The sequence below is a fragment of the Fusarium oxysporum genome, chromosome VII, assembly GCF_013085055.1.
Source record: "Fusarium oxysporum Fo47 chromosome VII, complete sequence".
NCBI classification, from domain to species: domain Eukaryota; kingdom Fungi; phylum Ascomycota; class Sordariomycetes; order Hypocreales; family Nectriaceae; genus Fusarium; species Fusarium oxysporum.
In genome coordinates, this window is record NC_072846.1 from 779916 (window position 1) to 914174 (window position 134259).

The 134259-nt window shown below is 49.9% G+C and overlaps 37 protein-coding genes across 37 annotated transcripts; 11 read left to right on the plus strand and 26 right to left on the minus strand.

Annotated features, from left to right (window-relative positions):
* Nucleotides 1–8136: 8136 nt before the first annotated feature.
* Nucleotides 8137–9123, minus strand: FOBCDRAFT_227420 (uncharacterized protein; the record flags this gene model as incomplete). Its single annotated transcript, XM_059609750.1, has 2 exons — nt 8137–8624; nt 8723–9123. Coding segments are annotated over 2 exons (525 nt in total), but the record flags the coding sequence as incomplete, so codon positions are not given.
* A 1553-nt stretch (nt 9124–10676) lies between these two features.
* On the minus strand, nt 10677–14057 carry FOBCDRAFT_321277 (uncharacterized protein). Its single transcript, XM_059612064.1, has 4 exons — nt 13990–14057; nt 13148–13926; nt 12411–13095; nt 10677–12359 (listed from the first exon to the last, which is right to left on the minus strand). The coding sequence occupies exons 2-4, from the start codon at nt 13670–13672 to the stop codon at nt 10885–10887; spliced, it is 2685 nt and encodes an 894-aa protein (XP_059465307.1). The 5' UTR covers nt 13673–13926; nt 13990–14057; the 3' UTR covers nt 10677–10884.
* A 504-nt stretch (nt 14058–14561) lies between these two features.
* On the plus strand, nt 14562–16592 carry FOBCDRAFT_251711 (uncharacterized protein; the record flags this gene model as incomplete). Its single annotated transcript, XM_059610960.1, has 2 exons — nt 14562–15031; nt 15329–16592. 2 exons carry the CDS (start codon nt 14562–14564, stop codon nt 16590–16592), a joined length of 1734 nt encoding a protein of 577 aa, XP_059467479.1.
* A 529-nt stretch (nt 16593–17121) lies between these two features.
* Nucleotides 17122–18874, minus strand: FOBCDRAFT_203964 (uncharacterized protein; the record flags this gene model as incomplete). Its single annotated transcript, XM_054705461.2, has 3 exons — nt 17122–18384; nt 18436–18781; nt 18837–18874. 3 exons carry the CDS (start codon nt 18872–18874, stop codon nt 17122–17124), a joined length of 1647 nt encoding a protein of 548 aa, XP_054561436.2.
* Nucleotides 18875–21297: 2423 nt separating this feature from the next.
* On the plus strand, nt 21298–26112 carry FOBCDRAFT_241613 (uncharacterized protein; the record flags this gene model as incomplete). Its single annotated transcript, XM_059610378.1, has 7 exons — nt 21298–21930; nt 21986–23254; nt 23778–24120; nt 24176–24739; nt 24808–24943; nt 25043–25811; nt 26056–26112. The coding sequence occupies 7 exons, from the start codon at nt 21298–21300 to the stop codon at nt 26110–26112; spliced, it is 3771 nt and encodes a 1256-aa protein (XP_059467480.1).
* A 1542-nt stretch (nt 26113–27654) lies between these two features.
* FOBCDRAFT_227425 (uncharacterized protein) lies at nt 27655–29318 on the minus strand. Its single transcript, XM_054705462.2, has 2 exons — nt 28552–29318; nt 27655–28478 (listed from the first exon to the last, which is right to left on the minus strand). The coding sequence occupies exons 1-2, from the start codon at nt 29164–29166 to the stop codon at nt 27690–27692; spliced, it is 1404 nt and encodes a 467-aa protein (XP_054561437.1). The 5' UTR covers nt 29167–29318; the 3' UTR covers nt 27655–27689.
* A 509-nt stretch (nt 29319–29827) lies between these two features.
* Nucleotides 29828–31748, minus strand: FOBCDRAFT_227427 (uncharacterized protein). The gene has a single exon (XM_054705463.2). It carries the CDS (start codon nt 31570–31572, stop codon nt 29965–29967), a length of 1608 nt encoding a protein of 535 aa, XP_054561438.1. The 5' UTR covers nt 31573–31748; the 3' UTR covers nt 29828–29964.
* On the minus strand, nt 31745–34688 carry FOBCDRAFT_227428 (uncharacterized protein). Its single transcript, XM_054705464.2, has one exon. The coding sequence runs from the start codon at nt 34570–34572 to the stop codon at nt 31984–31986; it is 2589 nt and encodes an 862-aa protein (XP_054561439.1). The 5' UTR covers nt 34573–34688; the 3' UTR covers nt 31745–31983.
* A 118-nt stretch (nt 34689–34806) lies between these two features.
* Nucleotides 34807–35394, plus strand: FOBCDRAFT_94645 (uncharacterized protein; the record flags this gene model as incomplete). The annotated part of the gene is made up of 2 exons (XM_054705465.2): nt 34807–35214; nt 35269–35394. Coding segments are annotated over 2 exons (534 nt in total), but the record flags the coding sequence as incomplete, so codon positions are not given.
* An 81-nt stretch (nt 35395–35475) lies between these two features.
* FOBCDRAFT_96259 (uncharacterized protein) lies at nt 35476–35850 on the plus strand (the record flags this gene model as incomplete). The annotated part of the gene is made up of 1 exon (XM_059612279.1): nt 35476–35850. A coding segment is annotated over one exon (375 nt), but the record flags the coding sequence as incomplete, so codon positions are not given.
* Nucleotides 35851–36578: 728 nt separating this feature from the next.
* FOBCDRAFT_140860 (uncharacterized protein) lies at nt 36579–38720 on the minus strand (the record flags this gene model as incomplete). The annotated part of the gene is made up of 2 exons (XM_059608112.1): nt 36579–37306; nt 37358–38720. The coding sequence occupies 2 exons, from the start codon at nt 38718–38720 to the stop codon at nt 36579–36581; spliced, it is 2091 nt and encodes a 696-aa protein (XP_059465308.1).
* A 3093-nt stretch (nt 38721–41813) lies between these two features.
* Nucleotides 41814–42847, minus strand: FOBCDRAFT_164587 (RTA1 like protein-domain-containing protein; the record flags this gene model as incomplete). Its single annotated transcript, XM_054705467.2, has 2 exons — nt 41814–42658; nt 42709–42847. 2 exons carry the CDS (start codon nt 42842–42844, stop codon nt 41985–41987), a joined length of 810 nt encoding a protein of 269 aa, XP_054561442.2. The 3' UTR covers nt 41814–41984.
* Nucleotides 42848–44496: 1649 nt separating this feature from the next.
* On the plus strand, nt 44497–47643 carry FOBCDRAFT_186169 (uncharacterized protein; the record flags this gene model as incomplete). The annotated part of the gene is made up of 11 exons (XM_059608614.1): nt 44497–44635; nt 44712–44867; nt 44922–45079; nt 45170–45528; nt 45600–45778; nt 45813–46073; nt 46137–46245; nt 46348–46710; nt 46771–47137; nt 47209–47347; nt 47428–47643. 11 exons carry the CDS (start codon nt 44497–44499, stop codon nt 47610–47612), a joined length of 2415 nt encoding a protein of 804 aa, XP_059465309.1. The 3' UTR covers nt 47613–47643.
* A 454-nt stretch (nt 47644–48097) lies between these two features.
* FOBCDRAFT_227438 (RTA1 protein) lies at nt 48098–49572 on the minus strand. The gene is made up of 2 exons (XM_054705469.2): nt 49177–49572; nt 48098–49114 (listed from the first exon to the last, which is right to left on the minus strand). Exons 1-2 carry the CDS (start codon nt 49364–49366, stop codon nt 48408–48410), a joined length of 897 nt encoding a protein of 298 aa, XP_054561444.1. The 5' UTR covers nt 49367–49572; the 3' UTR covers nt 48098–48407.
* A 684-nt stretch (nt 49573–50256) lies between these two features.
* FOBCDRAFT_251718 (Six-hairpin glycosidase-like protein) lies at nt 50257–53217 on the minus strand. Its single transcript, XM_054705470.2, has 2 exons — nt 52828–53217; nt 50257–52774 (listed from the first exon to the last, which is right to left on the minus strand). The coding sequence occupies exons 1-2, from the start codon at nt 53125–53127 to the stop codon at nt 50633–50635; spliced, it is 2442 nt and encodes an 813-aa protein (XP_054561445.1). The 5' UTR covers nt 53128–53217; the 3' UTR covers nt 50257–50632.
* A 179-nt stretch (nt 53218–53396) lies between these two features.
* Nucleotides 53397–55444, minus strand: FOBCDRAFT_262580 (uncharacterized protein; the record flags this gene model as incomplete). Its single annotated transcript, XM_059611301.1, has 4 exons — nt 55327–55444; nt 54486–55231; nt 54107–54421; nt 53397–53793 (listed from the first exon to the last, which is right to left on the minus strand). Exons 1-4 carry the CDS (start codon nt 55393–55395, stop codon nt 53397–53399), a joined length of 1527 nt encoding a protein of 508 aa, XP_059465310.1. The 5' UTR covers nt 55396–55444.
* Nucleotides 55445–55712: 268 nt separating this feature from the next.
* FOBCDRAFT_262581 (uncharacterized protein) lies at nt 55713–59021 on the plus strand. The gene is made up of 8 exons (XM_054705472.2): nt 55713–56009; nt 56098–56271; nt 56323–56644; nt 56700–57074; nt 57125–57282; nt 57338–57707; nt 57761–58111; nt 58161–59021. The coding sequence occupies exons 2-8, from the start codon at nt 56127–56129 to the stop codon at nt 58978–58980; spliced, it is 2541 nt and encodes an 846-aa protein (XP_054561447.2). The 5' UTR covers nt 55713–56009; nt 56098–56126; the 3' UTR covers nt 58981–59021.
* A 1181-nt stretch (nt 59022–60202) lies between these two features.
* On the minus strand, nt 60203–61311 carry FOBCDRAFT_203978 (uncharacterized protein; the record flags this gene model as incomplete). The annotated part of the gene is made up of 3 exons (XM_059609094.1): nt 60203–60318; nt 60446–61249; nt 61296–61311. 3 exons carry the CDS (start codon nt 61309–61311, stop codon nt 60203–60205), a joined length of 936 nt encoding a protein of 311 aa, XP_059465311.1.
* A 1932-nt stretch (nt 61312–63243) lies between these two features.
* On the plus strand, nt 63244–64090 carry FOBCDRAFT_203979 (uncharacterized protein; the record flags this gene model as incomplete). Its single annotated transcript, XM_059609095.1, has 3 exons — nt 63244–63331; nt 63387–63656; nt 63708–64090. 3 exons carry the CDS (start codon nt 63244–63246, stop codon nt 64088–64090), a joined length of 741 nt encoding a protein of 246 aa, XP_059465312.1.
* Nucleotides 64091–65073: 983 nt separating this feature from the next.
* Nucleotides 65074–65502, minus strand: FOBCDRAFT_321289 (uncharacterized protein; the record flags this gene model as incomplete). Its single annotated transcript, XM_054705475.1, has 1 exon — nt 65074–65502. The coding sequence occupies one exon, from the start codon at nt 65500–65502 to the stop codon at nt 65074–65076; it is 429 nt and encodes a 142-aa protein (XP_054561450.1).
* A 2730-nt stretch (nt 65503–68232) lies between these two features.
* Nucleotides 68233–68508, minus strand: FOBCDRAFT_120195 (WD40-repeat-containing domain protein; the record flags this gene model as incomplete). Its single annotated transcript, XM_059607743.1, has 1 exon — nt 68233–68508. A coding segment is annotated over one exon (276 nt), but the record flags the coding sequence as incomplete, so codon positions are not given.
* An 82-nt stretch (nt 68509–68590) lies between these two features.
* On the minus strand, nt 68591–71342 carry FOBCDRAFT_251721 (NACHT domain-containing protein; the record flags this gene model as incomplete). Its single annotated transcript, XM_059610961.1, has 4 exons — nt 68591–68712; nt 68748–70587; nt 70657–70743; nt 70806–71342. 4 exons carry the CDS (start codon nt 71340–71342, stop codon nt 68591–68593), a joined length of 2586 nt encoding a protein of 861 aa, XP_059467483.1.
* Nucleotides 71343–73692: 2350 nt separating this feature from the next.
* Nucleotides 73693–75373, minus strand: FOBCDRAFT_227453 (uncharacterized protein). Its single transcript, XM_031192458.3, has 2 exons — nt 74976–75373; nt 73693–74923 (listed from the first exon to the last, which is right to left on the minus strand). Exons 1-2 carry the CDS (start codon nt 75084–75086, stop codon nt 73727–73729), a joined length of 1308 nt encoding a protein of 435 aa, XP_031031304.2. The 5' UTR covers nt 75087–75373; the 3' UTR covers nt 73693–73726.
* A 6561-nt stretch (nt 75374–81934) lies between these two features.
* On the minus strand, nt 81935–84015 carry FOBCDRAFT_321293 (heterokaryon incompatibility protein-domain-containing protein; the record flags this gene model as incomplete). The annotated part of the gene is made up of 1 exon (XM_054705479.2): nt 81935–84015. One exon carries the CDS (start codon nt 84013–84015, stop codon nt 81991–81993), a length of 2025 nt encoding a protein of 674 aa, XP_054561454.1. The 3' UTR covers nt 81935–81990.
* Nucleotides 84016–85682: 1667 nt separating this feature from the next.
* FOBCDRAFT_227457 (uncharacterized protein) lies at nt 85683–86184 on the minus strand. Its single transcript, XM_059609751.1, has 2 exons — nt 86082–86184; nt 85683–86029 (listed from the first exon to the last, which is right to left on the minus strand). Exons 1-2 carry the CDS (start codon nt 86131–86133, stop codon nt 85710–85712), a joined length of 372 nt encoding a protein of 123 aa, XP_059467484.1. The 5' UTR covers nt 86134–86184; the 3' UTR covers nt 85683–85709.
* An 8752-nt stretch (nt 86185–94936) lies between these two features.
* Nucleotides 94937–96581, minus strand: FOBCDRAFT_227460 (uncharacterized protein). Its single transcript, XM_059609752.1, has 5 exons — nt 96119–96581; nt 95790–96022; nt 95500–95704; nt 95137–95430; nt 94937–95097 (listed from the first exon to the last, which is right to left on the minus strand). Exons 1-5 carry the CDS (start codon nt 96269–96271, stop codon nt 94960–94962), a joined length of 1023 nt encoding a protein of 340 aa, XP_059465313.1. The 5' UTR covers nt 96272–96581; the 3' UTR covers nt 94937–94959.
* A 90-nt stretch (nt 96582–96671) lies between these two features.
* On the minus strand, nt 96672–97283 carry FOBCDRAFT_321294 (uncharacterized protein; the record flags this gene model as incomplete). Its single annotated transcript, XM_031195099.3, has 2 exons — nt 96672–96754; nt 97026–97283. The coding sequence occupies 2 exons, from the start codon at nt 97281–97283 to the stop codon at nt 96737–96739; spliced, it is 276 nt and encodes a 91-aa protein (XP_031028953.2). The 3' UTR covers nt 96672–96736.
* Nucleotides 97284–98085: 802 nt separating this feature from the next.
* On the minus strand, nt 98086–98721 carry FOBCDRAFT_241627 (uncharacterized protein; the record flags this gene model as incomplete). The annotated part of the gene is made up of 2 exons (XM_059610379.1): nt 98086–98175; nt 98215–98721. The coding sequence occupies 2 exons, from the start codon at nt 98719–98721 to the stop codon at nt 98086–98088; spliced, it is 597 nt and encodes a 198-aa protein (XP_059465314.1).
* FOBCDRAFT_186196 (uncharacterized protein) lies at nt 98506–100703 on the minus strand (the record flags this gene model as incomplete). The annotated part of the gene is given in 5 exon segments (XM_059608615.1): nt 98506–99310; nt 99328–99458; nt 99527–99797; nt 99918–100249; nt 100622–100703. The coding sequence occupies 5 exon segments, from the start codon at nt 100701–100703 to the stop codon at nt 98825–98827; spliced, it is 1302 nt and encodes a 433-aa protein (XP_059465315.1). The 3' UTR covers nt 98506–98824.
* Nucleotides 100704–100987: 284 nt separating this feature from the next.
* Nucleotides 100988–101872, minus strand: FOBCDRAFT_139665 (uncharacterized protein; the record flags this gene model as incomplete). The annotated part of the gene is made up of 2 exons (XM_059608059.1): nt 100988–101041; nt 101450–101872. 2 exons carry the CDS (start codon nt 101870–101872, stop codon nt 100988–100990), a joined length of 477 nt encoding a protein of 158 aa, XP_059467485.1.
* A 12498-nt stretch (nt 101873–114370) lies between these two features.
* FOBCDRAFT_241629 (glycosyl hydrolase) lies at nt 114371–115939 on the plus strand (the record flags this gene model as incomplete). The annotated part of the gene is made up of 1 exon (XM_054705488.1): nt 114371–115939. The coding sequence occupies one exon, from the start codon at nt 114371–114373 to the stop codon at nt 115937–115939; it is 1569 nt and encodes a 522-aa protein (XP_054561463.1).
* A 561-nt stretch (nt 115940–116500) lies between these two features.
* FOBCDRAFT_203986 (uncharacterized protein) lies at nt 116501–117556 on the minus strand (the record flags this gene model as incomplete). Its single annotated transcript, XM_054705489.1, has 3 exons — nt 116501–117005; nt 117059–117348; nt 117401–117556. The coding sequence occupies 3 exons, from the start codon at nt 117554–117556 to the stop codon at nt 116501–116503; spliced, it is 951 nt and encodes a 316-aa protein (XP_054561464.1).
* A 504-nt stretch (nt 117557–118060) lies between these two features.
* FOBCDRAFT_321297 (glycosyl hydrolase) lies at nt 118061–120177 on the minus strand (the record flags this gene model as incomplete). Its single annotated transcript, XM_054705490.2, has 1 exon — nt 118061–120177. The coding sequence occupies one exon, from the start codon at nt 120175–120177 to the stop codon at nt 118153–118155; it is 2025 nt and encodes a 674-aa protein (XP_054561465.1). The 3' UTR covers nt 118061–118152.
* A 1982-nt stretch (nt 120178–122159) lies between these two features.
* Nucleotides 122160–123957, plus strand: FOBCDRAFT_186201 (high affinity glucose transporter; the record flags this gene model as incomplete). The annotated part of the gene is made up of 4 exons (XM_059608616.1): nt 122160–122260; nt 122319–122644; nt 122691–123151; nt 123259–123957. The coding sequence occupies 4 exons, from the start codon at nt 122160–122162 to the stop codon at nt 123955–123957; spliced, it is 1587 nt and encodes a 528-aa protein (XP_059465316.1).
* Nucleotides 123958–126643: 2686 nt separating this feature from the next.
* FOBCDRAFT_104912 (uncharacterized protein) lies at nt 126644–127363 on the plus strand (the record flags this gene model as incomplete). Its single annotated transcript, XM_059607705.1, has 1 exon — nt 126644–127363. A coding segment is annotated over one exon (720 nt), but the record flags the coding sequence as incomplete, so codon positions are not given.
* Nucleotides 127364–127437: 74 nt separating this feature from the next.
* FOBCDRAFT_140407 (Alpha/Beta hydrolase protein) lies at nt 127438–129367 on the minus strand (the record flags this gene model as incomplete). Its single annotated transcript, XM_054705492.1, has 4 exons — nt 127438–127709; nt 127773–128697; nt 128780–129181; nt 129254–129367. 4 exons carry the CDS (start codon nt 129365–129367, stop codon nt 127438–127440), a joined length of 1713 nt encoding a protein of 570 aa, XP_054561467.1.
* Nucleotides 129368–130521: 1154 nt separating this feature from the next.
* On the plus strand, nt 130522–132701 carry FOBCDRAFT_321299 (uncharacterized protein). The gene has a single exon (XM_054705493.2). It carries the CDS (start codon nt 130735–130737, stop codon nt 132520–132522), a length of 1788 nt encoding a protein of 595 aa, XP_054561468.1. The 5' UTR covers nt 130522–130734; the 3' UTR covers nt 132523–132701.
* Nucleotides 132702–134259: the final 1558 nt, after the last annotated feature.

The window sequence follows — 134259 nt, forward strand, 5'->3', positions numbered from 1 at the left end:
CCAGCAGGGCCTGTCGGCGATGGCTGGTACAGGCGGTTTCTTCGCGATAATCCGCAGCTGCAGAAGAAGAAGTTAGTTCGAGCTTTCGACCGAGAAAGGGCAGGATTTGAAGCTGGAGATATTGAAGATCTTCAGCAATTCTATACTGACCTTGGTGTAGCTGTTAGAAATCGAGATATCGAGGCCTCACAGATGTTCAACGCCGATGAATGCGGCATACGGATTGGTGCCCTTCGCGAGAGGCTTGAGGTAATTATCGTGAAGAAGATGCTTAACGCCAAACACGATGTTGTTTCTTTCACCAACAGAGAATCAACTACGATGCTTGGATGCGCGAATGCAGCTGGATGTGAGTATTCTCTGGACTTCTGCCCTTATTCTGACATATCTTTAGTCATGATACCTCCATTAATGGTGTTTAAGACTTGGCCAACGGAATCTTGGGATGTTAACGCTCTGGATGAAGGTATTCGATTCGCTCGCTCTGAGAGCGGCTTTTCCAACGCAGAGATCTCGATGGATTGGATCCGTCATTTTAATCGCAATTCCTTCGAATGCACAGCAAAGGCACAGTCTAGAGGCATTACTTTTACTGACTGGTTTGGCTGTGATGAGTATATGAGAGATATCGATATGCCTGACTTCATTTGGCATCAGCCGTATTTTGAGCGGCCTGAAAAGGAGCGGATTTGGCGATTCCTCGTTATCGACGGCTTTACCGGCAAGACCTCCTTGGAGCTCATGGATTATTGTGTTCGCTTCGATATCGAGATCTTCATTCTTCCTCCCCATTCAACACATCATACACAACCTCTAGATGTTGGAGTATTTCAGCTGCTGAAAAATTCTCACCAAAAACGTCTGCGGCATCACATCCGCCAAGGTTATCTCAATTTTAAGCGCTCCGACTTCGTCAGCAAGCTAAGCGAGATAATTAAAGAAGGCTTCTCAGTTCACAACATCATGAACGGCTTCGAGAAGAGCGGAATTTTCCCTGTAAATGGGTCGGCAGTCATTCACAAAGTCAGGGAGAAGAAGAAGTCTCTTCTCGCTGTTATAAATCCTGCTCTACCGTCACTTCTTCCAAAAGAAGCGCGCTTTAAAGATGCTCGCAAAGTTACTCGTCATCTCAAACGCAACTATCGCGATGGCTTCAGTTCACCTACTCGTCATTCCTTCGGCGTTTTGGAAGATGTCGTATGTGAGGCTGTAGTTCTGAACAGCTTCGCAGAAGAGCACATAAAGACCCGACTTGATCGTATTGCCTCTGTAAACAACAAGAGGAATAAGAGGAAGAAGGTAATGCCATCAGGATTATATATTAACAGCGTTACAGTTAAGCAGGTGCGAGAAAGTCTCAACGCTTCAACGAAGAACGAGCAACAAGAGGAGCTTCGCCGCCAATGCCGCAGCTTAAAGCAATTACAAAAAGAAGAAGATAACCGCCTACGAGAGGAATATGAGAAGAGTTACAAGTATGATATAAACAACAACGGGAAACCTGTTCATATCAGCTTTTCACGTTGGAAGAAGTGGAAGCAATTAGATATAGTTGACGAGATTCTCGTTATTCCTCCTCCATCGCGAGAAGCTTCACCAACTCCCCAAGAAGGCTTCTTTTATGATACAAGCGGTTCAGCACAGCAGAAACGCTTCCACGAGCGACTTCGTGATGCCAGCGCTGCTGGCTTTTATCGAAGTCCTCTTCAGGATATGCCTGCCCTTCCTTCGAGCGATGGTGTTGAGATTATGGTCGGCAACTCACAGAGAGATCCTGTTCGTGATAGCCTCACTTTTGGGGATTCTGATGACTCAGAAATCGATGAAGAAGGCCCTGATTTTGTTGATCTGTCACAGGATATCGAGGAGCCCGAGTTGGCGCCTCTTCCTGCTCCTTTACCCAGCTTCGAGACCAATTTTTCTTCCACTTATCACAGAATCATGAATACATTACACCCCCAAAGGCACACACAATAATAGATCGACATCCCTTGTGCTGTTGGCGGCCAGATCAGAGGCAGAGCTGAAGGCATCGTGGGGCGAGGAAACGGGGCTGGACTGGCCCGCAGTCAAGGTTCACAATTTCGGCCGCAACACCACCGCAAATATGCCTCGCATGATAAAATAATTTTGGCGACAGCTTTAATACTTTTCAATTGAGTCACAGCAGAAATTTCGAATAGATTGCGATAAAATTAGAAGTGTAAGCCAGAGATAACCTGATTTCCCCACCTATTTCTAACCCATCAGCTGTCCCAGAATTTTGCCCTTGTCCCAGAATTTTGCCCTTGTCCCAGAATTTTGCCCTTGTCCCAGAATTTTGCCGCCCACTCTATGAGTGGGGTTCCTTTATAGTCAAACCCACGAGTATCTGCAGTCACGGCTTGGATGAAGCTAGTCCAAGCGCGGGACTGAGAGCCCTTGAGAAAGGCCTTCCGCTTCGGATAACTACTACCGATGACCAAGGAGTCCAAGCCTGTAAGCATGATTTCCTGGTAAGCTCATAGGCAATAAAAGACAATGCTCACCATATCCTGCCATAATACCGCCGTGTTCTCGGGCTTGATCTAACCATACTCTCGTTCGCGAATATCCAAGTACCAATTGACGGCCATCGGAGTGAAGGAATTAAATCTCGATGCCTTCTGGCGTCTTCCTATCTTTGTTTTGATAGCTGGATGGGGTTTCACGAATCTGGAAGTCCAATGTACACCGATGGGCCTTTCCCGGCCTTGCTGTCGTAGGAGGGTAGCAACTGTAGCGCGAACTTGGCTGCGGGAAGGAGCATAGCCCAAGGCTTCTTGCCTCGGTATCCATGTGACTAACCTGGTCTCCTGCGACTTGGATAACAGCTGGGCCGGCTGAGTGACCTCGGATTTTGACGGCAGGCCTCTTAACCGGTCTGAAAGAGTCGTTTGGGGCCTGTCGTGCTTCTGGGCGGATCGGTTCTGCGAAAGGCCGTTCTCCGTGACATCTAGCATTTGCCTCGACAATTCCATCTTGTGTATAAGATCGTCGAGGCATTTTCAAGACGGCTACATGTGTCTGTTGGAGGTAAAACCATTCATTAAGGTCCGGGAAGGCCAAGTCATGGAGAGTCATTTTACGTTGGTGGTGTGCGACCAAGCGACTTACGTCACGTAAAAAGCAATGTGATATTGTTGAACATTAATGTGAATGATAAGCAGAACTTATCGTGGGGTCGTTTTGCGGAGTAATTTCGGGAAATCGTATGTGATTACACAACTACCATCTGATAAGTGCCCGGCGCTGCGCACGCGAATATCTCGACGGTTAGGAGCCAAATCGATGCAATTACAGGGCTGGAGGACTGCTACGCTCTGGCGGTCCGTTTGGTTCAAGAGCGACGCTGTATAGACGAGCGGGCGCTGAGATATTTGCGTGTGCAGCGGCTGGGGGTCCAGGCTTCGCTGCAAGGACTACGACATAGCAATGCGCTGATCCTGCTGCTTAATGTTTAAAAAAAATATTAAAAAAAAGAATTAATAAAGAAATACGCCTTCTAGATAGATAGATAGATACGGACTAGTTACTGCTATAAATATATAAAGATCCTACCTGACGGCCAGCTTACCGTCGACGAGGGGCGGTCCGCCTCCTCCCTAGCCGAGCCCAGCGCCCCCGATGGCCCTGGCCCCGAGTCGGCCTTGGTCCCGGGCCTGGGTCATCGGGCACGGGGGTCCCTACCTGCACCCGTATCCGGCCCTGGCCCTGGCCCCGCCGGCGGCGCTGTTTGAGCTCGTCGACGAGCCGGTTCAAGCTCCGGCCAGCGCGTAAGAGCTCTAGCTCTGCAACTGCCTCCTCCTCGCTCTTGCCGGACGCCGTGCGGGCCAAGAGCTCGTCCCAGATCACCTTCCGGCGACAGAACTGCACCCTGATCCCGTTCCCCGGGCGCCAGCGGCTTCCCCACGTCTCTTCTAGCACCCGTACGGCCGGCTGACCTGCAATCCCTTCCTCCCATTCCTTCCAGACATCCCGCACTGTAAAGACCTTGGCCAAGGCTGCAACGACGGGCATACCTGGTACTGGAGGCTCTGGAGTCGGAGCCGGAGCCGTATTGAAGTTCAAGGTAGGGGCTGTCGACGGCGCCGGCGCCGGCGCCAGCGACACTGCTGGCCCGGCTCCAAAGTGGCCGGTAAAGGTGACAGGGACCTTGCCTTGGAGGAGGGCATCGAGGCCGCCCTGAATTCCTTCTAGCCGAGCCTCTAGCCGGATGGCCAGCCGCTGGCTATTCTGTAAGACGGCCTCGCGTGTGCTCTCTAACACACCGCTAAGCTCTGGCAGCGCGCGTTGTACGAGCAGGCTTAACGGCTCCGTAGCCCCTACCGCGTCAGAGCGAACGGCGACGGCGAACTCATCCCATTCGGGCCCGTTAAAAGGGGCGTAGGCGAAGAAGGGTAGCGACGGATAGCGAGGCTGCAATACAGCCAGGTCCTGTAACAGTACTATGCGCAGGCGCCGCATAAGCTTAAGGAAGCCGTCGGCGGCTAGGTCGTCGTCGTCGAGGCCACCTTCTGCCCAGCATTGCCGGCGCGCGCGAGCCTCAAAGCGAGGCTCCCACTCCTCGATCCACGGCCAGAGCTGCTTTTGTAAGACGTGCGGGGGCTCGTGGGCCGCACGCGCGAGGAAGTAGTCCCCGGGTGACGCCGAGAAGCCGGCGACAATACGCATGAACTGGCGCGGTAGATGCGTAAGATAGGCCTGGCAGAGTACGCTCTGGTTCCAGCGGCCGGCCTGCGAGATCTGGGCGAGCGACGTGCCGTGGGTCTCCGCGTCCTGGGCGCCTACCCTGCGCGGGAGGTGCGTCTTCTTTGACGCCATAAGGCCAGCAGCACCGAAGATACGCCAGGTCTCTTGTAGCTGCGTCGGGTACGAGAGCTCCTGCTCGCGGTCCCGTCCGACAAGAACCTTGATCCGATACCAGTCCTGGCGGCGCCGGAAGGACGGGGACGGCTCGCCGGCGACGTGCCAGCGCCAGAAGAAGAGTTGTGCTAAGGCCCCTTGCGTACAGAACAAGGGGTCCTTGTGCCGGAGGGCACCCATGAACTCTTTCTTTGCCGTCTTGTTTAGCTTACCGTCTCGCAAAAGGGTAACGAGGCAGCCACAGGGGGTCGGGCCTTCTGAAGACGGATAGTCGAGTAGAGACAGGTCTGCAAGCTCCATCTTACGGCGGTTTTCCCCCCGTAAGAGGTAGTAGTGGCCGAATAGGAGGTCAATTCGCGTACGGAGGTTTTGCGGCATGTATGCGGCCCCGCTGAGAAGGAGATCCTGGACCCGGAGCCATTCGTCGGGTGAATAGCCGGCCTGGATCCCGTCAGTCCCGCGGTCTTTAAAGGAGGCGCGGTCGTGCTTCCCCCGCTGCCGGCCGCGTTGCTCAAGGAAGCCTCGTACGGCGGCGCCCCGGGGGTTTTCCGTGTTTGCGTTGCCGTGGGCTACCTGGAGCCGCCAGAGCTCGATAACGGCCGCGATATAGGCGTCGATAGTGCCCCTCGTAAGCAGAGATCCTTCGGCAAGGTCTGCTGCAGCCGGCGCAAGGGCCGTGGGTGGCACGTAGCCCTCGCGGTCGTCCGCAAGCAGCTCGGCGGCCTCGGCCAGGGGGACCTCTAGAGCTTCGGCTAGGCTTTCGGCCTCTGCCAGGGCCGCGACCTCGAGCTGCTCCTGTTCGAGCTGCCGCCGTAACTGTACAGCCTTTCCTTTGCCCTTGCCCTTACCCCGTGCCCGTGGTTTCTTTTGCGGCGGGGCAACGCGTCGTAAGAGGATATCCTCTTTGAGCCACGCTGCTAGCTTGTATGGAGTTACGAGCTCGCCGTCGGGCCAGCTATAAAGTGAGCCGTCTGCCGCAGCCCGAGGCGTACGGCACCAGGCCTATAAGTTCTCGTCTGTTAGCCGCCCATGGGACTCTACGTAAAAAAAAAAGAGATAAGGGCAAAGGGGAAAAGAGAGGGCGGCGGCCGGGGGAACGCGCCTTCCACTCCCGCTGCTTCGCAGCATAACTCCGTGCCGTGTTCGCCGGCTGTTCGTCCTTCTTCGCCTGAAGGCCCGCCCTCCGGGCGGCACGGGCATGCTTATCTGCGGCCGTGTATGAGTCGTCTGCGGCCATCTCGGTCGATCAAGGCCTTTCTACGTGGTGTTTGTTTCCTGTCTGGGGCCTGATAAGTTGCGGGGAACTTATCAAATGCACTTATCAGGCGCCGCGCACACGATTTCACAGGCCACTTTTTGCGGGGGATAAGTCGTCACGTGGTCTGAGCGAATTACGACGTAATTGCGGGCACCATCGATAAGCATCTGCACCAAACAAGTATGAGCCCCAATAATTCTAACCCTCCTCAATTGAAATCACCAGAAAAGCACAACAGACCGTGAAATCAATTGAAATTAATCGCTAAACTCTTCTTCGGATATTGTAACAACTATCTGACATGTTCTTGCATTATGTCCTATCTTTCCACATCCTCCACAGCGCCTTTCCCTCGGTCGTGCCGACCCTCCTTGACCTCCACTTGTTGACGATGCGCCCTCTACCCGCCCATCTACATTCATATGATCAATTACCTCCCTTGCTTCCCTTACTGCCAGCACTCCTCCTTTTTGAAGTCTGGTTCTTTTTGCTCTCTGCCGCTGGCTTAGTGTCTCATTCGCCTGTTGAAGGTCACGGACCTGAGCTCTCAATAAGGCATTCTCATGCATTATTGCCTTTGTTCCCTTAGACACTTTAATGCTTCCAGAATTGACACTGGAGAGTTACTTTGGTGTCTTATATTTCGTCTATCGAGGTATTCAGACTGAGATTGGGCTTCAAGCACCGTCTTGGGCGTCTTTGAACCCAATGGGGTAGAAGGGCCGGCTTCCTCCTCAACCGGCGTTGGCGTCCGTAGCTGCACATCAGGCTTCGAAACCACACTTTCTGGGTCAAATGGAACAAGCCCAGCCCCTTTGAAGCTGCCTTGATGTTTCTTTCCGCCATAGTGGCCTTAAATGCCCCGTAAAAGGTGGGAAAGAATTCGGTCTTGGAAACGTGGGGTTATGGAGCATCGGATCAGATGCTCGATTTCTCGACCATAAGCCTTCTTGAGCACCCCAAAGCACCCAATATCAAGAGGCTGAGGCAGATGAGACGAATGGGGCGGCATACACATTGTGGTGATCTTGTTTTCCTGGCAATATCTCTCAAACTCGACAGAGTGGTGATTTTCGTGCCCATCGAGGATTAAAAGACGATAGGGCCCAGTAGATCGATTGGCTGTACACCGATTAAAGTGCTTCAGCCACTCAAGGCCTAGCTCATTATCTGTCCAGCCATTGGGAGATGTTGCAATAGCCCAATCGTCCGGGAGGTTGTTCTCTCGGTACCAGTTGGCGAGGTGATACTGGCCCGCACCAATGATGAACGGCGGGATCGCCCAGCCTTCCGCATTGATCGCCTGGATGACAGTAACCCATTCCCGGTTTCCTGGCTGCACTGATTTTGGTCTTGCACGTCTTTCTGAGCCTGCGACGACCATTCCATTTGCAATGACGCCCATCATAAAGCCAGTCTCGTCAAAGTTGTAGATATCAGCCAAGGTGATACCATATTTTGCGATTGTGTTCTCGACAAGCCTAAACCAATTTGGAATGACAGTGGGGTGTTCGCATTTGGTTCTCTGGTAGTCATATGTACGAAAATAGCGCGTCTTAAGCTCCTTGTGCCGCTTGACGAAGTTGGAAGCCCAGCGCTTGCCCATTTCTTCCACACCACGCAATCGCGGGGGAAATCCTCGCGAATCTAGGTCGAGAATGAACCGAACTATGATATGTTCCTCTAGATTAAATAGCTTACGTGATTTAGGGATCCAATCGCGTTGAGATTGAATGCCATTGTGCCGGCGACGTAAGGCATAATAGTTGACCTTGTAGAGTCTTGCAGTAGGTCGGAGCTTTAAATTTGGGTCAGTTTGAAGGGTACGAAGTGCCAGAAGCATATTACCCTCGGAATACTGGCGAGATATCTTTTTTCGTTGTGAATCAATTGATCAAATAAAGAATTGTAAGGTCGAGGGATTTTTGGTGCACATACTTGTTTGGTGCACATACTTGTTTGGTGCACATGCTTATCATGCACGTTATATGATCCTCAGTAAAATGATGTTTTTTTTCAAGTAGATAACTTCAAGCCGGGCCATGAACCGTGTATTCGAAAACCGGCAGTTTGTATGGGTAATTTTCTTTTTTGCTTACCGGTAGGTGGATGTTACCGGTGGGTGGGTACTGCATGGTATGTAACTGACCTTTCAACAACACATTATCTTCCACTCCCGCAATACTGCTTCATCATGACCATTCCAGAGCTCACAATCACTCCTAACACCAAGCCACCAGCGAACTTTCCTCCCAAAACGGACAAGCCTCGCCCGGACGTTTGCGGCACGACAAAAACTTCCCCAAGAAAGGCTCAGTACTTCTCGTGCCTGTCCAAAGCCGTGGTCTGGTGCATGCTAGTCAAGTCCTCGATATATTTCTGCAGCACCTTTTTGTTGCTGTCTAGCTTCTCGTTTCCCTTTTCAGCTGCCTCGATGCGGTTAAAGATGAGGAGTAGCGAGTCCTGCAAAGCTTTCGCATGCCTATGTCCACAGGAACAAATATTAGTTAGCAGTTCAAGCGAGGGCAGCCCTCGGGCACCTTTTAACGTGCATAGGAAGATTCAATAGTCTTCACTAACCGGTGCAATCCAGTATGCATTTCACACTTCAACGCTTCGACCTCTTCGCTCGTCATCCGCGGGCTCATGGCCTGGGTGTCATCCGGTTCAATTGCTGTCTCGAGAGGCTCGCTGGTATCTTGGCCAGGAGCAAGGATGGGCGAAGGCGGCTGGTGCCCTGACAAGGCAACCAGCCCAGTCATAGCTAGAGGTGTAACATCAAGAGCTGATAAATACATAGGATAGCTGGAAACAATTGTGGGGAGGAAACTCATGAGAATTGTGACTGAAATGGAGCTGTCGAATATGGGTTCGTGAACCCAAGGGCTGCGGGGGCTGGGCTCAAGCATAGATGTAATCCGAGGTAAATGACGCACGCTACATGTCGCCGACTTGGAAGTGTTGTCATAGTTGATGAATTTTGGAGTCAGAATGACGTAAACTCTCTGTGGAGTAGATGGTCAAATGGATTGGTTGCAGAAAACTTTTATTGCCTGCATGTACCTTAGGACCGTGATTCCATTAGTTTGAGACGCAAGAGTATGTTCGGCAACAGCAGCGGGGTCGCAGCGGACCAGCGAAGAGCAGGAGGGGCCCCATAGTAGTAGTAGTAGTAGTATTTATTACGCCCGGGAGAACGGACCTCATAGGGCCTGTGGCTACGCTAAGCTATTCACGTATTCCCCGCTTTTCGTCCATTCTACACAAAAGAAAGCCCTACTGCTCTTCCTGTTCTTACTTTTCTAGCCCCGTTTGCCTAGGCGTGTCCCTATGGGGCCCCGGCGTACTCGCGTTTATTAGGTAATATGTTTGAGAGATTTTGATTGGCGGTAATGGAAAAGAACTCTACCCTTGTTAATTAAAGGAACTCTACCCCCTGTAAAGTGGGGCTTATAAAAGAACTCTACTAGAGTTCCTATTGTTATTGACTACTAGACGTCCTTACTCGCATGGAACACGGGGATCCATGATGATTCAGACGTCCAAGCCTTTGTCTACCAGTAAGCTGCGCAGCTACCTAAGCGCCGAATCGATGGTGATGCTGCTTAGTGTGCCAGCAATGCGGTCTTATTGTCAAAGGAGATGGAAGCTCGTCTATATCGAACAGGCTAGTATATGGTCGAGTGTATGGTGGTGCATACTGCCATCTGTGTGAGTAAGAGGGAACCAACAAAGCTTGCTAATCTACTCCAAGTAACGAGTGGGCGCGAATTTGACCTTCGTAGACGAAATTGCCGGGATTGATATCTGTGGGATAAAGTCAGAGACATCTACTGAAGCGATACAAGACCGGAGACGCTGTTGATGCTCCTGGCGGTCCATGAAGGCAGGCGAGAAGGTGACTTGGTCCAGACCGAAACGATGGTTCAGAAATAACGGGAAACGTGTGGTGAGCAGAACGATCATTATAGTAGAAGAACGCTCGTATCTTCTAGGCAATTTTGACCTCCAGGCTCGTTTCAGCATTGTACTAGACGTCTACAGACTACCTTCTAGAAGACGAGATATTCCAATCATCATCAAAGTGAGAACGTCTCTGTAGAGCGATTGGCAAACTTTCTTCTTATTTTGTATCCGTCAAAGGGCTGCTGCAAAAGTCTAGCTGCTGCGTTGAAAATGGCCCTCTTCAAGTCATGCACTTGCGAGTCAAACCCAAGGTTCATCGAGCTGTCCATCTCCCGGTTTGTTGGGGGGCTACGGGCTTCGCGATACCCTAACAAGGAAGATGGAACGATTGTGTTCGATTGCAAGGGTTCTCAAGCGGGTGAAAGGCAATCAGAGATTAAAAACAGAAGGACATGATTTGCACGTTTTAGCATGGCGAATTACAACCTTTTTGCGTGTCCTAGGATTGCGACTCTTATCATCAAACTCGCAATGAACTCGATTAGGAGGATGATAATTAAGGAAGCATCCCTGATGCTTTGTCAGTTTTAAACCTGTAGGATCTCGTCGCTCTCAGCGACGCGTCCATCTCTTTTTTCACATCTACATAAACGATAAGTGAGGCATAACTCGATCAACCTTCATAAAAATCTATTATGTGACAACTGTAACACGCTTGAATCAAGAAAAAGAACCCCTATAGTCACCATTCCGCATCCGTCACCGATCTTTTGTCAATGAGAAACACAATGCTATAACCCCGCAACTGAAATCAATACGAAACATCGACAATATCCTCACTGCTTCTCCATGAGAGAAGCCCAGTGGCGTGCTAAGTGGCTCGAGAAAGAGGCAGGGCGTACGTAATGCTTCCTCTTTGGCTGGCTACAGAAAGGACATGTGTAATGACCCGATTGTATTCGCAGACCATTGATCCCAAGGCTAAGGTTGTGATCCTGCTGATACTTTTCTAGATACTCGGTCAGATCCCGAGGAAGTTTTTTGTACCAATTACCCTTTGGGAGAGTCACGTCGAGCCCGCAGGAAGCCTGTGTATTACATCCGTCATGCGAGTCAGATGTCGGTCCTGCAGAACTGGTCAAGCGATGCTGATCAGGTGTTGTGCTCGAAGACGCTGCTCGAATATGGAACGAGTCGTAGCTCTGGCCCTGAGGGGGAAGAGCAGGCGCATGTTGTGTAGTTGGTCCTTGGCTGGACGATGCTTGAATAGCTGACGATTGAGTGGTAAGTTTGGTCGACAATGGTTGAGTTCGTAGTAATGGTGGTGGTAATGACGACGATGGTGCACTGGTGGTTACCCGGACCGGTGGAGCTGGAAAAGATGATGGCTGATCGGTTAGAGGTGGCGCCTGATTGAAGGGCTCCTGTGATAGATGGCTGTTTACTCCCTGCTCAAGCATAGAGCTGATCGGTGGCAACACAAGCACAGATTTGGAGGCTTCGAAGTTATACAGAGCTCCTGTGTGACTTATATATGGATGACCCGCATCACACGGCACAGGGCGCAGGTGTGGCATGCCGACAACGACGTCTGATGTCTCATTGCTGCTCTTAACCACATTTGGAGCTTGGTGTGCTTGTTGCCCCTCCTCTGTTGTCGGACATGTAGCAGTGATGGTGGGTCGGTTACTGTGAGGACCACCCATCTCAAGTTGGGCATGTTGCTGCGGAACGCAGAGTGGGGCTGGTTGCGTTGGGGCTGCTGATGAAGTGTTTAGGAGGGATGGACTTGATAGGGAAGTGTCTGTTGCGTGGAATTCCGGCGTTTTGATTGGTTCTGTCATCGGTTCGACAGGAAATGACTCTCTTGGTGGCGGATGCGGTGGGCATACAGCGTCGCCAAGAGCTTGCTCTGAACCAGATGATCCAAATAACCCAGCTCTCATGTTTTCCCCCGGGGTAGCGGTCCCATTTGCTCTTTCGTTGCAATGTATTACTACTAAGTCGGCATCGTGGCGAATTTCTTGTGTCGCATTCGAAAGTGCGGTAGTGCTTGCGGGCTCAGAGAGATTACAAGGCTCATCAAGCTGTCGTCTCAGCTCATGACAAACTATCGCGACGGCTCCTAGATCCAGTCGATGCTGTTGTTCCTCTTCGCTTCGAAGATCGGATAATGGTTGTCGCTGAGTGGGGGAGCCATGCGGGGTGATGTGGTCTGAAGGTGAAAGTGGTTGAGTTGCGGGCAAAGGGCTGGATTCCTCTTGATCCTGGTCAGGAACCGGCATCTGAGTTTTGTGAAGCTGACGAGGAACTGAATATGGTAAGCGCTCCAGTCTATCGAGGGAATATATATTCGGTTCACCTTTCAGAGGCGTAAGTGGGTTGTTGTTGGCCACTGTTGATGACCGTTCTGTCGCGTCAGGTGCTTCAGACTTTGACCCGTCCACTCCCTGTTCTGGCGAACGTTTTTCTGCCCGAGTTTTGAGAAATTTGCGAACCGATTGTATGTGAGGAACAAGCGAGTTCTTATTGTTCGCGTCGAAATGTCTCAAATCTCTTGCAGAAACCCAGCCGACGGCGCTTTTGGCGGGAAAGTTTTGACCATCAAAGTACATCACGGGGAACTCACGCTCCGTGACTAGAGATTCGCCATCGTTATATCCCTCCGCCCAGGAAAAGTTACCTTGCTCGTTGCAGTAGCACTTAGGGAGGACCTCTGCTAGGCCGAGACTTTCTATCGAGCCCGAAATGCCGACACTTGGAAGATTCTGCATCGGAAGCAGGAGCACAGCTAACCAGTCTTTGGACTTTCCCCAAAATGCAAGATAGACGCTGCCGGCATCCGGGTTCGTGATACCCTCAAAGTCTTCGCCATTAGTTGACCTGTTATCGCCATATCTCCTGTGTCTATGCCGTGTTCGTCTTTGCGAAGACCTTGTAACTGTAGAAGAGATAATAGAACTGTCAAAGTCGGTACGATGGTCACCTTTGTCGGCTTGACGACGCTTCCTTCCTATGGATTCTGGCGATGTTCTCTTTCGTTTGTTCTATGACAGTCAGTAAGCAATCATGAATGTGGGCGATGCGTTGAGCACTTACGCCTGCGGGAGTTGTCGTCGAACTCAAGTACCTGTCCTCGGGCATTCCTTTAGAAACGTACACTTCTCTGGCGACGATCCCTTGGAGTGTGGTATCGTGTGGCTGACAAGTAAAAGCCACATTGTTGGAGTCTTGCCGCGCAGAATCCTCGCCCGAGGTGCTGTGTAAATATGACTCTATCTTGGTAGGTCCAATAATCTCTAGTAGTTCGTAGCAGAGCGTGTCTACGGTCTCTTGTAACGCCTGGTTATATGCCTTCTCCTCATCCTGTGCGCCGGCCTCATAGTTGATGTCCAGCTCTTTTAACTGACCACCTAACTCCACGATATCGTCTCGGAGTCTTGATTTCTCTGAAGCCGGAGCTAAATCCAAGCTTGTCCATGACTGGGTGATGCGCCCTCGGATATCTGCCGTCCTCTCTTCGTATATTTCAGCCGGAGATTTGGCAATTGACAACCTAGAACTACATCGGACAACTATCTCTTCGACCTTTTTAAACCGATGCAGAATTTCTTCAGGTGCCATTCCGGAATGCGTTCGGGGATGTAAGTGAGTAATCGCGGCGACTGAATCCGAAGGAATATAGCAATAGTTGGAGGCGATGACTGGCTGACTAGCTACAGTTCTCCGGTCGCGCGCTGTAGCGGTTCCTTGGCGCAAGGGAATATCGTCTGATGCCTACGCGAAACGAACGTCGCGCGTGGTCAGAAGTGAAAGGGAGGTTTAATTGTCATTAGATGTTTGACTAGAAAGCTCCCGGGTAATCGTTAGATTGGAGGCTGGGAATTGTTAGATACGCGAGTAGGGTTAATATCCAATTAAAATAGGGTTAATTTTCACACTTGAGGATCAATCTAGTCCCCAGGAGCTCGTCCTTCTTCTTCTGTCTCTGTTCTGTCCTTTTAGGTGTTTTCCCCGCTACCCGGTATTGATATATCCAGGGACCCACAAAATACGTGTTTCTTTTATCGAGGCGCTATCACTAATCCAACAGGAATGGGCTCCACTTTCGTTTATCACAATATTATTCTTGTATCCAGAAAAGGAGGGGGAATTGAACCAACCCCTCCCTGGATAACCCAGCAACGTGCACGGGCCAGATCTGTTGTAATTCGTCGAATTACCACCACGACTGCGTACAGTAGTAGTAGTAGTAGGGTCGTCCAGGTTGGCACGGACGAAAATTATACAATGCGGCGGGATTTAGTTCAACCTTCGTACAGTAGGTATCTTTTTACGGTGGTGATGATGTTTCGTGCACAGCCTTACTCACCTCGCCAATCAGCGGCCTTTTCGCGTCTGACAAGCATCACGTGCTTGGAAGCCCCCGAGTGGTGTATAAAATCAGATCGCAAGTTGCATGTGAATTTCAGCCTGATTCTCTCAAATAATATCACTATAATCTCCAATCAGTATGGCACAGCGTCTGTGTGCTGCGTGTTCGCGCTTCGCAAAAGACTTTGCTGAGGCAGAAGAAAAAGTCTCGTTTCCCCGCGCTCAAACCCTTGCCCCCAACATCCATGCTCTTCGAAAATCAGCGCAGAATGACTGCCAGCTTTGCCAAATTATCTACCAGTCATATTTCTTTAACACCTTTGTATCCTGGTCAGAGGAGAAGTTTCCCATTCACCTCCAGACATGGTCTTATAGCCCTCTCCGCGACGACCGGCTGCCTTCACCTGGTCAAGACCCAATAAAGCCAGAGTTGTTGTCAATTGGTGTCGGAAAGACAATAGAAAGTAGTGTATGGCATGGTGAACCACTGATCGTGAATAAGGAAACAGAAGGATTAGTCAAAGCTCGCTCTTCGCGCACCTCGAGTTCTGTCGCCGATCTGTCTTCAGATGAAGGCGTTGAAAAGGCTGTTGCATTAGCCAAAGAATGGTTAGCAACTTGTTGCACCAATCACACCAAGTGTTGTATGTCTCCTGACAATCAACATCTAGCACAGACATTACCAACAAGAGTAATTGACCTTGGCTCTAAGGACGAAGAACTTGCCCCAAAGCTCTTTATACCGACTCATCCCCTTCAGGATATTAAATATGTTGCTTTGAGCTACGCATGGGGATCTGGTCACGACTTCGCAAAGACTACAGCGTCCAATCTCGATGAGATGACCAGATGTTTGCCCTGGGATAAGCTTGCAAAGACAATACAGGATGCCATTATATTCACGAGGAAATTATCGATCAGATACCTATGGGTCGATGCCCTCTGCATCTTGCAAAGCGAAGGACCAGATGATGCACAACATAGAGCTGACTGGTCCTATGAAGCCGCTAGATTTGGCCAGTACTATCAAAACGCCACCTTGACAATCGCGGCAACCGGGGCTATATCATCCAGCGAAGGGTTATTCCTACGAAGACCGGCACTTGAGTTTGACCCAGAGCCGGTTATTCTCAAACAAAACACGAATAGGGGCGAGACTAACGTCTTTATCATTCAACCACCGACTCCATTATGGGGTCCAGCCATACGAAATGCTGCTCTTCAAACCAGGGGATGGGCTATCCAAGAAAGAGTCTTATCAAAGAGGATACTACACTTTGGCGCAAGTTATTTGCTATGGGAATGCCATGAAAGCCGGGTTACAGAGACGAACCCGGGCGACACCGACTCTCTTGCCTATAGCGATACAGGCGAAGACTTTATTTCTGCCTTCAAAGACATGGATAACCGCCAGGAAGATGACATCATGAGATCTTGGTACCAATTTATAGATGTTTACTCTTCGACGAACTTTTCTTTCCATACAGACAAGCTCCCAGCTTTGTCAGGAATTGCGACTAGGATCAAAGACCGCTTTCCACAGGACTACATCGCGGGAATATGGGAGTTGGCTATTCCAGAAGGACTGGCCTGGATGGCCCGGGAAACGGAAGAGCCGGACCCGGGCTCTGATCTACCATCATGGTGTTGGGCCACCAGACGGTCCGTTTCGTTCTTCTTCGTATGGGACAACAACGATTGGAATCCAATGATACAAGTCAAGTCCTGGTCAGTCACGACAAATGGTCCGCAGACATCGGGTCAAATACTCCAAGCAAGATTGATTATTAGTGGCATTTTCAAGGGAATAGATTTATCCGACCCAAGCCTGATTTTCAAATTCGGTTACAAGACCGATGCTGAATGGACAGACAACGTCACAAGCCTTACTGCTTTAGACCCTGGGTTCTCAGTGGATCGGCTTGTATTCATTGATGACGCGAGGTCTATTAAGACTATTGCCAACCATCACCCTTGCCTCTTAATCGGAAAATCACATGTTCCTTTATCGGATGTTACAGGGAAAACATTGGTAGGAGTTGCGCTTATATTGGAGCCCACAGGCCGTGTGGGAAGGTTCCAAGAGTATAGAAGAATTGGACTTGCATCTCTCTCCTTCATGGAATACTGGGCTGATGTTAAAGATATGAGAACAGTTGAGCTTGTATAGATCCCGCGAGGAGTTTTAATTCTTATGTGCTGAATGATGATGCTAAAACAGCTGATTGGAAACGTTCTGAAGACTAATTATCTAAGTTTGAACTTGGAAAGTGCCAAGTCGGCGGTGTACAATGCTATTTGCTTTAATTCTATCCCATTACAGTCTTGGAGCAGTACACACAGTGTGTGTACTGCTTAGAGCTGCAATTGCCTACTGGAGTAATATACATAACATAACATAACTTGTTGCCATTGAGTGCACGGGTGAACGGGATGTAATTTCATGAAAGTAATGACGACAAGGGTTTGGTGCACGGACGAAAAGTGTGTAATTTAGTAAATTACAAGCAGCCCTTGGTACAGTAGGCTTAAAAGAACCAGACTTTGTCGTATGATCAAGCGCCATGACAAAAAGAATGTATTACGACGCAATTCCGAGGAAATTGGAAGGACGTCTAGCGTGCACGGACCAGAACATGTGCATTGCGTCGCAATGTTCGCGACAATCATTGTAGTAGGGTTTTTAAAGGCTTCAATTGTTAGCTAATCTTTGAGTCACTGTATAACTTCTCTAATGGTGCTACAACGCATTGATAGAACTCTATCCTGAAGTCCTTTTTTGTAAAATCTGGGGGTGAGTGGAAGCCACAACGCAAACATCGATCAACCACTGCATTCCACTCGGGTGCATTGTTAAGTATGACAGCTTTCGACAGTCTTTCCGCTGTATTGAACTCAGTTAGGTCCTCGGAAACTCTATGGTCGTCAGCATCCTCTTGTGTCTCAAGTGTTGCTACAGTGGATAGTTCCACCAATGTAGCTCCGAGTCGGAATATTGCTTCGTTTCGAATGACCATCTGGCGAGTAGTTGTTGCCTTAGGCTGTGATCTTCTAGTTATTGCGGATGAGGGAAAGGCCTGCATGACAAATGTGCATTCTTTAAAGGCCATTTTTGAGTTCTTTGGTAGGATATGTATATCCTCAGTGGACCACCAATCTCCGAGCCATGAAGTTGCATGTAGTTGAAGAAGAGAAGAAGCTAGTAGGAGGGCCAGCTCGTATCTGTCAGCAACCTCGTTGCCAAAGGTATAATTCGTGCTGAGTGTACCCTTGTTTGAGAGTAAATTGTGAAGACTGATTGTATTCCTGGGTTGTTCCAAAGCGACAGGATGCTTCGGCAGGTGGATATAATGTTTGTACTCTTCCTGAAGTATAAACCCAATGCAGCGGGCTACGGGTCGACATGAAAGTTGCTTGAGCTCTTTGCAAAGACCCTTGATTTGTGTTTCCACTTTAATACTGTTCACAGCGTTTGTACCTCCTGTGGCGAATGCAACACCACCTGGAGATCGAGTTAGACTTGCTGACAGATCACCATCTGCAAGTGCTTCAAACTCCGCATTCTGCCAATAAGTGTTACTAACCGACTGAATGCTATCATCCGTTTGAGGCATCTTGAAAGACAAGTTGAATCTATGAGGTCCTTTTCTTGTAACTACTCGATCTTCGAGCTGGAAATAAGTGGTGTGAGAGTTGACACAGCAGCAAAGCCATCCGGAGCAAAGAGCGCTATGTAAACTCATGGCCGCCCGCCTAATAGAGACCCAGTAGCTTGGGTCTGCCTTCTTCGACTGAAAAGGTGTTGTGTGTGCCAGTAACGATATTCCTGGGGTCATCTGCTCCAACTTCGTGTTGTATTTTTCGATATCTTCGAGTAGTTGCTTGTGTTTGCTGTGTTTTATACACTTCTTAATCTTATGCCATGTCTTCTGGTTCTCGTATTCCGTCTTCTCGTACCATTGCTAGGATGACTGTGAGTGAGTCTCTTATAGGATGAATTTGTCAATTCTTACCTGCTGTTTACCCATGCCAACTACCTTCCCCAGCTTTTCCAGCTTCTCCTGGATCTGTTTCATCGTCTCCGTATATGCATGATAACTATGACCGAGTCTGTTTCTCAGTCTCCTCTCGAGACCTTGATTCAATGCCCTTTCCCATTCTTCCTTAGTAGTCTTGTCTAAGAAATCTTCCAGGTCCTTGTCTTCAACTAGACCTCTTAATAACACACTACAGGAGTGTCTGAACCTTGAATGTTCGGCATGTAGCGACACGATAAGATCGTTCATGGCAATTTTATGATGTAACAACACCTGTGCATCGTTCTCGTAAAACTTTAAGCCCTTAACGACAAAAGGTATTCTGGGCCCATTCCATGTAGTTAGTATTGTTCGCGTTGTCTTTCTGGCATACTTACACGCCAATTACAAGTCCTACTATTTCGAAACCAGACATTTTCTCAGTGCCTTACAGGCAGAAATGTGTTTGTCAGATGGATCGAAACCTGTGCTGCCGCTGATAAAAAGAGGACGGAGCGCCGTACAGTTAAGTGATGGTTTTGTCAGAGCCTGATTATGATAGCGAGGGGGGGGGGGGGGGTTGAAAGTGCATTGGGAACCCTCCATTGTAAGCATCGAAGCGCTGTGGCGTTCCTGCAATTCCTCGTGGCACTGATTGATTGGCGTTGGTCAGCATCTGTTGGTTCCAGAATGGATCAGCCGCATATTTTACTGGAAATGGTGGTTCCAGAGATAAATCCCCTTTCTTCCAACGCAAGCCCCATAGCATGAGGCATTTCTTACAGTCAGCCCAGCTTCATACTCTTCCCAAAAAAATGGCCTCTATTAACTATTGCTATCTCCAGTGTGCAGCCTCCTTTACTCACTTGATCAACACCCTAAAAATACCAGCTCGTGATATCGCAGACCTAATCCCTCTAAGAGGTATTGAGAACGAACATGCGCGCTTCAATGTATGGGCTGGAAGTGTCGGGGCAAAACATCCCCCTCACAAGCGGATTTCGCTTGACTACCGCCTCAGAGATTCCAACTTTTATACTGTTCGGGTTATGGATATACTGCAGCGACTAGACAGTACTCTCAACACTGGTACGTCAGTCGTATCATTTTTATAATATTTCTCAACTGATAAGCCATAGCGACCCAGGTAATAAGTGGCGAACGGCCATTGTTCGAAAATATTCGCTCCAAGTTTGACCAACAGCGAGACGCTGACTCAGACCGATCATCTATAACTTCAACATCCGAAAGCTCTTGTTCTGATGAAGCTGATATGCTAACCCCTGAGCGGCAAATGTCTGCCTTATACGAATCGATCAAGAACTCAGTCAGACGTCTGTACTCGCTCGCGATGGTCATTAGACAGCCAGTAGCAACAGACAGATTATCACGAGCATCCAGGATATCCGTCGGCCATTTTGTTTCGTTCGATCAACACCACATCACTGAATGTTTTCCTCACGCTTCCCCGGTTCTAAAAAAACGGCTAGCAAATGCCATTACTCGTCGCCGTCAGTTGCTAGTATACAACGAGCAACATTACCACAAATCTTCAGAGCCTCAAGCATCAGAAGAGTTGACAGACACAGGTTATCTAGCTCAACCGGGCTTGCAAAACAAAGAGCCCGAACAGAATCTCCAGCCTCCTCGGGCGGTCGCAGAATGCATGGACCATCCGGCCAAAGACACACTAAGCTATGCCCCAACTACCTCTAAAGGAAGCATTTTGGCGAGTACGGAAGCGACCAAGTTTGTTACTCCAATTGATGTTCAGTCAGAGATTGGAACTATTTCTACTTTCTGATTCACTGGCGCAGACAGAGAAACTCTTCAATTACCTCTGCGCCCGCAAGACGACAATGGCGAAACACTCGAGCAATTCCTCTGTCCACTGTGCTATCACCTGATTGAAGTTAAAGGCGTAAGAGCCTGGACGTTCGTAAATATCTTCAAGGGCTATCATAAGCTTGCTAATGTAACGTAGGAGACACGTTTTCCGCGATCTTCAAGCATATGTATGCACTTTCGATAACTGTGAGGCACCTGATGCATTGTTTGAGACTCGGCAGGACTGGATCCAACACGAGTTTGAGAATCACCGTCGAGAATGGCACTGTAACTATCCGACGCATAAGTCCTGTGGCAGTGAGACAGAGTTCATTGATCATATGAGAGGCCTGCATGAGTTACACCTTCCAGAGTCCCAGCTTCTCTCGCTAGCCAAGTTATGTGAGCGACCTAGCTCAGCTCATACTGTTATCTGTCCTTTATGCACAGATGGTTACCACGACGTTGAAAATGGATTTGAGCGCTTCAAGCCTTCGTCAACTGTGAGACAGGCCAGTGATCATAATTTTCCTAAATCTTTGAAAAACGGTGAATATCCAAGAATCTACACCTAAGCACGACACTAAACTAAAATGTCTCAGAGACGTCAGATATAGCCAATCTACCCGAAGGAACTTTCACCAAAGACAAAGATACCCTTATAAAGGTGACACCTTGGGTGGCCTCGTTACCGAACGCGTACGAAACAGAGGGCAATTTGACCCACATGCTTTCGAAGAACCGCAACAGGCTCATCCTACCATCACCCAAAGAGGACCTTCCTTTATCCCTTCAAGCGACTTGAAGCGTCATATCGGTCAGCATCTAGAGCGGCTCGCTCTATTTGCGATCAATAAATCCAAGTTAATGCCAGATGATGGAAAGTCAGCTCATACCGAGGATGCAGTTGCGAGGTCAAAGTCAAGCTTCGAGTCGTTGCAATCTCTCCATAGTCTGAATAGTGATGAGAACCAGGATAATGATCAAGCGGAAGACACCTTCACTGCAGAGTTCGATTCCACGCTTGGTGGGATGGCTTCTGTTTGGAACTTTCTCACCACGTTCTCCTCAACCGAGGTTGACAAGACGAAACTCAATCAATTCCGCAACACCGTTCGACATTTGCTCGAGAATAGCGTAATCAGCGAAGCAAAGTTTCTCCCCGAGAGTGAGATCAAAAAGCTTGTGACGCCAGCCAAGATAAAACTATTGTTGCCAAATGCCAAGTCAGAGTTGGTAGACTTTATCTGCAGGGATGCAAAAAAGCTCTTCATGACTGCATCATTGCACCATGGTAATCTTCATGATATCATGAGTACTTTCAAGTATCATGGCATGACAGATGAGAACCTCCCAATCCGCGATCTCACCTCGGAAGATAAGTATTGCGACATTCACACTGAGGGGCTCCAAAGAGTCTGCAGCCATGACAAAGCTTTGGAAGCTTTTCATCGCTGGGATTCTCACGATGTCTGGACCTTTTACAATGATCAATGGACCTTTTGCGCGCCAATACTCGATATGGAATGCTCTTCCCAAGAATTCCACGCGAAACATGTACTCCCTTTTATAGAAAAGGGTACTACCCAGAAGGATGGCCATTTCAGCACGGTCTGTGAGGCTGTAATTCATCCTAGCCATCAAATTGGTCGCGGGTCATCCAAGGTGAGTTCCCGCTATAGCCATATAACTACGAAGACCATAGCTAACACCTCAACAGTCGAACACAGATCAGACACCTGTTGCTCTGAAAGAATTGAAAAACCTGAGCGAGCCCAACTATAACGTACATGTGTCTTGGCTGAATGAAGCAAATGCCCTCTTCCAGATTGCCGAGCTTCGTCACAAGCATCTCATCAGTCAGGCCACTGTCTTCAAACAGGGGGAAAGAAGATTCATCATGCTCGAGTGGGCTGATGGGGGTACTTTACGGGATATTTGGCAGAGAGAGTCTCACGACAGATCTATCCTAGATGGTAACAAGGTCATGAGAGTACTGGAAGAACTGACTGGCCTTGCTAGTGCGCTCTCGACGTTACACGGCACTAACACTAGAACAGAGACTGGAAAGGCGACATCTACTGATCGCATAAAGGATCAGGCTGGTTCGAGATCCAAAACAGTCCCCTCCCAGGGTCAGAGTAATCGTAATGCCAATCGCTTGACTGTTCCAAAAATACGTTTCGAAGGAATAAGCTCGGATGACGAGAACGACTCCAGCGATAACGCCGAAGAGCAGCATTGGCGCCATGGAGATCTCAAGCCCGACAATATCCTCCATTTCAAGGATGAAAATTCTCCCTGGCTAGGAACGCTCAAAATTGCTGACCTTGGCCTCGCCAAACAACATGCATTTGCCACTACCCAGAGACAAGATCCGACACAACAGAAATACACAACCTCGCACTACGAAGCACCTGAGGTTATCACCACCCTGAATGCTCGAGTGCCTAGGTCTCGCCGATATGATATATGGTCTATGGGTTGCATCATATTTGAGTATGCGATTTGGCTTCTGTACGGCTATGATGAGGGACTGAGAAGATTCTACAACGAGGGGAAAGATATCGACCCGTATCGAGAAACACTGTACTTTACAGCCGATCTGACTACCAGGGTAGCTCAAGTGAGTGACGCGGCGCGAAGTTGGATCAGCCATATTTTGGAAGTCGACCCGGAATGCAACCGAGCGACGCCAAGCGTGATCAAAGACCTCATTGTGTTGGTCAGGGATAAGCTTCTTGTTGTTGATCTACCCAAGGAAAACATGAGTCAGGACGGCATTAAGCGATGTCGTGCTAGTGCAGACGACTTGGAAAGGATCCTGAAGAACATCAAGAGAACAGCCATTGACGATGAACACAAGGGAGGCAAATACCTGTCTTCGGGTAAAAGTCGCAACGGAGTTTCTCCCCCTCGTCCACAGCAGGTTCGAAGGCAAAGCTTATTATCAACGAGTTCAGGCTCGACCTCGAAACAATCGAATCTGGTACGACTTTTTGTCTGACTACTTATGGGATATGCTGATATCAAATAGGATGTAGGTAGATTGACGGCGAAACGAAAGTCGCAACAGTGATTGCGAACTGGTCTCGATCGCATCTCGCATTATAGACTGTAAGTAAAAACTGAAAGGGCAGATTTGGTCAGCGATCGAAGCTAATCTTGGGTTTAGTACGTAGGTCTTATTCCCATGAGAATGTCTTCTTGACAACGGCACTTATCATTTATCCTGATATTTTATAGAGCGTTAGTGAGAATACTTCCTGAGCGTCTAGTGAAAATAGAAGGGCTAGCGTAGATTCATTTTGCAGCATGTAAGCAAGATTCAACAAGCGTCTAATGTAATTGTGTTGCGAGACTAACTAAGAAATTCGATTTAAATCAAGATTGTGAGTTTTAATCATGACTCTTGGGAAAGAACCTTTGTCTAATTGATATCAACTTTCTCTACGCAGGCAGTAAGCAAGGGAAAACTCTATCAAATACTATAATAAATCTAATCTGAACAGTTCAATGACACTTGGAACCGAATGGAGGACAAGTCTCTTGCTCTTGGGGTCCTTAAACGTCACAAAGCCGCAATCATACATAGTTTTTCTATGTCTCAGAAAACAACAAATTTGTGTGAGGGATGTAAAAAGTTTGATTTCTGGAGCGGCGAACCTATAATGAGGGAGAATCTCGCGACTATGAGGTCTAAGATCCATCATTGTGAACTTCATAGAATTGTTTTCCGTTATTTTCTATCAAAGTCTTATAACGACCTGGACACAAAGGATATTTGGAGACCTGACACCTCTCTTTTCATGGACAGAATGAAAATGCCCTTACTGTCACTTTTCAAAATTTCAGGTAGATATACACATTCCCAGACCCAACACTGATTATACTTGTCTTTTGAAAGCAGATAACTCAAAATGGAACGGATCATACTCTGATGATATCCACCTTGGACTGCCCAAGCTTTTCAAACCCGGCACTCCCCCGTTCTACGACTTGCTTATGACTTGGATTCAAGATTGCGACTTAAATCATCCCCAATGTCGTCCCGCAGACAGATCAGGCGTTCAAGTACCGACTCGCCTCATTGACGTTGGTCAAGGTGATGACAGAGACTCAAAGGTTTACCTTCGTGAAGGAGCGAGAGAGTTGTGTCATCCAGAGACTGAGCTGCGATATGTTGCACTGTCACATCCTTGGGGTAATGGGGAAGAGCACGACCATTTTTGCACCACAAAGGAAAACCTTGACAGTCGACTACGTCTCGGCATTGATATCAAGCACTTTCCGAGCACATTCAAGCATGCAATCGAGGTAACTCGGGCGCTTAGTGTCCCGTACCTCTGGATTGATTCACTGTGTATCGTGCAAGGACCTGACGGGGACTTTGACACGAAAGCAAAAAGGATGGAAGCCTTCTTCAGCTCTGCATACTGTGTCATTGCCGCAAGCCGCGCCAACGGAACTTCAAGTGGCTTTTTGTGGGAAAGACCCGAGCGCGAAGTGGCGAGACTGGACAGATATCTCCCGATGATTCAGTATATGTTTGTGAGGCCATCAATGATTTTCAACACGATGTGATAGAAGGAGCCTTGAATAAACGCGGGTGGGTCCTACAAGAGCGTGCACTTGCTCCAAGGACAATATACTTTACTGAGAATCAGACATACTGGGAGTGTGGTCAAGGGGTGCGCTGCGAGACATTAACAAAGTTGACCAAGTACGTTACAAGCCTAACTCCATATGGCCTTCGTTGCTGACCTGAACCCTGTAGTAGCCAAGCATCGTTTCTTACAGATTCAAACTTCCCCAAGTTGGCTATGAGGTCAACCAGAGGAGCAAAAGTTCGATTCTATGAGTCATTGTACAAACAATACTCGAATCTTGATTTTACAAAGATACATGATCGGCCCATAGCGATTGCTGGGCTAGAACAACGGCTGGTCAGTGCCTTCAAGACCGAAGGAGGATATGGCGTATTCAATGGAGCATTCTTCGGACGCAGTCTATTGTGGATGAGAGATACAAAGCGAAGTGATGGCCTGAAGTTAATTGAATTTCTCCGAGACCAGAAGTTCGCAGTCCCAACCTGGTCATGGACAGCATACGAAGGACCAATCACATACTTGGAAATCCCTTTTGACCATGTCCGACGGACATATGAGACCGCAGAAGGAAGGATCCAATCGCCTTGGGCTACCAGGGACTCAGATTCTACTTCAGGTTCCCTGCATACAGGAGAATTGAATGGAAAGATTGACCTCACTGCTCAGGCGTGGGAGATATCAAACCTACCATTGGCCGAGGCGCAGAGTAAAATCATCTACGATGAAGGAACACCGCCACCGAGCGAACATATGCTATGTGTCATTGTTGGGAGCGAAAAGTCAAAGGTCGAAGTTCGTGGTACCGAAGACCTTGAGCATTATGTCTTGCTAGTTGCACCATTTGATCATTCCAGCGACGGCCTTTACCGAAGGGTGGGTGTTGGCCGATTATTGGAAAGTTGGATCGACATGCGCAAGCCTGGCTTAAGAGTACCGGTACCTCTTATATGGCGGGCTAGATTAGCTACAGTCATTATACCTGCAATATAGATATCTACTCTCTTTATAACGCAGGGAGTAGAGTATTAGCCTGGGCGGATTCGTATTCTGATGTTCTAACTCATGCAATAACATGGCCGACAAGAAACTCATACAGACATTGAAGGACAGCTAACAAGTCTCCCTCCCTCCCTTACGGTTTAGTTTTTTAGAATGCTGCGCTAGGCTCTATATGAATTAGCGGCGATACGCTTCTGAAAATGGATGGATCTTGACCACGAAATTCATGATTGGCTGAATGAGTGCCCCATATATCCAAAAACGGCCACATCTTGACCGCTAAATTCTGATTGGCTACAATGCTTGGGGCCGACGACGAGGTCAGCAGCTTCCAAGACGAATATACTGACAACCAGCTAAGAGAACTTATGGAAACATGAGCAGGGCAAGTTTCAAGGTCCTACTATGTGGTTTTATATTATGCTAATCAGTTTTACTTTACATTCTGTGTCTAGGTTGAGTCGGTTTGTATATGATGTTCAGTCTCTATCATCGAATCAGCCAATGATCTCGCGCGAACGCGTAGAGGAGTACAATGCCAAACTTATGGTATTCCAGGCAGCAGGATCCTTCTTGCTATTGGCTCGAAAACACCGCATCCTGCCTGTTTTATCCGCCTTGGCTGCTGCGGGGAGACAAGCAACTCATGGTCTTCGTATCGTGTCAGGTAAGACAAGAAGCTCAGTTACAACCAAGACCTGCAATGTAGCAGCAAGCTTCTTTCTTCTTTTACGGCACCTAAATAACGAAGGTCATCTTTTGAATCGTTCAAGCCCCACGGGTAGTAGGCTCTAAGCAATCACCACGATCACCACGGGGCGGGCCGGTTTGCCAAGAACGATTTGATCTGACAAAGCGTGCGGGATAAGCGATGGGTTTCACCTGCTTACTACTGCAACCCTTTAGTACAACTACAGCCAATAATTTCAAATCCGGTCGCACTTGCGGCTGAGTCAACAGTTTCTCCTTTTACTGCCCCCGCCATGATTTCTTACTCCGTAGCATACGTCTTCAAGAGAGTTGCGCCTTACCCCTCCCATGCTAGCTATCGCACCGCCAAGCTGAACAAACGGTTCCCCGCCGACCAAGCGCAACCGAGGGTCAGACATCCATGTGTGCCCGCCACGGCTTGATTAGCTGTCTACGATTAGGCACCTGTCTGGTGTGTGCTCCTGTCTGCCTGCTTGTAAGACTCGACCCCTGCGACGGGCTGTTGTGGTTGCAGCCGGTCAAACCAGCCGTCAATGGGGTGTTCGACAAGGGTTTCCATTGAAACCAATAACCAGCAATGCTGGGGAAGGCGCACGCGCTAAGTATAAGATTGTAGAAACGTGCAAGGACTGAAAAATGCTATCAGGTGCCAATACCAGTGGGTATTGGTATAGCAAGGTGATGCTCTGACAATCAAGGAGTGACCTTGAATGACTCCGCCGGGACGGATGAACCTGACCGACGGGCCTCTAGAGGCAGAAGGGGGACCTGGTGGAGCATCGCAAAGCCGCCGGAGCGAGCTCGACCCTAAAGGTGACGACGTAGGAGAATGTTGATCCCCATGTGAGTGAACATGAAATTGGTCACAAGACGTCTAGCCAGCAGACGACAGCTTCGACAATGAACGTGCCATGCGGAAAACCTTGCACAAGACATTGGTACCAGTCTTAAACCTGAGTCTCGGTGGTTGGATGACAGCCTCTCTTCCTGGAAGTGTAGTAACAACGATGTATTGCTGTGTTAGCAGCGCGGTGAATCATGGCCGCACTCTGATTGCGGCGGTTGATGGTGAAGCTCAAATAAGTATCATTTATGTTATCTATATCATGAAACGACCAAGACATCCGAAACAAACGTCGGCCAGTAATCCTCTAAAATCCACCGCCTCAGCCGCCGCAGCCCCAAGATCAATGAATAAATCGCCAGCTCTGACTCTGTCCCGCCGAGCCGAACCCCCTTCAACAGCACCGACTTGCCATTCTCGTCCAAGATGCTCGCAACGAACTGCCAGTCGTGTCCCTGAACGATGATGCCCGGGAGGAACTTGATAAATCGTAACGATCGGCTGCGATTGTGTTGAAGACTGCGCCACTGGGCAGATTGCCAGGTTCCTATCTGCAATGTTGCATTGTCGCGTTCTATATTGGGACGCTTAGTCTCGATAGAGAGCGCGATCGGTCGTTTGCAGAGGTCCCCTAGGTCGGTGTGATTGATCGATTGAGCCGGTCGTGTTTGGCAGATGTCTTCGATGGCTTGTTCCTCTGCGCTTCCCATTCCAGGTCTGTAAAAGACACAGAAGTCTACCATCTTGGATGGCGCTTCTCGAGGTTTATAGGCATGGATGATCTGCGCGGCTTGAGAATACCGAAAGTCAACTGGTCCATTGCTCACAAATCGGTTAATTCGGAAGGCCTGCTCGAGGATCGGGGCGTGGATTTCTCCATTCCAGGAAGCCTCGCATTCCCGGTTGAGCTCGCATTCGTCGGCGCGCTTCATCAATGCTTGTACCCAGTCGATTGGCGGCAAGTCAGTTGCGATGGCTTCTGTCTGCGCTCGTGTGGCTTCGTCTCGGTCGAATGCGAATCGTGGTATTTCAGAATCGGCGTGTCGCAGCTGCATTATTGGTATTAGAGAAGGTGAATGCAAATGCTAAAGTGAAGATTGGCAATGTAGCACTGGGACATACCTCATTCTCGAGCGAAGCTGGCAAAATGCCATCCCCTAGACCGATGTCGCGGAGCTCGCACCGTAAAGCATTAAGGGATTCAGGGTAAGTGTCTAGCCGGAAACTGCCCATTCTGAATCCTGTCTGGTTTATTTCGGCATTGCGGATTTGTCGCGAAGGAGATGATCGGCTTGATACCGATTTTGGACGTTTCAAGACAGGTGCTGAATGGCTGGAAGCGCTCGATGTCCACGACTGGCTGTCGTGGCTGGAATCAGCCGAGAATGGAATCCATTCTGCAGTTTGAGTTTGTTGGAAGCGGCCGGGGCGTGGAGTGATTTGATCGTGTGCTTCGTCCGGTTGTGCAGTGGATAAAGTACCGTGAGCACGGTTGATAGGGTCCTCGGGATCTCGTGGTCGCTTCAATAAGGATGGAGGCATGTCGGCCACGGTCCTTGAGAGCTCCGAAGGCGGTGGCGATGGAAGCTTGTGTCGATTAGTGCTGAGCTTCCGTCGCTTGCGCTGCCGACCTTCGTAGTCGACTCGGCCGGACTCGGTCGGGAGGGGAAGAGGATCGTGCTTCAAGTCGGTGATGGATGAAAGCCAGCGTGCGACGTCGGCCTCTGTCGAGTACATTCTGTGCGCTCAACAAAACAGAGCCATCAGGTGATTGTTGGCGACAAGGTTACCAGTTTCTTCGTGTCGGGACCGTAAGTTGAAGATTGACCAGTTCGGCACGAGATGGGGCGGGCCTGATTATTGTGGTTTGTCGCCCTGCCAACAAGCTTGTCTCCGCATTGTTCTAAAGTCCGTGCTTTCCGCAATGCTCGTTGCTTCTTCTCTGATGTCCCACTTTTATCTCAATTGCGTCGTAATGTGCCTTACGTAAGATCTAAGGAGGGGTAATTTTGCACTAGCTAAAAATGGACGAATTTTGCCCGTGAAATTCAGTGATTGGCTAAATGGGGGCCCCATATATCCGAAAATGGATGGATCTTGCCCGCAAAATTCACTAATTGGCTGAATAGGTACCCCGTGTATCCACTAGATTCTAATTGGCTGTAATACTCGGGGGTCTACGACGAGGTCAGCAACTTCGAAGACAAATATACCAACAACCAGCTAAAAGAACTTATGGAAATATAAGTAAGGCAAGTCTTAAGGTCCTATTATGTAGTTTTATATTATGCTAAGAAGTTTTATATTATATTCAGTATCTAGTTTGAGTCGGTTAGTATATGATAGTTTATTCGTGTATGCTGGCAGAGTCCTGTGGGCCCCTCTTGCCTCTGTCCCTGTCAGGTGCATGGTAGTACAGTAAACATTGTAAAATTGGTATCAAAAACTCTCAAAATATTAATTCTTAGAAAGTATCGTCGCTTGCGCCCGAAAACTCCATCCAAAAGCCCTCGATCATCGACGTAGTCCCTCGCCTCACGATACACAATGCTCAACCCAATCCCGAAACTCCCCCCTCATCCAACCGCCCAGCAGCCTTAATACAGCAAGTAGCTGATAAAAGTGCTCAATTGACTTCGTGTTCCCAATACCAACTGGCCCGCATACCTCAAACCGATCCTCCTTGTTAAAGGCAAAATACAACTCCCAATTCTCACATACGACAAGAATAACCGGCAGAAACGGGAGTTTCTTCGATCCCTCAAACTTGGCCACACGTCCAAACCACGAAGCCAGCCATATCCCCAGCTGCGTTTTTCCCTCGCCCTGCCTCTTAGATTCGACCTTTGTTTCGATGAGAACCCCCGTAGGCTCCTTGCACAAGGGCCCATGCGTCGACTGGTTGAAGGATTGCACATCTGGAAGCTCCGCAACGAAATTCGTGATACGAGTTTCAAGGGCCTTGTCGGGGCGAAGAAGAAAAGCATAGTCGATCATTTTTCCGCCGAGAGCTTCGAGATCGCCACGTGCTGGGGGTATGCATGTCCTTTCGATAGCCGAAGTTGTGATGTTCTCGGCTTCGACTTCGGGGATGTTGGATACAGCGAGACGAAGAGTTGGGCCGTGGATGTGGTCATTCCAAGTCGCTTCAGAACGATTGTTTGAGACAAACTCTTTGGTGGTATTGACAATTTGGCGGATAGTAGTGAGTTCGTTGCACAGAACCATGAGATGATTCGTGGCATCATCACTTGATGGAAGGATCTTGCTGGCATCCTCGACTTGTTTGTCAGGTATAACCATTGCCCGATCCTCGGTCGCGAATTTGCTTTCCTTGACCATGAGCTCGCCTTTGAGCAATTCCTTCAACTCTCGTGGTAGAAATCCCTCGTCCTGAGCAATGTCCCAGATAGCGTTGAAGAGCCTCAGCGCTTCAGCACTACCCGTCTCTTCTACCATTTCCTTCAGCTCACAGGGCTCAGGCGATTCCCATTTCACCGGCTTTTCGAGCTTGCTCAAGTCATCCAGTTTCTTAATCGGACTTGTCGAGCGCGTTCGGCTGGTAACACTACTACCAGTTCTTGAGCCGGATGTAAAAGTTGGTCTGCGGCTGTTGCTGATCTTTTCAGTGTATGAAGGGGTCTTCGTAGATCTTGGTGCGAAGTCGGAGTCCTCTGGATCTCGGTGCGGATAACTCAGATTAGGAGCTGTACGAAGAGCGAGACCATGTCTTGGCGGCCTTGGTGTTTGCTGTGTATCTGTCTCGTCAAAGACATTGCCGGCAGATTCAGGCTCTGTTTGAGGCTCAGGATCTGATCGAGAGCTGGTGCTTCCGTGCTTTCTCGGGCTTCTTCTTAGGCGTTCGCCGTCCATTTGGGTGTTACTGGCTGCTGGCTCTTGGTCGTAGTCAAGTGGCAATTCGCATATGGCTGGGTCTCTGCAGTCGTGCAAAATAGTATGCTGGTTGGCAATCCAAGCCCAAATGATCTCAAAATCCATGTAGAGCGGTTGGGAATTTTCTGGTTGACTATTGCGAGTGTTTTGTGAGGCGGCACCGGATGCATTTGACGTGTTGTTTGACAAGTCGAATTTGGGCCTTGAAATTGGTTTGTTTACCTGTTCTTGTTTTGGTTGCTGTGCCATTACTAGTGATGAGGTAAAAGTGGGTAGGCTGTCAACATACCCTAGACTTGTGTAGAGAAAGTACGTGACGCGCACGGGCCATGGTTTCACCCAATACCAAAGGGCACGGACCAACAAATCGTGTATCAGGACCTGATACGCGGGGTAATTGGTACAGTAGGTAAGATGAATTCAAATACCTATTGTATACTTGGATTCTATGCTTAGTAGTTTTATTACAGATTCAGCGTCTAGTTTGAGTCAGATAAATATGATAACTTAAGAGATAAAAGAGGGATAGAAATAAAAAGAGATATACAGGTAAAAGAGAGATAAGTCATTGCATGGCCTCAGTAACATAAAAAGGGCTCATTTGCAACTACTGAATGCAGGCATAGTACTAATAAACACTTTTCCCTGTTACCTCCGTATTTAGGTAGCACACTTTTCAAGATCTAACTCCGCTATTACATACTCCCGTATCACCATCGCCACCTTGTCCAGCACTTCCTGACTCTGCCCTGACTTGGGCGCCACCTCCCTAGCCGCTATGGCAAATACGAGGCCGGCGATGTCGGCGACATCGGTCGTGACATACAGCATAAGTGGTAGGCCAATGTCGTCTGCCTGCGCTCGCACCTTCTCGAGTAGCCCTCGAGCCATTTTATGCATAACGAAGTAATCAAACACAAGGTCGGGAATTTCTGTCTGAATGACGTGGGCGAAGTAGTGCACGAGCTGCGGCGCGGTGAGAGTTGTACGTGCTGGCGCTGCCTTGGCTTTGGCCTTGATCTTCCTATCTGCTGCAGCTCCAGCCTGGGACTCAGTTTCAGCGGCCCCGTCCTTCTTCGCTTGTTCCTCCTGCTGCATTTTGAACCAACCACTCGTCTCCAAGATCTGCTGCATCACCTCGGCATTCCAGGCCCTCCTTGTCGGTGCTGCTATCGCGCGCTTTTCCATCCGCGCTGCGCAGCACAGCGACACAGGTGCCCTGAACTTAAGTTCGCGGATGCCAGCGTGTGACCTCTGCAGGAGCACCTTGCCCTGCTTGCCCTTGCGCCGGTTTGTAGCCGCGAGCCAATTGGCCGGCGACACGCCGCGGCTCATGCAGTAGTTCTTGAAGTGGGCCTGCAGCGAAGCCGGCGGCTCCGTGCCGACGAAGAATGCCTGGAGTCCTTGCATCGCGACGAGGTGGTCGAGGTCTGGCCATTCCGGCACTGGCACCAAGTGCTCTTGTTGTTGTTGCTGCTGACGCACCGCCGTGTACAGTTGCACGGCATGCAGCAAGGCGCCAGGCTTGGCAGCGTACCTGACGCCGGTCTGGTGGAGCAGCACACGTGCGTAGTGAATCCACAGGCCACAGAAGAGCGGGTTGTGTAGGAGAAAGGACGAAGACCGGCTTGCACTGTCATTACGACTGCTGCGGTTGAGAGCCATCCGGGAGGCCGTAAATATATCCACGCCGTTTAGATTGACCGTGACCATGTTGCGCAGGTCCTCTAAATCTTTCTTCACATCGTTTTGATGATAGTCTGCCAGGTTTGCGCGATCGAGCAGATCGGCAGTGATCTCGTTGAAACGATGAAACTCAGCCAGGACCTTCGTGATGTTGGGCCCGAAGAAGCGTAGCGTGTCAAGGTAGTTCTGCACCGCGAAGCACAGCCAGACCGGGATCTCCTGCGTCTCGAACATGTATTTGACGCCGCGCGCGAACTCGTCGAGCACAGGGATACCTTCGAGTTCGAACAACAGGGTGATATCGGGTACTACTTCCAGAAGCGCCGCCTTGTCCTGCGCCCACCGCTGACGGTTATCCATAGTCTCTAGATGCGCTCTCTGCGCGTCGTACCACCCGAACTTGCCGGTGTAGCAAGGCATGTGTCGTGTGCTGTACGGCGCGGCCGTCCGAATCGCTTCGAGCAAGCTAGCAGCATTGTACAGAAACGTGGCGCCTATATCATAGCATGCGAAGTTCATATCGTCAGAAAACCGCTCCTTCTGGAAGGGATCGAGATCTAGGGATTGAGAGACTGCACCGAAATACTTCGGCAGCAGCGCCAACGCGCCACCGTGCTTCTTCAGCAGCGGCGCCATCTCCTCTTCCATGCTGCGCGCGAGCTCGATAGCCAAATTCGCACCAATCGCAGCGGCAGCCAAGTCGATTTTCCCGCTGTGATATTCATTCCACAAGTTGCTAACCTCGTTGCGAAGTTTGATGAGGTCCTTGAGCAGGGCTGTGAAGGCGAATATGCACTCAGCCTCCGACTCGTCATTTTCAATTGTGTACTCGAGGTCAATAGGTGAAGATCGAGCAGGAAGCACCACATCGGACGAGTCCGAAAAGTTCTCGGATGGCTCATAAACTTGCAACATCTGAAATAGACTGAAGTCCCGGATCTTAGCTTCCACCACTGAATTATCGCGGATGGCATTCGTAGCGCCTTTCTTAGACGTCATATTAAATGCAACGCCGCTGCCGCCCTCGACTTTGAACAAGACATAGCGAACCTTCTCCAGCACGCTGACGAAATATGCATGCGCTGTATTTGCCCGCACGCTGAGATGTTTGTTGGTCTCGCTAAGGTGCATTGAGAACATCTTCCGGACACGGATCGCCCGCTCCAGGGCTGTGCTAAAGAACAACGGGATCCCGGCCCCATTATTGGCTTCCATTGGGGTCGTTGTTGTCAACTTGCGGGCGATGAACTCGGCCAGTGGCACGAAATCTCGAATGGCAAGCACATACCTTGGCTTCGGCGGCGGATCGGGTGCATCCTTTGCGTCTATGCCTGAAGGTGCGACATGCTGCTGTTGCTGCTGCTTAGCCTCCTTGCGCGCCTTGCCCTTTAGGCGGCCGAATGAGGGGGCGGCACTCTTGTTGGCTGCCGCACCTGCGGTAGGGGGTGCTGCGAGCGAGGTCGTGTATCCATGTTTCTTAGCAGTTGTGGCTAGCCATGAAGCGACGATGTCCGTGTCATGCTTGTATTGCTGGTATATCGAGAGAAAGCTGGTGGATGGCATTTTGAAATGTTATCCAATTCCGAAATGCAATGGATTTTAGTCTGCCCCTCGCAACTTGCACGGACGAAAATGATGTATTACGACGCATTTTATGGGAAATTGGAAGGACATCAAGCGCGCACGGGCCAGATTCTTCGTAATTCGACAAATTACATCGAGCCCTCGCTACAGTAGTAGTAGCCTCGTCCACCATTGTGGTCAACTCTAATTTGAGCACATTTCTAACCGTTTATTATGCCTTCTAAGCTTTCATCAGCGCGCAAACGCAGTAGGCCGTCTCTCAACCGCCGCAAAGAGGTTGATATTCGAGACGACGAGCCATCCGATGATTCAATCCACGTAAATCAAAATTCAGAGCCGGCTCAAGTGAATGGACAATATGAAGCCCGTCTTTCAACATCAAAATCCAACTCCAAGGCAGCAGAACCAAACACTCGCCTTCGGCGGAGCCATCAGCTGCCTTCCCTATTAGTTCACGATACACCTCAGAGCACCGTTCGCCGCTCTGGGGAACCAGAGGAGCATACGACTGCGTCTTTTGCCGAATCCCGCATGGCTCCTTCAGTGAAGCGGCAAAAGACTGATGACGTCCAGTCCCGACTATCTCAAACGTCTGGATTATTAGATTGGAACGCACTTCTAGTAATAATGATCCCCCAACCAAGTTTATTCTGCCATAACCTAACTACTCTACAGCCCTCTGGAAATGAGTTTAAAGAAAGCTTGAAGACTGCCTCAACTGCCTTGGCGCCATCCGTCAAGGGCTTCGAGCAGCTTTTAACATCTATCAACGATGAACACAGCAAACTTACCGCCGTTAAGGGCAGTCTCTCTTCCCAAAGGGTCGAGCTAGCCAAGGACCAGAGAAAGGCCTCGGACGCTCTCAAGGATGTTGAGACATCAATAGCCACTGAGAATCAAATGCTCAGAGACCTAGAAGATGTCTACAACAAATGTCCAGGAGACAAGGAGCTTCTCATATTCATTGAAAAACGAAAGAAAGCGAGCAATGAACATCAAGAGGTATATACCATCGTCAAAAGCCAACTGAATAAGAGCTCAGCCGGGGTTTCTAAAACCGAAAGCGAGATTGCGCTGGTCACTAAGAGGCTTACTCAGCTCGAGGCTGAAAGGGCTGAGGTCATGAAGGAGAAGGAGGGAGTTGATAAGGCGGCAAAACAACTGATGGTTATGTCTCGGTTCTTGGAGCCTGGCTGGCAAGCTACTCTGGACAAGCTTGAGCAGGTTTTGGGGGATGATGCTGTGCGAACTGCCTTCTTTGGGGTTTTTCATTGCTGTGAGTGATGCTTGAAGTTGTAATATTAGGGATATACGCTCTATCAAGCTGGTGTTGGCGTGGATGGGATACCCTAGTAGGAAATAATAATATTAATTGTAGTAGAGTTGATCTTCCTCCTACACTTTATATGGGGTAGAGTTGATTTAATGAAAACGTCTATAAAGGGAGACTTTAGGTCAAGTTCATTTAGTTAAATGTTATTAGTTAACGTTACCTCTTTACGCTCCCAAGAATAGGTATAACAGATAGTAGGCGTTTGTAAACGTATGTTCTCTATAGTTTTCTCACCACATTAGGGGTTGCTCCAGCTCTAATAACATCCCAATAATTCGCAAACGCGGATGGCCCGAAAATACTCTATATCTCCAGTGTTTAAGCTTATGTGTTCTGATGATTGGACCTCATTCATAGAAAGCACAAAGCATACATCCTACCGTTCACCGCCTGTCAAAACTAGACAACCCAATCCGTTGTAAATATGGAAAATTTGTGGATAAGAAAAAAAGCCAAAATAAGGATACATATCTCTCTCTTCCTCTCTCTCTTCTATCTCTCTTCCTCTCTCTCTTCTATCTCTCTTCCTCTCTCTCTTCTATCTCTCCTACTATCTCTCATCTCTTTCCTTTCTTTCTTATATTTATTTCTTTTTTATAATTCTAGGAAAATCCTTATATAAATAGCACTAGAGCAAAATAGCTTCCATAGCCTAATATAACCCTATCCCAACCCTAAGAGCTCTATCGATAGCATACGTGGTCAGGAGCATGCGAGGATGATGACCCGCTCCCGCCGCAAACACGCGCATTGGATCACCCGCGCTGGAAGGGTAGTAGAAATTCGACTTGTCAACTAGCTTTGCTAGATACCTCTTGGCGATTGCTAAAGCAGCTTGCCTGTACAGTGATAATGTCCAGAGCGTGACTAGGTCTCGGGTCCTGCTTCTCAAGATGCCAGAAGCTTGCTCTGACGATAAATGCTTCCTTCTACCATTGGGGTCTAAGAAAAAGAACTCGTTGCTATCGTGGCGTATTGTATGCATCTTCCTGGCTAAAAATTCCCAGACCGGACGGACAATAGCGAGATACTTCAAGAGGCTGAGGCTGAGATCCACAGGAACATAACGGACGATGTAGAACGCATAATTGTTGGACGCTCGGGCCTTATTATAACTGATAATAATAATCATACGTCCATCGTAGAAAAAAACGTTGCGTATAGATAGCTTCGAGTTTAGGTATCGAATACTGGTTACCTCGGTGCCTCGGCCAGGCAGGCTGGCTCTGAAGTGAATTGCTGCAAAAGTGGATTTGTTGAGCTCGATACCAGCACTTAGATACTTGTGACAAGTCTCTACATTCCAGTGTCCGGATTTTGCGAAAGGTGTACCACGGAACGACGACTTCTGGAGCTTATGGAGGAGCGTCTTCCATATATCTGTCAGGTTGTTCTCGATTTTGTTGATGAATGACCAGCCCGCTCTTCGACAAGTTAAATCGTCTCGAATCGCAGAAACGTCAATATCCGGTTGCCATCCTAATAGCATCTCGTCTACCTGCTCTTGCACTGTTGCTACGGCTTTGTGATGAGTCTCGCAAAACTCTGACAACAGGACTTTTTTGTCGTCACCAATTGTGAATGATTGGCCGTCCGGAGCCCAAGTTAGGTTACCTGGCACTCCCTCTCGCTTTACAATAGATTTCGCGAATGCTTTCAGTTCGATCAACTCTCCAAATGGCGAGTAGCAACCCCGCAGGAGATATTTGCAACGGATGGAAGAAATGCGATCCGGTTGTGACGGGTAAGCTGTCCGACTAGGCCAGACAAAGTCAAGAGTATTGTAGGCGTAAACAGGGACGGCGTACTCAAGGAACAGGAGCCGTCCGATCCACATGAGTGCGGCTAGTCTAGGTGATGAGCTATGGGCTAGATGAAAAGCAAGGGACGATCCCTGGATCCCTAATACGGCTGTGTAGTGAATGATGGTAGATGCAGACATATCCCCGGTAGGTTCTTGATACGTCCAGAACATCATTGATAGTTGAAAAATAGCCTCAGATAAGTGCAACCAAAGGCCAAATGGAAGAGAGAACGGCAAATCAACAGATAAATCATCTTTGCCATCGCTCATATTGCAATTTTTATCGTTTTCGTCGGAATGGTTCTCAGTCTCGACTCTGTCGTACTCGTTGATATATTCCTCGTCAGCTCCACCACCATCGTCATCGTCATCTTCATACTCATCTCCATCATCACAGTCGCCAGGCTCATCCTCCTCGTCCTCACGTCCTTCGTCCCAGTTAGAGCTTTCAGCCTCCTGCTGAAGACGAGCAACCAGATAGAGTATATGACGCATCATGGCAGTTTCATCGCGTCCGAGTCGTAAGTTGTAGATGTCCTGCTGCTGATGTGTTTCAAAATGTTGAACTCTAAACACATAACAAATGAACCTTTTCCATACATCAACATATCTCTTCAAGCAGTTCACAGCTTTGAATTCGTGGGGCCAAAAGGTATCTTTCCAGTAGGTATTCAACCAGCATCGAGATCTGTATGAGGTCTTGGCCAATGTGAAACAGGCTCGATCAACCATGATGTCAACACCACGGAGTATAACTCGTAGCTGGGCTTCTACGACGGCCGGACTTCGCAGTGCTGTATCGTGCCATTGGCCCAACAGATAATCTTCATTCCATGCTGGCTTGGGCTTCCTTGCCGTGGCCGCAATAATCCCAAGCGGTCGGTTATGAAATAAGCGAGGCCATCCTGTATGCTGTAGCCATGGAGTTGTTTCATTCTGCTCAACATCATGACCATCAGCCTGGTGGTCACGGAGCTTTGGAGGCCACATGTTTAAAGATAGTTAGGGTAGTCGATACTTCATCGTAAAAGTGGACAACTGATAAGATCAAGAGTCAATTGAGGAGGGGGAAATCTTTGTTCTACATACTGGCGTCGGTAGAGCCCTCCTAAATTACTACGACGCGGTCACGAAACACGCGCGGTCAAGATATTAATTTACACGTAGGCGCTCAGGAGGTAATATCGCTTGGCGCCGCCAAAGTAAAGCTATCTGCGAAGGTTGCGACGAATGAACGAACCAGCCAATGAGAAGGTTTATCAGGCACTTTTAATCAAAAAAACGGGCGGGGGATTGAAAACATTGTCCCTCTTTCAGTGAAAGAGGAACTAGCAGGGGTATAAGCCAATGAGAGATGTAGAATTTCCTCATTCAATGAAATTGGGACGAACCATAAGGATGTAGGCCTGGTCTTGGATAATACCGGGAATGGCTTGGACCTGCTGGATGATTACCTGCCTCTCTGCTGTTGGCATGCTATGCCGTATCCTTAAATGGCTATCTGCCTCCTTGGCTACATTTGCAAACTGGCAACTCTTGCAAGTAATAATGGGAAACTCGGGCAAATGAACAAATGGCTCCATCTTGGGGCTGGTATTATCTCTTGGTTCTATGCCTTGGATGGTCTTGGTTGTAATATGAATCGTGGGGTCTAATGGTTTCTCTTTGTTATGATACTGTATACTATGGAATTGTTTATCTTAATTTGCTTTTTTTCGTTGCCTGGTGCTTTTAAACCTTAAACACATCTGTTATTTCCATTTAATAACCTGGCTCTTGCGCCTTCTGCGATGGATAACTATCATCTGCCAAATTTCACCAATTATAATGCTTGCCCCCCTGGTCACTTTCAACCACATCAAAAAAAACGGCCAAACTTCAAATGCATCGCTTGGCTGCAATTCGGGTGTAAATTAATTCATACTTTGGGAAAATACTCTCCTTGAACTTACCTTTTGATTGATACTAATTTTATTTATTTTATATACTAAAATGTCTACGAATTCTACCCCCTGTGTTTTCTATGAACTCTACCCCATGTCATCAATAGCGCCTTTTCATTTTATATGGGTTTTTCTATGAACTCTACTACAATTCATTGCACCCATTGCGGGTAGGAAAATACTTACTTTATTATTATCTTTCTATATATACTACTTTTATGTATTTTACTTACTAAAATATCTTCGACCTTGCCCTCTCACTTTTTTCTACGACCTTGCCCCCCATAGTTCAATAGCGTGGTTTTTTTTTCTATGGCATTTTCTACGACCTAGCATGCAAAGTCGTAGCTGAATGGTTGATAGGATAGTGTGAGTGCCCATACACATCCACGATGTATGCTGCTCTTGAAATGCAAGTACGGCCTCGACCCCGACCTCGTCCCGATCTAGCGGCTGATTCTCAAATGCAGCCTCCAAAAAGAACAGCCGGGCCCACCACACTATAGCAGCTAGCAGACCAGTATATAAATGCGGCTCTATATAGCCCATCGGGCGTGGTTTGATACCAAGCGCCGCACAGAAGCACAGTAGCGAATTCGCATATGTGTTTCCGCCAACGTGAGTTTTGATCGAAGCCACGATAAACCGGAAGACGGCTCGGTCTAGTGCATCCTGCAGCGGGCTAGTCATACCTTCATCCCCTTGCTCGCCTTCGTCACTATCATCATCGTCTTGATATTCGTCTCCGTCTCCGTCTCCGTCTCCGTCCCCGTCCCCGTCTTCATCTTCGTCTTTATCCTTAGCTTGTCTCTCTCTGCCGCTGAAGAATCCGCTGTCATGACTGCTTGGAACCCTATCACTCTCGAGCTCTTCAGCGACATCATGCAATAAGCTCCACTGCTCATCCGTAAAGCGAACGGCCCAGCATTTAAACGCTTCCTTCCGCCCGATACGGTATGCCTTCCAGCAGAAGCTTAAGTAACGGTGACCGACAGACTTATACTGGCTCATCGATTCTTCCTTGCCTTTACGGCCAAACGGCACGCCGCTTGGGGTCATTGATGTGATGCTGCCGAGCCACTGCAACGTCTCGGTCGGCACGCTATCGAGCCGCCAGCAGCAACGGTCCACCTCACGATCAAAGCTCTGTCCGAGCCGGCTGAGCAATAGTCGCTCACGAGCTGCTTCCTCATCTTCCTGATTCTGAGCCTACCTGCCTGTTGCTGCCCTCGCCCGTAGCCACTGGGCTGCATCGTGAATACTGATCAAGTCCCGGGAGCCAAAGTGTCGTACCCAGCCTAGCCTCTTGACCCACGGCGAATCACGGTCGATATCTTCCTCCAAGTCACCCTTCCGTAGTCGTACGGCGTCTTCTTCCTTTAGTCGAGCCAGACTTGCAGCAATGACCTTATCTATAGCACTCTGATTTCCAGCATCAGCTTTGTTAGCCACATCTAACGGGCCATTCCTATCGCTATCATCTCGAACGATCCAGTAGCGCGCATGCCTTCCTCCCATCCACGTCTGTAGCCGCACCTTAGTCCACGGTTCCTCTGCTGTACTATGCCCTGCCTCTCTCCAATGACGGACAATATTATCGTATGCAATAGTAAGATATCGGCATATACAACAGCTATACCCACCTGAAATAACGAGCTCTTCGATTGCTGGGCCGTTATCTTCTGGTACTGCAATACGCTTCGGGTCAGCTAGTTCTAGTTCACCATAGTAGTCTATGATATCCTTGAGCACTTGTCCCTTGAGCTGATGCTGCCGTCGAAAATGTGACTCAATGCTGCTGCCGGGCCGAACGGCTGCTTGACATAGCCGGCAGATGAGTATTTGATAATCCTGATTGAGCTGTACGATGTCCTCCATTGTTGTTTGATGTCGCCTCTTTAATCTTGATTATAGAAAGTAAAGAGAGAAGCAGTCTTGTTGTTTTTCTCTATCAATTACAGTCCCCTTTCCTCTGCATTATGCTAACCCCAAGCTCGTACTAGCTAACCCCAAGTGTGGGGTTGGGGTTATTTTAAGCCAATCAGCAGCTCGGCCCAACCCCAACCGATTCAAGTCCAAAATCTAAGCGAGATAACACAATTTATTAGACGATTACTGTTCAATCGTCTCTTAATAGTACCTAGGCTAGACCGAGCACAGCAACCCCTTCAGACATACGCAGTTCCATCTCGCCTGCGTCCAATACGACTCGCAACTGCATTTTCCTTCGCCAACAAGGAAACAACCAAAGTAGAGTATGACCACTAACCAGGCGACAACATGAAAAGTCGTTTCATCCGCCTTGATCAGCTCAGACCTGGTTGAGAGCTAGTTCCGTATCGTTGTCAAACTTAGTGAAACCGACCTGGTCATTGAAGACGTCTCCCGCGTGCACGACGTGAAAAAGAATCTGCACCGCCGCCATAGGGAGCGCGTCGAAGAGGTATATGAGTAACTCGTTCGATGCCAGTTCCCCGTTGTGCCCCTGGGCGAACTCCATGATGCGGAAAATGCACCTGGCAAGAATGACTGCCGAGGCCACCAGCAGGATTATGAAAAGGGCCTGCCAGCTCCGCTTGCCGCGGGAAATGGGGTTACCGGCACCCGGGACGGCCATACGCTTGAGGAAGATGATGGAGACGATAAGGAAGAGGCCAAAGAATATGATCTGGATGAAAAGACCGACGAGGACAATCTTCTGGCCTATGTCGGCGAGGCTGGCCATAGCCATCATGCCTCCGCCGGATGCCTGGAGGAGGAAGGCGAATAAGTCGCCAACGACGAAGATTTTGGTGATCTTGTGGGGGGAGATGAGGGATGCCTGCGGGCATCGCACGAACAGGGCGATCCGGCCATAGATCATGTATATGGTGGCTGCATACAGGGATGGCGGGAGGATGATGAACAGTGACTGCATGATGTACAGAATCATCTCGTTAGGGCTCTTAGACGAGAGGATTCGGAAGACATAGCCGGCGGTCATCACTATAGGCAACCAGTTAGCATGAAGTGTCAGCAGAAATCAGATAACGTACTCCAAGCACCGACGATGAGACAGCTGTAGAACCAAGTCTTCTTCTTGGCCACGACAAACGTGTGCAGGGCTGCGCTGAGGCCGAAAACACCGGCAGCGATGAGTGCCGCGATGATGCTAGGCTCGTACGGATACATCCCGTGGCTGTTTTTGCCTGCCATTGCGAAGAGAGCGCAGTTCGGTCTCTAACTGGTGGGAGATCGGGTGGTATAAGGGAAGTGGTCTTTGATATTCCTTGACTATGAGACTAGCGATAGTGTGGTAGATGGATGGAGAACGGGAGAGAAACAAGATGTCCGGGCGGGCCTTAAAGCGAACTTAAACAGAGGAACTAAAATGAGCGTACATAGAATAAAAATATTGTTCAGGTTTTTGCTGTGTAACGGACATAGAGACAGTGAGGCCGATGGTGAGAAGAGCCAAGTCACATCGACAGTATATAAGTATTAAGGGAACAGATCTACGTAGCACCCTTGCGGATGGAGCTAGAGAGGGGAATTTGAATACACGAGTCTCATAGTATTCCTCGGTTTCGTAAACAACACTCGTATCTACCTCACTCTTATCGCCAATTTAAGCATAAAACTCGGGTGTCGTAAGGGCAAAGCATGACAGCGCTTGCCGAAATATCATTGGCCAACCTTCTTTGAGGGAGAACCAGGGTCATAGGTTACACGGCATACTCCATACAACACGGTTTATGCTAAGGTCTTAGTCCTGTCGCATAACACACACCCCGACAAGGTAGCGAGCCAAGCCCATAAAACCGCCAACACACCAACGCGACTGGAATACGTTGAAATCCTTATACTAGACCACATATGCCATCACCCAGGGCATGAAGTCCGAGGCCGGGTTGAGCATAGACCTAATGTTGTAGCCCAGTGTCAACTTCAGGGTGGTGACGCGTGCAGGGCCATCTGGGAATGTGGGGGGGGGGGGGGGAGGCGGTTGTTCTAGTCGTCACAAAGGGCGAATACAGCGATCATCGTGATGGCACTACTGGCGATTTGGTTAAAGAAGTACCTAATGAGCGACATAAATATTCCTTACAATAGGAATAGAAACCAAAGACGGAAGGAAAAGCATGATGAAACGTTAAAGATTATCAGTATAGTCCCCGGAGCCCGACACTAACCGTTTCAACTTATTTATATGCTGAAAAGCGTGCAACATGGGCCTCCGCCTTGCAATTAACCTGGGCGGTCCGCTTCGCTCCCCGTTATACTCGTACCTTGCTCGTATCACGTCGGATTGCCTCGGGCTCAGCTGTTTCCGAAGATCTCCTCGCCTCTTAGCGGATTTTCAGATTTGTCCCACTGATGTGACAACAGATGGTTCCACTTTCCATGCACTTTTATTAGTGACATTCTGGAAGTAACAAGATCCTAGGAAGCGTCTGAAGTAGGCCCCCGCTTTTAATTACCTCCCAGGATTTGTGGATAGGCTTCGAACCGTAGAGCTAGTTTGCTTGGATCCGAGCTCCGCGCGCATTCGCCCCAACGGACCGAGTCTAGTTTTCACTAGGGGGAAGGAGGGGGCGCTACGCCAGATCATGCATGTCTAGTCCAAGGTTTTCTAGTGGACTTTGCCGCGATCAGCGCGGCTCCATACGGTACTACGTAATGCCATTAGCGATAAAGCCCAAAGCGTACGGATGAGCCGAACTGAGAAGTTGGCTCCCGGTATTTAAACGAGAGAGTGTCCAGGTAAACGTGCTGCTCCCTTTCAGGATACGTCAAACTCGGCGTATGCATATGCCCTTAAACCCCCCGGCGCTTTTCCAATGATGTCTTTAGACAACATACCAGCCAAAGTCATATCGGGCCAGGCGCCTAAAGATCAACCAAGTGAAATACCGGAGGTTGCGCCTCCGTATGCGCTCCACTGTTCGGGCGCCCTTCTGTCAAATTCCACAACTATCAACCGTGAGGTTCCCGTTTAGACAGACGCCTGCCTTCCAGTGACCGGCTGATTAAACTGACTTCATCTAACCAAATCTAGCCGATGCCACCTTCAATGTCAACTTCTCGTCCACGTCGCCAGAACAGTTGACCCGAGTCCTACCTCCGCTCCCATCGCCCTCTTGCGAACCGCCCGTTGCTACTGCCGCTAGGTGTCCGCCACTAAACATCGTGATCCAGGTGGTTGGCAGTCGAGGTAGGGCCGCTCCCTTCGCTGTTCAAGCACCCAATGTGTTGACATGGAGCCCAGGAGATGTACAGCCGTTCATTGCACTCGCTACGGCCTTGCTGCGATATGGTCACCGCGTTCGACTCGCGACCCACGACACATTTGCCAGTTTTGTAAGATCGTCCGGCAATGGCCTTGAGTTCTATCCAATTGGAGGAGACCCCGAGGATCTCATGTCCGTAAGTGTACTCCTATCGCCCTTCTTGCTTTGGCTACTCGCCTCTTCGGCTCCTAGTCCTGTGCCGTAACGAGATACTGATTGCTTTCAGTACATGGTTCGGAACCCCGGGCTTGTCCCGTCCCTAGAAAGTCTCCGCGGGGGTGATATCTCGCGAAAGCGACAAATGATGCGAGAAATGTTGCAAGGCTGTTGGAGGTCGTGCTTCGAACCAGACGAAATCTCCCATAAACCCTTTGTTGCTGACGCCATCATCGCCAACCCCCCCAGTTTTGCCCATGTGCACTGCGCACAAGCGCTCGGAATACCAGTCCACATGATGTTCACCATGCCCTGGACTGCGACGAGGGCGTTTTCGCACCCTCTGGCAAACGTCCAAAGCGACAACGTGGACCTCAAAGTGTCCAATTATCTGAGCTTTGGAGCGGTTGAACTAATGACGTGGCAAGGGTACGTGATGACGTCCCCTCACCACATAGTGGTTTACATCAGTTCATCTCCAACTAACCATATCCCTACAGCTTAGGAGACGCCATAAACCAGTGGAGGCGGCATGATCTGTACTTGGATCCTCTGCCGGCCAGCGTGGGCCCCGACATTGTCGACATGTTGAAAATACCGTTCACGTACTGCTGGTCGCCTGCTTTGATCCCGAAACCTAGCGATTGGGGCTCCAATATAGGCGAGAGAAAAGAATTCTGTCTGTGCGAGGGTTTCGCTAACGTCTTGAACAGATATTTGCGGATTCTTCATGCGCGATGAGCCATCCTACACACCGCCCGATGAGCTTGCCGCCTTCCTCGCTGCTGGGCCTGAGCCTATCTACGTCGGATTTGGGAGCATCGTGCTTGAGGACGCAGTCAGGATGACTAACACCATACTTGAGGCCTGTGGGTTGGCTGGCGTCAGGGTCATCGTGTCCCGGGGCTGGAGTAAGCTAGGTGGCAGTGATCCTAACACGGACGATGTCTTATATCTTGGTGACTGCCCCCACGGTAAGATGGAATTGGCTATCCCAACTCTTAAAAACCATCCTGATGCTGATGATCCTCTTTTAGAATGGCTCTTTAAACGTGTTGCAGCTGTTGTCCATCACGGTGGAGCAGGCACCACAGCTTGTGGCCTCTACCACGCGCGTCCAACTATCATCGTGCCGTTCTTCGGCGAGTAAGTGCGCCTCTTGCTGGACTTGTTTTCATCTCTCGACTCTCCTCCGGAATTTCTTCCATCAAACGTTTCACGGTCTTGACCACACTCTGACTTTCAAAGCCAACCCTTCTGGGGCAACATTGTTGCAGCAAACAATGCCGGTCCGCGTCCGATACCCCATAAGTCCCTGACGCCCGACAACTTGGCAGCCGGCATCAAGCTCTGTCTTGAGACCGAAACGCGCACCTCGGCTCAGGCCATCGCCTCCCGAATGCATCAAGAATGTGGCGTCGACAGAGCCGTTGAATCTTTCCACCGCCACCTACCCGTGGAAGATCTCACTTGCGACTTGCTGCCTCAACGCGCCGCTCGATGGACGTACCACCCGCAAGGAGACCCGAAGCTTGGCGTTGTCAGGCTCTCCGATGCCGCACTCAAAGTTCTTCTTGACCAAAAGCAACTGAAGATTTCCAACGTCAAAGCGTCAGTGCACAACCCTCCTACGACGAATAGCCGACCGAGACTAATGTACAACACTCCCAGACTACAACCCAAAGACTACGACGTTGATCCGCAGCGACGGGACCCCCTGACTGCCAGTGCGTCGTCCTTGCTAGGCATGATGACGGACTTCACAATGTCGCTCGGCGGGGCCTTCATCGACCCTTACAAGGAGTACAAGCGCAGCCGAGCTAGTCGAGGCGATGGTCCGGCCCCTAGCGTCTCCGCCGCGAGGGCCGTCGGACAGGGGCTCACCGGCATGACGACTACGGTCGCAAAGGGCGCGCTCGTTGACGTGCCACTAGCACTGGCCGAAGGCTTGAAGAACACCCCGCGGCTCTATGGCGAAACAGTCGAAGACCATGGTACTGTCAAGGACTGGAAGAGTGGCGGTGTTGTTGCTGCAAAGGTCTGCTAGCCCGCCTCTTGCTCTGTCGCTACTGTTTTCCAGCGCTGCGCTAATACCATTTTTCTAATCAGAATTTTGGGTCCGGATTTTACCGCGGCATCACCGGCGTCGTCACAAAGCCAATCGAAGGCGCAAAAGCCGAAGGCACGGTTGGGCTCCTGAAAGGAATTGGCAAGGGTTCCCTTGGCCTTGTTACCAAGCCAGGCAGTGGTAAGTGTTTTACCTTCTAAGCATCTCCCAGAACACGCACATGGTCATTTGATCCAGATCGCTTACTCAGTCTGCAACAGCCATGTTTGGTCTTGTCGCGTATCCTGCGCAGGGTGCCTACAAAAGCGCCAGGGCCTTGAATCAAAAGAAAGTTGAAGGCTTGGAGGCAGGGAGACTGTCCAGCTTGGAGTTGGCAGCTGGTTGTGTGCATCCGTCAGATATTCCAGCTCTGGTGAAGGCCTTCAGAAGGATAGAATTGGCATAATAGATGTTTTGGCCTAGCTTGGGTCCCGAAAGAGCTCTTTTCAAGACTCATATACACTTCGCCCATCTTAGGTGCCGTGTTTCGTGTCCGACCGAAGACGCAGAGACTGTCAAGGAAGATCGACGGGCGAACACGCATCGCTCTCGGCCTAAACAAGCGAGGGGCCCACGCGACTGCATTGACGCGACCATTAACAATCAATCTCGCTTTTCTCACTCCAGTAGAATGAAATCGCCCTCGCTCGAAGGAAAAAAAGACTCTTAGCTATCGACGCTAGCCATTAAGTGTTGGAAAATCCGGAGATCCCCCGTTCCCTTTAGGATTCAGACTGTTAGTCTGAAAGTCCTGGATTTAGAGTTCAAAGTCCTAGATGAAATCATCTAGAGATATAAACCCAAGAAGAACTCTCATCTCAAAAACAACAATCAAGTTTCACAAAATATATTTTCACCTAGCACTACTGCGCAATATAAACAACATTAAGACCCAAATCTAAGTATCAAATTAATCGCTGACCTCTACAAGTGCCCCGGACAACTCTCCGACGATGGCTAAAAGGCACCTCGTCCTAACACGAGCTTAAGATGAACTAGATTCGAGATATTCCGCCACATTATTCTATTCTGCACCAGTCGTGTCGAGATCAACGACATACTATCACCCCAATGCCGTGGTTCATTCTGCGGTAAACCTAGCTTGCCCATGTCCTCGCCACAGCCAACGGCCCCAGCCTTTAAACCAAATATATAGTTCATACAAAATAAGAAAAAAAGTATTGTAATGTGGCCCATTCCGTCATATCCGAACACCATTCAGTTCGACCTGATCCAATCCTGTCAAACCAATGTCAGACTCCACGGTCAACCGCCTCTTGTGAGTCTCCTTGGGCTCGAGATCCCCAATGTACCAAACGAAAAATATGAGCATGACAGCTGCCATTAAACAAGCGTCGAAGATGTAGAGGAAGATCTCGTGAGAGATGAGGTACCCGCCATTGCCCTGAACGTATTCAATGACGCGGAAGACGCTTCGGATAAGAATGATGATGCTTGTGGTATAAAGGACATAAAGATGGCGTCTCCACGGTATAATCTCCTGATCCGCGGCAGGAGCCAGCGCACCGGCGAGTCTACCGTGGCAGATCAGAGAGGTGACCATAAAGAAACCGAAAACGGCAATTTGCACAAACAGGCCAACGATGATGACCTTCTCGCCTATTTCGTATAGTTTGAGCGATCCAGCCGACTGGATGCCACCGCCACCGGCTTGTAAAGTGAAAGAGACAATATCGCCAATGACGAAGATCTTGGTCATCCACTTGACGGGAATGAAGGAGTGGTGCTCGGCCCGGAGGGACCGGAGGAGGCGACCGAGGACCATATAGATGGAAGCAGCGTAGAGAGCTGGCGCAACGAGGATAAGAATTTCTTGAATTATGAAGCCACCGAGAGCTTCTGGATCAAAGTGCGACCATAGCCTCCCGCCATAGCCAACCGTTTGAACTAAAAGCCAGCCGACGTCAGCCCACGATCAAGACAGAGGCGCAAAGGGAGCAAATGCGTACAGAGACCACCGATTGTGAAGGCTGCGAAGTAAAAGGCTTGAAATTTATGCACACGCCATGTGTGGAGGGCTGTGAGAGTTGCGAAGACGACGACGCTAACGACGGCGGCAACCAAAGAGGGCGTGTATCTGTAGGGCTTAAACTCGAATGTACGTGATTCGGGGTCTATAGAGACAGCTCGACGATCCATAATGAGCTAGGGAAGGATTTCTGAATATGGTCTCGCCGGAGGGGGTAGCAAGGGACAACTAGATGGGAAAACAAAAAGTGCACGAAAAACCCATAGATCACCCAGCTTTCCAAACCATTTTAAAGGTTCTTTGACCGGCGGTCGTTTTCAGGGGCGGCCAGGTCCCATCCCCACAGTCGTATAGAAAGCGAGTCCGAACATTTACGACCAGTTCATCTGCCTTAGATCTCGTATGCGTTGCAGCCTGCCATCAGTCAGGCTTTAATGGGAGAAGATTCCAAGCGAGTCGTTCGGGCATTTGTATCTACTGATCCAAGCAATGCCAGCCGGCCCAGGCGTCGGATTTGCTCCGCAGAGACGCTCGCAAGAGCTGCATAGCTTCGGTATGCCCTTGATTCTACACAATACTTATCTATGAGCCGCGGAGTTGGCCAGCATGCGGTAAGGATAGTAGCACAGGAGCAAGAATAGAGCCTCCATTTTTACTTAGTGAGAGGAGGGGCTTAAGAGTCTGTGGAAGTGGGGGAACTACTGATATCGGAAACAGATACGAATGCGAGCCGGGTATCCGTAACAGCGGGGAGCCGGCTATCATCAGTGTCGGACGCTACTATGCAAGGTCAGCTACCAGATCATGCAAATCAATCTGGGCCTTGGGCGCAATGAGGCAGTCAAGTTCGTCGGGATCAAATTCCAATGCCGGCCCACTCGGCCTCCGCTCCCTTGTTATCGCTAAGTTTCCGAGTCAGCCTTGCGAGAAACAATATTCCTGACCAGCCCTTGTTGAGGGGCTCGTCAGCCTAGTGGGTGGGACGTTCGATTACGCTTAGGCGCTGCCGGGACGATGCGCGTTATTGTCAGGTACGGAGTATCCTTGCTGCTCAATGCTCTGGTTACGCGGGTTCGCCTCTCTTTACATTTCACAACGTTTTTCAGTCCTCATTCAATGCCCAGGTCGAGGGTCATCTCCGCTGAATTTGCTTACGCTCTTTTTTTTATGTTAAAATTAGCACTGTCTGAGGAGTTAATTAGATCGGTACTGCACATACAATTATGTGATCCTAGTGGCAACGAGCGCCCCGGGAAAGGCAGGAAGAGTAAGCATCGAAGGCATCGTCCGCGACACAGAAAGGAACAATCCAGATGAAGTAATAGCCAGATACTCCTCCACAATTGGCTATTGGCCTATGTTATATAAATACAGTGATAAAAGAGGAAAAGTAGAAAGAAAATCAGCTATCTAAAGAACTTGTCTTACACGTGGAATTATCGCTTCCTCTGTTCAATGATGAGCTTCTCATTAGGCTGCACCTTGAAACTGGGTTCGTCAATGATCTTGCCATTGACCGTGATAACAGTCTTGGACAAAGGAGTCAACAGAGGTTGGGGAAAGAACACAGTTCCTTGCGACCCCTTTCGCGGTCCCCGAACCTCCATATGGAGGAGCTTGTTGTCAAACTTCCATTCAACGCTGATATCGCCGTGAGGAGTAGGCTGCTTTCCCTTTGCCCACTTTAGACCAAGAGTCTGTGGCACCACTGTCCACTTCCTGAAACCAGCTTCTACAGGCTGAATACCAAGCACATGGCGAATCAGCTCAGCTGTAGGACCAGCTCCCCATCCATGACACAGTGAGGTGCCAAGAGCGAGACCAGGAGTTCCCTCTGGATTGAGAGTCTCCCAGAAGCAGTTGGTGTAGTTTGTATGCTTGGGATCAGCCATGGGCGCCCACAGTGTCTTGAGAAGAGACTTTGCTATCTCTGTGTTGTTTGACTGGAAAGCAGCTCGCAAGTGGTAAGTGCTGGCATATGGGCTTATCTTGCGAGCGAAACCAGCAGCAGATGTCGAGTTGGAGAAGGCCAGAGGTCCAGCAGGTAGCATCAATTCCTTCTTCATGGTGGAAAGAATTCTGCTGGATGAGGCTTTGCCACTGGGAACGCCGGCAAGAATAGCAATGGCGTTTGCATCTTGAGCGAACCCGTCCCGATGTTTCTCTGACAAGACATAAGCGCCCATTGACTCATCCCAGAGCTTGTCGTTCATCGCCGTACGTAGAGTTTTCAGTTGCTTCGAGTATACCGACACGTCTTTGCCAGCAGCATCGAGCATCGGGATGCACTGTGCAAGAGCATATGCGTAGACAGCGTTGAATTTGGTGACAATTCCAGATTGGGGAGGGTCATAGTAGTTCCAGTCACCGCCAAAAGACTCATCAGACAGAGAGAAGAGACCACCTCGAGACTGAGAGTGTACCCAGTCAAGCATCGAAATAACAGCTGGTGCCCACTTTTTGGCAAAGGCAACGTCACCCGTCATCTCGTAGTTGTATGCCATGGCTGTCATGATGTTGAACGAGTATCCGATGAGACCGGTCATGTTGAAAGGTAGGGGGGAGGCGAGAGGGGGTTGTTGAATCTTTGCTGTAGGGATAAAAAAGCCAGAGGTGGTTTGGAAGGATCCAAGCAGATCGATAGTTCCTTCGACAAAGGATCGAGCATAGGTGCTTGCAAATGACGCGGCGAGTGCAATGTCAAGATCTCCAGAATAAGCAATTCGATCTCGTCTGGACCCATCAACGATAGTGTCTGCAGGGTTGGTGCCCATGAGAAAGTCGTCCAAGAATGAATCGTCCTTAAGAGATGCACTGTAAATATCGCCACCAGTAAGTGTCGTGAGGTTCAAGTTTCGGAATACAGCGGCATGAGGGTAATCCGCGCCAAGACCGACTGATCCAGCAAACTTCTCGGCCTGAGTAAAGTCGAGCCCAGCTTTGCCGTTGAAAGAGACCTGAATTTGGGTTGAGTTGACAGTGGCGGCTACTGTAAGCCATTTGTTGATCGGGAGACGCGTGGAGAGTTTGGTTGTCTTGATGACTTTGTCGAGGTTGGTTGATCCAACATGAACCGATACGGTACCGTCAAGGAGATTGCACGAGATGTATATGCCCGTATTGAGCGAGTCACCCAGGACCAGGAAGCCAAACTGGCCAGTCAAAGGCTTTACCTGAAACTGGAGCTTGTAATCCGTGAGCGACTCAGCTTGGGCGAGAATCTGAGGTGCTGAGCTTTCGACCAAAGCACCCTCCTTGGTAATGTTCCAAAAGTCAGGAAGAGAATTTTTTGGGATCTCGGTCAGCTGAACTGTCCTTGCACCAGTTCTCCAGATTCTGGTCAAGTCTTTATCAGAACACTCGAAATAAGCTGCCAATTTGTCAAGGGGAGTGGTGTCTGTGGTTGGTTTAACGCCAATGTTCTTGAGGACGAGAGTTCCGGCAGATGAGAGGTTCAGTTTCTGGTAGCGGAAGCCTCCTTGGATAAGACGTTGAGAAATGACAGACGGCCCGGTGATGTTGTGACGGTTGATGCGATAGTTGTCCATCGCGGCGGCAAAAGACATTGGGCCATCACCCTATCTGAATGTTAGTCTCAGGCGAAGAAGAGTGTGTTAGACTTAAATCTCACCATGTACTGATTGACAGCCGCTTTGGTCTCACCATAAGTGAGTTCAAAAACCGACGTGTTGCCCTTGGTCTTCACCACCTCAAATGTTGGGAACCCATCGACATTCTGGTGATAATCAATGATTAAGATTCCAGGAGTCTTGCCGTTAGATGTGAGCGTAACACTATCGGTGTTTCCAAGAATGGCCTTGGAGTTGTCGTCTTGGTAGGAATGAGCGAGTGATGATGATACAGTGGACGCCTCGACTATGCATACCGAGACGACGGTGGCCAATAGAGTGGCCGATAGTCTCGGAATCATTTTGAATGAGAATGAAATACAAAAGAATGATAAGGTGCTGCTCGACTGAGGGAAGACATGATATTGAGGTGCGGTGCGGACGAGTTAATATACCGTATGTCTGTGCTAACGATCCCAGTCCTGGCCAGTGAGTCTAAAAGCGAGTTTTCTCGGACACAGAAACTTAGTTCGGCTTTCTCGGACAGCAAATACCGAGGCATACTACGAAGACGAGCCATTTGATTCGCTACGGGCTAGTTTTCCCCACACTCATTGCGCCAACAACAGGACTAGACTTGCTTAGAGTCGCGCAGCCTTAAGATATTACGCGTCAGGCTCAAAAATAGCACTTCTGGATTGCCTTCGGCGGAATCATGTAGGTCCGTGATAGAGAGACGCTCGCCATAAGAGTAAGCGCCAAATCCCTGACGCATGGCTCGGGATCTTCTGGCACTTGCATAATGAGTACGTGCCAACTCGACAGGAGACAAGGCGTCGTTATCGAGAATGACTGAATGGAAAGTAACAAGGTCAGATTGAAATTGCCCGGCGACCACGACGAGGGGCCGCCGCTGGTCTAGGCCATTGCGTGTCGATAGAGATTGAGCAACGCCTATGGGAGTGTCTCTGCGCCACTCTGACGGCTCGGGGTTGGGTTTTCTGGTACTTGAAGCGACTTCTTCGCAACTGCAATGAAAGAAAAGATTGTTCATGGGTAGAGTCAAGCGTTTAGTCGCCTTCCTGTCGGCTGTTGCTGACTCAATGGAGCAATAAGTTGAGTATTTCCGAGGGAGAGTCACAACTGATTTTAAGTTATGAGTTTAGTATACGTATTCATACTCTCAGACCCAATTACACCACATCAAGTTCTATCAAATATTACAAAGCAAGCTCCCAGACCTTCTGTTCGGGCCATTTCAACACCTGAACCAGCCTGGGCTGGTTAGAGAGCTGATTGTTGACATCGCGGACAACACCCTTGGCCCATCCCCTCGCATACCAAAATGTTTTCTCTAGAGCCGCCATGAATACGGCAAAATGCGCCATCAGTGCCAGTGCCGGATACTCGAATGCTCGCGTGTCGGAGATGATGGACTCATGCACTTCGGAAACCCAGAAGAGTGTTGTCCCAACCTCGGTGTCTAGGCCAGCGCGGGCGACAAGTCTTGCAGCCGTCTCGAGCTTTTTGACGGCGGCGAGGTACGGCTTCTGGTTTCCTGGAGCCAGTTCGGCCTCAAAGAATAATCGTAGGTTGGAGAGTGCGTCGAATGTGTCCACTGGGAGCAGGGAGTGCTCTAGACTGGGGAACGGCTTTCTTCAACGGTAATAGGCGATTAGTGAGCTTACGGACAATGACTGGAATACCAGTGGCCACTCACCCTTCGGAGCTATCGCTAATTGCTTCTTCTAACCCTCGAACCGTAGGGCAAAACTCGGACGAGGTCACCAATGATAGAAAAGGCTTGATGGACGTCTGAACGCCAGCCATGCACGAGATGAGATCAAGCAAGCTCAGAATCGGTGTCTGGAGATGCCTATTCGGCGACCGGACGGGCAGGCACATGATGTACGCGACAAGCACACCAGCGAAACAAAACACCGGCCTCCAATTCTCGCTCGTGACGTTTCCGAGGAGGGCCCGGAAACCCTCAGAGCCCAGAACTTGGTGATGGGCAGAGAGGTCAAGGTACGTATCGGCTTGGCTGGGGGCCAGGTACGCCTTATGCATCGCCGAGAGGGCGAGTACACCGTGCATGACGAAGCGGTTCTGGTAACCCTCTCGAGGCATGACAGCGCGCCACACATAACGTAAGTCGGGGCCGACAGCCAAGGTGTCAGCTGTTACAGTGCACCAGTGGTGCATCAGCTCGGCGTCGCGACTCCATGGGTCGGGGTTCAGCAGAGACGGGGTCTTGCTGCGAGAGCGGCGGCTCAGGTTAGGGATAGTGCTTTCCCATGCGGCAGCATTGTTATTACGGAAATATGAGCCCTCGACCCGAAAACACGACGGGTGGGTTGCAGGTGTGTGGACCGAGCCCGGGTTGTTTGGTTGAGGGGCTGATTCGAGACTGCAAGTAGCTCCATATCGTATGCAGTTAAAACAGACAGGATGCGATTCGTCACACTGCGGAAAAGAAACGACGTTCAGCCTCGCATCTGCATAAAGGCTCCTCTAGGAGTTTGGCTTTGTCGGATCCCAATGTAACGAGCCTTACGTACCTTCACTTTGCGACGTTTGCATTCCGAACATCCGGTGCGAGATTTCGTATGTTTTCTGCGCCGAGTCATGATGACGAAGAGTAGGCAGAAGCCGTCAGTGAACGAGCGAACGAGGAATGCGACACTTGCCTCTCGCGTTTGGGGAACGAGGTGCTTTTATCCGAAGCCGAATCCCTGAATAATGGGGCTGTGCGGAGCAGCTCCAATGAAGGCGCAGATGGCTAACCAGGGTCAAGACCTAAATTCGAGCCAAATGACTCGGGTCTTTCATGATTGGTTCGCATTAGTACGAATCCGATACCCCACCATGGAAATCTTCGATAAACACGAGATAGAGCTCTCTCTTAGCTGCATATGTACGGGAAGCATTGCGTCGAACTATTTTAGGATTTCGTGGTCGGGATCGAATGTAGATGCATACCATCAACTCTGATGGCGCCAAGCATCTCTAAGCCACAGTCAAAGAGAAGGGGGTTTACGAGAACCTTTGAGTTGTTATTTCATCCCCCATCTCAGGATCATCTTCCCTATGCCAGTTTCTATCCTAGAAGGCCTACTGTACCAATAACCACCGGTAACGGCACTTATTACCATTTTTTGTGGCCCATGCACCTTCTTTGGGAATTCTGGGTCTGGGTCAGAATACAAGAATATTTGGCCCACCGCAATAGCCTTCAAAACCCGTACGTAGATTGAGCGCAGCAGATACTTAGAGAAAATACCTGCCGCTATGATAGAGATTCTGAAAACCTTGACTCACATTCTGTGCAGATATTTATTAGCGTTGTGGGATACACAGAATGTCCCCCTCAATGGATGATCAACTTAATCGCCAGACCAGGTACTTTGAAATGGTGGCAAATGGCGAGAATGCTGTTCAAACGCCAGATGGTCCACCACAATACGAGGCATTGGCGGAATTGGAAGCAACCACAACCGCCCGAGGTAAGAACTCAAGTTTAAACATTTTTATCAGCAGAACTAACTTAGTAACAGACGATGGTCGCATTGACATTGATCTCAGTTCAAGGATAGCTCGACGACTTTCGCGATTAGTTCCCACTGAGAAGCCCCCGTTCTCATATGAACAACGCCCAAGCAGCCCGCCAGAATACTCAGAGACAAGCGAAAGAAGCATCCGCCTCAACATTGTTATTCAGGTTGTCGGCAGTCGAGGAGATGTTCAGCCATTCATTGCCCTCGGGACAGAATTACAGCGCCACGGTCATCGAGTGCGACTTGCCACACACGGCCAATTCCACAAGTTCGTGCGAGAGTCTGGTCTTGAATTTTTCTCCATCGGTGGTGATCCTTCTGAGTGAGTGAACTCAAACAATCTTACGGCTATGGTTTTGCTAATATTTGTTACAAAGGCTGATGGCGTATATGGTTAAGAATCCTGGTCTCTTCCCTAGCATGAAGACACTGCGTGGAGGTGAGATCCAAAGAAAACGCAAGATGGTTGACGAGATGCTGCATAAGTGCTGGAAGTCTTGCATTGAACCCGATGAGTTAACGGGTCAGTCATTCGTGGCAGATGCAATTATTGCAAACCCGCCAAGCTTTGCTCATATTCATTGTGCACAAGCCCTGGGTGTTCCGCTGCATCTCATGTTCACGATGCCTTGGACCAGTACTCGGGAGTTCTGCCACCCACTTGCAAACCTCAGGGCTAATGGCAGTGATATGTCTGCGAGCGCGGCGAACTATGTGTCTTATTCGTTGGTGGAGTGGATGACATGGCAAGGGTAAGTTATCAGCGGATTGAACTAATGAATGGCATATTAATAAGTGATAGTCTTGGGGATATTATTAACACATGGCGAAATACGATAGACCTGGAGCCGATCCCGTTTAGTGAGGGTCCTTGTTTGACCGAGACACTGGGAGTTCCAGTTACATATTGCTGGTCGCCAGCTTTGGTCCCTAAACCAGCAGATTGGCCTGAGAATATTGGTATGGATTGACTCCTTGATGCCTAATATATCTCTTATCTAACCTTTTTTTATAGATGTTTGTGGTTTCTTCTTTCGCGAAGTACCATCTTATAAACCCAACGACGCACTCCACCAGTTCCTCTCCAGTGGCCCACCTCCAGTATATATAGGTTTTGGCAGCATCGTTATCGACGACCCCGAGAAGCTCACCGCGACAATCATGGAAGCTGTGCGCGCTACCGGCACCAGGGCCATTGTTTCACGGGGCTGGAGTAAACTTGGAGGAGATTCAATTGGAGACGACCAGGTGCTTTTCCTCGGCGATTGCCCTCACGAGTGGTTATTTCAACATATCACTGCAGTCGTACATCATGGAGGAGCTGGAACAACTGCTTGCGGGTTACTCAACGCAAAGCCCACAGCTATTGTGCCGTTCTTTGGAGAGTGCGTATTTCCAACACCAACAGCAGCTTCAGAAACTAATTGTCATCGTCCAGTCAACCATTTTGGGGAAATATGGTCCACGCAGGTGGTGCTGGTCCAGCTCCCATCCCATTTAAAAGTCTCAACTGCCAGAACCTCGCCGATGCTATAAGATTCTGTCTGACGCCCGAAGCATCTGCTGCTGCTCGTCAAATCGCCAATAAAATGTCTAGTGAAGCAGGGGTTAGACGCGCAGTGGCCTCTTTCCATGCCAACTTGCCTCTAGAAAAGATGCGCTGTGATGTGCTACCTAATCTGGCTGCAGTCTGGTCATATGAGTGGAAGGGGAAACACGTCAAACTATCTAAGATTGCTATAGAGATATTGGTGGAGGCCGGAAAGATTTCGTGGAATAACCTAAAGCCGTAAGTGTCATCAAAGCCCCTTGTATAAGGTTTGCTAACCCTGTGCTAGGTATCAATCACAACCTGTTCACATCGAGAACCGACGTTGGGACCCCGTGACAGCCACACTCTCTACTCTCGCCTCAACAGGTTGGGGCATGACCAAATCAGCTGCTGACATCGTCGTCAAGCCAATCCAAGCATTCTGCCCAGTTACCCCGGGCAGCGGTAGGGCCAGCAGTCGAGAGACCGAAACCCACTCTGGCACCAGTTCCAAGCGAGAGTCTGAGGAAGACATCTTTGGACGACCAGCAGGCTTGGAACTCCCTCACCCCCAGACCAATAACACCAAGAAACCTCAACATGGCGTTCTCGTTGCTATGAAGGCCTCTGCATCTGGCATTAGTGGCTTCTTCAAGCACTCCTCCAAGGGCGTCCTCCTCGACCTCCCATATGCCATCACAGAAGGCATGCGCAATGCGCCAAAACTCTACGGAGGTGAAGTGTATAACCCAGGTGCAGTGACAGATTGGAAATCCGGTGGTATTGCAGCAGGAAAGAACTTTGCACACGGTATCGTTGAAGGAATCGGAGGCATAGTGATGGAGCCTGTCCGAGGGGCTAAGAAGGAGGGCGCTTCAGGCGCTGCTAAAGGTGTTGGTATTGGGCTGCTGAACCTGGGAACCAAGATGTCTTCTGGTGCTGCAGGGTTGGTCGCTTTGCCTGGACAGGGCATATATCAGAGTGCTAGGGCGCTGGTGAAGAGGAAGACGGGGAGGGTTATCATGGAAGCGAGAAGAGCTGAGGGACAGTATACTGTTGGACAGACTGATCTTTCGCAGCTTGAAACCTATCGAGCGACGGTGCTGGACATATTCGAGACTAGATAGATAGCACACAGGTTCATTCAAGTTAAAAAACAGATACCTAGCCCCGTTGTCTTAATTGTAACTTTTCTACTCAAGTATTCTTGGTCAAAATGCGCCGCGTCGCGTTTCCCGTCGCCCTGGCCCGTGTCATCCCTGTAGAAACCAATTGACCACGGCACCACCACTGGCTCATCCGTATTCTCCCTTCCTAGGTAGTGCTTCTATATCAACTGATTGACAACGATGCCAGACGACGAGTATTCTACTTACGCAAGGCTCTACGTCCAACTCTAGCCCGAGCCTGCTATCATCTGTAAGCAATGTGGCTATGCTATAACGGCAGACAAGGATCGCGTATCTCGACATCTCGGGGAAATCCACAAAGTCGACAAAGCAGCCCGTAGAGACTTGAATCAACTGATTCGTTCGCTGAATTTTTAATTGGTGCTTGCTTTCATTGGCTCGCGAAGAAGCAGCAGAGATGGCCGTACACTTTAAACAGTCTCCGATCGGTTTACCAGTTACTTACCCTATACAGTCTTTGCGATCGTCTTTTTGGCCGATACAGATTACTTCAAATGAGTAAAATGCAACTTATTGGAAGGAATCAATTGAAAAAGTCTCTTCCTATACTCTAGTATACCGTTTACTTCGTGCATCGGTGTGGCTGAGACGTGGTGCGTCAAAATCTGATTTCCCCTTCTATCTGAACATAGATGTCAACCCGGACCCCTCCAACTATCGTAGATTATCACTAATCACTGATGAAGAAACTCAGAAAGACTCCGTCTATGAACATTGCCTACCCTTCAGTATTAGTCTAACATGAATACTTAAAGAGTCGAAGAATTATCCGAAGTCTTCCGAGTAAACTCGGCTCGTGTAACGATTCACTTGCTATCACACGAATTTGGCAGATAGGTTATCTTTCCCTCTCGTAAGAAGCTTCATAACTCGAGTTACTTCCTTCGCCAAGTGTAACTTTGATATCCTTTTTCAGCCTTTTTCTTTCGTACTGTTGGATTTCAAGCCATGAAGGCACTAATGCCCTGTCAAAAGTCCGAAATCTTTCAACCTGAGGCAAGGCAATTCCTTTTCCACCCTTTCCAGGGTCGGCCTCATCTTCTGCACAATGCTACAGGAGTGAGAAGAATGATATCCGTCATAATATCTCCCGGAGCTCGACCCTGGGTACCAATTAACGGAAGAAAAGCTACTGATCATCTTCTTGACCGATACAATACTATGACCTTCGAAAGGTGATTCGATCGGCGGTTTGAGGATACCATTTTCCCCCAATTCCTTCGTTAAATTTCCCAGTAACATGCATGAACACTCGTAAGAGCAGTCTGCACTGTGCTACAGAGTATCAAGTAGGCCGTATAGTGTTGTAAATATCTCGCTCAGAGCACCCTGACGCTCTTGATCAATCCGATCTATAAGTTCCTTGTTAGGTAAAACCTTGACATATAGCTCCCAGTCTTACCCAGAATTTCTTCCGGAACCGGTATATTCTCTGCCAAGATGAGCCTAGTGCTATGTTTCAACGCGAGCCCAGCCATGCGTTCGAATATCTCTGGACACGAAAATACCCATGATATTAGTAGCCACAGCATGGAGGCTTTGCCGTAATGGTCTGTACGACCCTTCTGAAGTGATTTCAACCATCTTTCAGCAAAAACCTCGACAATTTCGTGGCACTTATAATAGTCGACGATGACAGCCACTTTTGCGAGCATCTCCAGATCAAGTAATTTTGGTACGCTCCGGTGATGTCCATGTATAATATCAAGAACGATAACAAGAGCTTCCTGATTCCATCCATGAGTAGCAAATCGATAGTTCCCACGGTGATCGGTTGAGCTTTCCGCGTATGGACCTTCAACCATTGCTTGAAAGACCGGAGAAGCTAGCACTAGATGGGATGCGGAAACTAGCATTCGATAGCATACTTCCCCAGGTGCATCACAAGGATTCTCTCCAAAGTGTATATTCTGGGCTATGGTGACCATTTCGTTCAATGCAGGGCCGTCGCCGACGGGCATAGCGGCCGGCTCTTCGATGACAGGGATATCCTCATTGATAATATCGGCATGTTCTCGATCCTCGGGGAAAAAAGCAGTGAGACCCTCAGGTGAGGCATCTAGCCTCAAGTTCTGGTATTGCTCAGCGTTTCGTTCTTTCTTTCTCTTTCTTCTTAGAATTCTTAACTGTAATGGCTGTGCTTTCGGTCGGCGTGTGTGCGTGTATTGAAAGTCTCTGACCTGACCACTCAATAGACTCGTGACAGCTCGTAGAATGGATAAGCACGGCGCCTCCCTTATGGTGAAACATACATTCTGACTCTCTCATTGCTAAAGCTCAAGATACATAAGCTATGGGGCAAGTTTTGGTGAGGGTTGGAGATGGAAGTGAGTAAATTGAAGCAGCTTGTGACTGTCATCACTTCTCTTTGCTATACCAGGGATGCGATGTTTTTTCTCAACTACCCTACTTATTTTCTTCTTAATTGTGAAATCCGGCCGGGTCTGGCGCAGTCTTCGAAATCAAACAAAAAGATGGACAGTTCGAGATCGTCGGTTTCAGAGCGAAGTCGAGCAATTTGAACAGTGGAAAACGTTTGCCAGCGCGGGGTCGAGCGGTCTGTAGGGTTATGTACGTCAGCATACAGGTCTGGCCTATGATGCGGCCAATGAACGACTCTGCTCTTACTGCTGAGGCTGGTAGCATCATTGATCGCATACCGGTCATATATTTCACAGGACCGTCGTCTGACTGGTCATGGCAACAGCGTTAGCTTCAAGCTCCATTCATAAAGAAAAGCCCAGTTCATCTTATCTCTTGGGGTAATTTAGGAACCTAGGTCGCATGTCAGAAGAGATAACATTAAGACAATATCCTCAAAAATGAAGCTCTTGTCCGCTGTCGCCACCCTAGCCATCCTCTTGACGACTGTCTCCGCGGAGCCTGTCGCATACGGCGTTTGCCAAGCTAGTTGCGCTGGTGTCGTTATGGCTTGCTACAGTGCAGCCGGCTACACCTGGGGTGCTACCGTCGGAGCTACAGCCTGGTTAATAGTTCCAGATCACAAGGAACCATTTCGGGAGCGTTGGGGACGAGCTGGGCCGGCGCCACAGTTGTCTCCTTGGTTAACCATGCGTCCGCAGCTTGGCTAGATATATTTCGAGTCCCTTATGAGACATTACAAGACTGCCTCGAGTAAAGTGACGTGTTTTGAGAAGTCGGTATTGCCACTTGCCACCGAGTACTTAGGGGCTGTAGTCGACTGATTCATCGAAATTCAGATCAAAGACATAAGTTACATATCGGTATAGTATGCGACGTTGGCTAATATAAGCAGAGTTTCATGAATCATTTTGTTAAAGTCTTATTGATACATAAGCAGTACAAAGCTATTCCTATGGGTAAACATGCGATAGAGAACAGCAGAAGAGCATTATCATCGTTAAAATAGCAGCGCCGGTGAAGTATTTACAAGTTTAGCAGCGGTATACTTTGTCCTCTATTCAGGAGTCCCCGGGAAAGAACACTTTAGTGTGACTAGTCTATTAGGGCATTGACTGCTGATGATTGAAGGTGGCGTCGTTAGTCGTGTGCTGATCTCCACGTTTTTAGATGATTATTGATCTTTCAGCCTTCTCAAGTGGACGCCACTGGATCTCAAATTGCCGATGTTGCAGATGATTGTAGTCCAAGACACGTTGGCGAGAAGGCCCAGAGCGAGAGCCAGAGAGGGGAACGACACGGTCCAGTAGATATACTTGACGTAAAACAGCTGGTACGTTGTCTCGCTGTTACGATGCAGAGGGACAGATGTCCACCCAAGATCAGCAGCTTCAGCGTAGTAATAGACGCAGCCAGCGAGAAGGACGACGGTGAAGAGTTAATGGAAGAAACGCTTGCTTTCGTGGGCGATGAAGCATAGAACTACAAGAACAAGTTATAAAGAGATCAATAGTCAGTCACTGTTTCATTGAATCGGGGGGGGTGGGGTAAGGACAAGAGCTTACGAAAGACAGAACGAAGATGGCAGTGACAGCCCAGAGCCAGTCAGAACCAGATGAAAACGTGGGCTGGTTATCAGCTGCAATCTCCTCTGGTTCCTAGTCCAGTTCAGTCCCCTTTACCCTTTGCCTGCGCAGCTACAACATTTAAAGAGACAGTCGAACTCACCACGATTTCGCCCCTGCCTTGTTCAACTTTTCTCATCGGCTTTGGTTCCTGTCACTCACTATAGTTATTGTTATTGTTATTGTTGTTAATATGCGGTTCAGTCTTTGCTTTCCCATTGGTCTTGCGGCAAACTCCGTGGTCGCTAGTCAATGTAAACCTCGTACTTCGAGTGACTCGAGTAAGTGAGGTCTATTATGACTAATTGGGATTACAATATCTGAACGGTGATCTAGGCACCGCATCTATCGAGTCTGCCACCTCCACTATAGCTACGGCTAGGAGCACTGAGATTGACATGACAACCACCAGCTCTGTCCATTTGTCTACAAGCACTGTCACGTCTACTTCCGAAGACGACACCACCACCGACTCAATCAGCTCCGAGCTATCCGTGTCCACAACTATGAGTGCCACAACCACAACGAGCGACTCGGATGTCGAACCTATTGCTACCTTTGGTATACTCGCCAGCGGCTCTCAAGTAGACGGCAAATATCTCACGGGTAAACAAGAAGTTGGATAACGGATGGGAGGGCAGCTTCAGTTTTCAGCAGGGCGTCTGGCCTTTTCTATCGACCCCATCACCAACTATGTGAGAGAAAGCGGCGGAAACGTCTTGTGCGTGGGCTATGGAAGCGATAGGGTGCCCAACTTCGTCTTGCTTTGCTCTCTCGTCTCCCTCAACTTGACCAAATACAGCTTCATCACTTGCGAGCAAACGCCAGACAGAAGGCTCGAATCCTCCGCGCAAGCTGGGGAATGCACTGGTCGTCCATTCCAAACTTGTGCACCTATCCCTGGGGCCACCTTCTCACAGTTCCAAACCTTTCTGGGAAGGGACGACGGGATCTTTCTTGCTATGACCTCGGCCAGCAACCCTCCTACAGGCAACACCTTTCAGGCCGTAGACTTTGAAATCACAGCGCTCCAGTCTTGATTTGACCTGGCACATGAGATGATGGGAGATGGCCCAGGGAATTAAACTAGGAGCTGTCTTCATCTTCAGTTTTCTTTCTCTTAACGCACCATGTCAGACAGCCAAGGGCTAGAAAGCGAAGATTCTGCCTGAATTTGTAATAACCTCTATTTATTCGAGTATCAATAAAGTTTATCTCCCTAAGCTGCCTTTCTCCTGCTTAGTTCCATGCCTTTATCGATAGCCTTGTGGAATGCATTCTTCTGTTGTATATAAGAAGCACTAAGCTCAGCAACAACTCAGTGGCAACTCAGCCATAGGAACAGAATCGAGTTCTTGCGTACCTAGTTTGGTCTGCGATTAGGCTCGTGCGGGCTCATCTTGATCCCCGGGGCGACTCTGTCATCCCATGTTACAAGTTGTATAAAGGGCAGTTTTCTTGCGGCTGAGTAGCATGGGAAGTGTGATCGTGTCTCCGTAGTCGGCTCAAAGTCGCAGGGGCAGAAGGAGGCAGTCGGACTACTATGGGAACAACGACAAATACCAAGGCCGTGTGGTTTAATGGCAAGGTCGGCAACGCCGGAGCCGAAGCATCAGCCCGTCGAATATTAGAGGGTCCTCCAGCGGAAGTAGTGAAGGTTTGAGAGGAGGCGGAAGCGGAGCATCTGCTTATTCACCTTATGAAGAAGGTTAAACCACAATGGGTGCTGGCGGCTCGAACTCTATTGATGCTAGCATTATCGATGTGGAGCAAAATATTCTACGAGTGGAAGATAAGACATTGCTAGTACTGCCTTTTCTTAGTGGCCTAAGGAGAGTTGAAGGCTTACTAGACTTGGTGTATCTGGACTCTTTAACGCTATGATATACCGGTATTCCTAACCCAAGTAACTCAGGTCCGGTTTATAGCTTCGAGACATATATCTCAAGGTAGATAAACCGATTTTATTATAAAGTCTCTTCAAACTTCCCTATATTTAATTCATCTACTACACCCTGATTATTTAAACTACTACAGAGATAATAGGAATAACAACCACAGGCCCAAGCAACCCGTTGCTCACCCTACCAGGCATAGGGATGCCCATTTCCTTGTCCATCACATATGGTACATTTGGGGCGGCTGATGACATAATGTCTGAAGCAACCGTTCTGATATAGTTCCACATGGTTGTAGGCACAATGATCTGGACTCTGTTCTCACCTTCTATGAGAAATTGTGTCATGTCAGCTATCGGCCGAGCGTGATCAAGCAGGAGCACGTCCTTGTCGTTGATACGCAGTAGTAGAGCATTATCAATAGGAGGAAGAGATAGATATGCTCCATCTGCCTGTCCAGATGCAGGAGGCCAGGTGAAAGTAGTTGTGTAGTGGCCAACGCCTGACGCATTCGTCAGCTCTGGTACATCTAGCCACGAAGTCAAAGTGCCCATTTCGTGCGTCGTGTTTCTTTTGGACGCAATGACAGATGCATCGGAAAATTTCTCCGGCGCCTCCCAGTGCTCCGCTATCAAAGCCCAGTTGAAAAGCTCGGAAGATGGGGCAACGGAGGTACCATCCAGGACCACCTAATGGATAACCCCACCTAATGGATAACCAAAATTTCGCTCCGTCCATAGAAAATCCAAATTTTCAATTACACCGTATTCGGCCAGGAATGAAGATACTTGCAGTGTAAGACCTGTACTATATTGCTTTTTTCGTAGAATTTTCATGTCGGTTTAAAATTTCCCCGTTCCGCCTCGTGACCTGGTTCCATAGCCCTTTGAATTCTTTTGCATTTCACCTCATGTACCCTATGCGACTCCATCTACTCAAGCCGAGTTTTCACCTAATTTACTCGACGGAACTCCCTCCGCAATGGCTCGTCGTAACTATACCGAAGATGACGTAGCTGAGGCTATATTAGATATCACTGACAGAGGCCTCTCACAGAATGAGGCGTCCCAGAAACGTGGAGTGCCTCAGTCGACCCTTTCTGGTCGACTTTCTGGTCAAGCGAGCAGGAATGAACGTATCCAGGCCCACCAGCGTATTTCTAAGACCCAGGAGGAGACCTTCATTCGTTGGGTGTTGCGACAAGAGTCTTTGGGCTATGCTCTCTCGCACAGCCAGCTCCGTGCCTGTGTCGAGGCCATCCTCAAACAACAAGGCGATAACAAGCCTCTGGGCAAGCACTGGACCACCAGGTTCGTCAAGCGTCACCTACAACTATCTACCAAGCTTGGGAAACGCCAGGAAGCCGCCAGATTTGACGGATTTACTCCGAAGGCGGTCAATTGGTACTTCGATATTCGGGAGACGGAATACGGCTGGATCAAGCCTGAGAACACGATTAATGTGGACGAGGGCGGCATAATGGCGGGTTTCGGTAAGTCTTCTATAGGTACTCTATGGGTTTCCATAGGCCATAACTAATTTGTTGTCCATGAGGCTTGGACAGCCTCGTAATCGGGAGCTCTGACCCGAAGAAGAAGGCGATGTTAAAAGGCGTTCAGTCGCGCACTTGGACCTCGTTTATTGAGGCTGTCACTGCAACTGGCCGTGCTTTGAAACCGGGAATTATCTTTAAAGGAAAGGAGCTACAGAAGCAGTGGTTTCTTAACGAATTCGAATTGATAGCGGACTGGCACTACATCACATCACCGAACGGCTGGACCGACAACCATATAGCTCTCGAGTGGTTGAAAGACGTCTATCTACCTCAAACAGAGCCTCGTGATGCATCGGATGCGAGACTCATTATCCTTGACGGTCACGGAAGCCATGCACAGGTGAATCTTTCGGGGTTTTCACCGCAAAGTCTCCCGCTATAAGATCGCTGACGAGCATTCAGGATGAGTGGATGGCTACGTGCTTTCTGAACAACGTCTACTGCTGTTACCTACCAGCACATTGTTCCCATGGTTTACAACCGTTAGACAATGGAATTTTTAATGTCATCAAAGGAGCGTATCGGAAAGAACTCCAAAAACTGGCTAGTTTGACCGATTCTGCGCCGGTTGACAAAGTCAACTTTATTCGGGCATACGCGAAAGCCAGAGAGGCGGGCATGAGGAAGCAGATTATCTTATCCGGCTGGAGATTTACTGGAAATTGGCCTATAAATCGTCATAAGGCTCTAACACATCCTGAAATTCAACCGGACAAAGAAAAAGTGGTGGAACGGTTCAAGACGCCGAGCCCACCTCAGTTGCACTCAGATGATACGCCGAAAACGAGCCGCCAGGTGAGAGATTTGGCCAAACACCGTAGTCGCCCGACCAGGCAGAAGTACAGTAAGATTGCAAAGGGGTTGGAAGCTTTAGAAATGAAGGTGGCCGTTCAGAATGCGCGGATTACTGGCCTCGAGGAGCAGATGGCCCAGGTGCAGCGAGGGAAGAAAAGAAAGACGGTACCGAACCCGAACCGACGATTCATGGCTGTGGCGGAGGCTCTAACGGCTGGAGAAGTTCTTCTTGGCTCAAAGGAGGTAGAAATAGAGGTGGATGTGGACGAGGAGGTCGAGTCGGTGATTGAGGTGGGTGTCAGGTCAGAGGACGAAAGTGATGACTTTATGGTCGTAGCAAAGCACTGCCAGCGCACACGCAGCGGTCGGGAGGTCAAAAAACCACGCGAACAGTAAAATTTGAGCAATTTTCTAGAAACTTTCTCCAAAGCCTCATTTATTAATTGAGAATCGGGCCTGTCTTTGTGGACATCAAAATTTGGATTTTGTATGGGAGGAGCGAAATTTTGGTTATGCATTAGGTGGGGTTATGCGTTAGGTGGTCCTGGATGGTATGTGGATCACTGAGAGCCGGAAAAGGGCTGCTTGTAACCCAGAGGTCATTAGGCCTGCCTCCACTCTAAGAGAACTTCATCACGAGTACACGACCTGAACGACAGCCGATAGCGACCGTTGGTCCCACCACAGCCGATTTCATCACTCGATACTCGGGAGGTAGCCAAAGCATCCCCTTTCCATCTCTTACAATCCATACACTGTCGGTGCTTATACCCCAGCCAGAGTGGCGAACACTCCGTAAAATTGCGTCAGTCGACCCATTATCGATGGCAGGCGGTAGAACCGGGAGATCCAGATTCAGAAGTCCAATATCGGTAGAGAGAAGAGAGTTTGTCCTTAGATCGAATAAAAGATGGGTAATCACCCGGCCAACCCTGAGCGTCTGCACGCACGTACCGGTTGCCACATCCCAGATCTTAACCGTCTCATCATTCGAGCCTGACGCGACCTGCTGGCTATCCGCTGAGAAGGCTACTGAGTTTACCGAATTATTATGGCCCTCAAGCGTCTGCACACACGCGCCCGTTGCCGTATCCCAGATCTTGACCGTCTTATCGCCCGAGCCCGAGACGACCTGCTGGCCATCCGCTGAGAAGGCCACCGAGGTCACCGAACTGTGATGGCCCTCGAGCGTCTGCAGGCATGCATTCCAGTCTGATTCCACGCTCGGCTTCAGCGTAATCCAGTTCGGCTCATCTTTTTCGAAGAGCTCTCTGATTAGGCTGCGGGTGGGACTAAACACGAGTGCTGATGCATAGACCTGTAATGGAGCAATCTCCATGGCCCGCTTGTGAGAAAGAATAAAGCGGCGCGCGTCGCGAAGTAGTTCCGTTAATTGTTGCGCTTCCTTGGTTTTCTGCTAACATGTCAGACCGTCCAGTTTATACGTACCTTTATAACAACTCACTACTACTAAAGCTTCGAGCTTCTGCACTGCTGTGACCCCCTCTGATATACTGCGTAACAAACTGAGAGATTCTAACCAATACAGATACTTCTTTCGAAGGAAGTCATGGACAGTCACCGCGTCCTGTAGGTTCTTGTCCCTCATCTTCACCAGGGATTCCGAGTCATCGAGATGGTCTACCCAGAAGACGCAAGAATATCGTATCGAAGCCAATGGGTCAGGGTTGGGCGACGAGACCTGGTCGATGGGAAGTCCTGGGACGCCCAGTTCGTAAACATCACGTTCGAGAGTCTCTGAGAGAGCCTCCAGCGACCTCACGAAGATAGCATGGTGCTGATGTGCGGCGCCAGAGGGTAGGATTTGGTCGGATGCCTTGTTCAGCAGGAAATCCTTGGCTGATTGATGCACAAAGTAGATGACACCTTCTCGAAGAGTCAGAAAAGAACCGCAGGATCTGATGATTTCTTCCAAGTCGTCCTGGTCGAGGTCCTCGAGCGACTCAATAAGAACCTTCAACTCGTCCAAGGTTATAGGTCGGTATACGACCGAAGCGATGGCCAGGACTTCCTTGCAAAGGTCCGCATCCTTCGAATCACCGATATACCCTATCATTCGGTCATAGAGTGAATCAAGTCCCGGAGGGAATGACTTTAACGTGTTGAGCGCATGCCGTTTTCGGACCTTGGGATCTGCGAGCGCTTGACAGACCAAGGCTACCCAGAGAAACGTGCCGTCGGCATTGGAGGTTAAGTAATCCTCGACAGCGTCCCTTGTTTCCTTGTCGTATTTCTTATGGCATGCCAATCGATCCACCTTGTATCCAATGTACATATCAACAGCCTTGGAGATTGAGTCCTTGTTCAACTCGAGGGGCAACCTGACCTTCTGCTTCGCACTGTCAAGTTTATCCTCAATGTCTGGCCAGTTGCGACTGGATATGATCCACTTGACGCGAGATGAAGGACTGGACGACGATTGGATGATGAAATCAAGAAGCTGGGGTCGATCGGTAATGCACTCGTCAAGGGCGTCGACGACTAAGATTACATCTTTCAAAGTCGGGTCCTTCAGCATGTCTGTGAGTATCTCGACCAGAGACACCCAGACATTTATGCCCTGGAAGAGTTTCTCGCCTGTAACATCGTGCTTGGACCGGAGGTACGAGATGAGCGATGGTTGCTGGATGATGAGGAGATAGGTGAGGCCACGCAGCACAGATGACGCATTGCTTAGTTGAGTCTCAGTGGCCTGGCAGAAGAAATAGGAAAGAAAACAATTGGATCCCTCCTCTAGCTCGTCAATGATGCCGCACAGGAGCATGGTCTTGCCTTTGCCAGGGTCACCCTTGATCCAGAGCAGCCGGCTCTGCGGATCGTCGCGAAATTGCTGGAATTTAGCGTGGTCAAGAATCCAGCGATAAGAGTCCCTGAGCAGGCCACCCTTCGTGACTTGGATTCGCTTCTTATCCTCGCGTGGGTCAGTCACGTGCAGATCCTGCATACATTTCTCGTACTTGGCGTCTTGATATCTCTTCTCTTGCTGTCGTGTTTGATCCTGGATGGCCGAATGGATGTCTTGGAGATTCATCTCTAGAGCGCTTGCGGTGTCGGTGAGTTTCCGGAGATAGATCTTGCTCTGTTCATTGTTGTATTGACCCGAGTCGGTTCCAACAGCAGCCTCGGCTTTCTGGATGTCGTCGAGCTGGCCAGCCCAGTCATCTAGTCGGAACACGTCCCTCAAGACCACGGCAGCCCAGTTACGGTGGTAAAGGCAGATGCTTTTCACTTGATATGAGAGAAGTTTCTCGTATAGCTGCACGACGTGCTTCTCCAGTTAGACTCGCAGTCCCGCAGAAGATTGCTCTGCCTTATTCTCGTCGAGGAGTAGAGACACCAGGTTCCAGTACCACTCCATTCTCGACAGGACGTAGGCGATGCCATTGCGATTGCAGCGTGCCTCGGTGACGGGGTTCGAAAGGATCTAGCAACTGTTAGAGGGCGATCATCCACCGTTCTCTTCGGTTAGGAAAGCGGATCACACACCTCTAGTCCAAGGCAGACGCCAACCCAGGCGATGGCGGCTTCCGGTGCGGCCTGTATCGCCTTATCTACTATCCCCCTCACCGCTTGCACTGCTTGCAAGCCTTCGTCGATTCCTCGCTTGATGGACGCTGCTTTCTGCGTCCGGTCTAGTCCATCCCGGACCAACTGCTGCATTTGGCGGCATCTTGTCTCACGAGCACCCTCTATTTCATTTTCGGTTGATTCGCAAGTAACAGAGCTCGGGTCCTTTCGGTGAAGTCCAACTGATAGGATCTTCTCGTACGCTTCGACCAGTTTGGGCTCGCTCGCTTTGAGCTCGTCGTAGGCCTGGTTCCAAAGTCGCTCCTGTAGATTCGGCAGCGGTGAGGTTTCGGAATCCGTCGAGGTGGGTGGAGAAGGCGTTGGCTGAGATGTTGGTCGAGCTGCTGGTTCAGATGCAGGCTGAGAGGGTGTCGGCGAAGGTGATGGTGAAGGAGCCGAAGGAGACAACAGCTTTTTGGCCTTGGATTCGACTTTCCCAAACCAGCGAGGCGCCATCTTCACTTTGAAGAGGGCACCTTGGCCTTGCGCGATATGACGGTATCAGCGAGATGGCTTCTGTTCGGATCGATGCGTCGGGACGACAAACGGATTGTCATCACTGACAACTTGGGCAGCAACATCTTTGCGGGATTTATTGTGTGGGGAAGGGAGGCATCAGCAGCTGAAAAGGGCCCCTGTAGCCAGGCGCAGCTTGTGAGTCAGGTAGGATTGCTAAGTAAAAGGGATAGCTGCGCCAGGCTCATAATAGGGCTCTACTGTGGTCGAAGTGGAAAGTGCAAGGCAAAGTATCGCACTTAGCGTGCTTAAAAGGGTTAAAGCGAATGTGATGAGCAGCAGCAAAAATGTGTTGATTGATTGTTCAGTTGTCTCGTGCGGGGTATTCCATCCCGCAGAGTTACTTAAAGCATATAGCTAGATTACTAATACAGTTGTTTCCCAAGGCCGTGAAGATCCTGCGTACCCTGCGGCACAAAGCAAGCGAGCGAGCGGAGAGGTAACAACTAGCAGGCACGTGACTTTATGAGTGCATAGTCATTTGTTAGATTACGCCATGTGGGGACCCTTCCTCCATCTCCGGCATCAAGGCTTCGCTGTACCATTGTGTCGCAGGCCGGGCATGGTCTCAACGAGCCTCAGGAACAACAGCCCTTAGTAATCAAGCTGGGTGATTTACAGTAAAACCTGTGGGATGGAATACCCCACACAGAAGATAGAATCAATCAACTCACTACTGCTGCTCATTCTGAATGACCCAACCTTCAATCCATTGTGCGACACGTGGCTAACGTTATATGGCGTTCAGCTGCGCCGGACGTTGCAGGGCGGTGTCACCTGCTCAAACCCGCCTACTGAGCCATCCGGCCGGGAGCAGGTGAAACACCCATAGTGCCGTTGACGACTACCGGACTGTTCTGTAAGAGGGCTGCACGGGCTCCCCGGTTCAGGTTGATGGGAGTGTGGATCCCTAGATCGAAGGGATCCAAGGCAGCGGGTGGGATCGTTGAAGACGAAGCCATCGCCGCGGCTTGCGACTGCGCAAAGCGCAGATTGGAATGTTTGTTGTGCACTTGTTAAGGATTTACGTGTAGACAGGGCCACTTTCTTAACATTTGTATGCCAAGAAAGTGTGATGACAAAGGAAGGTGAAGACGCGACGCGAATTGACGACGACTGGTCGAAGCGTCGCAGGGTAGGCATGATCTTCACGGCGTCAGGAAACAACTGCATTAGTAATCTAGCTGTATGCTTAAATAACTCTGCGGAATGGAATACCCCGTACGAAGAACAACAATCAATCAACACATTTGCTTTTAAGCGATACGAAGCTTTGGTGGCCAACTGGCAAAAAGTGCGGCAGAATTTGGTACGTACCGGTGCACTAACACGTGAGATTTGGGCCAATGAGAAGCGCTAAAAGTGCGGCACCCCTATCAATTGCCTTTTTCTTATTACCGCTATAGCGACGAATTTCTTCGCCTTTCTCAAGAAGCTTGAGAATAACATAGACGCATAACGATTCCTCACTCGAAATTCTTATATAGCCCAACTGAAAATAGCTGTAGCTATTTTCTGATTGTAGTTGTTTAATTAGAATAGCAAGCTTCGTTATATAGTAACAGTATGATATTGCTGTAAACGTTTCTTAATTGTTAGTGGCATTGTACTGATTCTGGAAGCCTTTTTGGTCGATGATGTGGGGATTATTTGTCATCATGGACGATATGTTGAGCCAATCATATTGTACCCTTGGAGGGGGCGCCCACCTGTCAGTCGCCACGAGCCCCACAGCCCTTAGGTAATCACAAAAGTACGTGCGGGGTACGAAAAGTTCAGCTCGAGACGCATTTTCATCAAAACACCACCTAAATCAGTATCCCTTGAGTTGTGTTGAACCTCCCACCAGGTCACGGCAGGGGGTTACAGCCAATTAAAATGCGTCAGTACAAAGATACTTATTGCCCCCCCTAATTTAGCCTATGATAGAAGTACCAGCAATCTCTCGAGTTACAAATCGCTACATCACACTGCTCACATCCCCAAATTGACTGGCGCCATGATCTTATTCAACTGGTTCCATCCATCTGAGATTACCGCCATTTTGGATGGTAGGGGCGCTGGTAAAGGCTACAGCATGCACGCATTCACCGAGGTTGCCTAAACTCCAAAATACCGGAAGCATTCCGATCCGGAATCATACATCTATGTTGGCAGGACTCTGAAAGAGGTACCCTGTTGAGAGGGTAGTAAAGTGGGACATTCAAACAGATAATGCAGGACAACGAGAGAAACTCAGACGCCAGCGTTACACTAGAATACCAATAGTTCTGATTTATATCATCAAATCATTCATTAGAATACTCTCACTCTCGGGTTGAACTCTACCTGTCCGCCATCCGTAAACCAACTGCTTCCAGTGGCCATGACATCCAACGTTCCCAATAAGAGCCAAGCAGATCATCTACCACTCCAACAATGTCATATCCCCATCCTTCCATGAACCAGGAATCATTGACTAAATGCAGCAAAGCACCGTAATAAGCATATAAAACAAGGGCCGGCGGTTGTCTCTGATGCAGCAGCGTAAAGTATCGCTCTGGCGCGAAGGGCACAAAGAGGAAGGCTCCTTGCCAGGTCCTGTTGAATACCGAATTCCCAGGGGTTTCTGCCTCCATGGTTGAGAACTGTGCCATGAACATCCTGATTTTCCTAAGTACGTGTAAAGTTTCTTCGTATGTCGATGCATCAGGATTATCCTTCCAGACTTCCCTCGTCTGACAGAAGAGCATGTCGTTCACATCATCTATCAGATCCGGATCCATATCCTCCCAATTCCCAAGATTTAGGGCTTCTTTCAACTGACCGTCTGCCAGGTGATAGAAATACGGTGTCAGTACGGTCTGGACACCTCGAAGCATGGGAACCCATCCCGACCCCAAGATGCGATCTTTGCGACCGCCCCAGCTCGATTCATCCCAAAGGCCTTCGCCCAGTCGGCCTGACGCCGCAAATACGTACAGAAAGTTGAGAGATGACCAGACGAATAATGCATCAGCCATCTCCTCACTGGACTGTGGAATAGCCTCATTGAAGCCCTGCAGGCCTTGACTATGGTAGCTTGCTGCTTCTGCTGTGTACCTCAACCTCTCTTGAGGCTCGAGATATGCGATGTGCAGTGCAGCCAGACCAAGGAGAGCTTGCATCACGAATGGATGCCTAAATGCGATCTTGGGGAATATGACCTGACAGATAACCGATAAAGCCGAGTTCTTGTAAACATCGAGACTAGTTGAGACTGTCCAATGGTGAAGCAGAGCTATGTCCTCTACTCCATAGGTGACGGATGGTCTGTCGCGTGGCTGTACTCCAAGAACTGATTGATATGCACTTGACACCAGACTTGGAATAGGTGCAATTCTCTGGGACCGCCTCAGAGGTTGCGAGGAAGTTGACTCGGGTGAGGTTTCGTCGCCATGTTGCGTAGCTGGTGATGCAAATGCTATCCCTTGAAACGAAGGGTATTCGCATTCAACTCCACGACGACGACAAGCTCGACATTCAGGCTTCTCCTCGGTACACTGTAGCACCAATCAGTTCCAAGATTGACACCGCCACATACGAGCCACTAACCTTGACGCGCCGTCTTCTGCAATCGAGACACCCTGTCTTTGCTTTCTTGTGTGGCCTTCTGGGCTTCGATCCACTTCTCACTGTAACGACGTCATGAACCTCGGAATCCATGACGACCAATAACAGAGCCGCGAGGCAAGGCTGGTAGCTGAACGAGATTGCCTGCTTAAATTTTGACTTTCGGATCCCATTTGTGTAGGTAAACGAACGGAAAAAGAAAATTTGTTTGCGACGGATGGAACGAAGGTGCAATTACACTGAGGCGGAGTCAAGATTCAGGATGAACGAGTTGAACGAGATCTAAACGAGATCTAAACGAGGTTGAGGACTTAAACGAGGTACTACGAGGGTGAAATCTCTGCTGATTCGAGATGATGATTCAAGCAATCCACTGAACTTACTGTACCAAGGTTGAACGAAAACGCGTCGCATTATTCAATTTTCGTCCGTGCCAACCTAGACCACCCTTGATTTTTGCCGATATTCTTCCGAAAAATCACCCGTAGATTCTACACTTTCTGTCCGTGCGCATTGATATGGTAAGAGGTTTAATAAAAACAACCTGTTGTTTACCTCCTTTTTATCCGTGAACATATAAGCCCTAGAAAATATAGGAGGGGAAAGTTCAATAAAGCCGGAGAAACGCATCAAGCATAAGCAGGTTATCGTGGGTATCCTGACCAAAGAAGTGTGTGTGGAGGTTGGTTAGCCTACCGTCATGGCGGACCCAATGGGAGCCGAGATCGTGGTGGAGCAGGACGCCCCTTTTTCGACGCCAAAGCGCCCGAGTCGGGTGGTGAAGCCTACGAGCAAGGTCCGAGACACGGCGCGACAATTGGAAGATACTGCCATAGAAACGCGACGAAACACCCGACAGACGACGCGAAACGTACCGGCCGAAGAACAGATCGACCGACCGACCGAAGCCCGAAAGAGTAGCGGCAGCGGCAGCAGCAGCGATGGAAGGGCAATGCTGCAGAAGGCGCTGGATCTCCTGGCAGAGTCGCGCAGGGAGACCAAGAGGCTGCAGGAAGCGCTGAGGGAACAGATGGAGATGACCAAGGAACTCAAGGAAGCTGTTGCAAAGCAGGAAGAAACAGTACGCGAGATGGGCAAGCAGATGGTAGAGACCAAGGATCAGATGACCGAGGAGCTGCAGCGCGTCCGCGAGCAGCTCGAAACTATCGTTACGAACGCAATGGACGGGCCTCAACGATCATATGCTGACGTCACACGACTGACACCGTTCTTACCCCACAACGATTCGAGGACCTTAGCCGCTCCTCCGAACCCCACAGACGTGCTTTACTGCACGATTGACGTTTCAAGACTACATGAAGATGAGGCTAGGCTCTCAGCCGGGACGATCCGAGCGACAGTGGAGAACGAAGTCCGCTCCGAACTGGATAATCCCACGTGGCGATGCCGAGCGGTGACTAAGGACCCAAAGAATCCCCACCGCGTCAGGATCACCTGCAGGGACGAGAGCGAGCATGAGATTGTGAAACGCGCAGCGGAAGCAAAACTGGCCCCAAGAGCCCGGATCCTACGAGACGACCTGTACCCTATCAGGGTGGATAATGTCAGCCGTATTGCGGTACTAGACGAGAAGAACGAAGTTCGAGTTGAGATCACCGAGACGCTCGGCCGAGAAAATGACACCGAAGTTGCCAAGGTAGCATGGCTCAGCAAGAGAGACATCCCCAAGGCGTATGGCTCGATGGTCGTATATCTCAAAAAACGGTCAGAAGCTAGGCGGTTCATCAACGAAGGATTCTTTGTGGCTGGAGGGGAATCCGGTACTACAAAGGCGTTTGAACGTCGTGACCGCCCCAAGCAATGTTACAACTGCCAACAGATCACGAGCCATAAGGCCTACCAATGCGACAGACCACAAGTCTGTGGCAGATGCGGGCAAGAAGGCCATCACCACAGTGCATGCACAGGAATGATTCCGAAATGTATCCCATGCGGCGGCCCCCATGAGTCATACAGCAGAAGCTGCCGGAAGCTCTATCCATTACAACATGAATAGCATATTCCGACTGTTTCAACTGAATGTCAGAAAGCAAGGACCGGTACATGATAGTTTAATGAACGACAAGGACATTCAGGATGCAACCGTATTAGCCATCCAAGAACCCCAAGCACGGAGGATTCAGGGTAGGCTATTAACAATACCGATGGGGCACCACAAATGGGTCAAGATGGTGCCTACGACAGAGAGGGAAGGTAGATGGGTGATTCGGAGTATGCTTTGGGTGAACAAGGAGGTGGAGGCCGAGCAGGTGCCGATAGACTCCCCAGACGTGACGGCAGCAGTCATCCGGCTGCCAGATCGTCTGGTCTTCACGGCGTCTGTCTACGTACCTGGGGGAGACGCCCAAGCTCTACAAGACATATGCGCTAAGCTTCGTAAAGCTATTAAAGAGGTGAGACAGAGATCGGGGAGAGCGGTAGATCTGGTCATTGCTGGCGACTTTAACCGCCACGACCAGATGTGGGGCGGAGACGATATATCAGTGGAGAGACAGGGCGAGGCGGATCCGATCATTGACTTGATGAACGATTTCATGCTTAGGAGCCTCCTTCGCCGGGGCACAAAGACATGGCAAAGCGGAGACTACGAAACAACCATTGACTTGGTTCTGGCGTCCGAGGAGCTTGCGGACACAAACATCAAATGCGCGATACATGGCACGGAGCACGGGTCGGACCATCGCACGATAGAGACGGCGTTCGACATTTCAGTCCCGGCACCGAAACAGGAAGAAAGACTTCTGTTCAAGAATGCACCCTGGAAGGAGATCAATAGTAGGATTGTGGAAACGCTGAGAGTTAGGCCAGTGGGAAGCACGGTGCAGCAGAAAACGGACAGGTTGATGTCGGCTGTGCTAGAAGCAGTCCGAGCACTGACACCCAGAGCCAAACCGTCGCCATACGCAAAGCGGTGGTGGACCCATGACCTCACACAGCTGCGGCATATATACACATACTGGAGGAATCGAGCCCGAGCCGTAAGGCGTGCGGGGCAGAATGCTAAAGGTCTGGAAAATACGGCAAAGGCTGCGGCGAAGCAGTATCACGATGCCATCCGACAACGCAAGAACAATCATTGGAAGGAGTTTCTGGCGGATAACGATAATATCTGGAAAGCAGCCAAGTACATGAAGTCTGGGGATGACGCAGCTTTTGGGAAAGTACCGCAGCTCGTCAAAGCAGACGGAACAGCAACAACGAGCCATAAAGAGCAAGCCGAAGAACTGCTAGCCAAGTTCTTCCCGCCATTGCCAGACACTATCGAAGACGAAGGACCGCGACAACAGAGAGCCGCAGTAACGATGCCCGACCTGACTTTGGAAGAAGTGGAGCGTCAACTGTGGGCGACAAAATCATGGAAGGCACCAGGAGAAGATGGACTACCAGCGATCGTCTGGAAGGAAGTCTGGCCGTCAGTGAAACACGACGTCCTCGCCATCTTCCAAGCATCACTGGACGAAGGCGTGATACCAAACCAGTGGAGACATGCTCGAATCATCCCACTCAAGAAGCCAGGTAAAGATGATTATACGATCGCGAAAGCGTGGAGGCCGATCTCGCTTCTCGCCACGTTGGGTAAGGTGCTGGAATCGGTCGTCGCCGAGAGAATCTCCCACGCGGTGGAGACTCATGGACTTCTTCCGACCAACCACTTCGGTGCGCGCAAGCAGCGGTCAGCGGAGCAAGCCCTCGTACTTCTACAAGAGCACATCTTCTCGGCTTGGCGTTCACGCCAGGTCGTGAGCCTCGTCAGTTTCGACGTGAAAGGCGCATATAATGGTGTGTGCAAAGAGAGGTTGTTGCTGCGGATGAAGGCGAGAGGGATCCCCGAGGGTCTCTTGCGCTGGATCGATGCCTTTTGTTCAGAGCGAACTGCAACCATTGTAATTAATGGCCAAAGTTCCGAAAGCCGACCTCTACCACAAGCAGGCCTTCCGCAGGGGTCGCCGTTGTCGCCGATACTGTTTCTATTTTTCAACGCAGATCTAGTGCAAACTCAGATCGATAAGAATGGTGGGGCTATTGCATTTGTCGATGACTACACTGCGTGGGTGTCGGGACCGACAGCCCAGAGCAACCGGAGAAGGATTCAAACGGTCATTGACAAAGCTCTTGACTGGGAGAGACGGAGCGGTGCGACGTTTGAGGCGGAAAAAACGGCGATCATACATTTCACCAGGTACACAGGCAGAGTAGACTCAGAACCATTTACTATTAAGGGTGAGAGAGTCTTTCCGAAGGATCAGGTCAAGATCCTGGGGGTCATCATGGACTCGCGGCTTCACTACAAGCAACACATCGCAAGGGCAGCAACGAAGGGTTTAGGAGCTGCGATGGAACTGAAACGTCTGAAGGGAATGGCTCCCTCGACAACGAGGCAGCTTTTTACAGCCATGGTAGCCCCTGTTGTGGACTATGCCTCCAACGTCTGGATGCATGCGTGCAAAACAGTATCGGCGTATGCGATCCATCGAGTACAAAGGATAGGAGCACAAGCAATCATAGGATCCTTTACAAGCGTGGCGACAGGAGTGGCCGAAGCTGAAGCCCACATAGCGACCATCCAAGAAAGGTTCTGGAGACGAGCAAGCAAGCTATGGGTAGACATACACACGCTGCCGCGGACCAACCCGGTCCGGAATCTCCTACGAGGAATCAAAGCCTTCAGGCGTTTCATATCTCCTCTCAGGCGCATCGCGGATATATGCAGAGAGGTACCGAAGGATACCATGGAAGTCATTCAGCCATTCACCCTCGCTCCGTGGGAGGCACGCCTACAAGCCATACTGAATAGTCAAGGAGAGGAAGAAGAAAACAAGATCAAAGAGCTAGCCAAAGCAGGATGGGCGGTAAGAATAGCGACAAGCAGCTCGGCGAGAAACGATCTGGTCGGCATGGGAGGGACCGTTCGAATCCCCATATCCTTAGCGAGAGCCGGCAAGATCATCGAGACCTTCTCGGTCACGCTAGGGACGACGGAAGAACACAACCCGTACACCGCCGAACTAGCAGCCATCGCTCGTGGTCTCAAATATCTGCCAGAGATGAAGTATCAGGTTGTAGTGATTTTGACGAGTAACAGATCGGCGGCACAAGCTATAGGTAACCCTCGCCAGCAATCGGGCCAGGGGCACATTCGGGAGATATACGATGCTATAGAAAAGCTCAAAGGAGACATAAATAGAGTTAGGCTCATCTGGCTACCATCTGACAGTGAGCTCAAAATCCAGAGGATAGCCAAGATGTCAGCCCGCCACGCAACAGAGCCATACGTCACACCACGCATAAGAACAAGCAAAGCAAAGACGACAATTCTCAGTCGAACGAGAGCAGACTTGCGAAGGGAGAGGAAACTACCAGACGGAGTTAGCAGACATTCGAGAAAGGTCGACTCAGCTCTGCCTGGTAAACATACTCGGCTACTATACAACCAGCTACCGTGGAAGGAAGCCAGCATGCTGGCACAACTCAGGACCGGAATGGCACGACTAAACGGCTACCTGTATCAAATTGGAGCAGCAGTGACCGATGAATGCCCATGCGGGCAAGCAAAAGAAACGGTAAAGCACTTCCTCTTCCGATGTGTAAAATAGATAGCACAGCGCAAGGAGATGATGCTTCAATGCGTAGAGGAAAAGCGCGGCAACCTCTCCTTTCATTTGGGGGGCAAAGCTGCATCAGATGGACAAAAATGGACACCGAACATAGAAGCAGTACGAGCCACAATCCGTTTCGCGATCGCCACAGGTCGCCTGGAACAGAGATGACAACCACAACACCACCAACTCATCGGCCATAAACTTATACCTACTAACGACTGCCCCGTGCAACCAGAAGCAGGCACCGCTTCAGCCGCCGAAGATAGGAAACTGAACACTTGGAGGAATTGGGCTTCAAGTTGACTTGCTACTACTAACAACTACGGGGATCAAGGAGACAAGCGATAATCAGGCTGGAAAGAACAAGAAAAGAACTGCAAGGGCTTAGCGAGATCAAGGCAACAAATAGCGAGATGCATGTATTTTTAGCTCATAGAGCCCTCTGGGCAGTGGCCTACCGGGCGTAATAGACTTGTGTGTGTGTGTGTGTGTGTGTGTGTGTGTGTGTAGGACTAGGTCCATTGGCGCTCCAGGAGGCTCGAGACCTGTCAATCCAGCCCAGTCCAAAGTTCTGAAACTGTGAATCCACTCCAGCCAAATCCACTCCAGCCAAATCCACTCCAATGCTAGTCCAGTCCAACAAGATCACTGTCGATGACGAGCTCTGCGCTGAGACTTCGGGGTTATTTTATGAAGCCTGTGTGAAGAGAGGGCTTTTGGATGATACTGTTGCATTATGTCTCCATGATGCGACTCGAAGATGTAGGGATCGGTGGATTGCTAAGAGAGAAAGTTTCCGGACTGAGCAAGGTAGCACCCACCGTGGTCTTATGATCATTGATGATGATTATGATGATAGTGATTACAGAGCAGAAATGCGGTGGGCTTCATTCATTCATTTTGGGCCATAAACTATTACAGAATGCAAGTTAATGAGATTGTTTGCATTACAAGAAGAATAAATGCCCATTCCCGTTCGAGAGCCCGAGGCAAAAGTAAAGGACAATATAAAGCATGCAAACGGCTACAGCATATTTGAAAACACCAGGTGTTGGATACAGTCCACGTATCCAAAAGATTATGGCCAGTTGACAGCCGTCAATTCCTACTAGCTTGGCCTTATCCCACACAGCTATGAGTGCCGTGTGTATCCCCAACGCTTGCTCTTTCTGGCGTGCGCTGCTGGTTCACCCTTATCACAGATTTGTCATCGAATAAAGACTACAGGAACAGTAACTTCAATAGCTGAACGATATCCGTAGAATGTATATGGTGATGATCTTGCAGACAACACTTGCAGAATTACTAAGACTTAGAGGTTCTGAGCGTGCCGTTACCTGGGCCGAATCGCTCTTTTCCTTTCTGAACTGGGATGTTCAAACTATTGTAATATTTTCGGACCTGAACTGACATGTTGCGTGTGCATGTTTCGATACAAACCCTGTTCCGGCCTCCCAGTATCCAGCTCGAGTGAAGCTTCCATTATTGTTCTTCTGCAATAGAAGACCACAAGTACGGGGGTACTCTGATGTTTCCAAAATCGCAAGAAAATACATGTTCTCTTGAGCAATCAGCCAAGGCTTCCTTTCAATTTCGTTCCACAAATTGGCTGTATCAGCAGTGATCCCAAGTGTGTGCCCTAACATTGTTTGTATATCTTGGTAGCCGGCACGTCCAAACCTACCCTCGGGTAAGACCCCTTCTGAATTGTGTTCCCTGGGGACGAGTGCTTCGGAGGCTATTAGAGGTCCAGTCAACGTTAAGGAACCAGACTTGACTTGACCAAACTGGTTTTTTGGGTCAACTAATTCCACCGCAACATCTACTATATCTGCGAAAATAACAATCGGTTTGTGTTCAAAGACGTCGAAGTTCACAGAACAATCCATGTTCGCCCAGCTCCAAGATGGTGCGCGGTAGACCTTCGACCTTTTCATCGAATCAACCGGGAAAGCCTCCCAGAGAAGACCCTGTGGCATTGTACTGCGAAAGATTCCAGCACAGTACTCGCTGCGAAACCATGAGGTACAGCGTCGAGCGACGGCGGCGAAGGCAACAAGTTTGTCTTCATCCGGATGACTAAGTTGACGCTTCATGTACGGCAACACAAAGTCATAGTAAAATGCAAAAACATCTCCTTGTTCTTGAATACTGTATGCGCTTTGGTAGAGGCAATCAAAACCTGCCCATTCATCATTTCCCGCACCTTTGGGGAGATATTCAGTGAGATTGCGGCTTCTTTCACATTCCCAGGAGATGCGATCCAAAGTAAAGTGTAAGGTTCTGGGTGCAAGGAGCCGCTCTTGAAACACCCATGCTCTTTTACTAATGGGAAGGTCAAGTCTCACAAAGGAAAAATCATCTCGTGTGAATATCGAGCAAAGATTCCTGAACTTTGACTGCTCTTCTGCATCAGCAAGTTGATGGGGCGCGGTGAGGAACGGTGTCCAGAGGTAACAATCTTGAAGATATGTCGGATCCCTCGACCTGAAAGCACCTCCATGGGGGTTCTTAGAAACATCGATAGAGATATTCAAGTAGCAGTTTTGATATACTCGATGCATTTCCTCAGAATGCAAGAGCCAATCTTCATGCGAACCGTCTCCAGCCTGTAAGATGCAAAGCGAGTCGATCCAAATGTATGGAATGCCCATTCGACGACAGGTGATGATGGCATCTCGGAAACTTGCGGGAAGGTGTTGCAACTGAATTTCCCGGCAGAAATCGGATAAAGTATCAGATGTTAACATGAGAAAGTCTGGGTTCTCCCCCCAACAATGGCTTAACGCCGCATAACTTCCTTCTGGAGTCTCGTTCTCTGATATAATCAATCTCGGCGACTGTTGTTTGTCACCAACGTGGATGAATCGCTTTGGATACCAGCCTGCATCCTGTGGACTGGAGGCAGATCCGCAGTTGTGATGATCCTTACAGGTCTGGAGCCAGTCCTTAGCCACGCGTGCAACATCCTCGTGGCCGGTATTATCCGGGATATCTCGCAAAGGAGGAAAGTCTGTTCGAACCCGAGTGGGATCCGAACCTAGATCAGCAGCAACAAGGTCGAGAAACTCATTGTAACCAGATGGAGTGTCAGTGTCTGATGAGGAAGATACGTCAACAAACACCAACCGGTCTGTGTGGGTTCGGGCCCTGTCGTCGATAGACATGGAGTTACCGCTACTAGTCTCATAGAAATAGATTTCCCAATGGAGCGCCCATGAGTTCGCCCACTTCAATCCATATTCTAGAGGCTTCAGGTTGTCGGATGGAAACTTTGGGCTTAGGTAGTAACAGATTCTACACCCATTCTTCGCGGCAGCGGCAAGTCTTTCGTGATCTTTGTGATGAGGCCCGCTCATCGCGCTGTTCTGAAACATGGACATGCACACCGCACAAAGCATTATGACGACAATGAATGAGGGGGGATATTACCGAAAGAGTTTGCATCAGACGGATGCAGAATTAAAATGCCTCGTCATGCCAGAGAATTCGTGAGCTTATGTGAGCGGGGATAGTTGGGGGCCGAAACTGGATGACTCAAAACTCCAGGGGGAATCAGCACTTAGGTTTTCCAGACCACGACCCGAATTCCTGGTCTTGTATAGTTCGATTGGGTATCTGTATGCCTAAATAACATGGAAATGTATTTTTTCTGTCCCAGATCTATGTTGCTGTTGTATTGCGGAGGTTGAACTTAATGACCTCGAAGGCCGTTGGAGAACAGAGTGCGGTTGAGCGTTACATTTTCCTAATCAGGTTAGCCCGCTTTCACTGCTCAAAAACCTCAATGTCTCAAGTGAAATCAGCAAATGTCACCAGCAACACAGAGCAACAATGAAATTCCGATTCGAGGACGAAAATGACTCCGCTACGCTACATAGACGTCGCCTACAAGCGTAACGTACCCAGAAATGCCGGCAGCGGCAAAAGGCGAGACAACATACTGAGACCACAAATCATCAGGCCGGGTCGTCTCAGACAGTCGAGTCTGCCGCGGGGAATGTGCAGACGGGACCCGGGAACAGTTCGTTGGCCGACACTGGGGAGTTTGGACCTGATGCAATCCCGTTCGGGGATCTTTCTTGATAAAACGAATAGGTTCATTGTGTTATTATTAGATCTAAGTTACATGTATCTGAGAGGAGCACAGCTCCTTACATAGTATTCTCAACAGGACTCTACTCCAACCTTCTTGTCGCAGGGTAGGCATGATCTTCACGGTCTCATGAAATAACTGCATTAGTGATCTAGCTGTATGCTTTAAGTAACTGCGGGATGGGATACCCTGCACAAGAGACAACTTAATAATCAATCAACACATTTTGCTGCTGCTCATCGCATTCACTTTAACCCATTAAGCACGCTAAGTGCGACACTTCTTAATCGACTCTACCCCCTGCAAATTGGGGCTGATAAACGGACTCTACTACAGTCGATGAGGGCATTAGTTACTAGAGTTCACGGTGTGCGACTGAACCTATGTACCTCTCGCTGGGAATATCGAGCGCTAATCCTAAATATGCCCTGATTACCTCGGGTAATAACATAATGTACCGCCAAAAGATTTTTTTTTTATATATACAAGCGCGCAACCGGTCATTAAAAGCTTCCTTGTTGAGTGAAGCTGAGCTCGAATAGAAGCTTAATAAACTCATCAATACTCTTCACTGTAGTTTCATACCTGACATCGTGGCTCGAGCCCTCATGTAATGGCGAAACGTCAGGTCCGTTCCAACTCTCAATATCTAACATCCAGTCATCGAGACTATATTTCCATTCGCTCTCTTCAATGTCTTCTCCATAGAATCGGGCAGGCAAAAAGGCAGTGCCCTGTAATGGCGAGGAGAAGCCTGGGGTACCGATAAGTCGAATGTGGCTGTCTATCGATGGTGATAGGCTGGGTAGCCACGGTTCTCAAGCGGCCGTTTTTATTGTAGTATCAGTCTCATTAACACGGAAAGAGAGGCACGCGGGTTACAAAAACTGCTATTGGATGTCATCACCAACGGCAGTTGATATAGTAGTAGTAGTAGTAGTAGTAGTAGGAGGAGGAGGAAGAGGAGGAGGAGGAGGAGAGAGGCTGGCCCTGAGTGATTTAAATTTCACCTATCGAATAGTGCCTCTGTGACTGGCGCAAAATCTTTTCAATCACCTTCTTCGCCAGCTTGTCTATATTCTGAACAGCAAATCCCTTCCTAAATTCGATATTGTCCCAAGGGACATCTTTCCGCTTGCTATCTTGCAGAAAATATTGGTCTTTATTCACAAAATAAAGATAGACGTGTCCACCAGGATCGCCTGAAGACGACGAACTGCTTGAATTCTTCAGAGTCCCAACCCAACATCGCTCGTTCTTTAGCTGCAGTCGACGCCCGCGCTGTTTGTCTGTCGCGTGCTCTAAGCGAGTAGGTGCCTCTGTCACACAAACTTAGCTTCTCTTTCTCAGATTGGGTACTTGGACGCTCACGACGTCGGCGGTGAGCCACCTTCCTCGAGGGTTTAGCAGTGGATCCAGGCATATGTTCGGATAACGTATTGTGAGGGCCAAATTCAAGCAGCTGCGACGAAAATGGTGGAGTAATGCGGGGTTTCTCAACAGGGGAATAATCCACGACTTGACGGGTCTACAGCGGGCGCGCTCCTTACGTAATGAGATCGTGATGTTATGATTGGTAATCACGAAAAAGAACTCTACCCTTATCGTTTCAAGGAATTCTACCCCCTACTCTTTTGTGTAGAATGGACGAAAAGCGGGGAATACGTGAATAGCTTAGCGTAGCCACAGGCCCTATGAGGTCCGTTCTCCCGGGCGTAATAAATACTACTAACGTCGGATACGGGGAAACCGGCCACCCCCAGAAACCGGCCACCCTCAGCAAAACACCAAAAATGAGATCGCGATTGTAACTCAATTAAAAACACACCACCACATTTTTTATATTAAATGAAATATCTATCAGTGAATATTCAGATGGAACTGAGTACAAAGATCCTCGAGTTTTAATTTTTTAATGCGATATGATGTTCTTTGTGGCTGTAATACTTTTCGCATCTGTTCACGAGCTTTTAAAATCGCTGGAACCTTTGCGAACTCGGCATTTCCATTATATATGACTTTCTTCCTCTTTTTCGGCAGATATTCCTCCTTTTCTAATTGCTTTATCGTGATTTCTCTTCTTTGGCGTTCAATCTCAAAGTTATGACTGTCTAATTGACTGCCAATCTTACGGAAAAGCAGCCTGACAGCAGGGTCTTCAGAGACAACGCCCGGGACAGCCTGGAGGGCCCGACGAAGCTGTATAGATGATCGGAGCGTCATAAGAAGACGGGAATTCTTTCCTTTGGCCGGGGAAATAGCTGTAACAACGGGAGCTGGTGTCTCAGGAGGCTGAGTGACCATCGGGTTCATCAGGACCTTCGCCAGATTAACTGGCCACAGTCCGGTTGCTTTCCAGCCGGCTAGGGCGTTCAACTTCGTGATAGCTTCTTTCCGAGCTTTGTCGTAAGTGTATAGGAAGGTGATCTTGCCGATATGACTGGAATCTGCGACAGAAGCAAGATCTGAGAGGAATTTTCGATATGCCCTCTTCAACGGTCCAAAGACTGCAACATCCAGCGGCTGTAGGACATGAGAAGCATGTGCTGGAAGGAAAAGCACGAATATGTTATTATTATAACACTCAAACAAGAAGTCTTCAGTCATATGACTTCCGTGACCGTCGAGAATTAGAAGACGCGGTTCTTTTGGATTCTCGGGCTTTGTCGACGGAATAAACACCGTTTTCAGCCAAATCAACGCAATATGATTATTTGTCCAGCCCTTCTCACTGCAGGTGAATTCCCAGTCTTCCAGGAAGTCCAATTTCTCAGGAAAATGTTGTTGTTGGACCGTTTTCCCTTTGAAGATCACCAAAGGTCTCAGGACTTTCCCCGTTGCCGAGATACACTCGAGAATTGTAATCCAAGACCTTGAACCAGGCTGACGAATAAGTACTGACTTCTTGTCCTTGCAACCAAGGAATAAACCGTTCATTCCTATCCCTTCCATCATTCCAACTTCGTCGACGTTGTATCTGTTCTTCTGCTTGACTATTCGAACTGCCGGCATCGACAATAACATGAAGAAGGCCTTGATAAGTTCAGTAGAAGCTCCGTTATAACGGTCAGAATCCATACTCTTGCCCGGTAAAGTCTTCACTTCTTTATTCCTGTCCATAAAAGACTGTAACCAGCGTTTTCCGACGCCTTCTGGGAAGCCGTTGCGTATTGCAATCTGGTTTGCAAAGTGTCGGACCTGTTGGTGCGAAACAGGGCACCCTAGGTCAGCTTGGACCATAATCCAGTCTCGTAATCTTCTTTCCTGAACAGCTGAGAGCTTTTGTTCAGGTTCATGAGCTTGTCTTGGTGTTGTGGCACCTTTAATTCTATCTTGGAGCGTTGAACGGTTGATGCCATAAGCCGCTGCAGCTTTGTTTATGGAAACTCCTTCTGAAACCATCTGAAGAGCAGCGCTCATGTCTTCTTTAGTGAATTTCGTCATTCTGAATTGATTGGTATACTTTACAAGTTCATACGATTAAAATTGGTGGAGTTGTGAATTTTTTAAGATATCATTAATTGGGAGGTTGGGTCAAAAAGCGGGTGGCCGGTTTCTGGGGGTGGCCGGTTTCCCCGTATCCGACGTTACTACTACTACCCCTCGTCGCCTGCCCCTGTTCGTTGGTTGCCCCCTGTAAATTGCCTCAACCCTCAATGCCCGTCTTATCTCCGACGAAAACGGCCCACTTTCGAGCGGGCTGCTACAGCGCTACCCACAAATCAAACAAATCAAATTGTCGCAGGCCGGGCAGGGTATCAACGAACCTCAGGAACAACAGCCCTTAGTAATCAAGCTGTGTGATTTAAAGTAAAACCTGTGGGATGGAATACCCCAGACAGATGATAGTAAAAATCAACTCACTACTGCTGCTCATTATGAATGACCAGACCTTCAATCCATTTTAAGGACATCCAGTGTGACACAAATCTAGGGTCATATTTGAGATATTTGTTAGCCTCCGGTACTGGATTTGTTATTTGAAATATTTGATCAAACATTCCAAGCATTTCAAATCTCAACATCTGTGCTCTCCATATCCATGGTGAATCTACTGTGAGCTCCGGGATGAGCAATTTGCAAGAATTATCCGGAGCAGTGACTGCGTTTAAACATGCGCTGATAGGTTACATCACCTATCCATAGATGTGACTGTTGGACGAGATCTTCGACGGATACGAAAACACTACCTGATAGAACATAGTGATGCTCTAGAAGGGAGTATTTTAGTAGACTTAACTAAGCTATACCAATGTATGGACAAGAATTACAGCCTAGCTCACCATGCAAGGATGGTTCGATATACGGTATTGACTCTGCGCTCGGGGTGGAAACTTCCAGTGCTATAAGCCAACCGCATCCTTGATGGCTTTCGATATCTTCAAAATCTGGTTACAAATGTTGTTCTTTGAGTGTAAAAAGCTGACGGTACAAGGAAACAACAAGAAGTGCCTTCACTTGGCTTACCAGGACAGCTGTCTTACAATCAGGGCATACAACTAGGGCTAACCCAATGAGGTGGACAAACGGCCTAATTTTGGGACTCGACTTCCTCTCTCTGTCTCTCGGACGTATAGTCATATGTGACCGAATTTACCTCTTTGACTCTAATAATCAGTGATTCTTCGCTGCTGGGCTATGCTAATGCTTCAATCGCCATAGTAAGACCTGCAAACAAGAAATCGGGTCTCAATCGCAGTCGCTCGTTATTTGAGGGTGATTCCGCTAAATCTGTTAAAGTGTACAGCAGCGGCATGAACATGACGTTCTGTGATAACAATTGAGATTTGACGATGACATTTGGACCAGAATACCAGATGGGATACCTGTAGCGGCGTTGCAGTGCCACTGGAGCTCCTTGGTAAATGCTGAAGCGGTCCAGGGTATTACATTTAGGCCTATTTGTGAGAGTGGCGAGAGGAGAAGTGTATTAGTATGTCCACGATTAAAACATCCGCGCAGGATTGCTAACGCGACTGGTCGTATATAGACGAGATAGTGGAATATGAGTCGAGAGACAGGTGGGGAGAAAAACCGTGCGACATAAAACTCGTTGTTAGTCGCCAGCCGGGCCTTATGGTTCTGGTAATGGAGCACATTTTTCCACCCCATAGGCAAACTTCTCGCTGCCTTGAAGGCATGTTAGGTGATCCGCCAGAACCTTTTCGCTAGCGGAGTGGAAATCGCAGTGCTTACAAGAAGAGCCCTCTTGTAATGTAAGGTACGGGTGTGGTCTTGATCTATTAAGTCTGGGGGCCAAGGTGTCTGGATCTGGAAGGTTCAACGAGGGTAGGAGGGGCTTGAGACCATACCGAGCAGATCTGGCAATGCCGTGCTTCTTGCCCAGATGCTCCGATGCATGTTTAGGATTCAGAACAAAACCGCATTTGGTGCATATAATAGCTGCTTCCGGCAAATTATAATAAAGGCTGAGCCTCTCAAGCTTCTGCAGCTTTGCTGGGTGTAAAGTGGGATGGCTACTTTATTCATGACCAGAGGAGCGGGCCATTATAACTAAGCATATATAAATATAATAGACAGGGTGGAATAGCGGGGATAGAGTAGACATTATACGAAGATAATAAACACATGAGTTTCAGTAAACCATGGTGATGAATGTTGTTGTTTAGGTCTGGAGTAGTCGAGTTGTTGAACTCGACAAGGGTCAGCCGACGGAAACGCGTCGCGTTTCGTGTTTTAGGTTTTCTGATTTTCATTAACTACGGAGTAGTGCGGTATGAGAAACGCAGTGCGTTTCCATCGGGGAAAATATGGGGCGAAAATGCTAGACGGTGATTAGTGAAAAACAAGAAACGCAATGCGTTTCTGATGATAATTCTTGAGTAGGGAAGTGGGAATGACGAAGAAAAACATCCTATCAGGCTGGAGAGTGACTGAAAACTGGCCAATTTCACGACGTAAAGCACTCGTGCATCCTGAGATTCAACCAGAGAAGAAGGAAGTGACGCTTGCATCAGATGGCCACAGAGACGGTCAAGTCGACTCTGATAACACGCCAAAGACCAGCCGTCATATCAGAGATCTGGGGAAGAACAAAAGTCCCTCAACTAGGAGACGCTATTCTGTCATTTCGAAAGGTTTCGAAGCCCAAGAGTCAAAGATCGCCTCGCTAAGCTCAAGAGTAGCCAGTTTAGAGGAAGAAGTTGGGCGGTTGAGCAGAGGCAAGAAGAGAAAGGCGATACCAAATCCCAACAGGAAGTTTATGACACTAGCCGAATCTCTAGTAGTTGGTAACGCTATTTTTGAGTCAAACCAGAAAACTGTGGAGACAGTGGCTGTTGAGGATGTAATTGAGGTGGGAGGAGTAGAAGAGGATGAGAGCACAAATTCATAGGCGGAAGAGTACCTGTCGCACGCACCCGTGCCGTCAAAAGCCCAAAAGGAAATTAAATTGCAATAGATTCTGAACTGAGAAACAGCAATTAATTTGTTTTTCGTCTTTCTAGTGCCTCTTTGTGAGGGGATTGAAAGTAGCAGTTTGTATGGGGAAACTTTTTTTTTGGCAATTGATAGGGACGCATCAAGAATTGATAGGGGCGCATCGTCCTTAAGGACGCTCCAGCTTTTATAACATCCGATTGGCCCAACTTTTCAAGACCCATAAATACTTCACCATGAAGGCGGTGAAACCAGCTCCCTTAACAACCGTAGCTCTTGTTATTGAATTGCGCAGAGATGCTGGGTGTGCTTAGTAAAATTAAGGTGGTTATTTTTATTAACGCGGTGAGATCTCTCTAGGGGTTTATATCCTATGGATTCCATCTAGGACTTTAAAGTGTGATCCTGAAGTCAAGGGGAAGCTCCCAATTATTCCAAAAGTACTTCCTAGCCCAAAAGCAACTGTATCGCTGATATTCTCTAAGAATGGATTGCGCAAATGTGCTAATATGCTAGGCATGATTTACTCCACAGAATTAGAATCATTCCGTTTAGAGCAACTATCTACTTTTTCTCTTACAGTGATTGAAGGAAGAATCTCTTCGTCGCCGTTCCGCAGCTCCCATTGACTTCTTTGTCTCCGAATACTCGGTTGCGTCTTTCGCCCACTAGCACGTACTCCTGTAGTTCTCCCCTCTCTGAGAACAGCCGACCGGCGGCGTGCCTGATACCGGTGTAGGGTACTGGCTTGGCTGCTGGCCTGTTGGCTTGCATCAACTTCCAGCCTCGCCAGGGTCGACCTATTCTGGCTTCTTGGTGGCCGACCGCGTCTACGCTCAGATGCCTTGCTTCTGGCTTGTTGACTTACTCCCGATTTCGTCCTGACCACTGTCGACTTGTTTCGACTACTGGGTAGTCGACCGTACCCACGCTCGGAAGAGCCCATACCATCTGGTTGACTCTCGCTTGACCTGATAGTCAGCCTTACCGGAACCACCTGCGCAATGTTCCTGGGTCTGCCACGGAGAGCTGTAGCAATCTTGGGGTCGAGAATCCGTCGGTATGGGTCTTGAGCGGATGATTCTCGTAGTCGCCATCGTGGATGGACCTCCCATCTGGTGAATGACGCGGCAGACCCCAGCTTTGAATAGACCTTGTGACAACAAGGGATCCCGAGCTCAACCGAGACTGAGCAGTCATCATTGCAGTCCCCGAGAGGCTTTGGGAACGGATTCTTACCGGTTGGCATCGCTTTGCGAGCTAAGCGGTATTGCTTGTTGATTAGCCCGAGGCCCTTCGACGAGATTGCTGCCCGGAGGTCGCCAAGATACTCAGAGCCGGACCCCATATACTCGCGAGCAGTGAGGACCTCATCCGCTGCGCAGGCATCACTAAAGTCCCGCTCTTGGTCCTTTATCATGTCCTGCATAGCCTCGACAAGCCGATAGAGATGACTCATACCATTCAGAAGATAGCTCTTGATGTTGTTGTTGCTGGCTTCTGTCCCAGATGTGACGCGGATTCCAAAATTGCGATACTTCCTGATGAAACAGCGGGCCCACTGAGCTCTTACAGGCATGTAAGTTCCATGGAGATACCGCAGAATAGCTCGTTGGTCGTCGAACTCTTTGCAGAGGTTTCCCCATGCCTTCTCGTGAGCTTCCTCGGTCTCGGCAAATAAGACGAACTTCCACATCATGAGAACTCCCTGGTAGCTATGAGGGATGACCTCAGATGATGTCGCATGGATAGATTGTTGATCTTTACGGCTTAGCTGAGCCTGTCTCTGTGGGGCAGAGTCATCTCTCTCGGAGTCGTCGTGGCTGCTACTCCCATCGCAGCGGTCCATAGCCCACTTCTGCTTTGACTTGAGCAGGACATTCGAATTGATGTGGTGGATACAGAGCTGTTGCTGTACATCGGGAAACTGATCGTTCAATGCGGTTTTCATCTGTTCGTCGAAATCTGTAATGATAACATCGGGTCGTCGGATGGAGTGCTGCTCTGCAAGCTGTCGAATGCTCTCGGAGAGAAACTGAAACCCCTCCCGTCTCTCGTTGTCGATTAACCCGAAAGCTGCATTAAAAACAGAACCAAGACAAGTTTGTCCTGTTGCCTGGAATAAGGGAAGTTTGAAGCGATTGGTATTATATGTATTGTCGAAGCTGATGACCTCGGGGAACCGCTTCCACATCTGAAGGCAGTAGGGAAAGGTCCAAACAAGTCCAACGAGACGGCTTGGCTCGTTATCCACCCATTTGGCGAGATAGGGAATATGCAGATCGTCGAACAGCTTGATCAGTGCCGCGGTGGGAGTATAGCCACTCAGCTTGTCTCGATTGATGAGAGCCCGCGCGTTATAGATGTCCCTCTGCGTGAAGATTGACTCGGGATGCTGCTCCTGGACTACAGCCCGTACGTCACGGGCCCGGATACCTACCCGGCGGCTCATAGACTCAATGGTTGCCCTGACGGGTGTAGTAAGTCGTCTGTGGGAAGGATGTGCAGACGGTCTAATGCTACGATCATGGTTGTGTTGATTATGTTCCGGATTCGAGTGACGACGTAGAACCCATTTGCCTTCTTCTAGAGCTTCAGCAATCACCATCCACTTACATCCACACTTCCGGGATTTCCGCTGCCGAAGACCTGCGCCTCGGCTGGGTCTTGGGTCTCCGTATCGATCGCACCGAAGAGAATAGCGGATCTTCCTCCCCTTATACGAGCGGCCGTTGTGCTTTGCAAAGCCAAATCCATTAGCTTTCGCGAAGGCGTTGACTGAGTCAAGGAGAGTTTCGACTGTTGGGAATGGGTTGCCTGGGATCGGTGGATTCGGGATTGCATCCGGGGCGGGGGATGAGGAAATCCTATGCGATGAAGATCTGATCTCTTCAGGGGATTGTGGCCGGCTGGACGTCTCTCGAGGCGGGGAGTAGGGAGGAGGGGATTCGAGCGCATCTGAACTGAGTGGTGACCAACCCCATCTCTCTCGCCATTGGCGTACTCGTTCGTACGACTGGGCAAGTTCAAGTGTCAGTCTTCGGTCTGTCCCGATTACTTCCTGCACGAGCTCAAGGGCAGATTGGAATTCGGCCCTTGCGGGCGACGACTGTTCTTGTGGTGATTGAGGGGGGAAATAGGAAGGTAAGATGTCTGTTTCTGGGCCTGGTATAGGTATTCTGACCCGCTGCGGTCGTCCTCCCCGAGATGGGAAATCGTTTGAAAGGTATATCTCGTGATCAAAGCGGAGCTCCCATAGTGGCTCATGAAGCCCTTGAGACCCATGGGGCTGTGGCGCGGTCGTGAATATCCGTGGGTAAGATGCAAAGAGGTTTTCGATTGCATCTCCGTCGCCGGCTCCGTAGTACCGGCCGACACTTGTTCCAGTACTGCTTGCTGAAGGTGGTCTGCTCGCGAGTATTGGTGGGCTGAAACTAGCTTGCCGGCTCTGCCGCTGTCGTTTTCGAGAATGCGATTCGCAGCTAGGACTGGGGCTTCGGGCGTGACGTCTTGAATCGCTCTCTGAGCTAGGAGGTGACTCCGATTGGAGCATGACGAGAGACCTAATGATTGATGGTTGAGAGACTGATGTTCGATCATCTGCTCATTTAGATTAAAGAGAGCTGAGGTCGGGTACTTCGGGAGCGTCGGCAGAATCCTGCCTGCACTAACAAAAAAGTGACTGGCGAATCAGAGGCTGCAAAGCTGGAGCGTCCCTAAGGACGATGCGCCCCTATCAATTCTTGATGCGTCCCTATCAATTGCCTTTTTTTTACTTGCCGGTAGGTGGGTACTGCATGGTAAGTCCTTCAGGCTGAAAAACCGACATCCAAATTTCAAGATCCAGCCTTCACTTAGCAGCCATCTCAGCACTTACAATTTCTATCTGGGCCGCAAGCTCTTCAATCCTTTCCCTGTCTTTGATAGAGACTACCTCATCTATCTCATCCGACACGTCCATAAAGAACCAATCTCCGATCAAACATTGCTTCATAGTAAAGCTGTAGAATTAAGGCATATCCCTGACGGTGCTCAATACAGAAGTCCAGCTCCCAGCCTCGTTCATCTTCACTTCTCGCAATGTTATCTCCTCAAGCGTCGACTGGTGCCGTAAAAGCATTTTGGTCAATTCGGCGGCTGTGGCTTCGAATCGGGCGAGTTCCATTACCCGCAATTGTGGTATTTTCAACAGTTCCGAAAAGATTGGAAATACTGTGTGATTATCGAATTCGTCATCAAATGCCAACGTGAAGTGCAACAGCTGAAGGAAGAGGTCAAAAAATCCCATGGCTCTCTTCTCCCAGCCACAAGCATGGTTGTTCTTATAGAATGGAGAAATAAGCAGTCATAGGGAAGTCAGGCTGGTGAGCGTCCAAGCAATTGGTGACACATAAACTGGCCAGTCAAGCAGTTGGGGGCTGATGGGGTTGACGCTTTTTGGCTCATCTACATAACCAAGGTAGAAGTCAAGTTTCTCAACAGGTAGTTCGCTTTTGGCCACCGCGCTAAGCATGACTTGCAATATACGCTGCACAAGCTGTTCATCCTCAACATTATCAGGATGAAAGCCCCTTGACAGCTCGCTGCCCACCTCTCTTTTCAGCCCGACTCGCGCCCCAAGGGATCCGGGCATCGGTGAGAATGAGCGCCTTGCAGTTAGACAGGCCCGTCATTGCTTACGCAAGGTAAATGATATCGTGCCCAGGGAGAAGTGTTTTCTGGTCATCGAGCCGTTCACGATACACGCGGTCGCAAAAGTCCTCTTTATCATCTTCCTCCATCTCAAGGTCCTCATCGCTTTCGTCTTCAAACTCCTCTTCAAACTCCTCTTCACACGGATATCCACGCCCCCAACCTGCCTCTAGAAAAGCAAAAAAATCTCTACTTTGCTCATCATCCATCTCCAAAAGATGCTCAGTGCAAAATCCTAGCGCACATACGGCAGGTCCGAAGGTTTCATGTTATAAAATAGAAATAAGAGTCTGCAGGATGTGTTCTTCAAGCATCACATAACAAGTCTGAAAATAGACTCGTATAAAGGCGTGAAGGGACATTGCATTCAACCTCCAACAGGACAGCCGCAATAAGAAAAAATCGTCGACGGGAAGAAGCTCCGCTACCGAGTGGATCACATCCTCAGGAAGTTCCAAGAGGGTGGCCATGGCGTACGGATGGCTCAAGATGACAATGATCAATGTCGATGGAGCACAGGTCCAAATTGGCGATAATCCCGTCTATCCTAGCCTGTGGCAGACAACGTTGAGAGCTTAGGATGAGAGGAAACATATGTCAAAGTTCCTATCCTTGGGGCATGGCAACTGGTGACGAGGGGATGTGTATGCGAGATCCGGAATGGCTGGTCCAATAGACGCGAAAATCGAATGAAAATAGACGAGACAGAAGTATGTTTACATTTCTTGCGCCAAGTTGGTTATCATTTTATCTTAATATGCTTTAGTGGCAGGTGATCCTTGCTTTTATTCCCAGCCCCTGACAGGGGTAACCAACATTGACTCTTCGTAGTCCTAACCAATCCCTGATTTTTGCTTTTGCTTAATTGATCTTACTGCTAACTGGCATAACTAACTCTCTGTTTAATTAAGGCAATTGATAGGGGTGCTGCACTTTTAATGCTTCTTCTTGGCCTAAGTCCTGCCTGTTAGTGCAGCAGTATGTACCAAATTCTGCCGCACTGTTGCCACCTTGTGACCAAAGTTTCGGCCTGTCGTCAATTCGCGTCGCGTCACGGACTGTCGACCATCGCTATCCGTCATTAATTTATCCTGCCCCAACGAGTTTAATACACCTCGACGCTCTACAATGCCTTCACCAAATATTAATAAGGACACTACCACAGCGTTGAGAGACCTCATATAAAGAACCTTACCGTAGGAGACTATAGATGTGTATACTTACTATCCACGGCCGTAATTGAGGTACTGTCTGGCACGCTGGCAAAGTAGTTGCAGTGCCAGTGTGCATCAGACTGTTACGCGACGCATCCTCAGGTGGCACCTGGCCATGCACAGAGTTGATCACGCGGATACCAGGGTAAGCAGAACCCTCCTGACGAACCAGGCTTTGATGTCTCTGCTGTTGTCGACAGCGCCGGTTCCTCGCACGCTCGCGTTCGCTTTCGACCTTGGAAGGGTTTGTGAAGGCTCGACGACCCATACTGAACGAAGGGCTTGCTTCTTTTGACTTGATTATTCATTTTTTCGCCGTGATTGGAATTCCTTAATTATTCAGTTGCGATGCTGACTCTCCAAATGAGTCTGATTACATGTTTAAGTTAAATTAAAACGACGGCAGTTGCGAATCACACAACTCGATAGGATTTATCACATGCTGTACAGGGGTGTCGGTTGGTGCCAAACATCAATCAGTTATGCAGCGACTCTTGTCCACCATATCACAAATCAGTCAGGACGTCGCAAGTGGATACTTGCAGGGGTGTTGACTTTTAAACAAGCGTTCATGCCTTGAGGAACGAAAGGTTTCTATGCCCCGCCCTTCGACTCCCTCCCTCCGATGTGCTTGAAAACCCCCTCTGATTGGTCGGTTTCGTATCGGCTGGGTTTAGTATCTGCTCTCCTATTGGTCTTTGGTCTTGACTCCACATGGCTCTTGGTTTCCTGCCCCCTTTTTCCCCGTTCTTTTCTCTCTCTCTGTCTCTTCCCTCGCAACCCGTGACTTCGCACGTGCCTCTTACTTTACCTCTGATACCTTTTTGTCAGACAGTTGGGTGAAAAGCATCCTAGGCGGTGCCCGTTGATTGATGAGAATTATCTAAAGAACAAAAGAAATCGAACAGCCATGTGTTCGGGCACAGCTATTTAAGCTCGGATTATGCGACAGGCCAGATGTGAAACCGGATACGCGGCCCAAGAACGGGCCGCGTTAAATCCGCTCACATGGGTGTTATGCGACACTTTTTTTTTTTTTTTTTATAATTTTTTTTTTAAGGTTCTTAAGGTTAAGGCAACGTCTTTCGTCCTCGAAAATCGTCATCCGGCCATTGCAGAGCCTCCTGAACAGTCTTGTTGCTCAATTCCTCCAGTCTGGCCTGCGCCACGGTCATCTCGTGTGGGACCCGGTTGCCCACCAGATCTCTTTCCCGCACCTTGGAAATGAGCATGATGCCGTCCAGCGACCGGCACCGCGACAGCTGCACGTACAGGCTGTACGGATCGCATTGCGCGGGGACTATGTGTCCGTCGACATTTGTAGTCCTCGTCCCCCGCAGCTCCAGGGCTACGCGCTCCAGCGTTCTGCTCTGCACCTTGTAGTCTGTGCACGCGAAGGCCGCCGCACAGGGCAAACCTTTCCGACTGACGTCGTTCTGCTGCCACGGCCGCTTTCGCTGGCATCGGATGCTGACGCTCATGGTTGTCAACAGGATTGTGTCGGGCGGCATTCCCACGAAGTGGAAGTTCTTTGTCGTCTCCGACTCCAGTATTATCCCCGCCGGCGGCCCGAAGTGGACCATCGTATCGGCCGAGATCCGATGGCCCGGGTGCGCCTTGTCGAGGATGACGTCAAGCCCAGTGTAGCTGGCCCCATTGACAAGCTTCAAGCCCTGATGGGTATTGTGGTTCACGACGACGGGCATCCCTGGCACGAACATGAAGACGCCTGGTACCGGTATCGCACTGTCGTCGCCCTGGTTCAGCATCATGATGGCTTCTTCCTCGGTCGGCAGACCTTCCCTCCACTTATGCTCGGAGATGAAGACTCGCATCATCGACCGCTGCTGGACCTGGAACGACAAGGCCGCCTCCATGTTCAGGTTCCACCGATTCCGGTTCAGCGGCGGCACCCCATGCGGCGGCGCGCCCCCAGCTCTCCATCTCCGCCGCGTTAATCTCGATCTCAGCGTAATGCGGGTTGTTCTTCTTCAGCCAGACGAGCGCCCTCTCAACGACTCGTCGCCTCACCGACAATAAGCCGGACAGGTCGCTTGGCGCTGGCTTCTCCGCACCCTGCCACGAGACATGGATCTCTTCCATAACTTGGACGAGCGGGTGGGGGAGCACTTTGGTGGCCAGCTCCTGCATATTGTTCGGAAACACCGTGATGTGGCCCTTGATATGCTTCGGATACCGCGCACTCTGCTTCTGGGTGCTCGCAATGCTGTACCTTGTGACGAACCCGTAACATGAGTTCAGCGCGATAAGCTTCTCCTCAACCGGCGTGAGGCCCTAACATATGCTCACACCGAATACGCCTGTGAAGCTGGGCCGCAGGCGACAGAACACTCCGCCTCAGGCAGCGAGCGCATTCCGCACACGCCGAGAAGGTCTCGCCCACGGGAAAGCAGCTCCAACATGAAAATGGCGAACAGTTGTCCTTTTCGACGCAGCTCGACATCCATTGGTCCCACGTCACATCTCTCAACTCCTTTTTCGTGCGCTTACGGTAGCACAGCATGCAAGTCCGTATTGGCAAAGTGTCCACATCGTGGAACTCCTTGTAGAAGGCTCGGACGGTCAACACCTTTCTCTCATGTGGTATTGGCGTACACCACGTCTGCTCGTTAGACAGACTCTCCTTAACGGCAAATTCCTCCTCCAAGAAGCGCAACACGCTCGCCAGGTCTTCGGCCTGCAACTCCCGTCTTCTCCGGCTTCGGATTCCAGGTCGGGCTTGTTTCCTCGGAGGCTCGTCTTGGCTAGAATGGCGGTTTCTCTTTCCCCGCCCCCGGGGCTGCGTTAGTCTAGTGGGCTTGTCTCTCCATGGCCGGGCCGCTCCTTCATCTCGCGCCTGAGTCACCACTGGATGTTGCGCCGAACCCTCTGTGTTGGAGACGCCGCTAGTGTCTGGTCTTGCTTTCGGCGGCCGACCCCCTCGCCGACGTCTCTTGGGCAAACCCCCTGCAATTGCTGCTGCTAGCTCTCTTCGTCTAATGTCTTCAGATACTGATTGCTTGGGCTGGATAATCCGGACAGTGGGTGCCTCATTCCGTCGAAAGAGCGAAGCGTCGCTAACCGCCGCCGTATCACCCTGCTCATCATCTTCAGGGCCCCTCTCCTGAGGCAAGAAGTGTCGATGAAAGCGCGAGGGTTCAGAATTCGCCGCCTCCGGTGCGCCATGTTCCTTGGGCAACGGGGGCTGCCATGCCGACGTCCCCAGTCCAGAAACTTCCCCCGTCCCTCGAAGCTCTCCATTCTCAAGCTCACCCGATGGCTGATCTCGCGCGGAACCTCCACTATTGGCCGTATCATGAGACTTCCGTGCTCTGTTAGACCGTATGCCGCCTCGCAGACGTCTTCTGGGCAACGACCTTGCAATTGCTTCCGCATGCTGCCTCCATACGGTATCTTCAACCTCAGACTCCTTAGGCAGAATCTGTCGGAACGTTGATGCTGCATTCGCCAGTGAATCGTATCTTGATGACCGTCCCAACCTCTTGCCCTGTGCGCTGGGCTCCTTTTCGGCAGCTGCTACCACATCCACGCCACCCCCTGTCGTCTCATGTCCCTGCTCTCTCTCCCACAAGCTTACATCATTACGCTCCTGTCCGTCCCCAGCTGACGACGAGCAGGCTCCCACGTGAGCAACCGTCTCATGTGGCTTCGCCGCTGGACTATCCATCCTGCTGCTGCCTTCTCGACATTGATGACTCCAGGCGGGACGGTAGATTACAATGCTTCCGCGTCTGACTCTCTTTAGTTGCGCGATTTCGCTTCTGGATGATGATTATGCTCCTTAATACGACATTGCGCATCCAGGCGATCCGCTAATAGTCCCCTTAACCACCTATAACCCAACGCTGCGCTCTCCTCCGCCTCCCTCCGTAATTTTGAGGAGGACAGTCGCACCGTTGGCTTTTCGCGCACCACACTGCTGCTGTCAAGAATAGGTAAGCTCGGGAGCCATTACGTCACCCTCCATCTCAACACGGGAACAATCCAATATCGAACGGATATCGTCTAGTACCGGTAAGTTATATATATAGAACAGCCTAAATTTACCTCTCGTTTTGGTACAATACCCTGAAACCTCACCGCACCCGTCACCCCCCCCGGCCCCCAAAAGAAATAGCTAGAAGTTGACTAAGAACATATCCAAAGGAACTGTCGTTTGTAAAATAGAATGGCCATCTCTCCAAAAGATGAAAAAGTTGACACTATCTCCTTCCCGCTGGTCAACATCAGCAGTGACCCTCGATGTCTCTCCAAAGGACGGGGACAAAGCATACCTTTTCAGCCACGTTAACCGCCCTTGTGAATACAAATCTTCTTGTGAATCTTCCAGTCAGCCTTCTGGTGCTCTTTCCCACAGTATCCAACAACTTTACACCGACCACATCTCTTGGTCCCTTCCGTTGTCCCACATACTTTGCACGGCAAAATTTCCATGCAAGTACTGCGCCTTCGGTCCGGATCCTCTTGAACAATTTCACCCATTGTATCCTGGATTTCCTGCCGTATCCGCGTCTCACATCCCCCTTTCCCGCAAACGGGACTGACCCAGATGCCAACGAAGGGATCCTCCGCCACGTGAAGCCAAGACATGGGGCTTTGTAAGATGCTCATTGCAAATAACCCACAGTTTTCGCAAAATGGTTTTGAAGCGGCACGACACGCCGCCTCATGCTCATTCATGAAAGGCTGCACTGCAGTCATAAACAGATTGTTATAGCCGGCGTTTTGCCCTGCAGTCTGAGCCTCGCTGACAAGACTGCGGGGAAGGTCGTGGGTGTATCTAAGCTCTTGAGTCTCGCCGCAGTAAAACTCAAAGCGAACTGAGCAGCTGGCCATAATGCAATGACAGTAAGGATTCTAAGGACGCAATGCATCTTCTGTTTGAATGAAGGCCTCGAGTGATTGCTGTTTGTTTTATAATAAAATTCTGGGAATGTTTCATCATGCTTATCTCCCCATGCCCTCATTTTGTCACCCTTTCAAACTGTCATTGGACTCATTAGACTTTATTTTGATGTCGCGGTGCATAACGTGCCATGCGCCACCAGGATACCCTGGACAGATGCAAGCCACCAAAGACAATTCCGGGCGGAAAATATAAGACGACCCCACGCAACCTTGGGAATAGCACTTGTAATAAAAATCTCCATACCAGGCTCTTGGCCTTCAATGGCGCCCTAGCCATTCTTCGTTCCTCAAGGCTCTATGCGCAAGCCGCGACCGGCTTGCCTCGCCTGTGGATACTTGCAGGGGTACTTACAAGTACACAAGCGTTCATTGGCTCATGAGCAAGCAACAGGGATACCGTGCATTTTAAATGATTTCTGATTGGTTACTTCGAAATAGAATGGAGAGCACGTTTTAATGGCCACTTACCCTAATCCTCTTCAAGCTCATCCTTTTACCCGTTACAGCTCCGGCTACTGAACAGCAACCAGTCTCCCTTATTGAAGCAGCCACTAAGCTCGCACGCGACCGTGCGGAGGAGTACAATGCCAAGTTGAAGGTGTTTCAGGCCTTCTGCGCTAAATTTGAAGAAGCAGCGAAACAGTTCACCACTGGGCCTGAACGGGAATTCGCTCAAAAGTTTGCCGACAGCTTCCTAGACTCCTGGAATCAGGCGCTCACTGACGCCAAATCTGCTCCGGCGCCTACCTACAGCATCGTCGCGGCCTCGCCTCCGGCTGCAAACAACACCCTTGCCCACCAGCCCCGACACCATCAACAACAACGTCAACAACAACAGCCCCCTCATCGCCAGGGACAACCGACGATAGGCGCCCCACTCCGAGTGGACCTCCGTGTTTTCATCCGGCTGGACGCCGAAGCTCCGGCTAGGGCCCACAACGACTACGCAATCCGGGCCCATATATCCCGGAAACTCGGAGTGGATCCGCGCAAGATCCCGCGCGTACTCCAAGTCAGGTCCGGATGGGCCGTGCTTGCCGCCGACATAACCACCCGTGATCTCCTCGTGCAGAGACAGACCGAATGGGCACCCGACTTAGGGGCCGCCGCCGTAGAGACTAGGCAGGAGTGGTTTACCTACCTAGTCTCAGATTACCCTCGCAAGCTGACCGACCTCTATGGCAACGAAGCGGATAGCGACGCAGCCGTGGACGAAGAAATAGAAATCCAGACAGGGCAGAAGCCCGTCAACATACGGCCCGCGCGGCACCAACCTGACAACCCCTTAACGAAGACCTTACTTGTATCTTTCCTGGAGCCAGTCAAGAAATACTGGCGCCCCTTCAGCAGCCGACCAGCAAGGCTCATCAAGAAAACCGACCGGCCAAGGCAGTGCAATGTATGCTTGGACTACCACCCGTCGCGTACCTGCCATCGACTCCCCCTGTGCAAACGCTGCGGCAAGGCCGCCGGCCACGACTCCGGGGACTGTACCGCCCCCGAGCAATGCGCCAACTGCCTCGGCCCGCACAGCGCCAACTCCGCCGACTGCCCTGCTCGCCCGAAGAAGGTACACGGCGTTTTCCGCCGGCTGACCAAAGAACAGAGGGACCATATCCGAGTTGTGGGCGCTGAAACATATCGCCAGCGCAACGCAGAAGCGCAATGGCACGCACCGGACCTACAGCAAAACGCCCCACAGCAGGATAGCACCAGGTCGCTAGAAAGATCGAGCCCTCGGGCTCCCAGTCCGGCCGCGTCAAGAGCGCCGTCTTGCATCATGGTGGCCACTACCCCCGAGGCAGAGGAGGAACCCGAGCACCCAAGACCCGGGTCCCCAAGGAAGCGCCGCATCGTCCTGATCATGCGTCCCCACGATCATGGGCACGAGTAGGCGCCCGCGAGCACAAAGATGCAAGAAAAAGACCCTCAGGGTCTTTCAAGCCAACGTCAGCAAGATTCCCCCGGTCCACGACTGTGCCCTTGCATTGGCAGACTCTGAACGATACGACATCGTGCTCCTCCAAGAACCATGGACGACAACGGCAAACTCCCGCTGCCTCACCAAGACCCATCCTGCATACGACACCTACTCTCCAGTCGAAGCCTGGAACAGCAACTCCACTCGACCTAGAGTCATGACGTACGTCCGCCGAGACTCTAAGCTCTCGGCAGATCAGAATCGACCATACCAAAGCCGCGATATCCTGTGGCTTACAGTCAACGATATAATAGTAGTCAACTTCTATCGCCAGAACGACGAAAGGGATGCGCTGGATACTTTGCTGCAATGGCCGATCCCTGATCGCTGCCTCGTGGCAGGCGACTTCAACGCTAGACATCATACATGGCAGACAGGCCCAACTACGAACCGCGGCCACGAGATTGCCTCCTGGGCATCGGAAAATGGCCTCGGCCTGCTGAACACCTCAGACATCCCCACAAACCCACATGGAAACACCATCGACCTCGCCTTTTCGAATGTACCTCACGCTGAAGCTAATGTCGAGGACCACCTTGCCACCAGCTCTGATCATTTTACCCTTAGCCTAACGCTCCCAAATGTCGAGCCGGCCCCAACACATCCAGGCAAAATCCGGGTAACAACAGACGATGAGCTCAAGCGCTTCGTCGAAATCGTAGAGCTGGGATCGACGGCGATCCCCGTCGCCGCCTCGAGCCCACTAGAACTAGACGAGCTCGCATCCACACTAGTGAGCCTCTTGCAGTCAGCAGCAAAGGCAGCGGGCCGGCCTGCGAGGAAGGGGGCACGCAACGCTCCGTGGTGGACCGAAGAGTGCGCCCTTGCTGCTGCTGGGTATCGGGCGATCAGAAGGCTGTACCCTCTCGGATTCAACCAAGAGGTTCAAATAGCCAAGCGAGATTTCCATCGTGTGGTCCGCCGCGCCAAAAGGCTCTATTGGCGGAACCTAATCAACAGCTTCTCAGATAGCAGCTCCGTTTTCAAGGCCGTCCGATGGCTGAGATCGCCAGGAGCCTTCCAACCGCCTCCACTCCAAGTGGACGACGTGGTCTACGAAACCCAGCTCGACAAGGCCAACGCGCTCCGGCGAGCGACTCTAGAGCGTCGGACTGCTGAGGACGATATCCAAGATCCCTGGATCGAGGTCAGCCCTCGCAAAACGATCCCATTCCCGCAGGAAATCTCCCTGGAAGAAGCACAGGATGCGACCCTCCGCACCGGGAATACATCGCCGGGGGCAGATAACATCACAGTCAAGCTCCTCACAGCAGTATGGTATATTATCGGAACACACGTTCGCCGCCTCTTCGAGGGATGCCTGGCCATGGGCCACCACCTAAAGCCTTTCAGAGCGGCCGAGGTGGTTATGATCGCCAAACCTGGACGCAGAGACCTGACGACCCCGCGAGCCTGGCGACCTATCTCGGCAAGGGACTGGAACGGTTAGTCGCGCGCCGTCTCGCGTGGGCATGCATTCACCATGGAGTTCTTCACCCGCAACAAGCTGGAGCGCTTCCAAAGAGGTCTGCGATAGACCTCGTAGCCGCCCTAGTTCACGACATTGAGGAGGCATTTGCGCGCAAGAAGGTGGCCACGCTGGTCACGATGGATATTCAAGGCGCGTTCGACACTGTCCTACGCAACAGGCTCGTCTTCGTGAGCAGGGCTGGCCTAATCATCTGGCTCGCTGGGCCGGCTCCTTCATGGGCGGCCGGTCGGCGCGTGTCAGGTACCAAGACACAGTCACGCCCTCTTCTCCCCTTCAGTGCGGCCTCCCTCAGGGGTCGCCGGTATCGCCAATCCTCTTTCTGCTCTACACTGAGCCAATCTATCAATTAGGGAACCCTCAGGGTCGCTTCGGCTATGCAGACGACACGGCCATCCTGTCGATAGGCGACACAGTAGACGAGACTTCTGCCATGGCATCTAGTTCCATCGCCGAGATGGTGCGATGGGGCGCGGAGAATGGCGTGTCCTTCGACACGAAGAAGACCGAAGTCATGCATTTCTCCCGCAGCAAACTCAGGACTGCGCCGGCAGTATGCCACGGCGATGTCGGGAAATACCCTGAACCAGCTCTACGCTGGCTTGGTATCTGGTTGGATAGCAGACTATCGTTCCGAGTTCATGTCGAGAAGTGGGCGGCTAAAGCGAAGGCAGTGGCCTACCATCTACGGGGCCTCACTAATACGATACACGGCCCTCGGCTGAGCGCCGTTCGAAGTGCCGTCAGAGCATGTGTTGAACCAGTGCTGCTTCACGGCTCCGAGGCGTGGTACCCGGGCAGGACCAGGCCACGGTGGAACCAGCCCACGAAGGACCTACTATCCAGTAATCAGCACCTCGTACAAATAATGACCAAAGCCATGAACCAGGCGATGAGAACTATACTACCTGTCTGGAAGATAACACCTACTGCCATCCTACAAAGAGAAAGCGGTATACCACCAGTCGACCAACTGCTCGAAGTAAAGCGACTTAGATTCTCCGCACGACTTAAATCGTTAGATAAAGCTTACCCTCTGGCAGGCCGAACGCGCCTGCCACGCCGGCCACACCAACCTACTTACCATGACCTCATCAAGCGAAGATATCAGATATAGATAGAAAACGCCTTTAGGACACGTCTTCGACGCACAGACGAACTCTTGGCATCATATACGCGGCCTAAACTTATCTATAAAGAACAGATACCTCTGCTCTAGATAGCATCGAAAGAGAAATCGGCCTTCGCCTTTATCCGCTGGGTCGAGTCTCTCGACTCGCTCACCTTAGTTGTTTACTCCGATGGTTCTCTGTCCTCAGAAGGGGTGGCCAGCTACGGCTTTACCATTCGCCAAAACAATATCATAGTCTTTGACGGATCAGGTCGCCTTAGACCTGCCGAGGTCTTCGACGCTGAAGCTACCGGGGCATTGGAGGGCCTGAAGGCTGCCCTAAACCTGCAAGGTGCAGTAACACAGAACATCTTTATCTGCCTAGATAACCTCGCGGCCGCCACTTGCCTGCGAGGTACACCCTCCGACTCCTCCTAAGACGTCTTTCTCGAATTCCAGGCTCTGGCAATATCGCAGGGAGCCGTCCAGGTCCTTTAGGTGCCAGGACACACCGACATTCCCGGCAATAAACAGGCCGATAAACTGGCAAAAGCAGCATCATCACTCCCTAAGCCCGAAGATACTTAACTAACGCTGGCTTATTTGCAAAGGATCATAAGACAAAAACCAAAAAAAGCATTCGAGGCGTAGTAGTCTACCTCCGCCCCTAAGCAGTACAACAGACTTAACCTCAAGGCAACCATAGGCTGTCCGCCGGAGCTCTTGCTCCTGCATGCAGCCTTGCACCATCTGCTGGCAGCGAGGTCCCTTCATGGGGATTTCGCCACGTATTATGAGAGATTCGACTACGACGACGCACGCCTGGTCTATTCATGCGGCCGACGCAAAGCACCGGATCACATCTTCTACTGCAGAAAGGTACCGCCGCGCCATCGGTTGAGGCTAGCACCCTCGCCGAATGCAGTAGTCAATCTAGCAGTAGGAAAAGACTTCACCAAGTTTATCGACCTATACAAGGACAGTGAGTTCTTTGGCAAGATTTGCCCTCGCTATTAGGCGACGATAACAAGAGAAGCACTCGCAACTCTCATTCCTTCTTTATCTTCCACGTATTTCTGTTATTACCTTCCTTTCTTTCTCTTATATATGCTCACGGCCAGATGAAGGGCGTTGCAGCGCCCCTCGTCTGGCCGGGACTACTTCAAGGCAGCCTCAGACTGCCATATACACAGGCTGATCTCAGCCTCCCTGCCTTCAGGCTCCAAAAGCGGCTGCAATATGTCAGCTACGCCTTGTCATCCCGCTGATGGGTAACAGGCTTGATAGGACGCGCCATTTATGCCGATGATATGCTGGATGGAGTGCGGTTTACTGATGCGTTTGCAGAAATTGGATGCCATGGGGGAGACTAATTTCGCGTTGCAAATGACCAATCCTTTATAGCCAATAGTATTTCTGTAATTAGTGTGTAGATATATTCCGATTTCTCTAGCTTAGCACGTCCTGTGCTTCATTAGGAGACTTTTAGGGCCGACGGCCCCCCGGACGAAAAATATACATAACATAACATAACATAACATAAATAGTCAAAAATCTAACAAAAATATTTTTAATAATAGTATAGTTAATATTACTATAATATATTTTTAAAATATTTTTAACTATTTTCCTTGTAACGTACATAATAAGCGAGTGGACCAGACAAGTGAGTGGACCAAAAATCCCTCACCCTATAACATTTCTATTTAATCAATTGATCCTCAACCATCAATCATGTCTCAATCAAATAAAGAGGCAAATATCATTCTTGCGCTTTAGGCCTATCAAAACAACCCAGAATTGGGTCTCTATCGCGCAGCTGAGATATACCAGGCCTCCTATGGTTCACTCTGGCGCCGAACCCATGGCATTTCTTCTCAATATAACACTACACCTAAGTCACGGAAACTATCTGATCTAGAGGAACAAGCTATTATTTGATTTATCCTTAACCTAGATTCGCAAGGATTTCCCCCGCGACTACGTAGTATTAAAGAAATGGCTAACCGATTACTTGCCAATCGCGACGCATCACCTGTCGGCAAGCGCTGGGCCTCTAACTTTGTCAAGCGATATAAAGAGCTTAAGACATGTTTTCATCGGAGATATGACTACCAGAGGGCCAAATGTAAGGATCTGACTGTTATTCGCAATTAGTTCAGGCTTATACAGAACGTAATTACAAAGTATGGCATCCAATTGGATGATATCTAGAACTTTGATAAGACTGGCTTTATAATGGGCGTGATTTCAAGCGGTATAGTTGTCACTGGCTCAGAGAGGCGAGGAAGACCAAAATCAATACAGCCTGGAAATCGGGAATAGGTTACAGCGATCCAAGCGATTAATGCAGAAGGCCAGGCAATCGATCCATTTATCGTGGTTGCAGGCCAATATCACCTTGCCAATTGGTACCAAGAAAGCAACCTCCCGGCCACTTGGGCCATTGCCACGACCCAAAATGGCTGGACGGATAATAAGACGGGTCTTAAGTGGCTAAAGCACTTTGATCGATGTACAACTAACCGATCAGTTGGTGGCTATCGTCTTCTAATCCTTGATAGCCACGAAAGCCACCATTCGACCGACTTTGAGATATATTGTGAGGAGAACAATATCATCACACTCTGTATGCCACCTCATTCTTCCCACCTGCTTCGGCCCCTTGATGTCGGGTGCTTTGGGCCGCTAAAAAAAGCATATGGTCGAGAAATAGACCGTCTAATCAGAAGGTCTATCACCTATATTTCCAAAACCGAATTCTTTCCAGCCTTTTACAACGCTTTTCAAGCTGCTATAACTAAGGAAAATATCAAGGGAGGTTTTAGAGGAGCTGGACTAGTTCCTTTTGACCCGGAATATGTGATCTCCAAGCTTGATGTGCAGCTACGGACTCCAACGCCTGCCAAGGAGGTTACTAACCCCTCAACCCCTTGGGTACCTAAGACCCCACAGACTATGCTTGAGGCCAGGGCTGCCGTCAGATCAGATTAACAATCAGATATATCAATCAATTCAATCAATTCAGATCAAATACGGTATCCTAACAGATCCATCAATTCAGATACAAGCATCTGTGCATCTGATATATCTGATATCCTTATAAAGGAAGATGACTACCCTAGAACTGTCGGATCATCCATATTTTCCGGTCCTCAGAGTGGGGCACTTCCCTAACAAGTAGTGATGCTACAGGGCGGAGTCAAGCCGATTGGCTGGTTTTGAACCCCAGCCCGCTCAGGGCTCGGTTGGAGAGCAATCTACAGGCAGATTAATTGGTTAAGTTGCCCCTTTTTCCTACCTCTTGCCCCAGTACGACACAGCCCTAGCCAGAGAAGCCGACACATCCTTCAATGTTTGGAAGCATATCTCGGCTGATGGGTTTCAATCTGTTGAAGCCCCTGCTGATTGCAACATACAATGTCGGAGACCGCTATAAAAGGCAGCCTTGCTGGTAGCCCGTCGTCATCGCCGCCACCACCCGCATTTCCTCGTCTCGGATCCCGGTCTAAGGCCATCGCTAAGCAGTATGATGCCGCTTTAACTTTGGCCTCGACTGCCGATTCGTCCGTTGATGACCTTTACAAGATCATTTGGGGCCAACGACGTTTTGTTATTGCAAGCCTCTTAGATAAGAGGAAAAGTAGGGGCAGGCGAAGCTGGATCGGAAACCATGGCTGGTTCCTTGCAGAGTTGAGGAAAGACAATACATCCAGTGGAGATATCTGGTGTTGCCGGCTCTGCGATGATAAGGGTGCGCCTCGATTTTTCAATGCCCAGTCGACATCATCGGCATCAGCTCATCTTTTCAAGTTCGTGGTACTTGCCATTTCCAGGTTATCACTAACGGCTTTTAGAGCTCACAGGATCACCGAGACCTTTGAAACGGGTTCATCTGGTGACCCTTCAGTTCTCGACCTCCAGAGAAATGGATCCAAGAAACGGCCGGCTTCTTCTTCCCTCCTTCTTCCTCGAGCGAAGATGGCACGGATTAGAGAGCTCTCTGTTGGTTATATCATTGATTCTAATCTCCCCTTTACTACCTTTGAGAGTACCTATCTGCAGGAGCTGTTCCGTCAGCTGGACTCTGATCTTTATGCTCAGGTGCCCTGGGGTCGAACTGCAACCAAAAAAGACCTAGAGGACATACTCGTTTCAAAGAAAGCGGCTGTCAAGGAGGAACTCGAAAATGCTGTTACCCAGATACATCTTAGCTTCGACCTCTGGACCTCTCCGAACAGGTTAGCTTTTATTTCCATCTTTGGTCACTTTATCGATCGGAGACACTCATATCAAAGCCGGCTGCTGGCTTTCAAGAGGCAGATCGGATCTCATGCCGGTGAGAACATCGCTTACACCATAAGAAACGTCGTCCGTGATTGGGGTATCGATTGTAAGCTAGGGGTTTCGATCTGCGATAATGCGGCCAGTAATGATGTTTGCTTGCGAAACCTCTACACAACTCTCGATGCCTCGATAACTCGAGCGGACACGGAGGCACGAAGGATGCGATGTTTCGGTCATATTCTAAACCTCGTTGCCCAAGCCTTCCTCTACGGCGATGATGCAGCTTCTTTCGAACTTCAGTCTGAGGCCTATGACATGTTAGAGCGGGTTGAAGAAGATCTCGAACACTGGCGAGCCAAGGGTCCAGTTGGGAAGCTTCACAATATCGTCAAGTTCATCCGAGCCTCTCCGCAACGCACCGAAGCTTTCAAAGCACATGCAAGGGAGCAGGAGGAGGTAGACACATATAAGCTTGCAGAAGAATCAACTGCCGAGCTTGAAGTCATACAGAACAACGCTACGAGATGGAACTCGACTTATATGATGATTGAGCGTGCCTTAGTCAAGCAGTCTGAGCTCAACAGCTTCATTCAGGAGTTAGGGCTAGAAGCAGACGCCTCAAAAAGGGTTCCTACGGCTGACATTCTGACATCTGATGACTGGAAGGTCCTCAGGGAAGTTAGTCATATCTTAGAGCCGGTCTACAATATGACGATGAGAACACAGGGATGGGGTACAAGCGGGGGTCACGGTCGGCTCTGGGAAGTCATGACGGGAATGGAGTTTGTCCTAGAACATCTTGAAGACTGGAAGGTTCTCTACGAGGATGAAACTGCTGATCCGGCTGCGGAAGAATGGTATACAACCCAGGGGGAGGAAGCTGGACCGGCCATGGGTGTGACATCAACACTTTCGCGGCCACCGACAGTCGGACAAATCCGGGAGCGACCCTCACGGCAGTCACGGTTACCATCACGACTTCAAGGATACGAAATTACACCATTGCGCCGCCGTCGCGAAACGACTCTTCCAGCTCGCCCACCCGCCAGCTCACAGTTTAATGAAGATGCGCTTCCTGTACATTCCCGAGAAGACTACCTGCAAGACGATGCTCGTTCGGTGAGCAATATTGCCAGTATGGAGGGTCAGGAGCGCGCTAGCATTAAGGCAAGTATAAACAATGCTTGGATTAAGTTAAACGAGTACTATACTCTCCTCGGACGGTCGCCTCTGTTTGCAGCCTCTGTTGTTCTGAATCCGGACCTTGGACTCCGGTGGCTGGAGACCAATTGGACTTCCCCAGAACAGCTACAATGGCTTCGAGATGCAAAGGACGGCATCAAAGTCTATTTTGAGCGTTGGTACTCGAAGAATGACGATAATGCCTCTGAGAGTGTCTTTATCACGCCTTCGTTGACGCCCCGACCTGAACAAAGTAGGTTTGAGCAGTGGATAAAAAGCCGGCAACCTAAGCTCTCGGCAACAGGCAGTGAACTCGAACGGTATTACAGGCTCGAACCAGAACAGGTAGATGATCCCATTCGTTGGTGGATCGACCATAGCAATGCTTTCCCACGTTTGAGTAGGTTTGCACTGGATATTCTTGCTATTCCGGCCATGTCAACCGACTGCGAGAGGGCATTCAGTCTTGCGAAGCTTACAGTCAGCTCACAGCGACATTCTCTACTTGGATCGAGCATTGAATCGATCCAGCTACTGAAGAACTGGGTCAGGGGAGGATGTATTACTCTCGGAGGTCTATGCTCGAGTAACAAGGCCGATTAGAATCCGACGGTGGGGTCGTGAGGCCGAGGGAAGCTTCACGTGAGCTACGACATATCAGATATCAATCAATCAATCAAATCAGATCAGATTCGAATGGTGATTTATCAGTTCAGATCAGATTTGGGCCCTAATCTGATTTGATTGATCTGACGGCAGCCCTGCTTGAGGCTAGATCTCAGTCTGAATATCTTCAGAGACGAATTAGAAGACATAAAAGCAGCTCCCCAGAGTCAATTCTAGGAGCTTTAAAGTCTCTTGCAAAGGGAACAACAGCAATAATACATGAGAATACCTTATTACGAGCTGAGATACATGATCTTCGAGAGGCAAATGAGATACTTAGCCGGCGGCGTAGGGCAAAAAGGACCCGGCTGCAGAATAGAGGGAGTATGGCTATATAGGAAGGTCAGGATCTAATTGATCAGATGGATGTAGATATGCAAGTATTGGCCGAATCGTCGAGAAGTGGTGGTCAAGGAAGTTCGGCGCGACCGAGGGTTCGGCGCTGTGGAACTTGCGGCAAGACCGGCCATAATGCAAGGACCTGTCAGGAGGGTATTGAGGCCTCTGGTAATGAGTATGGTAATTAAATTTAATTAAATAGATTGTCTGTTGTATTTCTATCGTAATATTTATTTAGAAGGTTCAGATATTTGGTCCACTCGCTTGTCTGGTCCACTCGCTTATCATGTACGTTAGTGGCTTTTTTATTTTACTTGCTGAAAGAGGGGTTGTAGATAGTATACTCTATCTTGCCCCTTAGCTATTAGTCTATTATATACAATGTGAAGTAAGTATCTATAACTAGTAGTAACTTGCATAACTAAGTGTCTAAGATAATGCAAACCCACCGAACTCAGGCTGGAGCTCTATGTTCCATCCGTAACAAAGGTGTTTATGCCATGAGAAGGCCATATTAGCCACACCTTCGGTCATACTTACAGGGATTGTTTCGTTTCAGGGCCCGGATGGTATGTCGCTCCGACAACAGAAACAGCTAGTCAGGGCAATTCATCCCCAAACCTTGCGTGGTTTTTCCACAGCCAGTCGATGTGACAGGGTCGTTGGCGCATGACAATGTAATCGGATGGTGCATGAAACATTGATCAGGATTTGTATCAAAAAGTGTGTACCGCAAATGCTTCCAAAAGTCATAAGGTTCTTCACTTGCTACCGGTACATGAGCCACCCGGAGCTCTGGAAATACTCCGCGTTGAGGACCCCTTTACTATATAGAGTAGGTCGATCGTGGGCGTCCCTGCAAAGCTAAGGGTGCAGTATTCTCGGAGGGTTGACATTAAATCGCGCAGTTTCTAGAAGCTTTTTCGCAGATCCTTCCTACATTTGGACTCTAATTTCATCTCCTCACATTCTAGTAAGCGAACCAACATGAGAACAACATGGCGACGTAACATTATTTCCAGTTGACCAACAGGTTATGCACTCCAGACACTTCCCCGCATACCCTCATCTTCCTTCCCGTTTTTGTATGTAATTCCGCGGGACATGCAGGATCGTCGGGCTCATGGCACTACCCGAGTTGTACAACAGAGACTGAGGTGGGCTGGTGGCTAGGGTCTTCACATTAGTCGGGCAACCGGGACTTGTTTGAGTGAGAATAGAAGTGGTTTATCATGCAATAAGTATGGATACTCCAATACCCACAGCGTGCCAGCTTGGTATATAAACCTCAAAAGCGGCTGCTTCAATGTTTGAACAGTAGCAACATTTCATCCTCATTCAGTCTTCTTCATTCTTACCTACCACCAAATCATGGCTTACGAGCATCGTCTCGGGGCCTTTTCCCCAACCCCTGGAGCAAAGCTCTTCAAGCTGGCCTTTGTTTTCATCCTGGCCTGTCTTGCTCAAGCTGATGACTTCCGCCCTCTCTATCACTTCGTCCCAGACAAAAACTGGATGAACGAGCCTAATGGTCTGATCAAGATTGGATCCAAGTGGCACCTCTTCTTCCAGCACAATCCCAATGGTAACTTTTGGGGCGACTTGAGCTGGGGTCACGCCACCAGCACAAACTTGGTCGACTGGACTCATCTTCCTGTTGCCATCTCAAGCGCCAATGGTATACAGGCTTTCACTGGCACCTCCTTCTTGGATGAAGCCAACACGTCTGGGCTGGGAACCTCTAGTAACCCACCGTATCTCGCGTTCTATACTGGATACTTCCCCAGCAGTGGTGTGCAAGACCAGCGGCTTGCATACAGCTTGGATCAAGGAGAGACCTGGACCAAGTACAGTGGGAACCCCATTATCTCGCAAGAGCAAGAGAAACCGCACGATACCACAGGAGGGTTGGAGATACGTGACCCGAAAGTGTTCTTCCACAAGGGCTCGAAAACCTGGGTCATGGTCCTTTCCCACGGAGGACAAAACAAGCTGTCATTTTGGACGTCTCCTGATGCAAAGGCCTGGACATGGAAGAAAGACCTGAAGGCGGGCGACGTCCCTGGGCTTTCAAGTGGCGTCAAAGGTTGGGAGGTGCCCGACTTCTTTGAACTTACCGTCAAGGACACTTCCGACACCAAATGGGTCCTGTTGGTCACTCCAGCCGAGGGTTCTCCAGCCGGTGGCAACGGAGTTTTTGCAGTCACTGGATCATTCGACGGCACCACATTTTCCGCTGATGCAGTTGACTCAACCAACATGTGGCTCGACTTTGGGCGTGATTGGGACGGCGCTTATAGTTGGGAGAACGTGCCTTCTTCGGATGGGCGCAAGATCCTTGCCTCGGTCATGAACAGCTATGGAGTTGACCCACCAACCAACACTTGGAAGGGGATGCTGTCGTTCCCGCGTACCCTGGAGCTACAGAATATCAACAACAAGCTGCGCTTTGTCCAGAAGCCCGTGAAAGAGATTGACTCAGCCAGTACTTCGCTCGTCAAGTTGACCAACAAAACACTTGAGCCTGGTTCCACACTCCTGTCAGACACTCGTGGAACGGCTTTGGACATTCAACTCTCTTTTGTTCCCTCCGCCGGGTCTGTTCTATCTCTGGCAGTCAGAAAGGGAGGCTCGCAGCAGACTCTTATCAACTACGATCAGTCCAAGTCGGCTCTCAGTGTCAATCGCAACCAGAGTGGAAATACCTCTTTCAACCCGAATGCAGGTGGTACTCATACAGCTACCTTCTCGGCTGATTCTGACGGTACTGTTCATGTGCGTGTATTGGTTGACACGTGCTCGGTTGAAGTCTTTGGTGGCTTGGGTGAGGTCGTTATCTCCGACCTCATTTTCCCCAGTGAAAGCTCGGATGGTGTGGCTCTCTTTGCAAGTGGAGGAAATGTGGTGGTGAAGTCAGCAGAGGTTCGCTCCCTTGCTTGATTCTTGAAGTTGGATGACGATTATGTTACTTGAGCTATGCTGTCCTTTTTATTTCCTTCTTTTCTCTCTCTCCTTTCTTTCTTTGATCGCTCTTTCGGGTTTCATACTTTGGCTGGTCGGAGTGGGCGGTGATCAGTGGAGTGGCTCGCGTGTCATGTCGCGCCGTCCTTCCTTATCAATCCTAGCCCGTTTATTTCTGTTCAGTCGTTACCGCCATTAGCAGTCGAGTAAATGAATAAGACTACGTCATGACAGTCAATGCTCTCGTTTAATCTGCCGCGAGTGATCTCCACTCGCTTTCGTTATAAATGCTCCAGGATAACAGTCACTTTCTGTAGAATAATGGAGCAGGCATCCAGGGTCACCTAACTTTGCGATGAAGATGTGATATTATCTTAATATCGTAGATAAATGCGTTTGTCGCCAGTTGAAAATGGCCACGTTGTTCTTCAAAAACTTCCGTAGGCTTACGATGTGGTGATATGTACTCATAAAATGACATGAGGAAATGGCGAAAATCACAAGATGCTTAAATTCAAAGTCTTCTTACTACATAATTTGCTACACTCTATCTACAAGCCCTGTATCTGAGGCTCTAACTACCCTTGGTGGGCAAGAGACCGGACTGTTGTCTGCCTTCTCCAGATGTTCCACTGTCACTAACCTCGAGCTTTCGACCGGGCAAATAACGTCAAAGTGGACAAGGCTTGACCCTGGGGGCTGTGCTTCTATGTGACTTCTCGGTCTGCTGAATGGCAATGGATAGTTCTGCTCCATCTTATACCGACTCAGCTTATCCAATGCAGTTTTGAAGTCGTCGAGAACGATGGTATCGGTAAAGCATTTAAATATGAAGGCGAATTTCCAAAACGGGTTGATGTAGCCGATGGGAATCACAGGCGTAACAGAAAAGAGATCCACAGTGATAAAGATAATACTAAGGGTCATGCTCAGAAGCAAGAGACCGAATCGAGGAGATACGCGGACGATTTCGAGAGGTTTGAACTCGTACCGGTATTTGATGTTCCAGAACAGGTTGAGAGCGGTGAATATCCACCACGGGTCACTGATAGAAGTTTAAGTAAGTTGTGCGTCTGCAGGGATTTCTGGGATGCTTACCGACAGACAGCCTCAAGAGGTCGAGTTGAGACAAATAGACGAGAATAAGGGGGGTTAAAATAGGTGAAGTTGGCATAGATCTCCAGAACCCAGTAGGGCTGGACTAAGATAATAGTACCAATATATATGGTGTTATATCGTTTCGAAAGAAATGGTTTGTTCTTGAGCCAAGCGATGACGTTGTGTAGATTCCATGAGATGGCGAGGAAGATAACTGTTGAGGAAAGGTACCATCCCCACGTTGGCGGATCGAAAAAGGTAAAGAAGCCATTGGGCATGGCCAAGAGAAGCTTGTTTAATTAGTGATATGACTATGGAACGTCAAAAGACGAAAATGCCCACCTCAATCAGAATGAGTTTGTGCAGGAGAACACCACGGCGCATATTGACAAAGGTAATGCCAATCATAATAATCAAGGCCCCGATCATACAGCCCTGCGACCATGCTTCAAGGGCAACCTTGGCTGGACTTGAGGGCCTTGCGCCATGCTCAGACATTGTGTGTGAATGGGTCAAGTCATTACAGTATGAGGCAGAGGAGGTGACCAAGCAGCAAGTAGCGAGGAGATGGGTCAGGGTGGAGACGGGGTTTATTATACAAATCAATGAGCGTTTTATTACCACGCCTTTGATGAGCCGCTAAATTTAGTGTCAACATGTGGTTCGTCTACTGTTGGGACAGGACCAGGTTTTAGTGACCATCTACAGGGTTAGGCTGCACCTTCCCCATGGGGTTAGACGAAGCTACGGTATTAGGATGGCACTCTTTTCACATGATGGTTGCATGTTGATCCTACCCCAAGTGTTGTGTTGGGTGCGTCGCAAGGATTTACCTACGTCCGTCTCTCCGGGTGGCGGGTGCTGACCAATTGGACTAGCGAAAACAAAGTATGAGAGAACTTAGTCGACCAGTGTCACCGGCAAGGGAAGCTTAAATTTAGCCCTGCGGCTGATTCCAGCACTTTCACGAAGATTTGGGGAAAATGAAGACAAATTGGTGTTCTCTAAACTAGATACAAGAATCTACCCCGTGCATCTCTCTGTGCTTCTCTCCATGTCCAACACTCATAAACCTACCCTTCGCAAGACTTGGCTTAACACCAGCTGGATCCGAGAGGCGTCAGTGCAACAGACTGCACCGCCAAAACGCCTCCATTTGCAACTATACTAATTTCTTCCGACTCCTGATACCGAGGGAAGATGTTTGCTGAAAAGACTGATCCATGTCCCGTGAAGATTTCGAGCACAGATCGATCGAGGAAGATGTCCAAGCTGAACTTCTTATCATCGGGCTTAGCAACAAAAGCCTTCCACTTGCCTGGCTGACCATAACCCGCGTTGGTGGTATCCAGAGTGAGACTTCCAGCACCCCGATCAAAAGTCAGCAGCGCAGCTTCGGGGTCTGACTTGAAGAGCGAAAGAGTGAAGGACGTTGCATCAGATGAAGCGAGATCGACGGAAAGGGTGAGTCTAGCGCTCTTGGAGCTCCCAATTCGCAGACCCTTGGGTGTGACCTTGGTTCGTCCCAGTTTCTTGGTTGGACCCGATGCAAGGGACTTCAGCTCTGGAATCGGGCGATGGCCCAGACCACCATCCTTGCGGATAAAGAGCTCGCGGGTGATCGACTGCTGTCCAGCCCACCCGTTAACACGACTGGGCCACTTGGGGCTAGGCCAGTTTGCCATCCAGGTGATGGCTAGATCACGGCCAGATTCATCCTTGTACCACTGCATAGCATAGCTGGCAGGTCCTTCATCAAGAAGACCACGCTTCTCACTAGTGAAAGTTGTGCCATTGTACGTTCCAGTCTCGTACCAGCCAAGTCCGTTGCTACCGTAGAAGAGAACCCATTTATCTTCGAGGGGGAAAAAGTTAGGACACTCCCAAAGCTTTCCGTTGCTTCCATCGCCAGCATACAAGACACCAACGTAAGACCACTTAACGAGGTCGTCAGACTCATACAGCTGCACTTGGCCGTAGTCTTCTTTGGTGGCGCCAATGGCCACCTTCCACTTGTTGTCGGTTGGGTCGCGGAAGACTTTGGGGTCTCGGAAGAAGGGATCTTCTCCCTTTGGAGGGCCAGCAATCAAGGGTTTCTTGGCAAGATTGAACTTGCTGCCATCTTTGCTAGTCGCTGTGATGACACTCTCTTGGACCGCGTCAGGGTGGTAAGCGAGATTGATATAGTCGGTAAGAACAAGCCGCAGCTCGTCCCTCTTCTTATCGACAACCGCACTACCGGTAAAGCGGCCGGAATCGTCGCTTGAGTTGGTCACCTTGGCAGGGTATAGAGCGACAGGCTGCTCACGCCAATGAACCGCATCGGTACTCTTGGCATGAGCCCAATGCATGGGACCCCACAATGGAGCCTCTGGGTAGTATTGGCTAAACAGGTGATGGGTCCCATGGAACTCGGCTAGGCCCGCGGGGTCGTTGATCCATCCTTGGTATGGCGTGTAGTGGTATTGGGGTCTGACAGGGTCCACAGCGTACGAGGAGCAAGCGGAGGAGCCCTGAGGGGCTTGGTTCGCCTGACCGTAGACGTTGAAAGTAAGGCCCGTTCCATCTCCAAGAGCATCACAGCCAACACGAATATCATCAACATTAATGTGACCCCATCCCTCTTTAGCACTGTTATCGTGCACAAGGATGTGAACCTTTTGGCCTTGCCACTTACTCGTGTCCCAAATAATGCGGATAAGAGCTTCGTCGTTGGTAGCAGTCTGCTTGAGCAGGATCCTGCCATCCTTCTCTCCTACAAGAGCAACGTAGAGATTCTCAGGATCATAGCCTCCTCCGATCAGAAAGCTCAAGACAGAACTGGCTTTGAACGTACTTGACCGGAGTTGGCCAACAGCTGTCTCCCCAGCTTGCTTAAAGCCTAAAAGAAAGTTGTTTCCATCCTGATGAAAGGGACCATCCCAGTAAGAGACCTCACTGGAGATGGAATTGTTGCCAAATGCAGTGCCATTGACTACCTTCCAGCCTTCGAGGTTCCCAGTCTCGAAACTGGGATTCTCAGGGCCTGGGTAACTTGCGACGTGACAGTTTTTGGTATGGGGTAGGGACGCTGCAGCAGCAACAGAAGCCGCCAATGGCACAAGAACAGAGTATAACATGATGAGGGAGACCTAAGCGAGCATATAAGAAGAGTAGGATGAGGATGTTGAGTAGTGATAGCGTGAACTGACTCTGGAGCTGATTATTCGAATTCGAGGAGGTTTATGAGCTCTTATATATACCAGGTCGAGGCTTTGTTGAGCATCTAAAGATGATGGTCTGGACTCATACGTAGTAGCTCATACCCATTACTCGACAACGGGACATAGTTACTGGAAGCAGATGCTTGTAATTGATGCGGGGAATGAACTTGGCTGGTGACTTACAATGAAGCTAACCGGGACACACTAGACATGCATCCCCAAGTACAACAGGGAATGCAACACCAGTTCGTGATGCTGAGAGATATTTTGGCATCAAATGATTTGATCTGCACAGCTGCATCAATCGGGATGCCAATCAGAATAGTCGAGAAAGACTCCACGCGATGCTACCCCAGTATCCCAAAACCTAGTCAAATTTCGTATAATTCTTGCAAGCGATATCAAGCACGGATCAGAATTCTGCTCGAGCTCTTGATCTTACCACTTAAGCTCGGTCGTCGTTCTGATTTTGGGTTGTCAAACCAAGCCCACGCCAGCGCGGAGAACAAGTTTGAGTCCGCGACGACAGCCGAAGGTGGAGATGAATCGTCTTGGAAATTAAAGCTGTGGAGAAAATGACGTTTAGCGTGCAAGGGTAGTGAAACCAATAGCGCAAATGCAATACGCATGGGACCACCAGACAGGCTTACAAGGAAAATTATTCTTGCTGGGGTGCTATTGCGGAGGAATGTTAGTCGCTCCGCGGAGTGGCTGGCACCTCTTAACATGACGCTTGGAGAACTAGCATGGTTTACAATGTTGTGTTGGAACGAAATAACTCAGGAATTAGTAAGCGATGCATCTTCCAGCGGATTTCTGGAAGGTAAAGAAGGCGGGGGATAAGCTTAACATCCAGTTGGGCGTTGGAGGTGACATCGACTTGACTCACTTGAGATGACTGGCGTCACATCATCCGTGATTGCCGGCCCGACAAGATATCCCCTGTTGATCGATGCCATGGGGTCACTTTGAGGATCCCTGTAGTAGGCTACATGCATATATCCACCATCCCCTTGGGGAATGCTCCAATGGTGCTGGGAAGCTTCAACACCATGTCTTACTCTGTGCGGAGTTGTTGCGTGTGGAGCTGTCTACCAGACCGCTTTGATCGACTAACGGACTCCCCCATGGGTGACATGTTGCTTAGATCCAACACAGCTTGATGTAATTGCCGATCCTCGCAAATCATATGTGATAAGGTGGCAGCAGAGTGATAACTCTGCATACGAGTTCCCTTCCACCATCCATCCAACCCCACACATAACATGATGCGTCCCTGGGTGTCTTCCCCGGCTACTGTTGCATTCTTGGACTCAAGTCGCATGGAGATGCATGCTTCTGCGGAGATTCGGTGCCGCCAGCGCGTTCTAGAAGCTATCAAGATGGCTGCTTCCTCGCCCGCCTTGGCTGCGAGAATTTTTCATCCTTGTCGTAATCACATGTGATGCTGGCACGCTCATCAAGCCCTTGCCTTGATCAACCAACTTTCGAGGGTCTTGTCGGGGCGATAGCAACGAGCCCTAACTGGTCCCGCCTTATCCGAAAGATCCGGGGCAGGTTCTGCTTTCTTCGCTCATGCTTCAAGGCCAGTGTAGGCAAGGCATGGGGATAGACGATGAGTGGAAACCTCGAATATTCTGATTCGTCTTTGTTTTCTCGACCAATGTAGTGTAACCGAAGAGATTGGACGCGCCGTCGATGTTGTCTCAGCCCACATAGTCTTGCTTTGTTGACAACTAACAACACAACAAATCTTATGATCGCTGCCCACTATATAACCGCCGTGATCCCTTGACGAGGTCCACCTTCACTTTGACTCTCATCCCCATCCACCCTTCTCCTGTCTCATTGTTAGCCCTTATCCCACAAACACTCAACCCCATCTTATCACTCCCAACATGGGGAAACTCGCCCTTGCTAAGCCCCAGGATGAGGCTGGTAAAGCATGGCCTGCCATCGCCGTGGGCTTCTTTGTAGCCTTTGGTGGTGTTCTTTTCGGGTTTGTAATGCTGTTCATGATTTGAATCGGTCTGTTAGCTAACATTTCCGCTTTCTAGCTATGATACAGGCACTATCAGTGGCATCTTGGCCATGCCCTACTGGCAGCGCGAGTTCAGCACTGGTCACGTCGATGCTAACGGAAACCCCAACGTCAGTTCCTCTCAGGAGTCTGCCATCGTATCGATCCTGTCTGCGGGCACTTTCTTCGGTGCCCTTGCCTCTCCTCTCTTGTCTGACTGGATTGGCCGTCGCCCTGGCTTGCTCATCTCGACCTGGGTCTTCAACCTTGGAGTTGTCTTGCACACTGCCGCTACTGATATCCCGCTATTCCTCGCTGGTCGATTCTTCGCTGGCTTTGGTGTTGGTCTCATCTCTGCAACTAGTAAGCTCTTGCTCTGCTCCTCGAGAAGTAATGCTAACCCCGTTAGTCCCCTTGTATCAGTCCGAAACAGCGCCTAAATGGATCCGTGGTGCAATTGTCGGTTCCTACCAGTGGGCCATCACCATTGGACTTCTACTTGCTGCTATCGTGAACAACGCCACTTCCAAACGCGACGACTCAGGCTCCTATCGAATTCCCATCGCAGTTCAGCTACTTTGGTCACTGATTCTCTTCGGCGGAGTGCTCTTCCTCCCTGAGACGCCCCGCTTTCTGGTCAGGAAGAACAACTTGGAGAAAGCAGCAAAGTCATTGAGCCGCCTTCGAAGATTGACCCACGATTCTCCAGAGATCACACAGGAGCTGAATGAGGTTATCGCGAACCACGAGTTTGAGATGAATCTCGGTCGTTCGTCGTACCTGGAATGCTTCAAGCCCCCCATGCTCAAGAGGCAGTTGACAGGCATGGGTCTTCAGGCCTTACAGCAGCTGACTGGTATGTTCCTCTCCGTTTTGCTTTCAATTGTTAATCAATGACTAACTTGTGTGCGGGAATCAACTTCATTGTGGGTGTCATTTGATCACCTTGGATAACTCTGGTAGCTAACTGGCTACAGTTCTATTACGGCACAAAGTACTTTCAAAACTCGGGTGTTTCGAGCGGATTCGTCATCTCTATGATCACTTCAGCCATCAACGTCGCGTCCACAGTTCCCGGAATGTATGCCATCGACAAATGGGGACGCCGACCGATGTTGCTATGGGGTGCCATTGGCATGTGTACCGCTCAGCTCATTGTTGCCGTTTCTGGTACTCTGTCAACTGGGCAGTATGATAATGGAGACATTTTCGTCAAGAACATGGGCGGACAGAGAGCAGCTGTGGCTTTTGTCTGCATCTACATCTCTATCTTTGCAGCTACCTGGGGCCCTCTCGCTTGGGTTGTGACGGGTGAGATTTTCCCCCTCAAGACGCGTGCCAAGTCTCTCAGTATCACGACGGCTACAAACTGGCTACTCAACTGGGCTCTGGCCTACTCCACCCCGTACATGGTCAACTACGGTGACGGCAACGCAAACCTTCAGTCGAAGATCTTCTTCATCTGGTTCGGCGCTTGTTTCCTGTGCATCGCTTTCGTTTGGTTCTTCATTTACGAAACGAAGGGGCTCAGCTTGGAGCAAGTCGACCAGCTCTACGAGGAAGTTTCCGTTGCTCGTAAGTCGGTTCATTGGATTCCTTCAACTTCTTGGGAGCTTCGTCAGGATCACAAGACCGGTGAAGTAGGCAAGGCGGAGGAAGTTGATGAGGGAGCTTAGCCTACCAACTTAAGCATTCAACCTGAGTCAGGTCGGCCTAACCAGACCCCTGAGGGTGAATGGTGAAATGGTTGAAGCTGAGAGGATTTGAAGATTCTACATTAGCTACTTGAGGGTGTGTCTGGGACTATGGTGTGTTTGATATATTGGGAAGTGGTGGACTCTTAGCTAGAATAGAAGTCTTTGACCGATAAGTGAAGAATTTACTTCTATATCATTCTCTACGCATTCTTCTTCCTTGTCTCATCCAAACACCGATATACTATAAGTACTTCCAGTTCACAGTAACAGCAATAGCAAATACGCTCACTACTTTGCCCCACCGGGCGAAAATCCATCAGATATGTTAAGAGTGCGGCCTTAAATACCATAGGGATAGATTAAAAGGCCAGATCTGTGATATTGGGGGTTTATAAAGCTGCCTTGAGCACTCGAATTGATCTTTACAGCTAATTTTGGGCACCGATGGATTTGTGATAGAGCAGTTGAAAGTCAATATGAAGATTTTGTGATGAAATCTATGATGGTTGGATGGGTCAGGGTTGACCTCTGTGTTCAGAGCAAAAAAGCAGACCTCGACGCAACACCTTCCAACCGTAGTGATGCGCGGATCAAAAAATATACCACGCTGTAGTAAAAACTTCTATAAGTTGATTTAATCGAAGAAAATGCATTCTTTCTATTCGAGGCGACCTGTAACGGCCAACAGGAGAGGCAAGCCTGTCTCGGCTTGCGCATAGAGCCTTGAGGAACGAAAGTTTTGAGGTCGGAGGCAGATGGGTTTCACGTCTCTAGAGTTAAAGTGGCATTTCCATTTTATAGCTAGAATATAGGCTAATTTGGTCTTGGTTTATTTTCCACCTGAGAATATTGCAGCTGATTATTGTTCATGTTGTTATATTCCTTTTCTAGAATTCTTTTGGTAGGTTGGCGGCTTCGATGTGGCCGGTTTGGCGAGTCTGATGGTGAAGCGACAATTAAATCAAGGGCAGGCGTCGAAAGGTTCACCGAGGCAGGGTTCTGCCTAGTAGTGTTTGGCTCGCTAGAGGAAGACGTTGAGGCTGAGGCAGGGAAAGGTTGAGTGACAGTGCTGCAACTGTCAGGCGTAGAGGAAAGGGCTGGGGCCGGCTGCAGCACACGCTGCCTCTTTGTTGGCGTCTGGGCATGGTCAGGATAGTGCCGCTTTAGCAGTGATGTATCGGGCTGACCTGAGAATGAAGTTGGAGGACTTAGTGGAAGAGGGCTAGGTGTAGCCAGTGAATAGCAGGCAGCGCGTATACCCTAGAAAGCAGAGGTAGCTGGGGATGTTTGCCGTTTTGGTGGCGCTGAGAGAGGCAAGACCGGTTGAGTTGTGGGGGTGGTGGTCTTGTCGAGAAAAGTCCAGGAATCGGGAACGACAATAAAGACATAGTCTCGAGATAAGGGGGCACCAGAGGGCCCAAGAAGCCGAGCAGCAAAAGCTGTAGGTGAGTGTGAGGGTGAGGGTGCGACGACCCTCAATGTCGAGCGGCAAGATGCCGCGAATGTCGTCTGGGCAGCCAGGGCTGCAGAAGTCGGTCGTTCGGGAAGTCGAGGGGCGCAGAACCCGGAATGTCGCAGGCTCGCGAAGCCGAAATGTCGAGGTAAAAAGAAGACACAAATACCACATATGAAATAGCGCCCGGAGGCGATGTCAAGAGCTCGCGAAGCTCAATGTCGTTGAAGATACTCGTCACGAAGAAAGGTCAACTCTCTGAATCCCTTTCTTCAGGCAGCTGTTAGGGTCCCGCTAGCCCCACAGCTGCCTTTGCTGCCATTTTGGCCTGCAAAAGCTTCTGTCCTAGCAGCGCGCTAACAGCGGGTGCCAAGAAAAAGTTTTACAGGAGAGAGTTGCTCCATCTACCGAATTGCGATCTCTAGAGAAGTATTAGGGTAAGAAGATGTTTTTTCGTCGTTTTTCTTGTGTTCTCCTGGTATAGGAAGTCCATCTGGGCCAGAAGAGATCGAATGAGAAGGCATTATGCGGGAGTTGCACAGCGCATGAGTACGACGCGGTTGTGACTGGTGAGATGCGTGTTTCCAAGCCACGCATGTACAGATACCTGGGGTTGAGTGTACCTAGGTCTGGTCTTATCTTATCGGCTATCTTATCAGCCTGGGTCGGCGGACCTGCCTTCCGACCTCGCTAACTCCACGTAATCTGAACACATCCGCCCCTCGCGGAAATTAAACAAGCTTCCGCGTCAAACTCAATCCCACCCAAGACAACCCAATCGGCGGCTGACTTAGAATCTGGGGTAAACTCCGCTGATACTGAGTCTGACCCCAATTTTACCAAGTGGCGCCGTGTTCTGGAGGACTTGAACAACAATCAACAGAGTTTAGAGATCCCTTGTGGATTAATCAGAAACGAGCTGTTTTCTCATCACTCGGCCGATCGGCGATTCCAACAGTATCATAAGCTCATGGATGAGCTGTCGGCCGAGTACCGATGGACGATCGCTAGCCTTCCCCCTTCCCCAACGACCAAAGAAGAGGAGCGCTGGCATAAGTTTTGACACGTGCAACCGTTACCCTACCAGCGGCACCCACTATTAACGATGCCCGCCCTATTCCGGACATTGTTTTTGCTGAAAAATGGGTTGCCAAAGTCCTTCAAGACACTAAAGACTGGCTCCACAATAATCTGTACACCAAAGCTACCTAAACGTATCGACATGAAACTGTCCATCAGATCATCAATTTTCTCACACATGGTCGCCCGCCCAATTTGATGGAGGTAGCTTACTGCACTAACACCGAAGCCACAGAGCACGTCGCTTCTGGCGATGAAATTATCATCACCAAGGACCAGTTGTCTATCGACTGGGGGGGATGTCGCCCTATCGAAAGTCTTCTTACAGAATGGCTTACACTCTCTCATAATAGTAAAGATATCATGGCAAACTTGCCTCATTGCTTACTGACACAAAACTTGAAGGAAACCAAGAAAATAGGCAGCGCCAGAAGGAAGATTCTACACAACGAGCCGTCCAACGAGTCGTGGATGTTCCTCAACCTCTTCAACCCATTGCCTATGTCCTCCCCGGGCTTCCTCAATAACCCAAACGCCCAACACCTGCAGTACCTCGAGGATAAGCAAGGCAAAGACGCTACAAGGAGATTTCCGTACGGCATCCTACTCAGTGAAGGAGGACAACATACCGGCTCCCATATCGACTTCCTTGGAACTGCAACATCCGTCACTGTGCACGAGGGTACATATGGCTTTGGCTGGATACATGTACGGGATATGGGGGATCTAGACGCATGGACACAAGACCCTCTCTCGGTAGACGTCGGAAGAATGGCACGTTATGTGGTCCTTCACCCGGGCCAAACTGTGTATATGCCTTCTGGAACTATTCACTTTATCTTCCGCAAGCAGCGTAATCTAAACTATAACCCCTATCCCCCTTTAAACCCCTGTAAACCTACGATATTCCACACATCCCAGATTAATTAGGCAATTGACGTCCACCACTCACACCTGGTCTGGTTGACATTATTCGGCACCGAAGGCACAGCCCCCGCAGCCGTAATATTAACAAGCAGACCCTCGTCACCGAAGAAAGGGAACTCCTTCCCGCCCTCCAGGACTGGCACACCCTTCAGGACGAAGCCGGCGATGGCGAGTTGGAGAGACTTCTGCGACGGGCGCATGGCGGTGGCGGGGGTGCCGAAGGTATAGGAGAGGTCCTGGATGTGGAAACCGGGGGAGACACCGAATTCGTCTAGAAGGTGTATTAGTGATGCTCTGTGGGATGCTGGTGTTTCGTGCCGGGTGGTTAACTTACAAGCGTAGCTCTTGTCCTTGGTAGCCTGGCTGATGGCGTTGAAGGAACAGTCAATGGCCGACTCACCCCATACTCTCATCTGCCTGGTATTCATGTCCACATATCCCAACGACCCATCATACACAGGTGGATACACCTTCTCCGCCAACTCCCCCCTCTGCTCCCCATCCAGCCCTGGGAGCGACCTCTTCAACCACTCATCAAAGTCCCCATCTGTCTTTACGTTCGGATCGAAGAAGAACCCGCCCTCGAAGATGTTGTGCGCTGCCATTACTTTCACGGACTTATCGAACTTGCCTTCTTGCAGGGATTTGATCACGGGACCGAAGGAGGTGTCGGAGTCGACGATGGGGGCGTGAACATAGTTTGTGTGGGGGAAGGCGGCGACTTGGGCGGCGTTGGCGGCGATGACGGCGGCGGAGGACATGGACCTGGCGGCGTCTAGGTTATCAGCTTTGAGAATGGAGAGGAACTCGTCGTAGAGCTCATCTGGATCGCTGGTTGCCACGGGTACATCAGCCGGACTCTGCGAAATAGCCTGCTGAAACAACTTGTTAGTCGGCTTACACGTCCCCCCCCGCCGCTCCCTATCCGCACCAGCAGCGATCAAGTGATGAAGAACCGAACTCCCACCCCCAGACTCTCCCATAATCGTGACGTGCTCCTTCGACCCGCCAAACAGGTGAATGTTGTCCTGGACCCACTGGAGGGCGAAGCGCTGGTCGAGGAGGGCCGCGTTGGCGTCGCCGTCCGCAAGCACCTCGGCGCTGTTGAGCCAGCCGAGAGCCCCGAGGCGGTAGTTGAGGGTGACGAAGACGAAGTCTTGATTGAAGGTGGATTGGGCCTGGGCGAGGATGCCGGAGGGTTCGAAGAGGGTGGGGCCGGAGCCGTCTTTGGAGCCGAAGACGCCGCCGCCGCCGTGGATCTTTTCACATTAAACGCTAGTCAGTCCATCGCATATGATAAAAAGTTATAGGCTGGAAAAAGAGAGGGGGGATTCAACTCACGAATACAAGCACCGGCACACCCTCCTCATCCTCCGTCCCCACCGCCTTGAGCACCTTCTTGGGAACATGCACATCCAGCAACAAACAATCCTCCGTCGCATTCGCATTAATATTCCCCGGTGGCACCATCCCGTTCTCGATCGCCTCCACCCAGCCCTCCAAGGTAAAGGGCACCGTCGGGTTCGAGTACTTGCCGATGGCCATCAGCGTCTTGGCTTGCCATTGGGGCTGACCTTGAGGGCATATGCGCGTCCCTGCGCCGGTCTGGACGGCGGTGCGGTTCTTAAGGGGGGATTGGGGGGCGCGGAAGCGGAGGTCGCCGGTGGGGGACCGGCCGTAGCGGACGTTTTGAAATTTGTAGAGGTCGGTGTCGGGGTTGTGCCAGAGGGCGCGGTGGAGTTCCTTGAAGGATTCCCTCTCAGTTGGCCGATGAAGAAGGGGAAAGGGGATAGGAATAGTTCAAAAGGTACTTACATAGCCTAGATCAACGACGGGGAGATAGGTCGAGTTTTCCTTAGAGGTTGGGGCTGCGGTGACTTGCTGGGTCAACGCAGCGGTCAACGGTAGCAAGTAGTTGAATACACGCATGATGAATATGAAGAGATCGGTTAAGTAGTAGAGATTGAAAAGATTCCAACTAAGAAAGTGAAGATGGAGGGCATCGGTGATGTCTTCCGAGATCTACTGATGGTCTCCCTACGAGCTCTTATATAATTGTGAGAGCTATGTCATTTCCTTCTCGCTTGTGGCTTAGACCTTTTACCATTGAAGCTTATCTGCAGCGTCTATAGCTTCCTGATTGGGTAGTGTGTTGTTGTGTTGTAGTTAGGCTCCTCCATGCCGCTATGCGAATCGATTAGGCGAGCGGCATTTCCACGTGGGGAGGGGTCAAGGGGAGGGACTATACACGGATAATATTTCTGCACTTCATCCATAATAGCGGGTTATGACGAACGAACGAACATTGAGGCAGATTTCGCGGTATAGTCCATCCCTCCGAAGATAAGCTTAATCCTATAGAGTTGTGCCGGGGGTTGTTGGACCGCCCGCCCCGCGCCGTTGATCCCTCCAGTGGGGGCCAATTCATTCGCCATTATCCCGATTCGTGGTGTATAGCCCGCGCGAATCGATTCGAATCGGTCCGTTGGGTCTCACCGTCGCGCATGAAGTTTCGGGCTATCCCTCGAAAGAGGAAATTCCCTGCGCCCTGTGGGTCCTCTAAAACTAGATTCAAGCTAGCTGATAGACTAATAAAAATAGATGACAGGCACGTGATAATATTAGACCGTTTTCGCTCGAGAATTTGCCAGTAAAGCCGGCTTAGGCCCATTTCCTCAAATCATATGCTAAAAGATCAAGTCTAGAACCTACAGGGCGCAGCGAATGTCGTGAGATAATACGGTATATTATCGGAAAAGGCTCACCCCCGAAAAAGGCACAGTTTATGGCAGTTTCGCTGCGCCCTAGCAAATCACCTGGCTTTTACGTGTGCACCGCCCCCAACGCGGCGAATCATAGACTCACCGCTTTACCCAAAGCAGTACTGTGTCGTCAAATTCAGCAAATGTAAGCCGGGATGGGCCCCTTTCTTCGGGAAAAAGACGAATATGAATCCATTTTGTACCGAAGTTACAGTCCGACTTTCTCGGGATTATTCCTCCGCCGCCCTGGGGGGTTTTCAATCCTACGCCGCTGGAAAAGGTGCTTTAAAAACAACGATGGATTCCTATTTCGCTGACACACATCCAGACTGCGTTAATGAAGGTACCCCGAAACAAGGCAGTAGGATACTCTTTTCAGGGTGTCTCAGCCTTTCCCTCCACTCATTTCACACCCATCTGCAGAGTGTTCGCGTCCATCCTCACACCCTCAGGGCCATACAGAGAGATGACAGACTGCAGAGTGGGTGGCAGATCTTCAATTTGGTGGACTTGGAGTCCCCCCCGGTGTAAATTATGGCAGGCCTATTCTTCGTCCATAAGACACCGTCCTCCCAGGACCTCTCCAAGAGCTCCCGCTCCGAGTCCGCCGTCATGATGAGCCACGTCCAGACCAATAGGCGGAGAGCCGAGGGCCACGACCAGCACAAGCCCTGGTCCGCCTACGTCTCCGTCCTCACGCAGCCAAGGACCGATAACGAGGGAGGGGAGTCCATTGAGAAGAAGAAGAAGAAGAAGAATATCCCGGTACGGGGGAGATCACGAGCCCTCAGGTTGGGTGCTGCAGCCGCCGCTACCTCCGGTGCTACCGACACACCCACCACCATGCAGAGGTCGTTGTCATTTCCCCCCAGCCCCGTATCCCGGTCCTTCCCCTCCTCCAACGCCTACGACCCCTTCCACTGCACCGTCATCGGCACCGAGGCCGAAACCCACACCCTCCTCCGCTGGGCCTTCTTCGAGGTCGCCCGCACAAACTTCCTCGCCGAGGCTTTCGCCCCCAACCCCCGGAGAATTATCCAAGACAACTGCCACTCATCATCTTCATCTTCGGCACCTCCACGCCATCAGGCCATCATAACTGCACGCCTGCAGCGATGCGTCCACGATGAGCTCCTCATGTACGCCACCCTCGCCTACAGCTCCAGCATGCTCGGCTGGATCACCGGCCGGTTCCGGGACGGCGAGGAGGCGCCCGAGGTTTTCATCGGGAAAGCCATCCCCCACCTCCGGTCCCGCATATACATCCGCCCGGACGCACCGCGAGGGCAACTGCAACAACAACAACAACAGCAGCACCAGCACCAGCACCAGCAAGACCAATGTCCTGTAGACGACTGGCTCATCCTATCCCTTTACTCCCTCGCCATCACCGAGCTGTGGAACGGCCTGCCGGAAATGTGGGCCAGACACGTCAAGCGGCGGAGCAGCATGGTCCGGGAGATGGCCGCTGACTCGCTGAGAGCCTGCAGGATGCACCTCCGGGCGCTTGTCTTCCTCGTCACCGAGGCCGGCGGGTGGCACCTCTTCAACCCTTACATTCTCGACAGCACCCTCCTCGCCGACAAATTCCTCGCCATAGCGTCCTCGCAGCCACCCATCCTCGGATTGACGTGGGATCCAGGCCCGACCCCGCCGCTGAGGGAGCTGCGCGTTGAGCTCAACAACGCGGCGCTGAGACATCCTCTCCTCGGGAAGCGGTTGTTGCTGGAGGGGCCGTTCAGCAGCACCACCGTCGCTGACACGAGATTGAGGGCCACGCTGCGGGATCTGGTGGAGTATTGTCGGGTGGCGCAGGTGATCTGGGCCCGGTCGGATTACGTCGCCGCCGAGGTCGAGACGTGGCTTTTTCGGCGGCTGCAGGCCATCCAGATGCGTCTGCTGCTGCACTTCCACGATCAGACCCCCCTCCGCCACGACGACCGCTGCACCTCGCTCGCCGCCCTCGTCTTCATCGCCGTTGTCATCCCCTCCCCTGGGACGAAGATCAGTGCGCAGTACCTCAGTCACAGTTTTCGCCTCACGATGACAACCATGCCCCCCCCGTCTTCTTCAACAGATTTGCAAGAATATGCCGATGATGATGATGAAGACGCAGAAGGAGAGAAGGACCAAAATATTCAAGAGTTGAGGGCGTGGCATGTGTTCATCTGCAGTCTCATATCCAAGCCTTTCGAGGACTGGGAGTGGTTCCAGGAGCAGATCCATAGCCAGAGCGCCCGGCTTAGGTATACCGACGAGGCCGAGTTCTCGAGACTCATGGAAGAGTATTTACACCTACCGTCCAGGGAGGGGATGATTTGACGATGGCAAAATCCGCATGTGACCACGACACCTTTATAGAGCAAAAGATGTAACTAGAGTCAACACCACAAAAGATCCGTTTTCTGGATTCAGGGCTAAATTTTTCCGGCTAGGTCATCTTTTTGGTGTGTAATAGTCTAGTACCCAATAGGAATTTTATTAGTATACGGTAATGTAAGTGAGAAAGAATATTGCGGTTTTCGTGTAGAAATTGAAGCCATTGTCGAGCCCTGGGCATAGATCTAAATTCTACACAAATTCTCCCAACAGCCACTAATTAAAGAGCTTTCTATATTAACAAATCTATAATTTAGGTCTAAAATATATATAACTTCTAGACTAAGATAAATCAGTATTACCAAACTTAGGCTAAGGTATAGCATTTAATAAAGTAACGTATATGATAAGCATGTGCACCAAACAAGTATGTGCACCAACAAATCTTAACCTTTAAAATAGAAATGATCACAAAAAGACGACAAATCATCCGATCAATTGAAACTAATCGCCAGACTCTTCACCAGATATCGAAACAACTATCTGACATGTTCTTGCATTATGTCCTGTCTTGCCACATGCTCCACAACGCCTTTCCCCTCGCGCTGACCCTTCCCGACCACAACTTTTCGGCGATTCAGCCACTACCTGCGTATCGACATCCATCTGATTAATTACTTGCCTTCCTTCCTCTATTGTCATTGCTCCTCCTCTCTGTAGTCGGGTTCTTTTTGCCCTCCGCCGCCGGCTTAGTATCTCATTCGCCCGTTCAAGATCTTGGACCTTGACCTTTAATAAGCTAACCTCATGCATGACCGCCTTGGTCCCCTTGGAAAGAGACTTCAATGCTTCCAGAGCTGACTCTGGTGAGCTGCTGTGATGCCTTCTGATCCGTTTTGCGAGATACTCCGATTGCGACCCGGCCTCAAGCACCGTCTTTGGCATCTTTAAGACCCATGGGGGTAGAGGGGCCAGTCTCCTCCTCAACTGGCGTTGGAGTCCGTAGCTGCACATCAAGTTTCGGGACCACATGTTCCGGGTCAAGTGGAACAAGCCCGGCACCTCTAAAAGCTGCTTTGATATTTTCCTCTGTTATAGTGGCCTCAAATGCGGCATAAAAAGCCGGAAAGAACTCGGTCTTGGAAACGTGGGTTATAGACCTTCTGATCAGCTGCTCTATTTCTCGACCATATGCCTTTTTCAGCGGCCCAAAGCACCCGACGTCAAGGGGATGAAGCAGGTGGGAAGAATGAGGTGGCATACAGAGTGTGATGGTATTGTTCTCCTCACAGTATATCTGGAAGTCGGCCGAATGGTGACTTTCGTGGCCATCAAGGACCAGAAGACGATAGCGACTATTGGATCGCTTGGCTGTAGACCGGTCAAAGTGCTTTAGCCACTCGAGGCCCCTCTCATTGTCAGTCCAGCCATTTTGGGATGTTGCAATAGCCCAATCGCCTGGGAGGTTGTTTTCTCGATACCAGTTAGCGAGGTGATACTGGCCCGAACCTATAATGAACGGCGGGATCGCTCGACCTTCCGCATTGATCGCCTGGATGACAGTAATCCATTCCCGATTTCCAGGCTGCACTGATTTCGGCTTTCCACGCCTTTCTGCACCTGTGACAACCATTCCACTTGCAATGACGCCCATCATGAAGCCGGTCTCGTCAAAGTTCCAGATGTCATCCGATCGGATGCCGTACTTGGCGATTGTGTTCTCCACGAGCCTGAACCAGT

What these genes read in the sequence shown, in the direction of transcription:
- FOBCDRAFT_227457 (XM_059609751.1), bottom strand. Translation starts at nt 86,133, where the DNA reads ATGCCTGGATCCACTGCTAAACCCTCGAGGAAGGTGGCTCACCGCCGA. An exon ending in GGTGGCTCACCGCCGACGTC is followed by an intron (nt 86,030 to 86,081) that starts GTGAGCGTCCAA and finishes TTTGTGTGACAG; the next exon opens with AGGCACCTACTCGCTTAGAG.
- FOBCDRAFT_227453 (XM_031192458.3), bottom strand. Translation starts at nt 75,086, where the DNA reads ATGGATTCCGAGGTTCATGACGTCGTTACAGTGAGAAGTGGATCGAAG. An exon ending in GCAGAAGACGGCGCGTCAAG is followed by an intron (nt 74,924 to 74,975) that starts GTTAGTGGCTCG and finishes TTGGTGCTACAG; the next exon opens with TGTACCGAGGAGAAGCCTGA.
- FOBCDRAFT_227438 (XM_054705469.2), bottom strand. Translation starts at nt 49,366, where the DNA reads ATGGATCGTCGAGCTGTCTCTATAGACCCCGAATCACGTACATTCGAG. An exon ending in CTTCACAATCGGTGGTCTCT is followed by an intron (nt 49,115 to 49,176) that starts GTACGCATTTGC and finishes GCTGGCTTTTAG; the next exon opens with TTCAAACGGTTGGCTATGGC.
- FOBCDRAFT_262581 (XM_054705472.2), top strand. Translation starts at nt 56,127, where the DNA reads ATGTCCCCCTCAATGGATGATCAACTTAATCGCCAGACCAGGTACTTT. An exon ending in AGCAACCACAACCGCCCGAG is followed by an intron (nt 56,272 to 56,322) that starts GTAAGAACTCAA and finishes ACTTAGTAACAG; the next exon opens with ACGATGGTCGCATTGACATT. An exon ending in GAGTGGATGACATGGCAAGG is followed by an intron (nt 57,075 to 57,124) that starts GTAAGTTATCAG and finishes AATAAGTGATAG; the next exon opens with TCTTGGGGATATTATTAACA.
- FOBCDRAFT_227428 (XM_054705464.2), bottom strand. Translation starts at nt 34,572, where the DNA reads ATGCCATCCACCAGCTTTCTCTCGATATACCAGCAATACAAGCATGAC.
- FOBCDRAFT_321299 (XM_054705493.2), top strand. Translation starts at nt 130,735, where the DNA reads ATGGCAGGCCTATTCTTCGTCCATAAGACACCGTCCTCCCAGGACCTC.
- FOBCDRAFT_227427 (XM_054705463.2), bottom strand. Translation starts at nt 31,572, where the DNA reads ATGGCACAGCAACCAAAACAAGAACAGGTAAACAAACCAATTTCAAGG.
- FOBCDRAFT_227425 (XM_054705462.2), bottom strand. Translation starts at nt 29,166, where the DNA reads ATGTACTCGACAGAGGCCGACGTCGCACGCTGGCTTTCATCCATCACC. An exon ending in CAGCTTCGCTCGAGAATGAG is followed by an intron (nt 28,479 to 28,551) that starts GTATGTCCCAGT and finishes CCAATAATGCAG; the next exon opens with CTGCGACACGCCGATTCTGA.
- FOBCDRAFT_321277 (XM_059612064.1), bottom strand. Translation starts at nt 13,672, where the DNA reads ATGGCACCTGAAGAAATTCTGCATCGGTTTAAAAAGGTCGAAGAGATA. An exon ending in CGACGACAACTCCCGCAGGC is followed by an intron (nt 13,096 to 13,147) that starts GTAAGTGCTCAA and finishes TGACTGTCATAG; the next exon opens with AACAAACGAAAGAGAACATC. An exon ending in CCCACTTACGCCTCTGAAAG is followed by an intron (nt 12,360 to 12,410) that starts GTGAACCGAATA and finishes TACCATATTCAG; the next exon opens with TTCCTCGTCAGCTTCACAAA.
- FOBCDRAFT_251718 (XM_054705470.2), bottom strand. Translation starts at nt 53,127, where the DNA reads ATGATTCCGAGACTATCGGCCACTCTATTGGCCACCGTCGTCTCGGTA. An exon ending in CGGCTGTCAATCAGTACATG is followed by an intron (nt 52,775 to 52,827) that starts GTGAGATTTAAG and finishes ACATTCAGATAG; the next exon opens with GGTGATGGCCCAATGTCTTT.
- FOBCDRAFT_227460 (XM_059609752.1), bottom strand. Translation starts at nt 96,271, where the DNA reads ATGGCCACCCTCTTGGAACTTCCTGAGGATGTGATCCACTCGGTAGCG. An exon ending in TGCTTGACTGGCCAGTTTAT is followed by an intron (nt 95,431 to 95,499) that starts GTGTCACCAATT and finishes CCATTCTATAAG; the next exon opens with AACAACCATGCTTGTGGCTG. An exon ending in GGACTTCTGTATTGAGCACC is followed by an intron (nt 95,098 to 95,136) that starts GTCAGGGATATG and finishes TTTACTATGAAG; the next exon opens with CAATGTTTGATCGGAGATTG.